This window comes from Salarias fasciatus, chromosome 7 (genome assembly GCF_902148845.1).
Source record: "Salarias fasciatus chromosome 7, fSalaFa1.1, whole genome shotgun sequence".
Taxonomy (NCBI): Eukaryota; Metazoa; Chordata; class Actinopteri; order Blenniiformes; family Blenniidae; genus Salarias; species Salarias fasciatus.
In genome coordinates, this window is record NC_043751.1 from 17,929,585 (window position 1) to 18,073,763 (window position 144,179).

General features: G+C 42.1%; 2 protein-coding genes across 10 annotated transcripts; both read left to right on the plus strand.

The window, feature by feature from the left end:
• Window positions 1–7,141: 7,141 nt before the first annotated feature.
• On the plus strand, window positions 7,142–67,196 carry mef2aa (myocyte enhancer factor 2aa). 9 transcript variants are annotated; one of them, XM_030096523.1, is made up of 11 exons: window positions 7,142–7,341; window positions 27,627–27,845; window positions 36,832–37,035; window positions 53,509–53,643; window positions 54,994–55,216; window positions 56,353–56,412; window positions 61,722–61,906; window positions 63,586–63,609; window positions 65,562–65,691; window positions 65,848–65,971; window positions 66,166–67,196. In XM_030096523.1, exons 2-11 carry the CDS (start codon window positions 27,792–27,794, stop codon window positions 66,500–66,502), a joined length of 1,476 nt encoding a protein of 491 aa, XP_029952383.1. In that variant the 5' UTR covers window positions 7,142–7,341; window positions 27,627–27,791; the 3' UTR covers window positions 66,503–67,196. The 9 variants fall into 9 exon arrangements, with proteins under 9 accessions (XP_029952383.1, XP_029952384.1, XP_029952382.1 ...); XM_030096524.1 differs by lacking the exons at window positions 7,142–7,341; window positions 53,509–53,643 and adding exons at window positions 10,748–10,900; window positions 53,310–53,441; XM_030096522.1 differs by lacking the exon at window positions 7,142–7,341 and adding an exon at window positions 10,748–10,900.
• Window positions 67,197–77,230: 10,034 nt separating this feature from the next.
• mctp2a (multiple C2 domains, transmembrane 2a) lies at window positions 77,231–108,578 on the plus strand. The gene is made up of 23 exons (XM_030096521.1): window positions 77,231–77,342; window positions 78,349–79,302; window positions 79,832–79,891; window positions 79,967–80,078; window positions 82,202–82,344; window positions 82,455–82,531; window positions 82,636–82,750; window positions 82,863–82,886; window positions 85,234–85,413; window positions 86,201–86,331; window positions 86,438–86,624; window positions 87,301–87,394; window positions 87,491–87,593; window positions 87,691–87,793; window positions 87,869–87,970; window positions 88,070–88,144; window positions 88,448–88,567; window positions 98,113–98,232; window positions 99,413–99,454; window positions 104,017–104,126; window positions 104,249–104,358; window positions 105,518–105,615; window positions 107,777–108,578. The coding sequence occupies exons 2-23, from the start codon at window positions 78,361–78,363 to the stop codon at window positions 107,834–107,836; spliced, it is 3,108 nt and encodes a 1,035-aa protein (XP_029952381.1). The 5' UTR covers window positions 77,231–77,342; window positions 78,349–78,360; the 3' UTR covers window positions 107,837–108,578.
• The last annotated feature ends 35,601 nt before the right edge of the window (window positions 108,579–144,179 follow it).

The following is a 144,179-nucleotide window of genomic DNA, read 5'->3' on the forward strand; positions in this document are numbered from 1 at the left end:
TTTATTTACTTATGTTAAAGTAAGAATGAAGAAGTTGTGTCTTACAGAACTGATTTTTAAAAACATATTTAATATCGTATAATATTAAATCATTTCTTTTAAGGCATCACAAACCAGGCTTTGATTAAATTCCAGCTCTGATGAGAAAGTTTACCCATCCAGCTTAGTTAGGATATTAGCCTAATGGTGTGATGGTTCAAATACTTGCCTCAAAGTCCCTGATTTGCAGACATTGTGCCAAGAAATATGTGGGGTTTATATGTTCTGAGTCTGGATTTTATCAAATTGCTGTTTTATTTTTCTCCCACTGTGCAAAAAGTTATTATTTGTGTCTTTATGATTGACTACAGCTGATTTGGAAAAGCAGGTCACCTTCCCATGCCAAGGTCAGAGGTTCAGTCTTCCATCTTTGACCAATTCATGGGTCAAACTGTCATTGGGGAAGATACTGATCTCCAAGTTTCTCTCATGAGCAGTCGTGACAATTGGTGTGTGTGTTAGAGAGAGGTCACATGAAAAGGTCACATGAGACTGCTGGAGCAACAGAAATGCACAATATAAGTAAAGTCATATTAACATATGTAGAAAAAAAAAGACGATCTACTGAACTGCAGCGACTCAGTATTTGCTCTTCATTACTCTCCACCTTCAGTAAGAGCTTCTCAAGTCTTAAAGTTTAGCATTCTCTGTGTAAATGTCAGGAATTAATGCACGCACTCAGACACGCCCACATGCACATATAGAGTACATGCAGCATCGGCGCTCCATAGGGAGGCAGGCAGGCGCCTACTGCCATGGTATCAGGTTGCAGGTCTGTCAGACACAATGGTGAGGAGTTGCCCTGGGGCTCGACCTGAGAGGGCAGAACAATGGAGCCGCAGTGCAGAAGGAGCAGCAGAGGGCACAACGAGCCGATCTGTCAGCCTGGCAGAGCTGCGTGGCTGCCTCTGGTCTCAGACCTTCTCCTCGCACATACAATGGAGGGTGGGAGGTCAAGAGTGTGAGGAAATGGTGGGGAATTCCCAGCATGCTATAAAAAAAAAAAAAAGGAGTCCTCTATTTTGGTGACTATAGGAGTAGGGCACAGCGAAGCTACACCCAGACGCACATCATGACTTTTGAGGATTACAGTGAAGTCATTTCATTGGGTCAGTGTGCAGCTGGAGATAATTAATTTATGGGTCAGTGGTCACTGCTCATTACTTTTGCATAAAAGTAAATGGCTTGTCTGTCTGTCAGCTGAACTTGTACCATGGGACTAATACCGCACGGTCTTCATGGTTATCAGAACTTGTTACCGTACAATTTGTTTAGAAATGGTGTTTTGAAAGGGTAGAAATGTTTTGAATATGGGTCACATCCAGAAGCTCAGTGGAAAAAAATGTGAAGGATGTTGTGGCTCACATCTTAACAGGCAGTTCAATATGGTGAAAAATAAAACTGAATCACATCAAGCCATGACATCCAATAATGCTGAAACGTGTCTGATCTCCTACACCACTTAGAGGGAAAAGGATCTCACTTTAAACCAATTCTGCTCAGACGCTGTGCGCCACAGCTAGAATATCTCCGTCCTTATGCTTTATCTATCATGCACATGTACACTGCCCCAATCTGTTTAAGGGGACTAAGCATTTCGCCAGTGCTGTGTACAAACCGAGGTCCGGAAGACTACTGCTCTCAGAGCAGTGACGAAGAGGGGGGGGGGGGGGGGGGGGGGGGGGGGGGGGCGGTGAAAGCCAGATTTTGTAAAAGCTCTTAATAAGGCACAGTGTGATATATAAGCCCGCAGGCGGCAAAGCTCTGTGTGCAAACACTTCAGCCACTCGTGTGATAGGGCAATCTGTGTGTGGAACAGTGGATGGCCTAACAACTCTGTTATTTCACACGCGACCCTATTTGGCCCCTCTGATATTCTTAATTTGGTAGCTGAATTTGATATAGTGCTGCAAATATTTGCTTAGGCACATTAACTCTGTTTGCCTGGTATGTTTTGATAAACAAACCGCAATGGTGTACTGAATGTAATAAATGTTAAACAGTGCATGCAATTATACACTTCACATATCTGGCTCTCCACAGTGAAAGCATGCTTTGTGGACCTGCGCTCTATTTTGACAGATCGTTATTCCCCTTCCTGACCACCTAGGGTCACATTCAGAAATTAACTGTTTATGAGATGCCTAGGGTGGATGGCAAATTTTAGCCCATATTTCACTGCAAGGAAAACAGATTTTGATATTAAATTTTCACAGTTTCAAGGAGCATAAAAACACATTAAAATTCACAGATATTAACCTAATGCAAATCTTTGATGCCTTATATTGAGTATGTTCTGCATATTGAGTGAGTTTCTGTGAGCTTTTCCTCACCGTGTCTTTCCTCAGTACTCCTTTATGGAGGATAAAATGTTCGGGAATAAAGACACATCAGTGCACATCTCCTCATGCCTTTTAGAGCTATGCCTTTATTTGTCCTCTTTTATTGCACTCACCTTCACTGAGTTAACTGGGCTGTAACGTTCAGGTTGGGGCTTTACTTTCATACTGTATGCACAGGTTTTGACAAGTTTTATCTTAATTCATTTTTAGTTTTCTTTCTATTGGAGCTTATATCAACACATTCACACCCTCTCTGCATCATTATATTATATTGTAATAAAGTAGAAAAAGTATTTTTGGAGACAGAAAGTTGATTGGTTGTAGCTTGCCATAGGACATCAGACATCAGGTAGGAAGAGCATGTGAAGGGATACACCTCAGTCACATGATGTGATGTTTATTTGTGACCCTAAATTGCCCCAGGGTGTGAGTGTGAGTGTGTGGTTGTTGTGATGAACTGGTGATTCGTCCGGAGGCGTTACCCTGCCCTCGCCCATAATCAGCGGGGATCATTTCAAGTGTCCTGCAACACAAAATTGGATGAAGCTGTATGGAAAATGGACTCTAGTCTACTTTATACAGATGATTTCCATGCTCTGTTTTATTACGGCTCTTACAACAAGCCATTGAAACGAATAATGAACCAAGACTGAAACAGCAAAAGTATTCATAACGACCGAGCACACTGAAGTAAAAATATCTGCATAATCAGCCGCTTTGTTCCTTGCCACCAACAGTAAATCCTGGGGTTAAATACAATACATGCGGGGGAAATGGCAGCGCAATATTATTTAAAGCTTCAAGTGAGAAATCAGCTAATCATCCTCAAAGTAGATCCTGGTGTTAATACCATTCCCGCTGTGATTATTTACATGAATTTGGCATCTGAATGGTGAGCGGCGGCGTGATTAGTAGAAAGTGGGGCATCAGCAGTCAGCTGTATTTGGAGTATAAGTCAACATGCTTTTAGCTGTGCAGCTCGCTGAATCAGCTGTTTCTCCATAAGGACAGTGAGTGATCTTAATCCTGTATATTCAGGTAACCTTCTCTGTAGGAGGACGAGTACAAGAATAGCCCGGTTTCGGATCTTCGGTTTGATATACTCTCATGAGCAGCAGAGATGCCGGCATGCAACAGCTGCTGTGCTGCGAGGATAATGAGCGAGGGGGATCCTGTTTTAGCGCTGCAACTTCACGTCGTTCTCCGTGAGAGCGCATGCAATATCCTGCAGCTTCAGAAGGTTCAGGCAGGGTCTTGTACTTCCTGATAGTTGTTCTGAAGTAAGCTTTTCTCGGGATGGTGACAGCTTGCTGCACTGGTGTGAGAGGAGGAGAAGACAAAGCACTCTGTACTCCGAGGCTGTGTGTGATTAATGGCAGAGGTGTGTGTTGCAGTGGGCACCCTCGGAGCAGCTACAGATCAGTCTTCCTGTAAGACAAATCTGACACTCACCAACCCCACCGCCCCACCTGCTACCCCTCACCACCGTCAAACCCACGGCTCCTCACAGCCAAGTGCGCCCAGCACGACATTGCACTCATAAATCATCCTAAACAAAGCATGTTTAATCTGTGACGCACAGGCCTGACACGCAAATTTATTACCTGTTGTAGGAAAACTGCATGTGTCCCACTGAGTCAAGCCTCTATTTACCTTTGAGAGACCAGAAAAAATACTGGAAAGACAAAGTCTGCAACAAAGAGAGCTGATGATGGCAATGTCTCGGGGGCTGAATTCAGGAGACAAAGCCTCGCTTTGCTCAACGGTCCCGCTGCCTTTTCATGGCGGATGACATGCTTGCACGACTTTCTCGACTGCACTTGCCAAAAAGATTTAGGGATTTCTCTCAAGCACATTTGTAAAACATGAATACCAAATTATCTCTTGTGGATTAGAGCTGGATAGCTGCTCTATGCCTGGTGTGAGTCATAATGCTTCGAGAGAATCGGGCACCTACTACCTACAAAAGCGTGATAGGGTAGGTTCTCAGAAATCAACTCGACAGCAGAGAAGCACTGTGAGATGATAAGTAACCGTGCTCCTTGCTTTTCAGCATTGCAGTAACGCAGCAACAAATCAGAGAATATAATAATAACACATGTGTTAAAGAAAGTTAACAAATGCAATATAATATACGCCAATCTACCATTAGTTCAGCGGTAAAACTAAATTTTAGAGCACCATTTTTTTTAAATGCTGCCTTTAGGTAAAGTACAGTGATGGTACATTCAGATATCCTCAGTTTTTTTTTGTGATATAGTCTGACAAATCGAATTACAGTAGCCTTAGCTTGATGTGTAATCACAACCAAAATGCCAAGGAGAACTGGCGGAGAGGCAGAAATATAAAGTGGTTTCTCCCACACATTCCCTTTTGCAGACTCCCTTGATCCAGCTCGTCCTCAACATGTCTTTTCACTGTAAATGGTGGGAATGAGAAGTGATGGCACCTGCTCACTGGCATTGGAGATGTCAGAAACTAACACGTACACAGGCACGCTTAAACACGTTTTTACTTATGATGCAATCGTCAAGTCAGAAAATCTGTGAAATTAGCCAACAGTGAAATGCCTAAGTACAAAATGATCATTTAGGTCCGCATAACATCGCAGATTTATCAGTGAAAAACCATTTCCATTTTTAATAGATGCAGCCAAACACATTTTCAGATGACTTTAATTCAGAGGGAAAAGGGGGTAAAAATAAAATGGTGTCCTGTAACTCACATGGAAAGACGCAAATATGCAAGTTTGTAAATTAAAATTAGTTAAAATCAGCGAGTAACTGATGACAGTGAGTTATTTCAGTCATACCAGGTGATTAATTAAATAATACGTGGAATTAGCGACAAAATGAATAATGGTAAGAGCAATTTAATTCCTGACCTTGATCAATTTTTAATGAGCTCGGTACAATGGAGACTACATTTTATAAATGGAGCTATAGACTCGTGTGAATATTGCAGATAATTAAAGAACTTATGTTATCATCTGTACATCTGTTGAAGAAAAAAGGGACCCGTCAAGCTAAACAAGCAGGGATGGGTGTTTGGGCTACGCCCCCCTTGCAGTTGATAAGCATTCAGCAGGGTGATAAACAGAGATGAATATATTAAGAAACCCAGGAGACTGGCGTTCTCAAGAGGGATCACCAGCTCATCACGGGGACCTTTGTGTGCTGTCATTCTGTGCCTCAGGAAGAGCGCAGGCGCTCAACAAAACCTTCTGCAGAGTGTCAAAGTTGTGCTGAAGTGAGACATAACAAGAAGGAAAACATCACAAACCTCTTGCGATGTCGCTCCCGTCATTAAATCTTGTTAACAAATAGAGTCGACCTGCAATGTCGTGATTTACAGGCGCAAAATGTGATATTTGACTCTATTTGGCCATCGAATCCAACAGAACAGCTTTCTCCTGACCCACATTTATAGAAGTGCTCATAGCTCTACGTTATCTGCTCCAGTTTTCTCAGCAAACTTATACCTTGAGGTGTTTTATTTCAAGTGTCACTCCTTCACTTTAACAGTTGCGTGTGCTATTTGAAGCAGGAAGGCCTTGGTTACTTTTAATTACATCGGGTAATGAGAGAAGACTGTCAGACTGTGAGACACAGAGTATTTTTAGACCTTGATCTTTATTATCTAACATGTTGCGGTGGTCTACTCGGATACGACTTTGTTAGAAGACTTTTCCACCACAAATACAACGAGTCATTCTTAAAGGAGAGTCGTCGCACTTTCAAACTGTCAGTTAAATCAAGTCAAAGCTTTTCTACTAGTTGTCTAAAAGAAGTAACTGTGTACAGTATACTGGTGTCGTTTTCTCACACATTTGTTGATGAAGTGACTGAAGACAACGTGTAGCACATCAACTCTATATTTTACATTAGTTATGGGCAGATTTTCCGCGGCATTTGTGGGCAGTGTGTAGCGACTTCGGGATCAGGGAGTGGTGAGGGATTTTCAAAAAATAAGAAAAAAAAAAAAAGTTGCTTTAATGAGCCTCAGATAATGAAATGTTATTTCACAGATTGGCGTTCAGAGTCCTGTCATGGAAAAGCCGTGTGACTCACTGATCTGTTTGTGCCTTTGTCATCCATGAAATAAATACCTCTTTCTTTCCTCGCTATCCGACTGTGGATCAAACTTGACTTGTACAGCCTAATAAAGCTTGCAGCATGCATTTTTTAATTGGAGAGAAAGAGTGTCTGGGTCTATTTGTGGTCTGGTGTAATGTTGGAAATGCCAGCTGTCGGCATCAAAAGCCCTGCTGGAACAAACCGTTATTTGGCGCGTCCCTGCAGCTGGTTGTAATGCTTCGCTTACAGTATCATACATGTAAGATTTTCCCCTTAATTTGAGAAGACAAAGTTTTAAGTAAACACTAATGAAATTAGTATAAAAAACAAAAAATCCTCAAGACATGAGTCATGTGTTTTACAGTGGCGATTATGAACCAGACGGCTTTTAAAACTCACTCGTGGACTTGAACGCGTTCCCCGAAAACACGCCCGCGTGCAAACAGATTTTGAACTATTCCTACTGGCCTTCTAAGAGAGCAAGGAAAAATCCTCAACACCTTCTGGAGATATGACTGACAGCTGTGTCTGGCTCCCAGAGCCCTGAGCCAGGCCCCATCACATAACGCATGCCCGACGTGTCTATGTCCATCTGGGGTCCTTCTCGTCAAACCACTGCCCCCCGTGCTCTCTGCCGGCAGAGAGACAAAGGGACGAGAGGAAGAACGGGGAGTGAGGACGGGCCTCACAGGGCTCGGAGGGAAGCATCCAAAGCCAGCTGGTCTGGCTTTGAGGTACATCAATGGGCAGAGTGACACTGTAGCGGCCAGGAAAGAAGAGGAAGAGTTGCAGACAGAGCGGAAGGAAGAGATAAAGAAAGTCAGTCCGTGCAGGAAGAAAGGTGAAGATTGGAACAGCAGGTTCTGTTTGCACAGCATCAACAGGTGAGATACAGGTGTTACAGGAGGTTTAGACGACTGGCGCATGTTACAAAATGAAATGTGATGCCGGCCGACTTTTAAACTCTTGCACTGTGATTATGTGGACTTGAAAAATAATCTTGACAGCCGTACCATATCGTATTCTTTCCAGCTGTGGCATGTGCAAGGGAAACTTAGAAATAAGCTGATGCAGAATGTTACCTTGATGTTTGCTGTGTTTGGCTAGCATGCCTTTTTTTTTTTTTTTTTTTTTTTTTTTTTTTTGCTGGCGTTCGCTTGGGAGGATGAGAGGAGTGCATGTTGACACAAAACTGCTGCTATGGAGACTGAAAGCAACTTGGATCTACAGTGTCATCTGCAGGAATCAGCCCAAACTCATAAAGAAGCACAACAGAGTGAAACTGATTAAAAAAAAAACTTAGAGGAAACAGCAGGGGACTCTTTAAGCCTGTGATTTTATTTGCTCTGACTATCATTACACAGCAGAATGGCACATCACGGTGAAACAACAATAACAACTACAATCAATTCTTTTTTGAACATAGTTTTTTTTGTTAATTTGATGCACTCCGGACCAAATGATCAACAAATTCAACCTGCTTATAAACATTAACATACCATCAGTGTCTGTGAGTCATCTCCTCATCTAAAGACACTAACCAAGCATATGGGTGAATTTCAAAAAGATTATAATACATTCGTAGAAATTCAAATTTATACAGCAATCTTGGAAAAGTGAGACAGGAAATTTATGTTGTCAAAAAAGTCCATCTGTCACGATGTTACCATTTGAGCCCATATACAGCTGAATAAACTAACCTGATGGGACATAACTTATTTAGTACATATAGATCAAATGTATAGCTAATTGCACTGAGAACTTCCTGAAAACATACAAATTGTGCTCAACATGAAATGCAATAGAAAATATTGACTTCACAAACGACCAACAAGAAAAGTAAATTTTTCCACAAAGTAATTGCGAAATATGTGGAGTACTGATGTTTGTGTTAGAAGCAGATGGGAGGGCAACATAAATCAAGCACAGCTGTGGCTAATGTGAGAACGGTAACACTGTCATTTTGGTTTAGTAGAGGTTCTTTACAAAAGGACATGTTGCACACAATGTCCAAGAGTATTATGTTGTTACTCTTGATTTGCAGAGATTACAATAGGAACAATGGTTATCTAATGTCTGGAGATGTTTTCCAAACTTAAAGAAGCAACTCCTGTCTGTTTGATCTTATTGAGTACAGTTTTATCCTTCAAATACCGCAGTGAGTTTTGTTTAATAAAATACAGCACATAACATTTCCAAAACACAGATCCTACTGCAAAGACACATATTGTTATGATTATTGAGTGTATTCCTGCATAAAACCCAACCCGATCAATTGCACATTTAATTGTGCTGAACTGGTTAATCTGGTTAATTTTTTCCAGTCAAATGATTTCCTAATCCCACATGTGACACTGAAATCCTCCGTTCATAATGATGAAGTTAAAGAAACAGAGATTTATTATCCATTAACTGAATAGCGAATGTCAGTTGTAGAGTATGTGAAACTCCTGTCACGCTTGATCTTGTGCCACAGTGTCCTTGGGCAAGATGGTGAACTCCACTTTTCTACCAATGGTGTGCAATCCCCTGGCATGTCTGCTCTCACCATCGGTGTGTGAGTGTGAGAGCAAAAGATCCATGTTGCAATGCATATTCGGACTGCTGATGTGGTGAAATTCGTGCTTTAAATAAAGTCACTTTACTATTTATTGTGTAACTTAAACAACTTCTTTAAGTCCTTTCAGCTTCAATCAAGTAAAAATGCATGGTGAAATGTGTGTAAGAAAAAAGAGAATTATTTATGAAAGACGTGTTCATGTAAATAGTATGTTTTCACAGCTTTAGCAGTGTCACAGCAAATTACGACATATTACCGTAGTTTTCAGAAAATGATTTTTCCAAGTGAGGCTGCTATTAGAGGTTACACTCTTTACAGACTGCCTTATTCAGAACACTACAGAACACTGTGTTGTCACTGTAATGTAGTTAAATAAGGAGTTTGTGTCTCTTTTTCTGTACCTTGACAGCAGACTATACTGTATATTGGTGAGGCTGGAGGTAATCATGTGGCTTTTTGTCATGCAGTGGGAAGTGGTTGGTATCTCAATTCCAAGTTGCTTGAAAACATAAAAGACAAAGCAGAAAATTCTTTGGATGTTCAATTGAATCACCTGCTTACTTTTGATTTTTTTTTTCTAAAGTAACCACTTGACCTGTATAGGTTTTATTAAATTAAGAGAAACTAGTTCTTTGAATCTGTATACATTTTTGACCACTGGTGGGTTTTTTTATCAATATTATGTAGTGATTGATTTTTGTAATCTTCCATATGCATTGTGATTAATCGTGGGACAATGGCACAGCTCTGCTTTACACAGGCTTCAGGTATAAAATGTAAAATGCTTCTCATGAAACAGCTGTGCCAGTGTTAACTAGTCATACAATTATTGTAAATTTACAAAACGAGCATGCTGATGATGGTGCGTGTCAATGAAACTGCAAAAAAACCCCCACAAAAAACTGCATTGTATTTAATAAATGGAGCACAAAAGAAAACAATCTGAATGATTGCTTCTACATTCCTTCCCATGCCTCTGTATGAAGCCTATACCCGGTCACCTGTTTATCAAGTCATTATTAACCGTATAATTACAGGAAAACATGATAATTGCGCCGGTTTTCTATCACACCTGCCTCCAAACGCCAGTACAAACAGCCGGGCGGGCCAATCACCATGCTTCCTCTGATCCTGCTCATACACGTGACAGGCACCGAAGGGAGGCACACAAGCTCCCGCCCCCCTCCTCTGGTTGGCTGCTTCAGAGTCGCTGCGGGATTTCATTGGCTGACGAAAGGGTCGTTCAAACCGAATTCCTGCGCTGTTGTCTTAGCGATGTGACGTCAAACGTAGTATCTGCTGTGATGAGGCTGCGCCCACCAGTTTAGGAAAGTCACTGTTCAAATACTTAAAAGAAAACACTTTAACAGTCCTTATTTCTCCTGTTTTCGACTCCTTTTTCAACTTAATCTGTTTACACACTTCATTTCCAGGCTGGAAATGTGTGACTATGGTATTATAATGGTATGAAACTGAACATAATGAATAAGAAAACCTTCAGTTGTCTATTACTTTTTCTCTATGCTCACTTGGACCCTTTAGAGTGCAAGTTTTTGGATTTTTTTTAGTCCACTTCTGGGAATGTTTTTACTGATAAATGCTGTAACTTTGGTGTGTGTCAAATAGAGAGAGAGAGAGAGAGAGAGAGAGAGCGAGAGAGAGAGAGAGAGAGAGAGAGAGAGAGAGAGAGAGAGAGAGAGAGAGAGACCGTTCGTCAGATAAGGGGAGGAGTCTCTCACTGACAAGAGGGAGACTGGGTTTTCTGAGTTTGTCAGCTCCCCCTAAAATAGCAGTCAGCGCGTAAATGTGAACCGAAATTACGTTTATCCACTGGAGTCACCGATATAGAGTGTCTATATACAGCGACTGACTTGGGAGTAAAGGTGAGTAACGGAAATAGAAACAATGTTGCGGAGAGTGGCAGCGACACTGTAGCTACAGTCAGGGAGTGAGAGTGGAGGAAAGGCGCAAGAGGGAGACGTAGAGTGGATTTGGGAGACGCGAAGATCAACTATTTATCTTTTTTTCTCTCCCTGGCAAAACGGCTGCTTTTCAAAAAAAACTATATACAATGTCAGAGTGCTGCCGTGTCATTTAACGTGAGTGGTGGTGGATTATCCGTGCGCTTTGGTCCAAGTGTCAGGGAAGAGGCTGCCGTCTGGCGCGCGCTGTTGATATCTGTCAATTGTGGGAAACTTTTACAGGATTCATCTTCCGTCGCGATTAAGTTGTACTTTTACGTCTCGCGATGTGCCCGGATTACCGTTTTTTGATTATTCTAGCCCCCGTCGGAGTTTTGCCGTGTTATCCCAAGAGTGTAATGTTAAGCTGCACTTTGTAAAACAGGCGCATCGCTCGGCCAAAATAGTAATCAGTGTGTGTATAATAACACTGATGATCCATCATAGCAACAACTGCAGGCCAGCTCACACACAGTGACAGGATCGCGGTAATACAAGTCTGCCATCCGCAAATTGTACGTTCCCAAATTGTTCTGCCTCTGAAAAACATGTAACAGTTTGTAAATAATTCTTATGTGTGTACTTTCACTTGTGTGTGGGCAAAATAGCCTTTTATATTGTGAAAAGATAGACAGCTGTATTTATATGGTAAGTTTGTCTTGTCATGTTTGTAAGAGGCTTATATAGTGTGGTTGTAGAAATAAGTGAAGTGAAGGTATGTTACCAAATGTTATTTTTATTTTTTTAAAGAGTCAGTCAATAAAACTAATGAGTTTAGGTTGTGTGAGCTCAGCTGAAGTGGGATCTTTGTTTTTGGTATTTCAGATTAAATGAGCGTCTCACTTTTTATTAATTAAAATAAAACAAGAGCGGAACAGATCAGAGTGCACGTCCCTTTGCTGTGCAGGTTGTTTGAGGGCAGAGCTTTGCTGTCTGATGTTTCTTTGAATCTCTGGCACTCCGGTGACCTTAACCTCTGGCCAGAGTGGGAAATGGCCAAGAGTAACCTGACCTTCTCAAATGTTTCTAGTGTATGCCCACAGCCTACATAGCTCATTAATATTGTACAGAAAGTAGTATTTTATTTAGCTGAAACAGAAATGAACAAACTGAAATTGCACTCAATTCACGTTTCGTTTTACCAGTCTGTGTCGGTATGGAATCATTTTAACAATTTCTATTTATAAAGTGTTTTTCTGGTTATTATGTTGGTGCAGTTATGCAAAGCAACCTTATATATAAGCATCCTCAATATCTGAGTCAATCTGCTTATTGACTTGAACATATAAATTATTACTTTGCCTTGACCTTTACAACTTACAGTACATTTTTTCACTTATCCGGTTGGCAACCATACTGATTTCAGCATAACGAAAGTCCCGTAGGGACACTAGCTGTTGCCAGAGTATTAAAGCATACTTGCATTTGTCACTGTTCTTCCTATGTTGCCGTTATTATGGCAGCGTGCATGTTACATTACCAGCGGGTTGCCAGAGATTTCTAAAGCAAAGCATTAAAGCACCCTCCAATCTGCAGTCATTAGCTTCTGTGCTGCCCTGGGCCTCGCCAGTAATGGGCCTTGTTGCTCATGATCTACATCACGTGAGCTCTTATGTCTAATGTGTGGATGAGAGATTCTTTCATCGCGCTGATACGAATGCCGTTTTAACAATTTATGTTCCATATTAGTCAAAAGGAATGAATGTGGAGCACAGATAGAGCCATCAAAAAAAGGTCTCTCTCGTGCACGTCGTGAACTGTTGCTCTAACCTCAGAGACCCCAAATGTTCTGCCTCTGCCATTACACAAACAGGCAGAGATGTTTGATAATATGACTATTAGATTCCACCCTGTGTCATTTAATCAGGACTGGGATGATGTAGTGCTGCATGATAGATGGCTGATGTTCCACAGTGACTACTACTGTTTATTAAATGTTTTAGCCTTGTTGTATGTTATGTTTGTGTGCCCCTGCATGTCTCTGTAAATGTGCGTAAGAGCTTGTTAGCGTCTTAGCACAAGTTCTCAGTGAAAAGGCAGAAATGAGAGGTGGTGATGGTGCGAGGAATGGGCAGCTGCAGCATCTTTTGCTGCACTCCTCATCCCACTTCAATCTCAGTGTCTCAGCTTCTCCTTCCAGGAGAAATGTGGAGTGTGTGGGCGAGTCGGATCTGCAATTAACGCTGGTTGTCAGAAAGAGAATGCTGGCGTTTACACGATGCCTCTGAATCACTGAGTGAAAGTCTTTCTCCTCCACTCTCCTCCTCCCAGGACATTTTTCCAAGGAGGACAAAACACCAGAGAGCTGAAAGCCAAGGATGCATTGAATGAAAAATAAGAGCTAGAAGCAGAACATTCTTGGTCCAATAAAGAGGATAGTGTTTCTCTGATTGTTTGTAAGCCAAGATGTTCTTTTATACTGCAGATTTAGAAGAAATTCAAGACACTTATGGATATTACAATACTATGCAATATAATAGGATTGGTTTATATATATTTACAAAATGTTTTTCATGATTTTTTTAAGTGCCTTAGTTTCATTTGGTTGTATTTTGCAAAAAAAGAAAAAAGAAAAAACCTTTGACATCGATCCAGGGCTTGTTTGGAAAGTGAGATTTAGCTGCCAATGTTTTGGTTGGTTTATCTCACTATGAATCACAACAAGGCACAAAAAGAAGAAATCCATGCATGTATCTATTCACAGTTTGTGTATGGGACTCGTCTTTGAAATAACTGTCTTTTTTCCTTCGAAGGTAATTCAATCAAATTGATTTCTTAACACCTTACCCCATTAACATGTAAATTATTTATTACAAAAAAACTAAACATGCTGTAAGTAACGTTCATGTGCTTTCAAGCAGTCGTCCATGAGAAGAAAACAGGGGTATACTTAGAGTCGGCAGGATACTGAAAACTATTCAAGTTTTTCTTTGTCTAACTAGAGCATCTTAGTAACATGATTCATTGTTTATTGGAGCTCCATCATCAATATGGAGATTCCAGCATCCCCCTGTGAGACCTGGAGGTTGGATGCAGAATCTTGAGCCTGGCAGATAATGTTTTAGACTGCAGTTAGCTGTCCGCTGTTCACCGGAGGCTGAAGGGAGAAAGCTTGCTTTTTGCTAAAGAATAACTGATCGGTTCGTCACATTCATTGGTCAAATATATAGATATATTTTTATGTTTCTGAAGTGCATGCTTAGCTGAAAATGTATTTTTGGTGATTTGGTTTTAAGGTTAAAGACACATCATTTTTTCAAGATTTACAAGATTTAACACATACAGTTCTTATGTCAATGAAATCTAGAAAATAGCGATAAAGAAAACAGAGAACCAGTGCATTGGAACTATAAACTAGTCATTATGTTGGCCCGCAGATCTTACGCAATGCAGCCGTCCAAAGACAAAATTCACCAGTGTGTCATGCATGAGATTCTCAGTACTATCAAACACACACATCGATATAAAACGACATTAAAAGTTGATGCTATCATGTAAAAGGCAGCGGAAGCACTCGCTCATTGTTCAATTCCACAGCCATAAAATTGCAACACAACCTTTCCTCATCATAAGAAAGTAAAATCTTTTTATGGAGGATATCGGAATCTAACTGTTGTTGCCATAAAGTCAACAGATAAGGGTATTTACCCAACATGATCTTTTTTTTATTTTTTTCCAGTATACTTCAACTAAGATCCTCCGTAGTGGCTGCTGTAAAAGCACATGGCTGTCTAATTAGATCACCACGTTGCACTGGCACTCAGAAACTGTCCTCATAATCTCCAGTAATTGTTTAGGCCCTATAACAGCCTGATGTAAGCTCAGAGGGCGCAGGCATTACTCGCCGAGGTACTGTTTGTATAGCAAGACAGCCAGCAGTGACCTTTCAACTGTCCTGCCCTTGACTGAGACCTGTGGTGGTAAGCCACCCTGTTTGGCTCACTCAGCACATGTGTTGCTGAGCGGGGCAGAGCAGCTTAAGGCCGCGCCGTCTTTTCCCGGCTCCCCTGCTCTTTCAAACAAGGCGAGACTAGAGGTCTCTTCACCTCTTCAACCTGGACCACACAGGACGCTCAGCAGGAGGATCCTCAAACACCACTCGCACTCTAAATCTGCTGTCAGCCGGCTTTCACTGCTGTGATCCTACTTCTGTGTCTCTCCACATTCATGCTGGACACCGACTGTGATCGGGAGCGTAACCAGTCCTTCGGAATTATGCTTTCACAGTTATTCTGCTCGCTATGGTATCCTCACCGTCTTTTTAAGGCTTCATTTGTAAATTCCAAACGTAGATTAATGCTTCCGGCTGATATTAAGTGAGTGATGTCGCCACACAATATTGTGGCAATATCATTAAGTTAAATCATGTATCAAGCAAAAAATGAAGTTAAGAAAGACATCTCTTTGCTGAGTTGCATTTTCACTGCATTTTAATGAGACTGTGGGAAAAAAAAAACATAAATCAAAGGAATATATTATAATATAATTTACTAGATCAAAAGATCTCCTATGATTGCTAATATACCCCACTGTATCAAATTCCTGATGCTCTTCCGTGGATGTTAAGAAGCATCTCTCACTGGAGATTTAACTTCTCTGGCTTTGTGGGGAGTCGATTAAATAGAAGCATCATCAACAGACAAACAATTGAACTGCATGCAAAGTAAACTTTCTTCAGAGTCTCAGCGTGATGAAGTGGTTCACTCTGTCGCTACAGAGCGCTAAAATAGGCTATTTGAGGCTTCAGTTACAGCCTTTATCGCCATTTAATCTAGTCTCCCATTATGTTACCCAAGATAGCAAGAAGCAGAATGCATGGAAAAGTGTTTATCAATGGCTTGTGCAGTAATTACAGCTGTGAGAGTGGGGTGTCACAGTTCACACATCAGGCCCATTGACTACAAGTCCAGTAGCTGCTGGTAGGAATTGTTGGATCTCCTGCAGCTGGTCTGGTACTGAGCTGCAGGAAGGAGGCCCGTTCTGCAATATCCTTGTTTTTCTGTCTGTCTGAGAAGCCCTGTGAACCCGGACAGCTGGGAGGAGGAGGAGGGGGTGATTCCTCCCATTATTCTGCAGCACACATTGGTCATATGAACAGGGAAGGGAAGTGACCCGGCGGCTCCGGTCCACAGCAGGGCTCTGACTTGCAGTTCAAAGTTGGCTTCCTCCCTCTGCACTGCAAGGCCTTGTGCGTGTTCGTTTCAGTTTGGAGCACAAGTTCACAAACAGCCGCGCGACTGGCTGAATGTGTTTATTTGTGTGCTTGTGTTGTGTGTGCAATATTGAGTGGGATAAAAATTTGGTTTTGATTTTTTAAAAAAATAACTTCAATCATCTTTGTGATTCGACATTTCAGAAGATGTTTCAAAGGGTAAACACTGCTCTTTTTGTTTTTTTTTTCACTTGGGGGAAAATAGATTTGTTCTATTTCCCCCACTGCATTTCAGTTAAAGCCAATCTCTTTGAATCCAGGGCATTCAGAAATGATTGTCTTTGCATCTCCAGTCCCCAGATCCCAGCTCTCTATAGTGTGACTGTGATTGTGAGTGAGGTGTTGAGTCTGCCCGCTGTTTGTGCGTCTGCCCGTCTGTCCTCTCCCTTCCTCCCAGTCCACTTTCCATCTGTGTGCTGCGGGCTGCAGATCTAGGTGAAAATGGTGTAGTGTTTCCACCAGTGAGCTGTTGCCATCCTGTATTCATGTCAGACTGTGTTGTTCTTCACTTTGTTTCCCTCCTCCCCTGGACCTCTTTCACCGGACCGACTGCCAGGAGTGTTCGTAGCGTGTGTGGGGATTGTGGAGGTGGGGTGTCATTCATCATGGGCTGCTGGCTCAGGGACTCAGGACCAGAGGCGATCAGCTATCAGAGTCTGGGACTCAGGACCGGAGCCTCTCCAGGAATCTTTTGCGGATCCTGGAGAGACGAACAGCAGCAGGACCAGTGGGGGTCTCTCCCTCTCTCTCTCTCTCTCTCTCTCTCTCTCTCTCTCTCTCTCTCTCTCTCTCTCTCTCTCTCTCTCTCTCTCTCTCTCTCTCTCTCTCTCTCTCTCTCTCTCTCTCTCTCTCTCTCTCTCTCTTTCACTCTCTCTCTCCCTCTTTCTCTCTCTCTCGCGCAGTGTTTGCACACACTGTTCATGTGACAGCTAACTCACATCATCTGATTTGGGAGAAACAGCGAACTGTAGCTGCAGAAATCCCCACTTGGTTATTTGCACAGTGAATTTCGTTAATTGATGTCATTGCATATCAAATTGAGTCAAACAAAAAGATTCACCCCTGACCTCTCAGACTGATGTTGTTTGAAGAGAGAATCCGCGATAAAGAAATCATGGACTACCTGGTACACTTACATGGATAATTTACCCTTAGAAAATATCGTTCACGAAGGACACGGCGAACGCTCTGGATTATTCAAAATGAAAAACATCTCCTTGTGTGACCTTATCTTTCTTAAAACATCAAAGCACATGACAATATTTTTACAAAGCTGTTTCCAGGCACTTCCAGCCTCTCTCAGTCATGTAGTTTTTTGTTTTTTTTTTACAAATGAGTTGCTTGATTTTAAATGTTTCTTATGAACTGAAGCGTGTGAACCTAAGATCGTGGTTAGCTCATCATGAGACTGTTTCTATAACATAAAATAATGAAAAAAAAGAAATCATTGCTACTTTAGCTAGCCCCCCCTCACTGTTATTATGAGTCATGGCCATCCTCACTCCTCGGATTGCATAAACCTTTTATGTAATGGAACACTGTGGGAAAGAGGCATCGAGTGGAAGATAAAAATGGGAAGAGAAAATCAAATATTTATTCTGAGCTTTTTTTTTTAAAAAAGAAAAAAAAAATCCATTAAGAGCCAGTATTCTCTGAAGGCAGATAGTGACTATATTCATAAACAATATGTGCAACACGTATGCGCACCAAAATCTGTTGTTTTTCCAAAGCGCTCGCTATTTATTTAGTTAAACCAGCCTGCTGATTTCTAACATTGGGGGAGAATTGAATATCTAGAAGTTCTGTGTCTAATCTGGGCTTTCAGTGTGTAGAAAAGACGTGTTGAGGTTGGGTGAATTCACTGCTGCTGAGACACATTATGCATAACGTTCCTAATATCCTTACACTGTGAATTCCCCCTGGAGGAAGATCTTGGTTCATCTCTGCTGTTTACCATTTCTGAGTTGGGGCCTGTGCAACATCAAAAGGCTGCCATGACACTTAACACAGCTTGCAGGGTTCCTGGCAGAGTGGGGGACTGGTACTCCCTACGGGGTTGGCATTATTATTGTTCCCTGGTGAGAAGTCCATCTTATGATCGACAACCATGCAAATGGACACATGCCATCATCCCAGATCAGAACACAGTGCCACACTGTAATTCAATGCAAATTTATAAACCTCTAGGACCATGCATGCATTAGGTTTTATTAGTGTGTGTGTGTGTGTGTGTGTGTGTGTGTGTGTGTGTGTGTGTGTGTGTGTGTGTGTGTGTGTGTTTGTGTGTGAGTTTAACTGCTATGAAAACAGAGGGAAGAATGAGCAATTGAAAATAATAAACACGGGGAACGGAGAAATACTGACGCAGACGTGTGACATGTAACTTTATCAGCTCGTCTCTGGTGTGACACAGTGTTCATCCATAGCGAGCGCTGAATACTGATGTTGTGCCATGTCAAGACACTGACTTGTTAAAGTGACACACTGTCATAAGGAATGCTGTTGATGGAGGGCTTTTGCTCAGAGACATAATTTGTTAAAGCAACAGGGTTAATCTGAAGTGAGTAGTTTGCCATTACTCTGTCAGTTACATTTTATGGATATACCATGACTTTTTGTTGATTGGCTCATTAGAAATAATTTGGAAGGGTTAAGAGGTTAACGTAATATTGGCGTTTTCCAAGTCACAATGTAACTTCTCTATGAGGTACAGTCACGAACTTTGTAGTCGAATTAGCTAGAAAAAAAATGTAGTGAAGCGACACGCAGTAAGAGTGACAATGAAAAAGTAATTCATTTATTTAATTTGCAAATTTGATTTGAAATACTGGCAGCTTTGGCTTCCTTAATTTCACTTTTGAAATATAGATGGAATGTGTGGCAACTGTAAATTTCAGTTTGAAGAGCTGTCACAAAGTCGTCTGGCCTTCTAATAAAAATCAATAAGTGAAGTCAACATCATTTATGGTTGTATGCTTTCAATTTTTTGGTTTATTTTACGTAACCAACTCGTCCCAGGTCTGATCGGTGTTATTCAACCCAGTGTTCTCTTTGTTTGCTCCGTTACACCAACAGGGAGTCATCCTCAAGTGCTGCGAAAGACTGATAACAGCCTAACTGGAGAAGACATACTTTGAGTCGTGCATTACTTCAGAAGTTTTCTTCTGAAGCTTGAGATCAAAATGATATAAATAATGCATTTTGAGGAAGTGAAATTAGGTTTTTGTGAAATATGTAAATAGATAGATATGTATCTCATAAAATAGACAGCAGAATAATAGCAGATGTGCTGAATCGGCTGTGTAGATGATGCTCAAATAGTAAAATTGAGTGAATTCTATATATTGTAGGTTCAATATAGGAAAGCAATGACACAACAGTTTGATGGACAGAGCATTAGTACATACTTGCGCTTATGATAAAAACTACTCATGTACTCAGTAATGAAATTGCAATTCTTGAAGTTACTGTAAACTGTTATATGGTGTTTAGTTGCATAAATGTTTCACCTCTAAGTATCCATATTTTCAAGAGATAAATGCCCAGAGGTTTACCTTAGCTTTTATCTTTGTTTGATAACTTAAAAGCAATTTTGATCTTTTCTCTGAATCTAGTGAAATAGAAAATATCAAAAATAAACTGATTATAAGACTTAACTGAACAGAGTCTGACTGACAAACAGTCTTTGTGAGATGTTTGCACTAATTATCTAAGATTAGGAGACTGTTTGAGGACACAAATGTTGTCACAACATGACGATTGTTGTTAAAGAGAAATTTTCAAAGGATTCTCTTAATTTTCCGAAAAATTATTATATGGGACCAAGTACTAAGATGTGCGACTTTACTGTACCGTTAATTCCTTGGAGGCAAAAACTGTGGTTAGTGGGGCACTATAGCAACTGTTCTATATGTCTATAATTTCTCAGTTGTCAAGCACGTTTATTTTTAATGAGACATAATTTTTTTTCACCCTACCCCGTGCATCGAGGAAGTTATCATCATTTTGTTTGTTCATAAAAGTTTCACTCAAATATGCATCAGGGGATTTACCTTGAGGAGGAGAGTAGCTTTTCTACATGAAATGGATATAACTGTTAGGCGAGGGTCATCTCTTTATCCTTGAGAAACTGAGAATCCATTCATTGGCTGGGCTTGAAAACCTGACTGACGCAAATGGATCATTGGGAATAGATGTGTCCCAGCAGTAATTATGTTACAACGCCGCTGCCGCACACTACCACAGAGGTGGGATGGGATGGGCGTTGGGGTGCTTCTTTTAGTCTTGTTTCCCTTACATCTCTTCACATAGTTAACACAGTCATACTGGCTCCTTTCTCATTGTCGGACTGTCCCTCTCTTCTTCTCTGTCTCTTTTTCAGTAGTGGTAGTCCCGTCTCTCTTCCATACACACACTTACTCTGAGATCCAGACGCTTAAATTGCAGTGGAAAGTTTTTGACTGGTGTTCCTCCTCAGTTCAGGCAATGTCTTATGCCTCCATTGAATGAGTTTCACAATCAGGAAACTGTTCACAGCACATCGTGTCACCTATTTGTCAGTATCGTCTTCCTGGCCTCCAGATTCCTGCTGCCTTTGCCTTGAAGCCCAAGCAAAATGTCTCTTTCTTTCTTTCTTTTTTTTTTTTTCCTGCGATGCAAGGGCTCTGTGGCACTAAGTCAGTTAAAAAAGAGACATGAAATTAATGTAATGTCAATGGCGTTTTCTCATGAAACCCCAAGGCACTTAGTCAAAGTCACCTTGTATAGTCCTCTCATCCCCTGACAGTACAGTGAGAGCGAGGTGGAGGATGTCTGTCTGGTAAGGCTGTCAGCAAATGATGTCCTTCTGCCATTGGTTGTTATATCCACTCATTGGCATTTTCTCGACTGGATACCCGTCTGGTATTTATCTGAAGAGTGACATCATTTCCTTTCAGTTGTCTGCGTAACGTGGCCCACGGTGAAACATTTTCTCAGTGAGAACAGGTTCATCCTGTGGGGTTTTATTTCCTTTTGATGTCATTTTGGAGGTGATAAGTAGCTTTCTGTCTCCTGGTCCCTGTCTCACAGCACCATCCCCCAGCTCGAGCAAGGTGCTAGCAGCATGGAGGATTGTTTGAACTTGCATTGATCCAATGTGGGATTACAGCTGGGTCATTGGAGAGTTGGACTGAGCTTCCAGTCATCAGGGCAGATTAACCACTCGCTGTCTGCTTGGCTGCCATTTCAGTGCAGACTCTCACTGTCGGCTTTGTGACTGTCCCTACCGTGCAGGTCACTGTTTTTGTACGTATAGTGTATTTTTTATAGGTAAATTAGTCAGATTCAGAAAGTTTTGATATTGAGGGGATACTGTGATGGAGCAGTAACTTGTTCAGAATGTCCCCTGCTTTCATCCATTAGTTGGATAAAGTCATGTGTAAAATGGACGGTGAAAAACTTGCCAAAGTAGTTTAGCTTTGGAAGTTTTACCTGTATTAATTTACTAGCTCCAGTTTTTGCCCTGCAGGTTTTATGTTGCCCTAATTATATCATTTTGATTCCTCGGTATATACAGGATAAAGTATTGGTATTTTACTTGGTACTTTACCTTTTCATAAAATGCTATTCAAATATTTCAAAATGCCACCCCAAGCAATTTACAGAGAACGAGGTAAGTTTTTTTTTTGGTGAAAGCCCCTTTTTTGAAGACTGCCCCACCTCTTTACGTTTCTCAAAGCCTCTTTTTCCACTTTTTTGTTCGCATGCCCTTGTGAAAGCTCTTATTAATTATATCTCATTAGTTGCCTTGGAAACTGAGGTGAGGGAATGTATAACATGAGTTCAAAGAAAGTGAGAAACCAAAAAAAAAAGAAATGAAGAAAGAAAGAAATCATGAAAAAACACAAGCAAGAAAGACAGGAAGCAGAGGGGGAGGGCGAGAAAGAAGGGATAGAGAAAGTGGTTGTTGAGGGAGCAGCCGTGTGTCAGATTAGCATCAGGAGACATTAACACTAGTGATGCTGCTGGGGCCACAATCCTGCCTTTCACTGCTGGAGAGGGAGATAAGCACACTCTCACAAAAGGGAAGAGGGAGAGAGCGTGAGAGGGCTGGCTTGCCTCCACTCCCCTCAGGCCAACAGCCCCATTTACAGGTACAGCACCTCCTGATGAAAGCAAGAACAAAGAGGTGGATGTTCATTTCCTACTGCGCTGATGTCAAGGCGCTATTGAAACAAATCGGTAAAACTGTGGATTTAGGCGGCTTCTTTTTATGTTCCCAGTCTGCCAGGAGCTAATCATAACCGAGCCACAATGTTGACACTGTGAGCGTGATACACTTAAGAATGCTTTCATGGATGAAGAAAAAAAAAAAAAATCCCTATATCAATTCACATCAGATTATGGCATGAGGCTGTTGCGCGCTTTAGAAATGTTCTCCTGTCATAATCATGTTGTTTCAATGTATATTAACGGGTGTTGTGGGAGCTGTGATTCATTCTTATGTAACCAGCAGAGTGTTTGAATAACAAGAAAAGGTCCCTGCCTACTAATTGTAAAGCGAGTGGCTGAAAGCGTCCCGCGCACGTCTCTCAGTCTGAGAGACGTACTGTAATGATCCTTACAGTAAACACAGTGAGCGCGCCCGGCGAAGCCACAAGAGATGAGCCTCTGTTGTTGTTTAGTCTCAGACGTACATTCGGGACGGTAATAAGGGGAAGGATCAGAGAGGAAGGGTGTCCCCAAGGTGGTCCCTCCCTTTCTTCCTCCCCACCGCCTCGCCCCGTCTCCATCCGACTCCCCCGCAGAGGGCAGGCAGCGAAGGGTCCTGAATAACAGGAAGTGGAGGGGCAGGAAGTTGAGTCTTGTCTGCCCACGGCCTGTGGTAGGATACTGAGGCTAACTATGCTTTGCACAGGAAGCGCAACTGTCACGGCTCTGCTCAAGACTCTGGCTGCTGTCCATCACATTCAGAGATGGATACTCATGCTGTGGGTACATCTTTAATACTCATCATACAGGGCGATTTTTCAAATTTAGTGTTGATGTGTGAGATTGATGTCATAGTTTTTAATGTCTGACAAAGTTTCAGCGAAACTCTGGCCTCATTATTTGGCTGTTCCTTAGGTAAACCTTGAAACGCACAACGTAAATTCCTGTTGCTTTTTATATAGGCCAGCAGAGGAGGGAGTAATACCTCAACTTTGCGCAGAGTGAATGCACAGGGTGAGAGGGAAGACTATGTGCTGGATCTGGTAATTACTCTGGGAATTGTGCATGTTTTATTGATTGTGAAAGGGCCAGGCCTGTCACCAAGGCTTCCAGTGTCTCAGTGGTCCGTCTTAAGGGAGGCGGAGGCAGACTGGCACTCCTGTCACTTGACCAGACTCACACCTCGTCATGGAGGATCAGCGCGACTTCGGTCAGGAACAGCCGCACTGCTTAGTTACTTGTGTGGTTGATTCCAAAACAAGATTTTTGTTTAACCGTGGGCGTAGAAAGGCGTGTACTTGTTGTATTAGGCATTGACTTTCTATCAGGCTGACGTCGCTGCTCCTATGGTGACATATTCTCTGTGCATTGATTTATGTGTTACAAATGTTTGGTAAGCATATTTCAGAAGTGCTGGTTTGGTTAATATCAAAGTGGGCCAGGTGTATCTTACCAAGGTCTTTTTAACGTGATGAAATGCTGTTATACAAAGCACTGCTGACTTTTAACTTCTCCTCCATTCAACATTCCTCAACCATTTTACCTGAGTCTCACTTCTTTCTCATGCGCTGACAGTAGTTTAAGACTGAAACAAGTTTAGAATGATAGAAATGGCTGGTCATTTTCTCGTCTTCATTTAATGAAGACACTTCCAGTTTTAAAGACCATCGTCTTACATGTAAAACACATGAACCATAAAGAGAGCCGTGAGGTATGAGTTATAATAATAAGACAACAAGACCACAACAGTTTAGCTCTTTGTGCTATACTTTTTTAGTTGGAGAGTTCTTGTTCAAATTGACTTGAAGCTCAAACCCCGTCTGAAAATGTGAAAAAGCATGTTCTTCAGGTGAAACGTGTGGAAGCGCTATAACTGAAAGAAAATAATGTTGTATCAATGGGCATTTATTTTGATTAAACCATATACATACAGTTTTTGTTGGCTAAATAGTAGAGATGGGGAAAAACATTGATTCACATGTATTAGTTTTTTTTTTTTTTTGTTATGATTTTTTCTTTTGCGAGATAAAACCCCCACCATCACTTTTTAAATAAGTGTCGAAACTGAAAACATTTAAGTAGAGCTGGATTTGTGGAAAGTTATTTGTAAACTCTTTGAAAGGCTTATGATAGAATGAATTAAAAAAAAAAACTGACTCAGATGTGATGTGCGTTTCTTTTTTGATAAATATGGGTTCTGACATGGCGCACAAAAAAGAAGAATTACGTAAGAATCGTAATTGAAGAATCGAAGAATCGCAATATAAAACGAATCAGCACCAAAAACAAAAAACAAAGGAAAGCATTGAATTGGGAAAGAAGCTTATTGTCCCAGCTCTCGTCAGTGGCTTGTCACTATAGACCACACTACTATGTAGTTGGTGAGAGCTTAAACTAATTTTATGTTTACTGTTCTGCCAAATGATTCTTTATTTGACTCAATACATAAACTGGCTGGGGTTAATTTGTTTACTTGCTGAGTTATATGTAGTCTTTGAGAAGACAGCAACAGTGTTATCTAACTTCATTGAGCTTTTTAGGTCATATATTAAACAAAAATCTTACACACCGCGCAGCTGCTTTTCTCAAATACCTGATTTAGTAAAAATGCTTTTTTTCGGGGTGCCAAGACACTAAAGAGAAATGTAGAGCAATAAATCTTCTGAAGGTCACCAAAAAGATAACTAAATAGTCACCAAAGTTCTACTTTTATTCCTACAGCGTAACCCATAAGTTGCTGAAGTGTAGTTTTTTTCAGTTATATTGTGTAAACCATGTGGTTTTTCATTTGACTGAATTCTGTCCTCCTTGGTTGATTTTCTCCCGTTCCCTCTCTTCTTTAATGTTTATCGTCTCTGTCTCCGTTTCTTGCACACGTGCACTCTCACATGCACAAAGAGCACATGATTTAGGCCATAAACAGATATTCTGTCCCTTTCCTCAGAACTCAAGAGTGCTGGAGTGTCACGCATACACATGTACTCTGCTACAGGGCCGTCATTGTTCTCCTTTGTAATCGGAACATCTTCTGACATGTTTATCAGAGTGGCTGTACTGGCTGAAAATTTCCCACTTAGTTCTGGAGATTAGAATTGCGTTATTTGATGTACGTTGGAGCATGCAGTGATACAGCGAACCGCAGTGTAAAATTGGAGCGATCGCTCAAATCCCATAAAGGTTTTTGTCAGCAAGCTGCTTTAGATTTTGACTAACTTTTGATGAATGTGGACACTAAGTTCGGAGCTTGGCACACCTGCAGTCTTCAGGCCCTCTCAGCTTGTCATTTCGTATCTGTGCAAGAGAAATGTCATGACACAGTCTATTATGCCTCTGGACTTGAAGTGTCCTGCTGTGACAGCTCCTCGCCGTAAAGAAAGGAAAGAATGTGTGCGGATGTGGGAGGCCGTTTCGATCGTATCAGATGCTTCGCCGGGTGTTGACAAAAAAGAGCAAGGCCCATAATGATCTGTTTTTAGTGGAACGGGTCATTATATCAGATGCGGTATACAATGCCTTCACTCGCTGAATGCATTCGCGCTCAATCTCTCAACCAGCGAAACGTTGTGTTTAGTTCAGACCGACCCCAACAGGTGATTACAGATTAGCGCACCTCAGATAACCTCACTTCCACTCACCCACAACATATGTTCACACGCAGAGTCTCGATAATATACAAAACACATTACTGAAACCCAATTATTGCCTTTCTGTTTCACAGTAAGCTGTGAATGCAACGGTAAAATCGAGGCTCTGACACTGACACTGTATCATGAAATTTGGCATGAGGAATCTTTCTGCCTTCGTGTGGCAATGAGAGAAGCCAGGCTGCTTGTAAAATTAACATTTCTGTCAATTGAAATGCTTAAAATGTACCGAATGAGTCAGTACAATGTGGTTGTTTCTTATAATTATGACTGGTTGCTGGATGCGCTGAAATTTCAAGGTGGTCCAAGTATAACTTTTGGGGGACCAGACACTTTCCACTCCTCTCTAACTGCAACCATGCTCACTCAGTGTGTGTGTGTGTGTGTGTGTGTGTGTGTGTGTGTGTGTGTGTGTGTGTGTGTGTGTGTGTGTGTGTGTGTGTAAAGTGGTGAATGAACAAAAGCATCGTCACTCTCCCTGGTCTGTTGTGATGTGGTTTGGGGAAATTCTGTGTGGGGGTTCAGGCTGTTACTTTCCTGGCTCAGACAGCAATGCGTGGGTAGGTAGCTAGGTGATCTCAGTCAAGTTTGCCTACAGTGGAGCCCCAATTCAGACAGCCAGACACCATAATGCCAGTCCATCTGTAACCCATAATGACTGTATGCCACTGGAACTGGTCATTTTCGTTTTCGTTGCCAGTTCGGCCCCGAGCTTCCTCGGCCCACAACTGCTGACTGCATCTAATGGCCGGAGTTGTTAACCTTTCTAGATTCGTACTCATAGGGGAAATGCAGTTGTTTAGACATTTTCTATTTGCTGGTGTATGTGATGGATGTGCCTCCGGGGAGGGAGCTATATCTCTTCTTCCAGAGGAGCAGAGACAGGACAGAGTTAGACACTCCCAGGGGAACACTGTGGTCTAAACCACTGGCCAGGTTACAAGCTCATTTGGGAATACGCCCCCTCCCCAATTCTCTTTATCCCCTTTCGGCTTCTCCTCCGGCCTTGGGGATTTCAGCTAGCTTGGTGTCAACCCCGAACTCTCTTAATCATCTTCAAAGCAAAGTCATCATCACCGTTGTTTAGATCAGACAGTGTGTGCAGGTAAAAGAGTGTTGATTTTATAAAAAATAATAATAATCACACAACATTATCACATAACCCCCCCACACACCACTGTATAGCATTGTTCTTATTAGACTTTTCACCATTTTATCCAACTTTCTGTTTTAAACTTGCGCTATCATATGCTTCCAACATTGGATCAGTTTCTTCCTCGTTGATGTTTCAGTCAATTTATGAAGCTTCAAGTCACTAAGATAGTTCCTGTCCTCCAAAAGAGAAGCTGTCTTTCACTGACTTCAGCTGTGGTTCAAGCGCAACAATAGAAGAGATAACATATGGGTCTCATACTTTCTGAATGTGCTTCAGAACAGAACACAGAGCCCTCCGGTGCTTTGAAGTGCCTGAGGAGACATTGTTGAGTGTCAAGTTAACTTTCTGTTATTCTCTCTCCCCTTCTTACTCGCTCTCTCTCTCTCTCTCCCTCTCTCTCGCTCTTCTTTCTCTTGCTCTCTCTCTCTTCTGGCCCTCTTGCAGATTGTGGTGTGGTCTGCTGTAGAGCAAAGAGCACACCAAGAAGAGTGAGTGAGCGCACACAAGAAGAGGGAGACCGCTGCACAATGTACTAGAAGAGTGGGGGAAGAAAGTGTGAAGTTTTTCTGATATTGTTGAGGTGCCGGAAAGGCCGGAAAGGACACAGCTATGGGGCGGAAGAAGATACAGATCACCAGAATCATGGATGAGCGGAACAGACAGGTGAGTGACTATCTATCTATCTATCTATCTATCTATCTATCTATCTATTGATCTATCTATCTATCTATCTATCTATTTAGTTACTAAAAGATATATCGAGAATGGCTAAACTAATTAATGACTTCAAAACTTAAATTCCCTCTACCGCTCAGACCTAGTATGTTGTTTGTAATTGTCTCTTCTAACTAGGATGTGTGGACAGAGTTGTGCCACTTTAGCTGGTCGCCCAGCATTGTTGGGTACATTCACGCACATTTTTAGTCATCCATTCATTATTCAAATCTCATGTTTTCAATTGTATATGCTTCCACAAGCTAGATACAACAGACCTTGAAAGAAAGTCATTATTGAATGTATTTATTTTATTGCTGGGGTTCAAATGCATCTGAATTATGGCAAACTAGCCTCAGATAATGTTGTAGAAGAAGAAGTAAAAAGTAACATCACAGAAATGTCAGTTAAAAAAAAAATCTCACATTAGAAATTAGTTATTTTTTTATCGATCTGTTTATCTATCTATCTATCCAATCCATCCGACCAACCAACCAACCGACCCTGTAAACCTGTTTTCTCTGTATCTTCTCAGTTTTTCAGCTCGGTACCTGTCTGAAGGTTACACTTTTCTGCAGTTTTCCTTTCTGCGGTGCGCCAGAGTTCACCAGCTGTCATATCGTGCATGGATCTAAACAGACATACCTCCCTCCCCAAAGTCCCAGCCAGCTGAACAGGGACCATGACATTTCTTTGTCAGTGCGGTCGTATTTACAGACATGATTCCCTTGCCACCCTGCAATTTCAGCTGGAGAACTTGATGAGGCAGCAGGAGCACTGGGCTGCAGCGGGGGCCTCATGGCGTGGGAGTGAACCGAGGGTAGCGAGGTGCACAGCGGGCCGCCTGTGGCCTCCCCACACTGTAGGGCTTGTCCCCTGGTCTGGCAGTATTGCTGGGCCCCTTCGCTGTATCCCGATGTGTTTGCAGCTGTTTGGTAGTAATTAGGAGCAGCCACTGCACCACAGCACCCTCTCATTTGCAGGGTGGGTCAGAAGGACACACAGCACCCTTCTTTGACTTGGCTACACTGGTCACGGCTAGCCACAAAGAGGGAGAGAGCTGGAATTCACTCTGTCTGCTCGTGTTAAATATAAACTCCTAAACAGCAAAACACTGTACAAAACAGCAAGGGTCTGTTTTAAACAAGAATAACAGGGACAGATATCTATAGCAGAAGACGAGGTCTGGGCAGTTTTTTTTTAAATCCCTTTGATTTAGAAGCTACGTTAGCAACCGTGAGCTTTTGACAAATTACACCAATTAATAATGCGCAGGTTTCCTGTATTCAAATAGAACACATCTGGTTAGCAGTGCTGCGGAATATAATTAATTAAACAGAAATAGCCAATCTTTACTTTGACCATGTTTCTTTCTGCTAATGTGAGGGTAGCAGTTCAGTAAAGTGTGAAACAAAAATCCACAGTGTGGGCCAATTATCAGTATAACACCTGGCTCATGGTGGGATCCAAATAGAGAAGGCAGGAGAGGAACCGCTCCTGGCTCATAACTGGTTCCTTCACTCTTTGCAGTGACCTGTGACTTGAGGAAAAAAGGAAAGGGAAAAATTAATGTGAAAACAGGTTGTCATTTGATTGTGAGGTGAGCAAGTTAACTCCTCAGACGATCCGTTCTCGACGATGCACACGGTAAAGGAGTGAAGGAAGATGTTTTGCCTCTTGGTTTCAAAGAAAAGTGGAGCTCCAGAGCTTATTATTAATGTGTCTCCCAAAGCACGGTGTTTGCATCAGATTTTAAATGTCTCCCTGTATAATTTGTGAGAAAGTTTATCAGCAAAATACAGGCATTTCAGCTCGCATTTAGTTAGTTTTAGCTGGCTCAGCAGAGAATCTGCTGTGACAATAGGCTGCTGTGCTAAAATAAAGCTTTGGTACAAAGTGATGTATGCGTGTGTATCTTTCCCTCTTTTTTTCCCTTGGGCTGTGAGGCGCACAGTGCCATCTCCCTAGGGCGTGCTCCTAACCAAGGGGGAATAGCCATTAGCATATGGTCCCCATTGTCGGGAGACAATTTGAAGCTTTGTCTGTGTCAGTCTGCTGTTAACTTCCCATACCGAAGCATTTAAATGAAAGGAGTTCTTAAGTGGGCTAATTAGACAGTATTGCCATACAGAATATTGTGTAGGGACAACAGGGGCTCCCGTGCATTGTCACTGGAAGTGTTTTAGGAGGGCTGTTAACCTTTCAGTATTTATAACACCGAGTGGGACACAGGCTGAGACGGTTTGTAATTGTGCAGCGTGTCAGGAAGTGAGGGTGCAGCTTAGGTGCAGGGAGTGAGCTCAGACAAAACATTTATATTTATGTTGTAATGGAGCGTATTGTGCAAATATGACAAGCAAGATAAGATAGGAGTGAAAAATACTGTGCATTATGCACATTATGCTGCATGCATTATGTGAAAGTTGAAATGTTTTTTGTGCAGCTTTTTACTCACACAAAAGAGTCTTTGTTGCCGTGTGGCCTTGCAGAGATGTACAGAATGAGATATGAGGGCCCTGTCATGCATATCATGAGAATGCAAAGAGCCTGTTTCCAAACCATGCCCTGCATAAGTGATGGTCCTACATCACAGCAGCAGCCATCAGACCCACTGACTTTGGTGATTGCGATTGAATGCTTGAGAACAACCAGACAGCAGCAGTGCTCTGCGTGACCCTTCTGATTTCCTGCATTCACTGCAATTTTTACCTTTTGTGACTGAGAGACACAGATATATTATACGCTCTCTAATTTTCCTCTCCTCAGTCTTTTTCTCACATCCACACATGATGTTTTTAAGGTGGTTTTCTAATATAGAAGACTATTGTGCTTTCTTACTTTGGAGGTTTGGAGCTCATGATCTTGTACAAATAACAACAGCAGAGCCGGTGGCAGTCACACAGCAGATTCAGGATCTTTCACCTATTTCCCAGAGCAACTGTCACTGTGTGGATCTGCACGGGGATTGATAGTGTGGAAGTGAGGACACGCATACCCTTATAAGTTAATGTAAATGTTGGTGGATACCCAGCAAGCGGTGTCTGGTGACGTCCTCTGGATGCCATTAACAGGCTCACCGGGGGTAATTGTCCAAGTCATTAAAAGTTTGATGATTTTGCTGCTGGGTGGAGGGTTGCCTGCCCTTGCTGTGGCTCATTTTGGATTATGCTCTGGCACGTCAAATGCCTGTAGGCACAGAGTAGCTCTGTCACACTTAGTCTCCAGGGAGCATCAGTGCGCATACCTCCCATTTTTCAGCTTTCACTCATTCCTGAAGTTCTGAGTGGTCATCATTATTTTTCTGACAGCTAAAGATCTTGTTGACAGACAATGGGAAGAACAGAGGAAAACTGTTAAGTGTGACAGCCGGTGCATACATTATCACTGGCTAAGATGATATATGAGTGCTAAAAAAACTTTGCTGAAGCAGCAAAACCTGAAGTTGAGTGTTAAGGACAGATTGGACCTTCAAATATATCTGAGAAATGTTGAGCTGTGACAAAGGAACCATTTTAATCTTGTTCAACTGTTCATGATTTGATTGAATGCTTGGACTGGAAATAGTGAAATGCTGTATTTACTATTTATGTATTTATGTTAATGTTTATAAGCCAATTTAATTGTTTCTGTACAAGCATTTTTGCATTATGAATAATTAAAAAAAGAAAAAAAAAGGCTGGCATTGATCAGCTCTGTCTCAGTTATATTTCTCATTAAATTAAATGAATGAAAATATTCATTATCATCAGTTTTGTTATTGATTGGTGATGTTTTCAGGAAGCTTAGACACACGTTTGTAAACTAGCATGTCGTCCACGCCACTAAACAGGATCAGCCACGGCTCCTGTGGGTTTCAAGGTCAAGCCCACCCACTGGACGAGGCTTTTGCACCATCAGTTGTCCACACGGGGATCCTGGGGCTGTCCTCTCTCCCACAGAGAGTTGATCCAGGCAGACAGTCGCAGTGGCCCTGGCTTGTCTCCCAAGCCTGCACTCCCTGGCACTGTGGAGCCAGGGCAGCAGCCACAGGGCCTGGGTCACTCTGCCAGCTGGTGCCAGACCTCACTGTCTCTCAAGCCTGCTCTCATGTCTGCCACGGGGGCTGTCAGAGGTGACATGAGGTTCTAATAAGGCCGGTAGCTCCTCACCCCTCTGAAGGTGTTAGTGACTCAGGCATCTCCTGCCATGCCCCAGTCACAGCTGCACTCTCAATCCCAGATGTCTTGTTTGTCATCCTGGCACCTCTGCCTGAGGACAGACATTGATAGACCCTTTGATTGACACATCCGCTCTCAGTGAATGCGCGCGTCGCTGTTTGTTGGAGCATATGCTGTTATATATTAAGCAGTTTTCTGTGGCAGGGTCTGCCTTCTCGAGAATGAAAACAACAAAACAAAACAGGAATCTAGCAGTAAAATCACTAGTGACAGGAGCAAATGTCTATATTTGTGTTTTAGATTTTAGACATAGAAAGATCGAAAACTGCATTTGACAGTCCCACTTCTCAAAGTTTAAGTTGACTTTGCACTGCATTTTAGTAACGCAGCTGCTCTTTTTCATATGAAAGAGACAATTAGAACTGGTAATATCACATTTTTCTAGAGGCTGAACTCGCTTATTGCCATTTATGTAATTTCTTTTTTATTTTCCCTTGAGTATAATTTTGCCAGTTTCAGAAAATGAAGACGCTCATCAATTGAGGACTTTTATTCAGGCAAATAGGGTGAATCTACACTGTTAGATAGCACACTTTTCTCTGTAGTAGCACCTCTCTCTTCCTTTTGATATAAGGCACTGGATGAAAGTTTGAAGCTTGCCTTAAATAATTTCCATCATGCGTTAACATCAAAAAAACGATCTGGTTGGTTTTAGATCTACTCTGCAGTTGAGAACAACAATCTTAATGGTATAGCCAAGAGTTCTCGTCTTTAACAATTTTTTTCCACTGCAGATTTGTATTGTAAACATCATGCTTTCTGCTTCACGGTGCTACTAAAGTCACAGCAAGAATGTCCCCAGTTCAAGTTGATGTTTGGTTTCGGGGACTATCTGTGTAGACTTTGAATAGTCTTCCTGTGTGTGGGTTTTTCCTGGTAACTCTTGTTTCCCCTCAAAGTCCAAACGCATGAATTTGAGGTTGACTGTGTGACACTCAGTTCAGGGTTTACCCTTCTTCTGCAGCTGGGATCGACTCCAGTGGGTTGAGTAGGTCAACAAACAGAAAAGTTTCACTAAAGTAAAATTGTATGAATCCAGTAAAAAACCCACACAAAGGCTCAAACGACAGATGAGAAAATGGGTAGTTTGAAAAAAATAAAAGTGTTCAGGTGTTTAATTTGTTAGCTTGCTGCCACATAAGACACACTAATTTACCAAGTTCAATTTAGGCTTTGTAAGTTCTGGCGGTGGGGCAGTTGGGAAGAACGTGGAAAAGCAGGAAGTGTGAATTGAGAGCAGAATTACCACCTCATCTTGACATTGTGAGAGCTTCTTAAAAGGTCAGGGAGTTTTTCAGGCGGGCACAGTCTAAATGAAACCCCGGCATAGTCGCTGATCGGTCGCGTATTGTGTGAGCTGTTATAATGACCTTATCAAGCGCGTAGAAACTTGGAATCACTCCAGTTTATTGAAAGTAAGAGCGTGGCCTCCTTTCTTCTCTGTCCTGACATTTGACGTTTCAGAGCAGCCGTAAGATGCTCTGGTACAGCGTGTGACAGAGCTCTATAGTGTTGAGGGTAATCCTGTCATCGTGAATTACATGAATTAGATAGGGAGCTAGACGACGCTGTGTACCACTATAGGCTCAACTTAAATTTTTAAAACCACATTGAGTGTCTGTGGGTGTCTTTGACTGGGTGAAACGTAGAAAAAGCTCTGCCAGAGAACCTCCCACTTGACCTCAAGGATGTTTGTGGTTTCTACTGTCGCACCCCAAGCAAGACGGAGGCGGCAAGAGGTTATATTTTTGAACGTAGGTTTGTTTTTTTCTGCTTTGTTGATCTGGACTTCCAAAGGGAACATAATTGGGTAAGATGCCCCCACTGCTTTACAACAGGAGAGTAACATTGCTGCCCCCCCTTTTAATGATAGTGTGGTAGTGAGCTGGCTGCTTTAATGGCTCTGTGAGTGTAGCTGGGGCAGGGAGCAGGTCTCAGTGCTGCTGCTGAGGTTGAAATGAAGCGGTACCTGGGTCAGCAGCCCTGCACTCAGCACTCCGCCATGCATCCAGGTGGAACAAAGTCCTCGCTCAGCGTCTCATCCCGGGCTTCCTGCTGAAAGGTGACATCTCTCTGGCTTAACAGCCACATTCATCTGCTAAAGAGCATACAATTTGTTAATCGTTTCCCCACATGACAGCTTCTGCTTTCCAGATGGTTAAGCAAACAAACAAATATGCAAGCAGGTGAATGAGTGAGTGGGCAGCTCTGGTGTTCAGACAGGAGACGCCAGTATCAGGTGGTTGAAAGTGCAGGTGCTTTAACAAGATAGAACTAGATATAAAAAGTACACATTTATTCATTTGCTGGGTCCATCCTGATATCATTTTTCTACTAAAAAGTGCAAAATATTGCTTTTTTTAAAAAGCCAGACTTACTATGTAGTTCATTCATTGTGGACTTAAGATTTTGTTAATTCATTCCTCAGAAAAACTGGGCTGTCATATTCAGTTTATCCAAACATGACAAATCAGAGAGAAAAGGGAAGACATGCACAGGAAAGAAGTTCTCGTATAAGCGCTTTCTGAATTAAAAAATAAAATGAAATTGCCCCATTTCATCCAAAACAACGATGTAAATCCCTACGCACATTCAACAGTGTAGCAGAGCTGTAGTAACGAATCATTCAAACAGGCCCTAAAAATATAACAAAATTCTGGATCCTCTAAGGTGCCTGAAGTTTAGTGAAAGTGTACCAACCCGGAGTGGGGTAGTTTCTTTCATAGCTTTTGCTCTGCAACACCGAAAAGGACAAAAGGAAAGCACCATCGCTCAATTTCTGTTTGTGACTTCACTCTGTGGAGGGACATTTCATTTGATTCAGTCTCTCGTGTGTTCAAACCATGTCATTTTCAGAAATGTCACGTTAGAGTTTGGTCTGCCACATGAGCTGGGATGACATTGGTGCATTGAATGCAATATGACATGAGGACAGGCTCCTCTCAGTCTCGAGCACGCGTAATGGTCCTGTGTAATTACCTGTAGTGTGGACGATTCGAAATTCGTTTATCACAGTCGGAGTGACCCCCACTGCCTGAGTGGTTACACACACACTATGCAACACATAGGATTATACTGCATTGTACCAGTCAAAATGAGGGTATAGCCGCAAGCTGTGACCAATTAAAGTTGAACAAAGCCAGCTCATCTGCTCAACTCTTCTCTTAGTAGGTCAGTGAAACTGATGGAGAATACAGGCCCGTGCACTGCTCTGTCGCTCCAAGCACACTTTTTTTTTTTACTAGCACATTTACAAGGCACATTGTATAATAGGATTTTGACAAGACACAATGGTAACAAAAAAATATATGTCAGCATCCAAAAATACAGTTTTAAAAGATAATGTCTGCCATTGCAAAACTAAAGGAGTACCAAGCTGTTTTCTTACACTCCCTCGTCATGAATCATAGTTTGAGAAATGAGTGTAGCTTACTGTAAAGAGGTGGTGTAACATAATGACATATGTGAATGAGTCTGGGGCAACCACAGAGACAGAGCTCTGGAGGTACGGGACAGAAAGTCACTTTGCACAGAGGGTTTGCGTTACCGGTGGAGTGATGTATGACCTGAAGTCCCATCTGAGGGCTCATGTTACAAGGCTTATGCTGCACTACAGAGATAACTTTCCGTATATGGAGTCAGGGGCTACAGTAATGTATGGACCCCTGTCGTTGCCAAAGCTCTGACTCAGCGCGCTGACTCGTGCTTCTAACCCTGACCTCTGGCCTGATAACTAGACTTTTCAGACATGCACTATGTTATTGCAATCATTCCTAAAGGAGGAATGATCTTGTTACCTATCACCTTGTGCGCAGCAGCATTGTTGCTGTTGTAACATTTGTTCACGTTTATTGCATCAGTGTTATTCTGGTGTGATTAACTTTTGTACTCTGCATTTATTTGTCCAGTTCCCTCAAGAATTATGTTTTTTTTATTCATTGTATTTTACATATGAATAGTATTAGACTATACTGCTTCATTATTATAACTAACAATGTGAGACTTGAAGGCCAATGTTGCAAGATTGAAAATGGATTGTAAATGTAATGTAAACAATTAAGAAGTGGTTTCCAAGGTAACTGTTGTTTGCTTTGTTCCCTTGTCACTGATTGTTAATGTCAAAAAACACGACAAAATGAGTCGTAATTGCAAATGCCAACTTCTTTGACGTTCCTGAGTTCAAAAAGTTCATAAAATTTTAAAGTTGATTTTTTGTAGCATTAGTTTGAGTCAGTGTATCACACAGTGTGTAAAAGCAAAATGCTAGCTAATAGCTAAACTCTCTGATTTATGTTTTTGTCTTTACATAAGCAAATGCAAGTCCCAGATTGTCCAACCACATTTGATTTCCAGATGCACAACATGCTTAAAATAAGTGCCAAGACAGCATTGGCAATGCTGCTTCCACATTATTATGGTACAGATAAAATAACTGTAGCTTTGACAGCACCCATCCAGTAGCATAGATATTTTCATTTTGCATTTTACCGCAGTAGACGATATAATGTAAGGATTACAACTTCAATACTATTGCTAATTTTAGAAAGCATCAAAGCTTTGCTTCTGTCACTGATATTTGCACAGAAATCATGAATTGCCAGTATCTGTTAAAATAAATCTTATTTTTCATCATTGTTTGAATTGTATTCAGATGTGCAAATCCGAATTTGCGGTGTCTCCTCTGAAATGAATGGGTTTCTTTCTTTGTCTTTCCTCAGGTTACCTTCACCAAGAGGAAGTTCGGCTTGATGAAAAAGGCCTATGAGCTCAGCGTACTATGTGACTGTGAGATAGCCCTCATCATTTTCAACAGCTCTAACAAACTGTTCCAGTATGCTAGCACAGACATGGACAAAGTGTTGCTGAAATACACAGAGTACAACGAGCCCCATGAGAGCAGAACCAACTCTGACATTGTAGAGGTGAGTGAGCATTGCGTTTTTACCTTGTGAAAAGAAAACTTCTCTCCCATCATGCCTTTTTAACTTACTCTGACCAGATAGTTTGTCCTATTTATGCCATGTTGCACCAAACTTATACTCAGATTCATGAGATTTAAGATGACCTCTTTTTCTTTTTTTTTTTTAACATTAGTACTGGATTCTGACTATAATATAAATTTCCTCTGTGACAGCAGTTGGCCTGCTTTGTAAATCCTGCTAGAGTAATGGTTTAAACATGCTGGAGTCAGGAACAAGTAACAGTTTCCTCCTAGTCACCATGCAGATAGGGAGCAGGAGGTCTGCACTCAGTGATAACTTCAGCTCCTCTTGTACCCATCAACTGACGTGGAAAACCTATCTCTGTGCATGCACGCACGCAGAAGCTGCTGACCATCGCTGCTGACCTTGTTTCCCCATAGATATTGTACCTGTAGGGCACGGTTCTCCGGCTACTCCTCAGTGCACACAGTCAGCTGGGCTATTTCTGCAACATTTTTCTGTGAAAATACAGCATTTAGTGCATTCCATACAGCTCTATAAAACTCAACAAGCACTTGGGTTTCCTGGCAGCTCCTGCGTGCCCAGCGTCTAGCGGAAGAGTGAGCCACTTGTTATGCCAGCATACAAAATTGTCAGCCAAAAGTGTAAAAGCCAAAGTAAATGAGAATGATTAGGGATACATCCTGTTCCAAACATCTTGCACTGGCACATGTGTGGTTTCTCAGCTTATTCATAATCTGCTTTAAGAGGCCGGTATCTTCATTTCCACTGAATAAAAGTGCACACAATGTATGTTAATGCCTATTGATGAAATCTTTGCACTTAGCATGATGCTACCCATTAATTTATACTGCTGTTTTTTTGAATTACTCTTTGTAAGACTCTTTTATTACACTGTGCAAACTGCAGCATCCCGAGGCTTTGGTTTTTATTGCCACCTGCCCACCAAAACATATAGCATTCTTTCTGCTGCTGTACCGTTAAGATATCTAAAGCGTTTAAGATAAAAAGGAAAAAAAAAAAAAGAAATCCTGAATTCATGCTTTGAAAACACTCTCACTTGGAGGAATTAGTGAAATTACTTGCAGCATAAAGGAGTCAGCTGTGGCCCATTATCTTTTATTTATGCTGCTACTGCTTGTGAATTACCTGCTTGGCAGAGCTGCAGAAAAGCGTTCTGGCATCCAGTAGACTCGTGCAGTCACTCCTCCATCAGGGCCGCTCCGAGCAGAGCAGGGGCTCACCTGCATAAAAAATACATGGATACATTCCTTACATAACGGTGACCACAATTTGTTTCTGCCGTGACTCTGGAAGCTTTTTTTTTTTTCTTTCTTTTTTTTTTTTAAATATTTCTGCCAACACAACACAGAGTCACGGTGTGTTATTGGCTCCATATCAGTTGGGTCTTCCTCAGGCTGCTGTAACACACACACCTATCTTTTGTCTTCAGGTGTGTTTTTATGTAAACAGCTTGTTGTAATTGGAATGTACTTCGTGCATACTGTTGCACGGGAGATCCCGTGTCGATTTTTCTACTTAGTACCGCTGGCTGCTCTCGACGAAGCCGCCCCGGCACACAAAAGGCGAGAACAAACCACTGTTGTCCCAGCTCACTGGGCCAGCATCTTTGCAGATATGAACAAATCCCCCTCTGCCTGCTAGCTATGGTCAAGGTTCAGAAGTGAAGCAGAGCTGAAGTAACCACCCTAGTTCACTCTGCCACCACTCAGCTGGTTGAAGAGCTGTTTTTGGAGGTAGCTGTGGATCTATGATCTGAATTTATTTGCAGAGGAATCATAATTCCAACAGCCTTTTGCCTCAGTTAGTAGCGTGTTTTTTTCCCCCCAGTACTTGAGCTTCAGCACATCCCTTTACACTCCACGTAGGAGCCGATGCATTTGTAATGATGGGAAGAATCCACAATCCTCCCCCTCTGTCATTTCTCCAGTGAAATGGGCCTCACATGAGGGCACTTACGCTGGACACTTATCCAAATTTTTAAATTGTGTTAAACAAGCATTTTTCCATGCAAACAACCATGTGCTCATTTGTCCAGTTTGGGGAAGCAAGTAGAATTATCTCCGGCGCTTCATTGGTGCGCTCTTTCCGTGTGAGAAACTAAATCAAAGGTCACATTCCTGCTCAGTAGTACCATCTGTAGATAAAGGCTGAGCTGTGCAGTGTGGGAGAACAGTCTCCACGTTTTCCACAGATGGATGCATGCCTTGGCCACAGTTTGATAACCCAGTGGAGGGCTATGGACTTTGTCTCAAACTTGGCTGGCAGTCCAAAGCAGAGCACATTTTTCTTGTGTGCGTGTGTGTGTGTGTGTATCTGTGTTGTTTGTGCGAGCTTGTCCACGTCTGCATGAGTTAACCTTACCAAATCTCCAAGCGACAGGTGAGCTTCAGAGTAATATCTGAATTTATGCATTCACTTCTGTGTGTCTGTCTTTGAGATAGCCTGATTTATATATGAAAAGGTTCCAGTTGTGTGCAGTGAACTGTCACGTTCCACCCAACCTGCAATATTCACCCATTTGATCTGATAAAATTAAAACATTGTGTTATTGTTTAATTAAAAAAAATGTGTATTTTAAGCAAGGACCCATTTGATGAAGAAAAGTCACTCAGCCTGATTCTCGATTAAGGTTCACAGTTGATTGATTTTTTTTGAAGAATACAAATATTTCAAATTTCTGCAGATTCTTTTTTTGGAAATGCAGACAGTATTTAATACAGCTGTGACCCGAACAGTGTTCAGCTCCATTTATTTTTTCTTATCTCTCCTTCCTTTTGTGATACTTATTGAATTTTGTTTATTCCACAAATGAAAATGCTGCCGTTGGTCATTAGATTAATCTAATAATATTTAGTGCTACTCTCCTCTTCGCTTGTGGAGCTAATGAGATTTTGCTCGTGCTCCGCTATAAGCTCGCTCGCTGCCGCGCGGCACACAGAGAGACGCCTGTGTCTCCCGGAGAAACCCTGACATAAGGCAGCAACATCACAGGCGCCTTCTGGCATCCGTGCAATTCAAATCAATCAGGTAGTAATAGCATAAATTAGTATTTATCAAGTTTGCAGGCACACGGAATCATCATTAAGTCAACACATAATTGTAATTTTATAAAATCAAGGTTGTAAATAAGATTTAGCCCAATTTGGGAATGTGGTTTTAGTGACTAAATATCAGTGAATTGTGAATAACTTCATTCAAGGGGACTTTTTACTGCTCCTTTTTGTGTCTTTACCCCAATGATTTGTGAGAGTAAACACTCTGAGATCATTCATAGGCAAATTCTGCTTATCTGACCCATAATGAAGACGGGCAGCCATTGTTGTTGCGGCTCAGGCAAAACTGCCCCTTCTCTATTTATGAAGGCGCAGACCCCGTCTCAGCAGACCACTACAGCGAGAGGAAATGGGCATAAAATTATCCATTAGGATTTATTTGGTGATCACTATCAAATTTTAAATGGAGCCGTATTAATAAGATATGTAAATGTTGACCATTATTGAATGTCAGGCCCCGTGTTTTCCTCCGAGTCTAACCTTTTTTCCCAGTTCATTTATGTATTTTTCACTATCGTTTCAAGACTTCTCTGAGAAAGAAGTAGAAAAATAAATGTGTACGCTAATCACAATTAAAGGTTAAATTCATCATCCTCGTACCTGTATGCTTCATTAAATGATGGAGACAGTAAAGACTGGGGCTTCAGCGTTTCTTTTTCAATAACTTGCTGCTCAAAGACAAATGTTTTCATGAGTGAAGGAATGAATCCTTCAAAAAATAAAGTCTCTGGGCTGAATGGGAACAAGCAGTTTCAGACAGGGGATATTTATGTTCGTCAATCAAAGGCTGAGCAGTGATTAAGGCTCATTTCTATCTTAATGAATGCAAATTGGCACATCTGCTGTGGTGGTCTAGCTGTCCAGACTCTTCAATTAGCATGATTGATCAATTATCCTCCTGCTGGTGGAGCTTTGGAAACGAGGCGGGGAAACAGGCTTCGGGGTCAGGACGAAAGATGAAAGAGCAATGAAAAAAAAAAAAAAATACCTGCACTTATTGAATCACATATTAGTTTTTATTTCATGTAACTGTAAGCATTGGAAAAATTCATGTGATAATTTATTTAGGTTTATTTTCCCATGTAAACGTACTTTTAAGTGATGTTTTTGAAAGACAGCAGGGCAGGTCGGTGCCTGAACAGGCGGATCAGAGACCAGCGTCATCAGATCACATTATGCGTGTGAATTCATGATATCAGTAAAACAAATGTTTACAAAGCCGCCAGTTATTTTTGACGGACTGTGATTTACTCGGTTTGTTTTGATCGCTGGCATTCTTGTCACCCTCATCTGAACAAAATCGCACTTCGCATTTTTCATTTTTTCTCACCCTTAATCAGCAGAATTTCTGATCAAATATTTATGAGAGAAAAGAGCTTCAGCCTTGCAAATATTTAATAGATCAGTACTCAGTCAACGCTGAAGTCTGTCGAGGATATTGTGGTGTGCAGATTGTTTGTGTTGGTTTTAACAGTGAGCGCAAATCCTTGAATATCAAAGCAACGCTGATGAAACTGCTCCCAGTACTCGCAGAAGATTGTAATGAGTGTGTATTTATAAACGTGCCATACATTGTGAGTAGTTTACTGTGCATCATGCCAAGTACATTTCATGAGCAGTTATGCTGGAAAGGCGTGCAGTGTTGCATCATTGTTCTTTACTCATATAACACAGTTTGGGCCGTCACTTTATTTATAAACTCTCTTTTTAAAACCTCTGTTTATTCATGTAGAAATTGTGTTAATTCTTAAAAAAAAAAAAAAATCTGAATCCTAAATTCTACTTTGGAATAGAATTGTCATCGATGCACACTGCAGCTAAATAAAACTATTAATTGTTAATTGCTTTGTCATCTATTTTTACACTCATCTCATTTGATCAGAAATGCAATTATTTAAGGACTAGGTTTTTGATTTTCAGTACTCAAGCCGAAATTGGTTTTGCACAGGTCCACTTCAACTGTTGCTCCTATAACAGCAAATACAGTGAGTCCCGAGTAAACTGCAGCATTTGAAAAGGATTGTGCATAACTCCTCAAGTAATCAATGGTGTACATGGAAACAAAAAAAAAAACCCAAAACAAGAACATTTTTAAATTCCATCTAAATGTAACCTTGGAGTAGCAGTTAATGCATTTCAGCATTGATCAGAGACTTGGTTGAGGTTGTACACCTGGTGTCTCATACATCGCTGTCTCTTGCCGTAGCGTTTGCATTGCACCAGGCACCACTCTGCCTCTTCTGATGTTATTTTTGAAGTGAACTGACAATGTTGTCACCCACAACATTAATGATCTCACTTCCCGTCCAACAGAGTGTTTTTCTCTCGAAATCCAATTATTGACTTGTGGGGCCACCTGAGTCCATGAGCACAATTTAAGCTGCTCATTGTGTTTGTTTTGGTATTAGGAGAATAACTGTGTAAAAATATTGAGTTTAGCTTTCCCATTTATTAGTTTTTCAAAGCTGTGAGAATAAATCAAATACATTTCGCGGGTCTCCCCTGAGCTTCTCTGCCACACTCAGTGATCACTGACCATCCATCTAACAGGTTTATTGAAATGAAAGTGTATGTATTTAATAGATTATTTAATGAACCACATAAAAATTTGCTAAAATTAGGACAATTCTTGTCATTTTTTCCCCTTATTTTGACCATCTTGACATCTTAGCTCTGAGAGTCTTTTGTTGTCCTTTTTTGTTTGATATTATTTATCTTTTCATTTAAAAATTAGCTTGATGTGCATTAAATAAATTACTGAATCCCAAAGCACAGTTAGTGTAGTGGATTATCCACTAGTCCAAATGGTTCTGTTCTGACGTTCATGTGAGAATCTCAGCTTACTGTGTGTGTGTGTGTGTGTGTGTGTGTGTGTGTGTGTGTGTGTGTGTGTGTGTGCATGTAGGAATGGATGGGTGTGATTGATCATGTCAACTACATGAATAAATTGCATTTAAATCATTGAGTTCTATGTACTACATTTTTGTCTAAATGGCCAGAATTTGTCGTCTTTCATGGTTTCTGGACAGTTTAAATCAAAAGTCTTGCAAAAATAATTTCTCTGATAAAACGAATATGGTCGTATTCTTTGAAAATTGAAAAGGAGCAAAATAAACAAAAGGTGGCTTATCCTTCAGTGTCGACCGGATTGAAATGGGTCCATTTAATAGAAAGCTTACATGACTTCATAGTAAGGTTTACATAAAGCTTAATATCCACCTCCAGCTTTTTTTTTTTTAACCAATATCTTTTCCTCTTCATTCTTTCTCCATTTCGGCTCCTTCATCACATCACGCTGTTCTGCGTTCCACCACAGAGCTCACTGCAGCAGTGATGAGAGCTCCCTTTTAAGCTAAATCAAATGTCATTGCTGTTGACATAGATTTATTGGGTTTATGTTGATTTTTCCCTGGCTTTTCAATATATGTGAAATTTTCAGCTGGCCTATTTTTAATATTACTGGGAAAAAAAGAAGTATGTACACTTTTGGGCTCCTATGATTTATTGGAGTGATATTAAAATAATAATTTTTTTTTTTTTTTACTTTTATTAAATGTAGGTCTCAAACAATGCTGTAGCATGGCTTAAGACAGGGATATATTTGGAAGCTTTTGAGTTTAATGAATATGAAAAGCCCTTTTGATTATTGTCATAAAGAGGATTTCTTTAGTTTTTTTATGTATTTTGCCACAAAAAAAAACGTAAACTCTGTCAGTGTTGTCTCTTAGGATGAAAATCTAACAGTGCAAATAGGTAACTATTAATGAGTGTTTCTGAAATCCAGTCACTGTCTCTTCATTAGCGCTCCCTGTGGTGAAGAGGAGCTGCTTCCTGTGTGTTGTGTACACAGATTGTTTTGTGTACCCGAAAGCAGGCGTTTGACCTTTGGGCCGGCGTTTCTGGCCAGGTTGTGCAGTCAAGTTGCGTTGCTTATCGGAAGAAACTCGGTGACTCTTCGTACAGCCCTGACATCTATTTTCAGACTAGTGCAGTGGGACAAGATAAAAATAAAATGAGAACTCACAAATGTTACAGTGAAAAGAGAGAGCTGTTATTTTTGACCCCTGGAAATCCTCCGATTATGTTACAGTTACAGCATGTGACTCTGTTTTAATAACAGACGTACTGTTTAGAGGAGACAATCACTCAATGTGGTTCTTTAAACACTTTAATTCATTTCTCACATCTGTGTACTGATGTGATAGAGAGTTTTCTGAAAAGTCATCTTCTGCCGTGGCGAGTGAAACAGTATTAATGGTGGCGTTACGAGCAACATGCTGGGTTTCAAAGTGCCCCTTTTTAATAGGACAAGGACTCCTTTTCCTCTGGGCTTTTTATGAAAAAAGGTCACCAGTCTTCTTTTGTAGTTTTTCTGAGTGAAATGAAACAGTTGTGCTAATGTTCATGTAAGGATAACGATGTCACCCTTATGCACTGTTGCTGCTGGACTGAAGCATTATCATTACTATACGGTGGCACAGAAACAGCTTTTGAGTCTTAAAAGAATTAAATGTGGTTTAATTATTTGAACTTAAATGCTCTCCGTCTCTCTCTTGAGTCCCCCACTTTACACTCACAATCTGAGACAAGTGTTTGAGGTTAATAGATGACTCTAATTTAACGATAAGTATAAATGTGTGTGTGATGGTCTTGTATACCCTGCCTGTCAGCTGAAATCAGCTCGAGTTGGACAAAGCAGTGGAAAAAATGGAGGATGGATACATTTTCTCTGCGCTGTACTTGTGCATGGGTTTCTGAGAACCTTCCTTTTGCAGGGAGTAAAGTCAGTTTTAAAACTCGCAGTATGAGGTCTTCATGAGGAGAGTCAATTAGAATCGTAAAGACATGCTTTAGATGAGGTTAAAACCAAAGTAAAGTGTTGGGTTAAGATGCTGGGGGTTCGTGTTTGGGAAGTAGTAATTATGGTAGTAATTAGGTCTCGCATGTGTTCCTGAAATACCTTTTGATTTACTGATCTGACCCACCTGTTGTGGACCAAAATTACTCTCTAGGATCGGTATGACATGCGTCATTGTATTAAATGTGTGTATTTTTAAAATTCTCTTTATCTTTATCTCTTAAGGCTTATTTCTTTTCATGGTTAAGTCCTGGTTGGTGGGCTTAGTTCACATTTGGTTAACGTTAGTTATCACTCAGAGGTGATGGTACAGGTGAAAGAACAATGCTAGAAAATACATATAATTGAATAGGCTCAACATGTAATGCTGTACAAATGTGTTTTTGTGGTGTGTGTGCGCGTGTGTGTGCGTGCGTGCATTACTTGTTACCAGGTTACTGCTAAGAGATTTTTGCTTTTGGCACATGTCGTGCTTCATTGACGTCAGAGCTTTTTTTTTTCCACCCTCTCAACTACGTTGCATATGTCTCATTTCAAACTGAGGGTCTTTTAGAGAGCTTATAATGAAAAAGGACAGTAACAAAGACCAGAAGCCACGGTGCCTTCTTCTCAACATCATTGTCTCCTGACACTAATGATCTAATGCTGTGAGGCTCGATCTCAAAGTCTCTCTCTAAAGACGCATGCATGTCTTTTGTTGTGATGTGAAAATAAATGTTGATGAGTTTTTGTGACATAAACTATAAAAAAAAAACGGAAAAACATATATATGTATATATGTATGTATGTATATATATGTATATATATATATATATATATATATATATATATATATATATATATATATATATATATATATATATATATATATATATATATATATATATGTATGTATGTATATATATATATATATATATATATGTATACACACACACACACACACACAGATGAGCCTTAACATTATGACCAATGGACCAATGAACACCTGAACACCTGCTGGTGCGCTAATTACAATTGAAATAAAGTAAACAGTTTGTCCTGAAAGTTTAGGTGCTAGAATCAGAAAAATTAGACAAGTTGTAAGAATCTGAGACAGGAAAAAAAAAGTGATGGCCTGATGACTGTGGCTCAACATTTTTAACACTTCAGTTTTTATGGGGTGTTTCCAGTCTCTACTGGTCTGTCTTCACCAAGGAAGGAAAATTATAGTATTATTGATACCTGTGGACAGTGATGGCTGACCTATCTGATCCAACAACTGCTGCAATCCTTTACATTGGAGAAGTAATCAGGTACATTCATTTTGTTGCATGGAGGGGATATATGCACATAACCAGACTGCTGTTATATATTTCTGTCCCTCTTATAATGTTTCAAAAATCTCAAAATTCTCAAAATCTTTACTTGATTTTCAATTATTATGGTACATCATGGTTAGCATGTTCAGTCTGTTTTGTGACTGCATATTACTGTGTTATTTCATTCTAAACAGGTACAATTGAATTGGATTTATGTCACAAAGATAATGTTAAAAATGATCAACCTTTCATTCGTGTGTTGCGTGTCAAACAATGAATCGCGTGTCGTCTCTCATCAGGCTCGAAGTAAAATTCTCTCTGAAAATTTGGCATAAACCACTTGAACTAGGTCATGCATTGAGCTGACCTAATTTGGTTTTATCTATTTGTAAAATAAGGAGATGGCACAAGTTATGATAGAACCATGAGCCACAGGTCCACCCTCTGTGTTTTCCAATGACCTTCCTGTGCGGCTGAAACGAGACCTTGCTTTTCGTGCAAAGCGGCTTCTGTGAGTTAGATCGTGCAACAATCAGCTTGCCCTTGTGCCCCCCTCCTCCCGCTGTGCGTGCTGTGCGGCCAACCCCTCCTGCCCAGGGGCGAGGACAGAGCAAAGCCTGCTGGGATAGGGAGGTGCTGGGGGTTAGCTGGCACTGTGCCACCTTCCCCAGGCTGCCTGGCCTGACTGGGGGCAAAGAGGGAGGCTGCTGTGTCTCAGATTGATGAGGACAGGTCTGTGGTCTGGGTATAGAGTGTTGCAGAACAGACGTCCTGCTGGCACATCCTGCCCTCTCTGCCGCGCGCCCCCCAGTCCTCCGTACTCGCCTTATCGGAACTCCTAATTGTCCTTATGAATATTTTAGAGGCAAGCAGGAATGGGAGTTCAGGGTTGGGGGTATGGTTTCAATGGCCCTGACAGCTAATGATCCACTCAATGACCAGAGAGAGGGGAAGACGGAGAGATAGCGAGGGAAACGGTTAGAGGGATTTTCAATAATCCGTATGCTAATGTTTTGCAAGTTTGTATTGTGTGCCACCTTTTCTGGAGACAGTGTGTTCCCATTCTTTTTAATCTGTAGATAATGATGACATTGGTTTGCCTTCATCCTCAATTTGTACTTTAATTCCCTCGTGACTATACTGAAAATATGCAGTCCTCTGATTGAGAATGTTCTCCCTGACTGTGGCAGCTAATAGCTTTGTCACATCGCTCATTCACCACAGTCTCAGAGCAGAAGGCTCTAAAGATACTCCTCACTGCACAGCAATTACTTCATATTCACTACAATCAATAGGCTATAATAAATTGGGGATCGGCGCTTTCAAAGACAGGTAATCATGTGCTGTTTACAGAATGAAATATAACAAGCTGAATTCATCTTCATACAGTAGTGTGTAGTGGAATTAGTCTTCTCAGATGCCTACAGGAGTGTGCTTAAAAGAACATGTATTTATAGTTTATGTTTTCTTGCAAATTGGAAAGTGGATTACCAATAGGGTAATCTGTATTTGATGTGGTTTACCTGAAAGCAGCATCAGTTCTTATCAACACACTTGCACTGTTTTTGAAGGAATCAGCACTTCGTTAGTTTTAAAACACCTTGGAGACCTAAACCCAGATCTTCTGTCTGTGTAGACTGGTTCAGATCCTTTTGTCTCCTCATGTAAACCCGGACTGATTATGGAAAGAGCAGGACTCTGTGGGAGCCAGATCATTACTACTGGGACACTTGCTGTATGTTTGGGATTTTTTTTTTTTTGCCCAGTTCCTGAATAAATTTAGAGAAAATCAGACAGTTCCCTGCTGATAGTACACGACGGATAAACAGTAGTAGAATGGGGTAGCATCTTACAGTTTCGCTCAGCATTTTTTGTAGCTTTGGATTTAGCAAGCAAAACTCACTCAAGATGCATGGCCTCTTGACTTTGATGGTATTTTTCATCGAGGCCTTCCATTGTCAGAGTCGTGTCAGGTGGGATCAAACCTCACCATGTGTGTGGATTGTCTAACAGCTGCAAGAACACAATACGAAAATGCAATACAGGCAGTGAAGTCAGAAGCTTGCCCCCTCCTGCTGCTTTTCCTGCCTACTTAACAACTCAGACAATGGGGTCTGCTGAAGGAAGGACATGAATTCAGTCTCATATCCTGATATCTGTTCCCCTCTGTAATGTGTAATGGTCATGAGATTAAACAAGATATGTCTGGGAATTACAGAGGTCTCCTTATCTAATTGCCCCTCACAGTACTCGCAGTATGTGGTGGGAAAAAAGAGAAAGAAGAGGCATTCCTGCATTACAGTGACATCCTGCCAGACTTACAGTGCATACAGTGCCTGAAGACCGACCTAAAGAGGCTTTTATTCCCCTCAAGTGAAGACTACAGCACCACGGGGGAAAGGGAGCATGATGGTAGCGAAAGTCTCTTAAGATGTTATATAAGAGCAGAAATATTCCTCAGCAGATAAAAGCCTTCCTATCAGCCACCTCCCCATGCTGATTTCCTTCTGCATTCACACTCAAAGAAGCCCTTTGATAAGCACATTAGATGGAACGGCCTGGACACAATGGTGATGTCATGAGGATTAGCACGCTACCTTGCTTAGTGCAGCGGCGGGCACAGGGTCTAATTCACAGCACTGCAGGGCGAGAGGGGCTGGAGACCCGGCTGGAAGGAGGTGAGAGGAGGCCGTCGCACAAAAAGCGGTTAAAATATAGCCTCTGTGTGCTTTGAGGGAAGGCTGGAACAAACGCCACGCAGATTAAACATTCATGATGTACTCCAGTTTATTACATCGCGAGCAAGCTGTCTTTCTTAGCATGGAGGGGGCCTGCATCAGAGCTGCGGTGCACCAGTCATAGGTCAGGTGCTGCTCAGCCAATAGCAAAAGCTGCTTTAAGTATAGCCTTTTGCTGTGATTCACACACAATGGGTGAGACTACAGAAACAACCTCTTCATGCGCGCCTTTCAGCCTTCTCCCCCACAATTTTGGAGTTCAGCTTTTATACCTAACCACTATTTTTCTCCTTTCACCCTGCCTTTCTATTCATGTACAGTACTGTACAGTACATGAATAAGTTAAATACAGAAAGCTCTCTTGACACGAGAGAGGGGGAACATCAGAATGGAATGGTTTTCCAAGACTCACAGCTGCAGAGTGAATTGCTTGGGCCCGTTTCACTCAAAGTACTTCTCAAGAAACAGGTGATGTAGGAGGCTTATGCAAGAGTTTAGGTTTTATTTTTAATCCATTGAACGTAGACGAATGTAAGTATATTTAAGGCCCAGAACTGACGTGAAATCATGAACTGTTACAAATGATGACCTTATGGATCATTGAAAAAAAAAAAAAATGTCTTTTTTTTGTAGAATATTGTCAAATCAGTGGGCTGCATGCTTGGCTTTCTCCGTTTCTTAGCGTTCTGTTCAGCACATACATTGCAAACCTGAGGAGGCAATTACTGTGCTGTGTGTTTGCCATGGTAACTGCCAGGTTAATAGTCAGGGCTCATATGAATGTTTTCTTCAGGACAAGGAAGCTTCAAGGCCTTCTGCAATGGAAAATATTTTTCAAGGGAAGCTGAAGTATCACGTAAGCCAAATGAGGGACACACAGTGCACTCACTCCCAGACAATAGTGCCCAGTAGGTTTTGTCATCAGCCACTCAGAGTCTCATTTTTATTTGAAGAGCCAAATTTTTATCAATACAGGTTTGGACTGCTGTGAGAAAATAGCAGCTGGCCTTGTTCCCACTCATCTTTGTGGGTCTCTCAGGGCCTTGTGAATAGATTATACAAGTTCCCTTGCCTATACTCTTTGTAAGCCTTTCTCTCAACAAACAGACCATATCTTTCGTCAGACATGCTACTGAAAATCCCAGTCTAAGCTGTATTCACGCCCAGCCAACTATACTTTCCAATATGCAAGCCTCCCAGCTTGATTTGGAATTTGAGCGGCATTTTAAAAGTGCTTCCTGCAAAAAGAAAAGTTTCTTTCTATCCTGATTGTGTAGTTCGTTTTCCTTTTCAAAGTCAGTGCCCAATAATGTCTGAAGGAGTGTTCTGCATTGACATGTGGGAACAAAGTTCTGGTGTTAGCGGGCCCTCGGGGCTTCATGTAGTCACTTCTGTGGCCCCGTCTGATTGGCCAGCATGGGCAGCCAGTTCTTGACAGGTGTTTGGAAGAGGGACACCTGTTTGGCCATGTGCTGATTTAGTGATCCATTTACTAGGAGCTGTGGGGCACCCAAAACATGCCAAGTCTTTTAAAAAAGAACTATAGCCATGCTTTCCTTGGGCCTGAGTGTTGCGCCCATTAAGCTGCCACAGAGATGATTACCTCTTACATAGTGCATTAACATACACAGCACCTTCTTTGGATATAATACACTTTGTAGTGACTTGTGTCATGTGCTATCGAGCAGATCTGAGTGCTGTGCTTTTCCTCGACTGCTGCTGTTTGGTTCCTGCTTACCCCTCCGCGCCGCTACAACCCCTCCTTAAATGGCTTGAGCCAGTGGGTGCGGTGTGCTGAAGGCTAGCCAGGCTTGTTGTGAAAGTAGAGTGGCCCTGCCCATCTCGCGCAGCCGTGCCCAACCAGTCAGACCAAGATATTCACCATAATGAGCAGGTTGAAGCTTAAATTTGCAGGTTGAGATCAGATCTTTGGCTCCCCGGCGGTGAAAGTGCATAGTTTAACCCCAGTAAACACAGGCCTTTCAGGACCCTAACTAAAGAGGGTTTGTTCAGTAAACAGGAAATGAACCAGCAAGGCGTTTTCTTAGAATGAGAAGAATGCCTCGGCTCTGCACCACACCAAACAGTAATGCATCTGTGGTAGAGTGCTGGTCATTCATTATCCAGAGGACTTCTCTCTTTTGCTCTCCTCTGGGCATTGTGGACACTCGTGTTTGAAGAGATGTGGGTGTTTTTCTGAACTTCCTTATTTGTATCTCGGCTGCGCGGCGGCACGTTTCAGCCCGTGCAGCGCAGATTAACATTGTTTTGGCGCCTCAAAATATGCACCTCTCAAGTACTGTATTCTCGTGACGACACTGAATTTTAGTGTGCAGTTTGGGATTTTTTTTATCATCTGGTTTTAATGAGCAATATTTTGCAAGAGTCTTGTAAAGCCCATAGTACAGGTTTTAGGAAATGCAACTTGCACTGAGGTTGTGGTGAGCAGCGCTGGGTTAGCCGCATTGTCTGCACAGACCTACATATATTGTCACATCACTGTCAGAGGATGTAGCAGCTGTAGAAATACCCCCTCCCCACGCCATTCCCTCACCACACACACACACACTCACACGACGTACAGACATTGCACTTGTGCACCACACACTCCTACTCACATAGTTTCAATTTCTCTCTCTGTGTCTTTCCTTTACAAGCACAGACACATTTTCCACTTTGCCAGGTGATGAAGACCAGAAACAGAAAGAGTAGGGTCTCATTAGTGTGTGTAGGTTCGTCTCCTCTGGCTCGCACTCTGACCCCGACATCCACAGGAGTCGGTGACCTTCCTGTAGACGCGGGGCTTCCGAGGCGGCCCACAGACAGTGCCGGGCGCTGCTGTGGACCTGCAGAAGCCTGATAGAGGAACCTTGAGAGCCACACATAAATCATGTTTTGATGTACACTGCCTTGATATCACAAGCTGTCACATGCTGTCAGCAAGTCTTGTTAACGCGGCTATTCAGAGTCTGTAATGAGCAGCAGAGAACAGCCAGTATGAAAGTGAGCAAAAGAGCACTGTATGGTATTTATTTGTCTCATTGTACAATAAGGTTTTTACTCCGTGCAGTCGATCTTTATATCACCACAACACGCCACCCAGTGTAGTTATGAGCGCATTGCTTTTATAATAATTGCTCCATTTCATGCTCAAATAAGCATATTTACCCACATTTGGTAATCCATTTTACTCCCCACAAGCATTAACTTTGTTAAGATCCCACAAGTGATTACAGACTGGACAGGATGTGCTCTGCTGCAGGATTGTCTTATGCAGGAGGCTCTTACAGATGGGTGGCTTAATGTAACTGAAATGTAATGAAAAATGCAAACACACAGTGAAAAGGAAGAGCAGGCTGAGACGGCAGAAAGATGGAGGATGGAGAAGAGAGTGAAATGTGTTTTGAGGAGGGAAATACATGACATTCAGTCAACCCAGCATGATAATCACACACTATCAATCTGGTTATATTCCATTGCAATAAATGAAAAACATGAGCATATCACAAAAATTGTTACTTTGAATATGTACTACACGGATCCCTCTGAAAAAAATTTGTGTTGCCAAAAGATTGTTTGTCATTTATTTTTAGCCATAACGCCATGTAGCATTTTAAATTATAATAATTCTAGTTTCTTGATAAAAAATAGGAAAACTGTCTGATCTTATGAAATTTAGTAGTTAGAGAATATGTATTTTTTTATTTTAAAGATATAGAGAATAAAACAAAAAAGCTTACAGTTTAAGGTTCATCGTTTGACTGAAATTATAGGGAAAATGGTCACTGGTACTTTTTTTGAAATGTCCTGTAGGTTAGATGGAGAGAAATGCAAAACGTACATTATTTAAAACATACTGATAAACATCATGCAAGCAGGAGAAAACAAGTGGGCTGGCATCAAATTAGTATTTCAAATTTATAGTTTCTTCTGGCAAATGTGGTTGTTCCGGAGATCCTGGATAGTCAGAATGTCTTCACATAACGCCACAATGACTCCGTTTGATGAGAAACAACAGCTCCATTAAGATCAGGCTGCGGTGAAGACGGCTCTATGAGGTTTCATACTCATGACTCTGTGTTTTTATCATGCAACAGAATTCAGTTTGAGACAGACAAGATGCTTCATTTGATAAAATGCTAGTGTTAGAGGTTTAGTAATCTTAAGCGTATGGTGTGACTAGAACTTGCAAGTCATTGTGTTTGTATTAGGTGACAAGAAGCATAAACACGGAGCCACATCTTGTATACTGTTTCTGTTCAACTGTGCAATTTCATTTCAGAAATTGAGAAACAAAGGCCATAATGACTGTGCTAGTCCTGATCCTGATGACTGTTTTGGGCACAGCCCCCTCATGGACGACCATTTCGGCAAACTAAGCGAAGACAGTGATTTAATATACAAGCGCTGTGGTGTAAGTACTTCCTTTGTCCCCTGCTATTTTGTGTTGATTCCTGTCTTTATGTTGATGTTCACTACAGGCGCTAAACAAGAAAGAACACAGAGGTTGTGATAGCCCGGACCCAGATGCCTCATATGTCCTCACTCCTCACACAGAAGAAAAGTATAAAAAAATTAATGAGGAGTTTGATAATATGATGAGAAATCATAAAATCGTAAGTACTGTCAATGCAATGCTCTTGCTTGGCTTTGTGGCACAGCGGATTTTGGCTCCTTTTTCATTTAACATTTTTCCTCTTTTTTTTTTTTCGTTACCCCTCCAGACCTTCTGATAACTTCTCTCTGAACTACTGTACCTTCAGATTAATGCCCGCTTTTACTGGGCGTGCATTTGTTTTGTATGTGGATTTGTTTTGCAGCTGATATTTTGGCACACCCTGATAAGATCACATTTCATTAACAGGTGAAATGTTGCATGCCTCTGCTAGAAAGATTACACCCTCGTATCATGTCATGCTATCATAAATCAAACAGCAATCGCTCTTTAAAAACATCAGGAACTTGCACTGAATACTCAGTGGATGTTATGTTGATCATAACAAACTTTGGGATCTTTGGTTTCAGGGTGTTTTTCTCATCTCCAAATAAATTTTCAGCATATTGCTAAAAGTTTTCTTCTTCTCATGTTTGCAAATTCTCATTTATATTATTTTTTTTTAGTTATTCTTGCAGTGCTTTACAGCGAAAATATCCTTTTCAGTTGCAATGGCCCCAAAAGCACACCCAGACAACTATATTATTTGGCATCTTCTTTCGTCTTTATCAAGTGCCAGACTGGTTATCACAGATCTTTTGTGATCTTATCATGCGTGACAATATTAGAATTGTGCACAGTGCTTACCGAGTCGTCATTCACTCTATATTCCTGACATGACGAGCACCACTTTGCTATTAACAAACTAATGATAACACCCCATCGAGCTCACTGGATAATGCTATGAATAAATGGACTCACTGCCACCTGTCATTCTCACTTACGCTTTGCACAGTCAGCACTTCTTATTGAAAATGTATTGTGATATTTGTATCTGTAAGTCAACACCTCCTCATGCCCATTGTGGCGTTTTAAAAGACAAAGTTACGTCTGAAGCGCTGACTGCTGCAATGTGGAGGTGATCACTTGAACGCATGTTTCTGAATTCTGTTTATGTTTTGTGTTTTGTGGATGCTCTTGTATTACTGATTCCTTCTGTGTACTTCAAATGTATATTGTCACTGAAAATAAACTTTTTGGATGGTTGTGTGGTGTCACTTTTAACATATTATACTGTATTTGCACAATTACTGTTATTGCATTGTATAAATGAATCAATTGTATGAATTGTAGGAGCTTTGTTTTTACCATGTTCTGACTGCTTTATGGACTGATTCATGTTTTCAAAGCTTTGCTCTCAAGGAAAGCTCTCTGTTGAGGATGCCATGACAACCAGTGACCCATCAGACTCACTAGACCTTGGATTTTGAGTGCATTGTGTGTAAACGTTTGTTTGTTTGTCTCCCTCTAGCCCGCAGCATTGCCTCAGCAGAACTTCTCCATGCATGTGGCAGTGCCCGTATCCAATCCCAATGCCATGTACCAGGGAGGGGGGACCCTGGCCAGCCAGACCCTGGCGGCCGCCACAGCCTCTATGAGCGAGAGCGGGATGCTGTCCCCTCCACAGGCCTCTCTGCACAGGAATGTTGGCTCCAGTGGAGGCTCTCAGAGGCCCAACAGTGCAGGCAGCGCAGGTTAGTGGACAATAATCTCAGACGACGAGATGTGCGAACACTTAACGCCAGAGTAGAAAAAAAAAATTCCCAAAATCTATATCGCTGTTTGAGAGGATTGACACCTGTGCATTCTAAGCTTCTGAACCTAGTTTAGCCATTATCCCAAAAATGACATATTTTTCTGTTCAGTAAGGCGTATGTGCACGCAAATATATTAAAATTCAGTTTTTAAACTTTAAATTTACTGCAAGCAAATAAAAATGAGTTCAGTATCAGTACTACAGACAACCTTTTGGCTGTCTATAAAAAAAAGATAGCAAAAATATGTAGATGTTATCTTATTTTTTGACATGCGTCTATAATCACTTGATGTCAAGTCGTGTCATACTAACACCCTTCAACTCAGCTCATGTTTGTGTAATCTCTTCTTCACACCCTGTAAAATGCTCATCATCGCACCTTTTACTGTATCAGCATTGTGGAGAAATGATGTCAGTTGTTCGTATTTGTGTGACTGGTCTGACTCAGTCAGTCCAGATGGCTTTTTGCAAGATTCAGCTGCACTGAATATGATTGAAGTTCAAGCAGAAAGGTGTGAAAAAGCTCATTCAGACTTCACCATATATCAGAACTGACTGACACCTACCTCTTCAACTGGGATTTACCAATTATTTTTTTCCTACTAAGTCATCTCTCTTGATTATTCGAGGGGACTTTTCCTTTTGCATCACTGTCTGTGTTTAGCGGAAAGCTGTTCGCTTCAGGTGGGAAACCAGCTTTGAGTTCGCCTCCTGAAGATGTGTGCTCGGTGGATTGTTAAGAGCACCTTCAAACCGATTCCCCATTTCCAAGATAATGAGCGAGCGCTTAGTGTACATACATCCTCTCAGTGGAGCAATGAATTCACCATCTGCAAGTCTTTGAAAAAGCCGAAACACGGCTTGATGTTGCTCCCTTTAATCAGGTAGTGAAGTTTTTTTTTTTTTTTTTTTCACACCATGAGGGGACCGACAGAGCTCGTACTTCCATCCGTGTTTCTGTGGAGACAGATCTACATGACATTTTCATGTCCGGTCTGGCGTCTCTATCACATGCTCCACTAGCTTGCAGAAAGATGCAGATGGTTAATCATATCACTCTGTGCATCTCATTAGGTGACATGCTGGATACCACAGACCTTTCAGTGCCAAGTGGTGCGGGCTCCAGCCCAGCGGGTAAGTCCTCCTGGAGAGATTCATTAGCTCTGTGTAGCTCTGCCCAATAGGCCTCCTGCTAAGCACATGGGCTGGATGCTGGTGTAGGTCTTGGTTCATGAGAGTCAAGAGAGCCTCTCTTGCTGGGCTGGATCTGCTCACATTGAAGGCAGAGGGGACACAGGTGTTTCTCGACTGAGGCCGTGTCTCGCAAGCTTGTTAAGTGTGTGTTTAAGAGCTGGAGGACAGCTCAGCCGCGTTCACACAGCATGGCGTCTGCATCCGGCAGGTCAGTTGGCTGTCCAAGTGGTATTGGCAGGTAAATAAAAGCAGGCTTTGCTTTAAAGTTGTCTCCCCCGTGTGGTTTTCCCTTCCCCCTGTTTGTATCCCATCTATTGACAGGTGCATCTGTTTTCCCCCGCAACCCTGGCAGCCCTTATAAGGCTGGAGAGGGTCGGTAAGATGCTAGACCAGCATAACCCTGGAGGTATTCAGGCCATGTCATCCCACTAAGTCCTCGGTACACAATGACCGGAGAGCCTGTCATGGCTGAAATGCGCCGTGTGAGACACGGAGGCAGGTGGAGTTTAACTCTTCCCGTGTCGCTCAGCTCGCAGCGCGGTGCATAGTATTTCTGTCAAACTGCCCCATGCTGCGACAACTCTGTGACATGTGATATTGATGATCGCCACAAAAATACGGAGTTTTTTGGAAGGGAATTTTATTTATTTATTTATTTATTTTCCCCCAAGGCCTCTCAAATTGATTTTCAGTCATCATTTTTTTAAAGCGTGTCAGAGTCGGTTTCAGTTTGGGCGTGGCGCGGGGTCGGGATAGTGTAAAGAGCCCCGGCCAGCGAGTGTTTGGCAGAGCGCGAGCATGCTGCAGCTGTTGTTTGCGCCAAGTGTGTTGAAGAGCGGCGACTGCAGGGAAGATGAACTCCTCCAGCCCCGATGTCACATGATCATTCCTGACATAGTTATGATTTTTCACAAGTAGCAACTATGAATGCGGGAGAGGCCGTTCAAAAGTGGCGAGATGGAAGATGTGTCGTGCGATATCTCCTCTCCCGTTTGAGCGTGTCACCACGGGGAGGAGATTACGCGCATGTACGGCGGCGGGGAGATACCGAACATTCGCTTGTTTTGAGCACGACTCTGAGATTCAGACTCTATTTTCCCGAATTACCCACGGGTTTGCGACAGGCAGTTGTTTTTAACTGCAGGATCTGGTTTATTTATTAGCTGTTTGTGTAAATGTCCTGTTTTACAAGCGCTCACACGCACATGTAATGCCACAGTGAACATTACTGGCAACATTTTCTGGCAAACATTTTCTGGTTGTTCTTTTTGAAATCAGCCATCTGTCTAGTCTCCGGTTCTAACGATGGGTTAAAACCACTAGCACACCTCCGAAAACACAAACTCCTTCCCTCAAAGTCTCACTTATGAATCTTATTTACTGTACATATTCCAGTATAATTGTACAATACATCACATGCAACACATACAATTACGTCTAATTACAAGTTTTGGACCCGGACCGGTGAGAAACTTGGTGGTGAAAAGGGGGGAGTTCGGAGAGTGCTCTCGGTTATGCAATATGTCTGCAAGCTGCACACATCACGTCATTAATATTGGAGGGCTACAAGCTTTTGAAACAAGTTTACAAAACATGTTTGTATCGTCAGCAGGTCACATCAGGTAACAGAGTGCAGAACAAGTGCATTTGTGTTTCTTCTTTCATGTGGTCTTTAATCAATTGTGGCCCTGCAGTTGTTATCAAGACATTTATGAATTTGTGTTATTTTGTTTTTATTTTTTTCGGGAAAAGGTTGGAAGTAAGAACATATTTTTACCTAGTTTCCATGTGTCCTTGCTTTTAACAAATCACCTCTGGGACATCCTGTCTGGTTTTTAGTTTTCTAAGACTCAACAATAGCAGTGCGCATGGCACCTATTGTTTCACAGCGTCTATTTCCAAACCCGCGGCTCACATTTATTATTTCTTCTCATTCATCAAGACATTTTCTGCTCTCCTTGAGCCGTGTGGGATGCTGGCCACAATAAGCCGTCGTGTTGTCTCTCCCCGAACTTAAAATGAGAAGTGAATGTTTCAGTTGTAAACACAGAGTCTTATGTAATGCCCCTTCCCATGCCGTGTTAATAATTCAGGACAATGAACAGAAACCAAACAGCTTTCAACGTGCGCCGGTCGCAGTCAGAGAGGATTTACGGGCACAACCAATCTGCCGGAGAAGACTGAATATAGAATGAGAGAAGACATTTGAGAAAAGCCCAGCGAAATGTCCCCGCTGAAGGCTGAGTCTTAACTTGTGGCTGCTATCTTGGCACTGAATTAACTCCGCGGTCGAAGTATTTGCTCAGACATGTGTTCTCGTCTTGGCATTTATTTGAGGGAAACGTTTGATTCTCACAGACGTCTGAAGTCATAATCAGAGTTACATTCCTCAGATAAAACAGTTTGGAGGGTTGATCCAAGTTGAGATGAGCCAGTGAACACACCGCTGAGTCTGTCTGTCTGTCTCTGCCCTCTGGTGAAACGGCAGATGACGATGTGACACACCGTCTTTAGCCCCAGTCTGATTCTGTGTATATGGAGCAGACAAAGAAAATGACTCAGGTGACTAATTGTCATCAATGTTTTTTTCTTTTTTTTTTTTGTTAGGTTTAGTTCTGAATCTAATATTTTGGCCCTTTGATATGCTAATATACAGACTGTAGGCTTGTGGATTCAGAAAGATTTTTTCCTCACTTTTAAAACTTCTTTTTCTATTGAAACATTAATGATATTTTAGCAGTTATATAGCGTCATCGTTTTATGCTCATAAAATAGTATAATTCCGTATGTATGTATTCCTCACGGTGTTTCTCACAATGTTGATAGAAAACTGGTATTTGGTAATTGATTATTTTTATTATTTATTATTTTGATTATTTTGAAAATAACGTGATTTTCCAGTTTTGTTTTGTTTTTTTTGTTTTTTTGTCTGACATGTATTTTTTGTTGTTGTTATTTTGTTTGTTTGTCATGGTGAACCACTAAACCCACATGTCAGTATAGAATACCGTTGTGTGTCAATAATAACAGCTCAGGATTCAATGCAGGTCATCCTCTAATGACAGGGGTGATGGTAACCTGCGGGTTGTGAGTTTCCATCTCCATTGTCATGTTTTTCTTTCCCCCTTCAACAAGAGGTTTATATTTCAGGAGAACATTTCTCCATATTATATCACAGAAAACTGTTGAAGCCAAAATGCCGAACCGCACTCCATTCCTCTACTTGAAGTCCTGTTTGTAGTAACTTCTCATTCTCACTGAATGGTATCTTCAGTGTTTTTAATCAGAGCTGCTATTTTTAGTTTCCTTGGACGTTTACCCTGCTAATTCAGTGAACGCTGTTTTTTTTTTTCTGTCTCTCTCTCTCGCAGCAGTCAAGTCTTGTGTGATCAAAGCCAGAGCTGATGGCGATAGCTGCTTGTATATACTGTTGATTCAGCTGTGAGATACTATTGTGGACTCCGTAACTGTTTATTTGACCGTGAATTGTTGCGCTCCTTATCTGTAGTTAGAGGCGCTATTGTTCCATTATGTTTCTGCACAAGAGCGTTCTCGTTGTGCGCACACTTTGTGTTTCACTGGGGTTCGCTGAACACAATGGAGAAGTCAGCAACTTCTTGAAGTGTTACTGATCTGTTGATACGGCTCTCGATGCCATTTATCCCCCCGTCTTTCAGGATATCTGAATTTAAAATATAGGTTTTTGCCTGCATATAGTGAATAAGGGCACTTGAAATATTCTTTTTGTTCAGTTGTTGTTGTCTTCGTGACAATTCATTGCTTCTCTTCCACTGAAATACATTTGTGTGGATTCTGCAGATTGCCGCTGCAGACCTTGTGCAGATGAGTCATACCGTGCCTTTCTGCTGAAAAGATACAGCAGGTTTACAAAGCACAGTGTTTTTTTTTTTGTCATCTTAAGTTTGAAAAAATATTGCGGTTATCAATATGGGCTACTAAACAATAAAAAAAAGAATATGGTACTCTAGAAATATTTTTCTACTGCAGTTTTCCAAAACAATCAATTGATTTGACAAAACTGCAAAACATGAATATCATAGAAGTTGTTTTCTAAAGGCATACCAAATGAACAAATACATTTCAAGCACTAAAAATATAATCAAGCAAAAACCTCTGATCGTATGAAATATTCTCATTTTGACAAACACTGTATTTTTACGACTTCTAAAGCAAGATCATTAAAACCAAAACAAGAACTGGTGAAAATGAAACGAAAGTATCTTATTGTTTCACAGCTTTAATTGGATTGTGGTAGAAACGTTTTCACGGTGCATCTGTAGGTCAGGTACTGTACTATTAAAAATGCAGGTAGTTCATTTAATTTTCTGCAAAGAGCAGCAAAGATACAATTTATTGTTAAATCAGTTTGCATTAAAATGGAGAATTCATGAAGGATGGCCTGTTTGTTATAATAATCCTGGAGATTGTTTCTCCACATAATAAAAACAGCGACTCAAAGTTTAACATTAGGAAACATTTTTCTTTTGAATCACTCTTTTAATGGTGCTGTTCTGTTTTGATTATATACTTTTTGTAATGTTTGTTGATTTGTTCCCTGTACTTAATACAAAGTAGTGAAATTCTATTTTCACAAACAGAATCCTGAACTATTCAAAGTAGAATTTCTCACTGAAAGTCAGTAATGCGTCGACACCCAGGGGTGTTATTTATTCTTTGCAGTAGATGTTTGTCCAGTGATAAGAAAAGGGAGTGGGAGCTCCAAAAAAAAAAAAGTTGTGGGGACTCATAGTCACTTTTTGAGAAAAGGAAATGAGTAATGGACGTGAACACCAAGGTGTGAATGTTGCAGGGAGAGTCTCACACTCTGCTGCTGTTTGTGTGCGCGGCACTAACAGCAACACACAACAACATTTTATGGTTTTTGATTCAACTGTAATGGCCTGAGCTGCTTCTTTTAAGCAGTCACAGTACATTTGTCAGTGAACTGCTCCTCATCCCCAAGATGCAAAGAATTGGGTTTGATGTAATCATTCACAATAAAAATAAAAGGCTCATCAATTTTGAAATGGACATTTTATTTTTGTAAATGCGGAGGATAATTATCCCAGTCTATTAAAACTTCCCAGAGGGCTGGAAACACTTAACGCTGCGTGCCGCGGCAAGCTGGAAAACAACACGGCGCGAGAGGTTTGTCTTGATGACTGGGAGTGTTGTCAGTCACAGTGCATGGTTTGATGATGCGTTTCTGTTGCCGTCTGCCTCCACAGGGAACGGTTTCGTGAACCCCAGGGGCTCGCCCGGCCTCCTCAGCACAGCCAGCGGCAACGGCCTGGGTAAAGTCATGCCCACCAAGTCTCCGCCGCCCCCGGGAGGGAACATGGGAATGGGAAGCCGCAAGCCAGACCTGAGGGTCGTTATCCCTCCATCGAGCAAAGGGATGATGCCCCCACTGGTGAGTACGAAGCATACCGCTGCACACAAGCGTCGCCGGCCTCCAGCGCCTTTAAATAGCTCCGCTTCGGGGCAGAGCAGAGCTCTTGTTGGAGACACTCGTAGCGGAATTGTTTGTAAGATTGTGTCTACACATGTTTTTTTTTTTTATGCTTTGGCGTATTCGTGAGGCTGTCACCTCATTGAGGACTTTGCATATTTTTCCAAGCGGGACTCAGTGAAGGAGTGTGAAGGAGTCACCACAGCAAGGTTCCTCTAGTGCTGTCTTCATCCTGGATCACCTCCGTTAAAATGTGCACTGAGTCCAGATTTGGGGCCCAGGTGTTGTTGCTCTTCCTCAATTATTCACATTTAAACGAGAGGCTTTCTCTAATTATAATAATGAAGCTGTGCAGCGCCTGACCGCAGCACAATGGCTGAGGCTAAACTAGACCCTGCAAGTCCAGCTTTCCAAAATAAACTCCAAAACAAACAAAAAACTGAACAGTAACCTGGTGATTTTCAGACAGCATGCAGCAAATATACTGTTTCTAATTTGGTGTGTTTCTAGCGGTGCCACCAACTGCAGCCGCACCACGAAAAGTGATTGTGTTTTGTAAATAAACCTCTGGTTACTGCTGGTGCTCCTCCTTTGTCTTGGCACAGTGTTTAAACAACTGTTTGTTGCAGTGTTTGCGCGTGCAGTACGTGGAACGGGAGGCCTGAAACAGGTTATGCGGTGGGTTTGGAGGTTGGTCCGGCTCTGTCTGAGCCAAAACAAGCCCTTCAGACTGGTAGAGGCTGCGGAGGGCGCTGGCTGTGGCAGGTCTGCAGACAGCCTGTCATTAGGCCATAATGGTATTAAATTAATCACATCTCAGTGTGACAGAGTGTAGATGAAGACTTAATCAGGGGCCTAGGGTGTGAGCCAGATAATATCTTGTCGCCCTTGTCGTGTCTTCCTCCCGCTATTGATTGAGTGTGGGTATTAAGAGCCCTGGCCTGGTCACAGTATGTCCCACAGCACCAGAAAAGATTGAAGATGGGCTCCTCGCGCCTCCTTTCAGCACAGGGAGGATTTAAGGTGGACGGTGGCGTGCGGTCGACATTTGCATCCATGAAAAAACAGATGTCGTTTGTGATAATTATAGCCTGATCTCAGATTGTATGAAGAATCCAGTCACTGTCGGTACTTTACTCTCATGGTACCTTTTGCTTGAGCGATCATCACTTTCACGAGCGGCGCTCGTGCACAGTACGGAAAAAAGCTTGCGGCTCTGTGTCGTGCCCTTCCAAACACACAGTCGGAGCGAGACGGCGGATCAAAGTGCCAACCGTGGAATTGAAAGACAACCTGCTCTGCTGCGAGCTGCAGCTGTCCGTCCAGACTTCTTAATTATTTAAAGGACAATAACTTTGTAGCCCGAACCAACAACAGCCTCAGAACTTTAAATCTACACATGATGGAAAATCTGAGCGAGACGCCGCAGTGTTAAAGAGAGGCGCTCTGATTGGCCGCCTGTGCTTTATATGTGGTGAAGGGGCTTTTTACAACAACTGCAGAAGTCATCTGCACTTTTTATTTCCACTATTGTCCCTTTCATTGTAAAAACTTCGTAGCTGTTACAGTTTTCCAGAGAGCAGTTCCCAGCCGCTCGGCTTCTTCTCTGTAACTCTCTTTTCTTCTTCTGTTGAGGGCAGTCGGAGGAGGAGGAAATGGATTTGGTGAGTTTTGACAAACGCCTGGGCAAATGGTTGAAATGTGAACATGCTTCCGGTACTCACAGATGCTAGACTCGAAGGCAGTGCTCAAACTGGAGGGGAGATAGGCTTTCAGAACAGCCAGCAATAAGATATTACCACAAAGAACGAAAAAAAAAAAAAAAAAGCGTTTTGTCACTGCATGCTTTGGGTTTGGCTTGTGAAAATTGCCTCAGCCTGTTAAATTGGCTCCTCTATTCCCAACACGTCAATGTTAGTCATATACCACCAGGAGTGCTAAGTGTGTGTGTGTGTCTGTGTATGTGTGTGTTGAGTGTGTGCGTGTGTGCAACAGAGCAAGAGCCAGTACCGAAGGTGTTAAACCATGATACTTTGTTCACAGTTGAAGTTCTCCATCTTAAGGAGTGACGAACACAATATAAATCATTCAAATAATTTTTCGAGGAAGAAAAAAAAAAAAAGAAGATTACGTCATTTTTAATGATATCACTCTGCGAGATGCCTGAGTTTGGTGAAGTCATCTGGCTCAAGAAGTGCTGGAACAATACAAGGAAGCCATCAACTCCATCCTGATGCAATGCTGCTCCAAGCGTAACCACTGGCAGCTGCACATATGTTTGTTTCATTTGAGGATTTGTTAGAGTATTGTTCTGAACGACGTCTGCGTTTGATTAGTGCGGTTGGATGCGTGTGCGTTCTGTTACTCACGGCAGAGGTTGCTGCATGACTCCACGGAGCTGTGTAGGTGTGTTTGTTGGGGCCGCATGCCAGTCACTGCACTAAAAAAAAAAAAAAAAAAACGAACGGAGCTCACCTGGGAAATGAAATGTGTCATTTATATCATCCCTCCTGCACCTTCTCGGTTAGGAGTCGACTGAGTGTAAAACTGATCTCCTGACTCACTTTGATTCTTCGCACTCTGAATGTTGATGTGATGGATCTCGGTGAAGGGCGCTTGCCATTTACTGCGTGTCCTTACCTGTCCCGAATGTTTTCAACTCAACAGGATTCTTCCTCTCATTAAACGCACTGTGATAAAGCAGACTAATGGTTTGTGTTGCGGTTTGCTGCATGTCATTTTTTTGTGAGTCCCACACTGGCTGCATCGGTCAATCGTTCACCTGTAACAAATAAATGATTCATGTAAATCACTGTGATCTCTGTCCTGCTTTTAGGCAAAGGTAAGTATTTTCATCTGCGCTGAATTCACAACTTTGTTTTCTTTATTTAGATCCATATGTACTGGTATGTACTGTGTACAAACATTTATGGGAAAAAAAAAATCCTGTATGCAAATATTTTATCACCTATTTAATATTTTGTTCTTTTTTTTTTTCTTTGTTTGTTTCCTGTTTTCACATAAACAATTAAACACATAAGCTAAATCTATGTGAAGGAGCTGAGTGTTTTTGCTGTGAAGCTATATCACCACCTTGTGGCTGCTGCTCGAGTTAAAGTCATGACCAAATCCTTCCTGCTTCCTGCAGTCTTGGGAACACAGGCTGCAGCCTGTCTGCCCTGCAGCTCCCTGGATTTATAGGCAGCAACAAGTTAAATTAAATTTAAAAAAAAAAGAAAGCTTTTTTTTTATTAAAAATTATGGTTCATTTCTCAATATTCTCATAAATAATAGCAGGTAAATATTCATTAAAAAAGCAATTTACCAAAAGTAAAGGGTTTAGCTCATTGTTTTTGAAGGTATTTTCTGGCTCCAATGTGTTATGTGATGAGAGCTGAGACAAATGGCTCTTTAGCTGAAATGCTTCCAGATTCCTCCATCAAACCTTGTTTACATTGGTTGTAGACACTTTAAATATCTGAACTGCTGCAAATATTTAAACTAGTAACAAAATATTCAGTGTTTCTGAACTGTTCTTTTTTTTAAGTTTGATATGTATCATCTCTGATTTATCTATTTATTTATTTTTTGCTCTTTTTGTGTGTGTGTTTTGCAGAACACTCAGAGGATAAGCAGCTCTCAGTCCGCCCAGCCACTGGCCACTCCAGTAGTGTCTGTTACCACCCCCAGCTTACCCCCACAGGGTCTGGTCTACTCAGGCATGCCCACGTCCTACAACCCCGCTGGTGAGTGGACCCCCTCCGCTCCTCGCGCCCGATTCTCCTGTTTACACTGCATGCTGTTAGTTCCTGCTCCTTTTGTCAGCAGCGCGGGGTGTTGCTACAGAAATGTGCACGGTTTCTCAGTGTGTGCATGCTTGCTTTTGTTTTTTTTTTTTGCAGAGTACTCCCTGAGCAGTGCAGAGATCTCGTCCCTACAGGGCTTCAGCTCTCCCGGGCTCTCGCTGGGCTCCATGTCGGCATGGCAACAGCATCAACTGGGCCAGGCAGCTCTTAATTCTTTGGTGTGAGTAACACACTTCCAAACAAAGGCACACTCTCCAGACGCCCTCACATGAAAGCAACACCCACTGTACTCTGTGATATCATGCTGAATCACACATCTACATATTCCTGGCTTTTTCACATTACCGCGCTTCACTTTCCTCGTCTTGTGTTTTTGGACGGAGCAGTGATTTTCCTGCTTTCTCCCGGCCGCAGGGGCGGAGGTCACCTGCCTCAGGGTTCCAACCTGTCCATCAGCACCAGCCAGAGCGTGAACATCAAGTCCGAGCCCATTTCGCCACCGCGGGATCGCGTCACCCCGTCCGGCTTCCCCCCGCAACAGCCGCAGCAAGGCTCCAGCCGGCAGGAAGTTCTGGGACGCTCGCCCGCCGACAGCCTCAGCTCCTCTTGTAGCTCGTACGACGGCAGCGACCGTGAGGACCACCGGCCGGATTTCCACTCCCCGCTGGGCCTCGGCAGACCCCCCGCCGGCTCCGAGGAGCGGGAGAGCCCGTCAGTCAAGCGCTTGCGCATGGACACGTGGGTGACATAAAGAGCCCAGATCAGGCCTCCAGTCACCAGCTGGTCAGAGAGGGAGGGAGGGGTTCGACATGGAGACGACAGTAAGAGCAAGGGTCCTTAGAGCTATCATTATGATACTATTATTCAACTCCACTTCAATTTGTAAGACTGAAATGTAATGTAATAAGACGTGTCAGGACATATCTAGCGCAAAATCTCAAACTGATACAATCAGATGGAAAAAAAAAATTAAAAATCTGTTAGCTGGACGGAATTATATGCACAAGCAGGTGGTTTTAGGTACTTGGTGCAATTCAGATGACGTCTGCAAAAAGGAAGATGTTCAGAGACAATTGTTAGGCGGTAGATTATTGTAGTCACTGGTCTAGTCAGACACATGTAGTTGCTGTTTTGCTGTTGTGCTCGCAAGTTGCAAACAATCAGAGAAAGTTGTCTTGCTTTCCGCCTGAGGACCCTTACATATGACGTTCACTGCAAGAACTATCTTTAAAATCATGCTGTAACCATACAAAACCTTTTACTGAAGTGGCCTCATTTAATTTGTTGATTCAGTGGGTCAGAAGATACAGAGCACAGCGACCGAAGTTCAATCAGATATACAGGAATTTTGGTCCATAATTGCAGAAGTTGAGACTACTTAATTGAATAGAAACAAGAAAAAAAAAAATGTTGGAGATAAAAACAAAATAGCCACAGAATTTATTGCAATAATGACAAACTATCTTTTTGTTTTTAATTTAAAAAAAAAAAAGTAGGATATTTAAATGTGCAATTAAGGTAATGCGAGCTGTCCAGTTGAACTGGTGAGAAAGTCAGTGTGTTCACATTTGTGTAACAGTTCATCAGTAATATAAGCCAAAGCTGTTCTTTTGTGTTGTTTTGTACAGTTGCTATGATTTCCTAACAAGTCACTCAAAAACGCACCATTTCTTTCATCATTGGTTTCTTTGTGCTTTCTTACAGTGTAAAGTCATGTAAACCAGATCTTGAATCGATATCTAAAGCCATGAACATTTACTGTTCTGTTTCTATAATTGAGAATTTGAGCCAAACACCGTCTTTTGTTGTGTAAATAGTGACTTTAATATATATTAACAGGGGTGTGAGTACATGCTGACTGTACTGTATGAGCACCATTTTCAAGAAAAGTATATTTTTGTGGTTTACAGCCAAGTTGACAAGGGTAGGCCCTTAAAGAAGTTCATAACTCACCGGTTCACATTTACAATTTTATTTAGTCTTATTCCAAATTGAAGTATGAACATAAACTCCCATGAATTTTAGTTGCAGATGGTTGGTTTGTTTTTTGTTTTTTTTTCCCTCTTCATTAGTGGTGATTGTTTGTCCCAGAGGCATTGCGACGACAATGCTGTGAGGTTGAAGTTCCATTATCGTCATATTTCTGAAGGATGACCACAAGGCCGCGGGGAAACACATTTTCTTCCCGCCTATTGTGCTAGCCTGTGTGAGTTAAATACCAGCGGCTGCTGAGTACACTGCCGCCATTCAAACCCAAGGTCCCACTGAAAAAAAAAAGAAAGAAATCTAAAGTTATGCCTACATGGAGCATAACTAAAAGAAAAAGCTGATTTAAGATAAGGACTTAAACGTGGCAGAAGTGGCTGCTGACCTTCACACAGAGCTCGTCCGACCTGTGCCCACACGTATTTGTAAATTCGCAGTGTAATCGAAGTGTCAGTCAGAATCATGTAGAAACAAGCTCGTGTTGCTCCAGAAGTTGTGTCGTATATCCAGGCCCCATTGGCAACAGCAGCACCGGGAGCTTCAGCCGCCAGACGAGTGAAAATCTAAACGTATATGTCCATGCAGGGTGTTAGGGTGGGGGGGGGGGGGGGGGGGGTGGGGGGGCTTGTTTTCTTCTCCATCATCACAGAAACTAATAATTCAACAGCTCACATCGTCATCCAATATGTTGGCTGACTTCAATCTCACTTGCTGGAAGGCACACATTTGTATGAGACGTTTGCTGTATGAGAGAGAGTTATTGCTCTGCATTCGCCACGGCATCTCTTGTGTGTGTTTCTCAGGTTCCTGAACCCTCCTCCGCCCCCCCCTACCGTCATCTCCGCGGTAGTTTTCAGTTCAAGCCCACGACGAACTATGCAGTTTTACCCCCAATTTCACATGAAATCCACAGAATATGATGTCAGTTGCGGGTCGCGTTCAGGCTGAATTCAGTCCCAGTGTCAGACTGTTAAGAGCTCCTATTCTGAAGTGCCACATCTGGGAGTCGCTGGACTACAAAGTTGCATATGATGCATGCCATCGAGTGATTAATTTAGACAACCCAGGGCAATCTCTGCGTGTTTGACAGACATACTTTACATATTTTTGACCCACATTGTAATCCAGTGTAACACAGCAGGTAAAAATAGCAATAATGAACGAATACAACAACAACAACAACAACAAAAAACAAAAAAAAAAACGGCTGTCAACCTGTCTTGGCAGCATCACCTCATCATTGAGCACATATTTTAGCACTCAATAACATATCAGGGAGTTTTGTAGTTGCTCTATCTATATGCACAGTTAGGAAATGCCTTATCCCAAAGAAAAAAATATATACTCACTTTAGTTTCCTCTCAGTTAAAAAAAAGACGATGCAGATACCAATAAACTCGACCAGACCTGCCTCCTCCGCTCCGACTGAACTCACACAAGAAGATGCATGGCGAATGCACGGTGATACACTCGGCTCCTTTGGTCCATGTCCAAATTGTGCACAACTGATGAATGTGAAAGGAAAGAGTAATGGATGAACCTCGCCGAGGACTTTCTTCACTTTGCTGTGCAAGAGTACACTGCTTTGCTTCATGGCTTTTATAAACAGAACTATGTGTTTGGTAAGTGTTTGTAGTTGATAGTTCACTTAACTAAAGAAGCTGTTTTCGGTTTGAACGCTCAGACCGTTTGGCGGCACAAGCTGGACTTTGTTGCCAATAATGAAATTTATTTGTTTCAAAATCGAAAATAGATTTTAAGTTAATCTACATTTTATTTCCCTTGAATGTGTTATTTTATTTTCATCTTACGATAAATATTCAAGTGAACTTTTTATTAAACAATTAAGATACTATGCTAGATGTTGTTGTAAAAAATTTGTATTCTTCACAAAAGTACAAATATTGGCTTTTAATGTGTAATTTAGGTTATCTCTCTTATTCTGTATAAAATGAAGTAAACAACTCTTTCATAGAATTTGTTCTCCTGTGAAGTCCCAAACAGTAGAAACTGTCAACTTTATTAAACACCTCAGTGTATGCTCAATCCAAACACACTGTCTACTCATCTTTCAGCGTTGTGTTTGAGGTACTTTTTTTATTTATTTATTTATTTTTACATCACTTACATCATATTTTGATTAGGATTTCATACAAATGGCTCCAGAATGCTTTTAAACAATGCAAGTGTGAACATAAAATGGATTGAATAGATGCAACATATGTAAATAAGTGAGGTGCACGGTGGTGCAGTGTCCAGCACTCTGAATCTGGAAACTCCTTTCTGTGTTCAGTTTGCATGTTCTTCACAGTCACATACACAGATTTTCTTTTGGAAATCCACTTTCTTCCCACAGTTCAAAAACATACATTTCATGATAATTGGTGACCTTGAAATGACTCTTAGGTGTTTGAATATGTGTTAAATTTTTGTCTTTGATGGATAGTTGACTTTTCTAGGGTGTATCCTGTCTTACCTGCACTCAACTGGGATAGATGGATGTTTTTAGCTGCAAGTATTAGAAGCGTCACTTATGATGGATTCAGCACAAAAAAGACTTTTAAAAACTTGCATATTTTCTTGATGTAGCATTATGATTAATAATTTTGGGCTTCAACTCATTTGAGCTGTTTCGTAAGATTTTCAATTTGTGAACATTCTACAACCTTTATCGGCTTTCATATAAATGCAATACAACGTCAAACATTTACATCAGTCAATCACTGCTTCATGCTGCAAGCACAGCACATAGCTTCGATTAATTGAAGAAAGCTGAATAAAATGACAGCAAAATGGTAAAATGTGACTTCCAAATAAATAAGAGACAGATGGATGTCTTCTATTTACTAGTTTTTTAGTAAATTTGTATAATAAATGCCCCACCAACTTTATTCCCAGTCAGATAAATAACAGTTTAATTCTGAAGTATGAATATTTTAGGCAACACACCTAAATATTTCAACCCAAACCAATGGCAGCAGCACTTTTCAAACATTCTAAATTCATTTTTGTTACAGCATGTTATAAAGACACATCTGAAAAACAGAATAAGTTGGAAACATTCATTTTACAGCAGTTGATTCACGTTATACTCCTCTAATTTTTTTAAGAATCATGAATGCAACATATCCTTATAGGATCAAAATGACTTTTATTTTTGCGTTTTTTACACATTATGATGAAACTTTTCAACATTTCAATTAATCTGTTATAGATATATGTGAAAAGTCAACTTTTGAACGATATAAAACAAGGTGTGCATGAATGATGTGTTTAGTCTGTATTAAAAGCAAACATCTGGAGCTGAGGTGTTTCCTCACAATGAGTCTCATTTCAGTCAGGTGAGTTAAAAAAAACAAACACATGAAGGTCAGGACTGATGTTCAAGCGCGGGTGACATCTAGTGGAGCTCGTCTGCTTGTATCAGTTTACAGAAAGGAGTGAAGTTCCGCAGTGTTGCCAGCAGGAGGCGCTGCAGTACAATAAATTACATCTCCAGCCTAATTGGAGCAGCTGAGCTGAGCTGAGAGGCCTGCTGCAGTGAGAAGGTAAGTCACTGCTTATGTCTGGGCCTTTAAAAGCACCGTTCAAGTTTAAGAATGACCCCAGGAAGCTTTTTTTAATTTAATTAACTGGGTCTTACCTGACTGAGGAGTTTCGTGTTAGGAACATTTAGAAGCAGAGATTTAAACCACGGCGGTGTCATTTCGGCTTATGTCCGTCAGAGAAACGTTTCAATTCAGGTCACATCCACTTTCTAATTTAGAAAAAAAATAATAGTTTTTGTCTGAGTGTTTCAAGCTTTCAATACCTTCCGTGTTTGTTTGTGTTTTTGTCGACTGGTGTTAAACAGATACACAATCATAATGTTTGATTTAAATGTGTTCAGTCCATAAATAACCTCTCGTTAAAAATACTTTGTTATGATAACTTGCGCGTGATATAAGAGAATTTAATTTAATCCATGAACAGCTTGGAGTATTTAAAATCTTAGATAATTGGGCCGGCAGACATTTTTTCTTCCTCTTGTCATTGCATTTTGACTTCTCATCACAGCAGAAAAACCTGAGACAGAAACTGAGGACCACTCTCCTCCCGTCCAGCCCACACAATAGAAACGTAAAGGTGGGACTTCCCATCAGTGCCTCTCCTGCTGCAGCAAGTTCAGCCATGCTGGCATTTAAGTATTCAGAATGAAATATACCTTTAACTCAGCAGCAGCACTCCTCTGTAGTCCACTGAAGTCAGTGACTCAGCTGGAAAAATTCACCTGAACCAGCTGCAGCTTTAAAGTTTATATTCCGTATCATAAAACCGTCTAGTGAATCCAGTTCAGTGTCATGGGTCAAAGCACACAGGGTGACCCTGCAAGGTGCCCAGTAACAGCAGTTTTTACCTCTGAGCGACTTTCAGGGGGAGCGAGTGAAGTATTGATAACTGATGAAAGTCATACCAACAATGCGAAACACCTGTAATGCTGTAAAAAGAAGGCAGTCGGAGTTAGTCTGAAGAAAAACGATAGTGGATGACACTTTTTAGGGGTGTCTTTCCACGTTGAATGCATAAATGTGAATGTTTACAGATTGTAACCATGCCGTGCATCATGTGTTGTAGTTTATTAGGCATCTTTGCCTGCTGGAAGACTAATAAGAGTATTTCTACTTTGACATGATCTTTTTGTTTCTTTGTTGTAGATATTTTCTTCCTGTTGCCATTCATACATGGTATTAAATTGTAATGTCCGTCTTTATGTCGTTGACACGTACATGAACGTTGTTGCTCCATTAGGAACCATCTCAGACAGCCTTTTGAATTGCACGAGAGCCAAACAAAAACTTCCCATGAAGCTGGAGAAAGACAAAGAGGAGGATGAGGTGGAGGAGGTGGTTTGGTATTTCTATCTGCAGTTCAGTGCTGTCCACAGCCGGCTTTGTTTCACGGTTCCTCAGAAACGCGTCAGGGAGGTGAGTCTTTCACTGCTTCCTCTCACATCCACATGTCCACAGCTCCAAAAACAGAAGAAAGAAAATTTGACCAAAAAAGAAGTGACAGGTCCGATGACAGGTGGGGGTTTGAGTCTGTGGACCAGGATTTTTTCACATCACATCTGGTGACAGATCACAAACAGTAAAAAAAAAAAAATTGAGACAGTTTGCAGAGACAATAAAATGAGAAAGTTGAAGTGAAATTTAAGTGCAGTGACCATAAGTGAGAAAACAAAAGCTGGAAAATAACGAATATATTTGAATGTAAATGTAAACATTTTTGAACACATCAGAACCTTCAGCGGTTATGTAACATTACATGGTACACTGACGGTAGATGGAGATCAGATACGTAAAGTGTGTCGTTGTTATTTCATCCTCTTTGTACTTAAGGTCATCCTGAGTTGCAAACCTTGTTGCATTGAACTGATACAGAGACGGCGTGGCTTCAAATATTCCATCTTTTCACATTTTAAACATTGTCTTCATTTGTAATGTGGTTCCCTGCTCTTGTACAAGGTTAGGAGCAAAGGAAAAAAAAAAAAAGACTGTTCTTTGTTTCCCGCTCATAAATAGGCACTTTGGACCAACAGATGGGAATTAAACACATCCTGGGCTGCTGTTGCCATGTTTCATCTGCAGCAACGTGTCCGTCTGGGGCTAAATGTAACATAATACATTTTGGATTGTTGTCGCTGGAATTTTATCAGCTAGAAATTCAGGTGGTTCACGAATTGCATTAAAGGGTTTATTCATCAGCATTCTTCAATTAGACTTTAATCAAACTTCACCAGAGGACTTTCCAAGAAGACTCACTGTGCAGCTGCATGGAAATAGTAATAATCATACTTCAACATGTGGACTGGGTTTGATAAGGCCAAAAAGTGGATGCAGACGAGTTGGTTTCCTCATCCTCAGTGAATTCTTGTCAAATCAACAATGCTACTGAAGATCCAGCAAAGAGGTAAAAGTCAATAACAGCCTTGCATCTAGATGCCATGCAGCTTTTTGTCATATCTGTGTGGATCAGGGCCAGTACAGTATGTTCTTCTAATCAGGAAATGCATATTTTTGAGTTGTTCCCCTTCTCAGTAACCCTTTACTCTCCAAACTGCTGCACTTCACTCAGAGGAAATTATGGCGGGGGTCTGCCACTCTGGGCCTTGAGCACCGCCACCCTGGATGTCTTAGAAGACCCCCCTGCTTCAGCACACCTCGATTTAATGTTATTGTCTTCATCAAGCCCAATAATGAGCCCCTGATTGCAATCAAATGTGTTACAACTGGGAGAGACCTAAAGCATGCAGGACGTCGGCCGCTGAGGTCCGGAGCTGCAGACCCCGGCTCTGCAGTGATGGTGCACTTTTCTTCATGCAGCTCTGTCCTGCTGGAATTAGAGGCTCAGTCAGGCGTGTTCTGTAGTGTTACTGCTCATGGTAAACCTGTTTCAGTGCTGAAGCATTCTAAATATTTCTGGATTGTCTTTGCAGAAGCCAGCTCAACAATCGTTTATCATCTGTTAAGTGATAACTGGTATCTTGAAGGAAACTGAGTTTTTTTTGTTTTTTGCATCAGGGTCTGTGTATTTTCATGTGAAATACTGATAATTATATGCAGCATTGTCAAACCTATACATATTATGAAGAAAAGAGATTATCTCTGCTTTTTTACAGAGTGGGTCCAATCACCAGATTCTTAAATTAGCATTATGGTGATGTGATGCAGCTGGTTAAAACAATGCTTTTTTCTGGTATTTGTTGAGGCCGTTAGAACTGATTGTACTGTTTGGAGCATGGAATGACCTCCCTGCACATCTGAGAGCTCCTTAAACCCTTCACAGCTTCCAGAAAACGCTAAGAACTTTTCTACTTGCAAAGGCCTTAGACCCAACATACCTTTCTAACCCATCTAGTTTGCGTCATACAGTGCTCGTTTCATGTTGTCTGGAGAGAAACGGGGACCAGGGAACTCCAGGGTTCATCCAGCACAGCTGTGCATCTCTATCGTTGTCTTATTATGTGGGAAATCTCTATCAACATTTCCAAAATGTTCATCATGAACTCAAACCACGTGCCAACAACACACAAAACACCTGACCTGCATGGCAGCAGCAGGAACAAAGGAAGTTGTCGTTTGGGTTTACATGTTTGAGTTTCCTCCTTCCACCTGCAAGTGGAAATGGTCTACACTTATATAGCGCTTTTACACTGCATTGACAGAGCCCAAAGTGCTTTACACTGCATTAACACATTCACCCATTCACACTCACATTCACACACCAGTGGAGGCGGCTGCCATGCAAGGCGCTCAGTCCACCCACTGGGGGCAATTTAGGGTTCAGTGCCTTGCCCAAGGACACTTCAACATGCAGACAGGGGGAGACAGGAATCGAACTAACAACCTCCCGATTGCAAGACGACTGCTCTCCCCACTGAACCACAGCCGCCTAGGAGAAATGTGTTTTGTTGTGGTGTTTTTACCCTTACCCAAAACTAATGATCTCCCCTCATGCTTGAATTTAATCGATCCACCTAAAGAAGAAAACATGTGATCGCCAGTTCAATGACGTAGATTATTTTGACTTTCTTACCGCTCATACTGTCAAGTTATTGGAATTAAGTATTAAATCTTAAAAACATCAAACTATAGATTTAAAACCAAAATACAGATTTGTTATGAAGGCAATTTATTCAGTTGATTTTGGTCATATTTTTGGGAGGATTTTACCCTTAAACGCTCATTTCCTGCTGTTTTGTTGAGTTATTTTGGAAATGTTAGGAGAACATGGAAAAGAAACATACACGACCATGCTCAGCTGACTCTCTTCAGCTGTTGTGAGATACATCCTGGATGAGAGAGAACATGGTTTCATAAAGGACATGTAGACTTTATTCACTTTCTCTTATGCAACAGAAAGCAGCAGAGGTCAGAACCTCACACTGTGCATACTGAACATGACTGATAACAACAGCTGGAACGATCGCAGGATAACGTCGAGCGACAGGTCAACCGAGACACAAACAGTGGTCGAGCGCTGCTTATTCAGATGCCAGTGTTAGATGACTTTTCCTGTTTGGGGAAACAAGGCCTCATTCTTTAATGGTGCACTTAAAAGGAAGATAATTATGCTTCACGCAAATGTTGAAGGCTGTAATTATCATTCTGTGTCTCAGAGTGCAGCTGAAGCACCATATACATTTGGCGAATATTTCTCTTTATGTTTTACTGTCTCCTGCTGAATGTCGAGTTGACGTTTTGAGCTCTTAACACAGTTTCCATTCTCAACAACAAGATGTAAAATACTGCGAGACAAGCAGAGGTTTTAGGTCAGCTGTGTAGTCCGTAACCTCAATCTTTTGTGGCTGTTTTCACTTTGTAGGCTCGCATGTGCATCGCCGAGTGCGTTTGTCCCCAAGTACATGTTCTTGGCTTTTTGTCCGCGGGACCAGCTGTGCCGCCGGTTGGAAGGAGTCCAGTGTGCATGTGTAGAGTAACCAAGCGGGGTTTTGGGTTGTTTGAGTTGTGTGAGAAAAAGGGCGACAGGCCACCTGCCATCGGGGCTTGCCCCTGCGCGGATCCCCAGCCCTGCCTTTCAACCGGGAGCCAATTTGGGGTTCTTTCATGTGGGCCTGATCTCTTTAAGACGTCAGCAAATATTGAACAAGACTCAGTCCAGACTCAAACACATCTGTTGTCATATAGCCTCCACTGTTGGGCACAGACAACGGGAGACGGCGAACACCAGTGGGTCTGTTGCATTAGCTTCTATGTGTGGACAGAAAGCTATAGTTTATACTTTGCAAACACAAATGCTCACTTTTGACGAGCTTAGGCTAAACCATGTTCTACTGTAAACAAATATGGGACTGTGTGGAGGAAATCGCGTTTGGTACAGCGAGGCAGCGACCGAGTGCCAGATCCGTTCTGACATTTCATATGGCTCAGTCATGTTGCAGAATCCATCAGCAGTATTTTGGGACTGTTTTGGACACATAAGAAAGACAGTTGTATTGTAGAATTAGGCTAGATTATGGCATTAAGTATATTTTCAAATACTTGGACCTGTAAGAGAAGCCATATTAGAGTAGTGTAATGCATTCAAGTCTTAAAACAGACAAATTGCAGCACAAAGGCAAATAAACTGTTAAATATACAAATCAACAATAAACAGACTGACAAAACAGGCTGCTGTTCACTGGGCAACTGTTTCAGACTTACAGTGCTTCAGTGTCTTTTTAATCTCTTGCTACATTGTCTTAATTTACTCAATATTTGTCGTAAGATTTATGTCTGATCCCGCACAATCATACTGTTTGTAACTCAATCCATCAAGGACAACTTGGGTAGGACTCAAAACGGTTGACGGCCGCATTCCCGTAGTGACTGAAACTCACCTTGCGTGACTGGTACGTCCAGTTTCACCCCGTCTGGTTTCTGCACCAATCGCTTCTCGAGAAAGTTATCTGCCGGTTTAAAAGTGCAGCCTGCGTGTTATGTAGCTGTAAAAGCTTCCGTTTGTCACCATAGCTAGAATGGTGGAGCTGCCTGTTGGATGAATTTCTGCGTCTCTCAGTGGGAAATAAATCACTGCGCTGGATTTTGAGACTATTGAGCCAACAGGTAAAGTAGTATGTTTACTTTCTTTAAACTCTATTAGAATAGAATTTTTTTTTTTTTTTTTTTAAATTCACTCATATGTACGTCTTCCTTGAAAATTATTTTACATTGTTAGTCTTAATTTTGCTTCTGTTTTTACAGTATTTTTTGTTTTATCATGTTACACAGTAACAGAGAAAACTGGCAGAAGTAGGTTAAGTGAGTGTGAATGTGATTCACAACCCAATCAGCTGCTGTGCAAAACTATTTGGCTCGTTCCCTGTTTTGTTAGTGTCGGACTTGACCGACTTGTGTGACACGAGTACTGCTCAAAAAATAAAGTTTCATCAGTTATTATTGAACACTTCTGTTAAATTTAAAGAAAAAAAAAGTTGAATAATTGGCTTGATTGCGTTTCTGAATTTTAAAATAAGAAAGAAACATAATTATTTTAAGGTTTGGTAAACTCCAGTACAAATAATCACTTTGAGGCTATGTATCTTCTAAAATATGAAGTTCTATATTTAGTTGCTGTTTGCGATATTGTTTGTCGCAAGACTGGACTCATTTTAGTACCTTATTGGAATGAGACATTGGTTTGAGAGGACAGCTTTATTTTATTCTTCTATTATTTTGCGCACTATATTGTCTTCAAGAAAGGCTTTTTTAGGCCTCATTGCAGAAGTTGGTATCATCAAATAACTACTTTTGCAATTGCTGGGGCGGTTCGCAGGCGTCCAATAAATCTGCTAAGTTTAGCACAATGACCTTGTTTGTTATTCTGAATCATGCTGAATCTTTTTAGGCATTTGTTAATGTAATTCCTGCTCCAAGCTCAGTGTGATTAGTGTTTTATATCATGGTCAGTCTTATGGTCACCTCCAGTATATCTTGCATGTATTTGTTTTTTTTATTGATTTTCATGGACTATAGCCAATGTTTATGTTGTTGCAATTTAAGTCTACCACATTAATTTATCACTGTTTTTTTTTTTTTTTTTTTTTTTTTTTTTTTTTTATATATCTTTAAGATATAATTCAGGATGGATTCGAAGAAGAAGAACTTCTTGGACAACTTGCGTCTGAAAACCAAGTTTCCTAACCTCAAGAAGCCTCGCAAGAAGGACCTGGCCAAGCAGGGCAGGGGACTGGCCCACCGACGCAGCATTTCTGTACCAGATCTACTGTTTGTCCCTGGTGAAGCATTTTCTGGAGACAGACCCACCTTCTTCAGTAATTCTCCTGGTCTGAGCGACACAGATTCCATTGCAAGTGGCTCACTGATCACCGAGGGCCCGCTTTTTGCAGAAGAACTGACTGAATCATATCCAGAATCCAAACTGAGAAGTGCACAGGTGGATCACTCCACTCCGGCCTTGTACAGAGCCAGCGCGCCTGTGGAAATGATGGATTTTTATGATGAAATTCAGATTAATTTAGGTTTAGGAAAGTCTGAGGAAGACTTCTACTCACAAGTGGACAAAAGAGCCAAAGGGAAGGATGTATCAAAGTTCACCTTCGAACCGGTTCCTGCACCACGGCACATTTTTAACAGTGAGCCAGCCTCATCACCAAAACCAAATTCTACAGATCGAGTGAGTGAACGGACCTCGGCGGACAAACCACCTTCAGGCTCTGTTGCTGCCATACTAGCCAGGGCTCACTCAATGGGCGACAGTCAAGCGAGTCCTTATGAGAGGAAGACCGAGCAAAGAAAGGTACCTTCAGAAAAAGGAACTCCACCAGCGGTGAGAGCCGTTGCTTCTGCAGACAGACTTTCTCTGAAACTAGATACTGTGGAGACCACGGATGGTCCCTCTCTGGACTCTCCGGGGGGAACCCCAAGTGAGGAGCAGGTCAGTGCTCCTTGGGCGGACTCAGAAGAACTGGACCGAGAAACCTTCGCTCCATTAATGATGAAGGATTTCTCCATTGACGAGTGCCTGCTGGAGGAGAACGAGGATGTTCTGGAGGAAGTGTGTGAGGTCAGTATTTATATTTAACCCCTGACATACACAGTCTTAAATGTTTCTTTTTAGAGGAACAAGCCAAATAGAAAGTCTGCAATCTAAATATGCTGATGAAACTCTAGTATCAAAACGTGAATTGTATCTGTTCATCCGTGGTTTCTTTACATGTTACAAGCAAAGTATTATTGTCAGTACCAAGTAGTTACTTTTTGGTTTTATTAAAAGCAAGTAAAGGTGAAAGTGACCCCCTAATTTGGCCCTCGGCTATTGTTGAAACCCAAACTGTTACATCCTCGTACCTCGACATGGCACAGATAAGACGACCAGTTGAAACCAGTTTTACAAGCTCAAATAGAATTTTTTCAAGAACACACAAAGGTGATAAAATCTCACTTTGTTTCCCACTTTTTAAAAATGCATTCAGCAGAATTTACATAACATAGACACACCGCAATCCTTTGTTCAGTCTCGACCAGCTGTTTTCTGATGATTTTCAGTGTTTTTCCCATAAGATTTTCTCTAAAATGATTGTTTTCTTGTATAGATGTCCAGTGAACCTTGTGACTTCTTTGATGAAACTGTCCAAGATCCCTTGGAGAGCTCTGTGAGTTCTCCTTCAATGAAAGTGAGCCGAGCATCCAATGTGGGACGGATTGTAAACGTGATTTCTTGTCCGCAGGAGGTTCAGACAGCAGGGCCTGAGGTCCAAACCCCGGCCCCATTTCAGAGGTATCTCTTGAACATCAACCTGAAGCACGGAAAGAACCTGGTCATCAGAGATAAGCGCTCTGGTAGGTTGTCACCCTGCAGGTGATCCATAAAACATCTTCATCTTTCAGAGACTGAAAGACTGAACAGCGCTCTCATTTAGATGTTGAAAAGAAAAAAAGTTAAGTCTTTATCACAGCAAATCCTTATTTTACAGCATTACATTTTTAAACACATATACCATACCGTATCAGATTTGTTAGCCCGGCCAAAAGAATTAACTTCTTTCTTTGATAGCTTTTGTCTTCAGCTAAAAAGTGTATTTTTAGAGATTTGTGGAAGTTCAAACATGGCAGTTGGGTGCATGTTGGTAATCTTGCAGCCATTGAGAGTTAAAGCAGACGGCGAGACATGAATGGAAAATAGGTTAGTTCATAAGAGAAAGATGGGCTGTGCGCAGTGTGATGTGCCCGTTTACCTGTCAGCATGACGTGTGCTGTTGAGTGATGCACAGTACAAAGAAAAAGAATGGTAAAGCATGCAGTCAGACCAGTATGACAAAGCAGGAACTAGGACAAAGTTATAAGTTTCAATTAAAGAACATCCACATGAAACTATTGCACTCAAACAGCTGTTGCCTAAAGATAAATTAAAAAAAAAAAGAAAAAAATCTATATGGAAGATTTTTATGTTTAAGCAGCTGCAAGTTCTTTTGATTACTTTGTTTAGAATTGTCATATTGATGCATAGAATTATTACTAATATTTAAAGGACATTTATTTATGCTTTTTTTTTAAGCTATTATTACATTAGTTTTAAACGTGGGTAAATGTTGTTGTGTGATGGCCCATTAACACAGAAGAAAGAGAAACCAAAGTGATGCCGGCCTTCGAGGCTCTGGTCTTGATTTGCTTTTGGAAAGCAGCAACCTCAAGTGGTCATAACTGGAAATTACAACACATGAAAGAAATCGTGTGTGGTCCTGCTAAATATGGCAGCTCACAGTCACCATTTTTTGAGTCATTTTTTCCAGAGGATTTTTGAAAGGTTGATCTTTCACAGTGCTGATCTTAGTAGGAAGAGATTGGCCATTGTAGTTCATTACTATGGCTCATGTAGCTTTTGGATTCTGCTTCTTTTGTTAGGAAGAGAAAGACCATATCACACCTGAGTGTTTTTTTTTAATTCCCAGCAAAATAGTGATTGTGCGAGGTGTTTTTTTTTTTTCTTCACCCTGCCTGGTGGCAGAGGACCCACCAAGCCCAGCGCCCTCCTTGCGTTCTAGTTGAGATCTTACTTTCCCTGACAAGATGGCACCACGATGATGCAATCCCCGCACGCATCCTGTCTATCTGCTGTTTGCCCAACAATCAACACCGTGCCAAAGGATCACCAATGGCATACATTGTCATTACATATTCTGAAAGGACCCACGCCACCAGCCCCCCCACCCCTTGTTTTTTTTGTCCTCTCCTTTTTTCCCATTAATTTCCATCGTCACCATTCTCAGCCATGCCAGAGCTTTTCTCCTTGCTAGCTGCCACATTCTCCTCCTGTCAAGTTGCCTGGAGGTTTCCCTGTCACAGGCTGGCAGGGTGGAGCTGCTGTGGGTCCTGCCTGCCTTTGCGAGATGTTCATTTGGAGTGGGGAGCTGACAGGCCTGACAGCCCATCCCCACAGGGCCTTTGTCATGTGATTCAAGCCTCCCTGCAGGCTCTCTCAAGCACCCCTTTATTCCTCTATACAAATGAAGGCATGGGGCTGGCTTTCATTTTTTTGGCCAATCTGCATGCAATTGCAGAAACAAAGAAGTCCCATACCCCCACCCCACTCGCAGACAGACTTTCTTAACAGGCTTGGGAGATTAACACTGGTTGCTTCTCGATCTTGGTTTCTGGTTGCCTCACGCTGGCGATTGTTTCTACTCTGACAATTAAACAGCTACATTCCTCTGTTTTCGCCATGTGTGGGGCGCATCTCCTGCCTACATATTTCAGCGTCTCACACGAACAGCATGGGGGGAGGGTGTGTATGTTTGTGTGTTTTCTTGCGGTGCACATTTTTACGGTCGTTATATCTTCCATGAGGTTTGAACAGAATAACTCATTCCTGTCGCTGATTCTCTTAAAATCTGTAATCATCTGATAACAGTAGAACACAAGTGATTGATAATGCGCTCAGTTTCAGTTTGTGTGATACATTTCAGGTACCAGTGATCCCTACGTGAAGTTCAAACTCGAGGGAAAACAGTTCTATAAAAGCAAAGTGGTCTACAAAAACCTGAACCCCCGGTGGAACGAGTCCTTCTCTCATCCTCTTCGAGACAGAGAACACAAGGTGGAGGTTCGGGTAAGGACTGTTTGATTGAATATAATTGGAATATTTTACAACAGTTGAGCCAGATCCCACAAATTAAAGTTCATATGAGAACTCAGGAGATCTTTGTAATAACGTTGCAGGTCTACGATAAAAATCGGACCACTGATGAGTTCATGGGCTCTAGCAGTATTTGTCTGACAAATCTCGAACTGTACAAGTGAGTAATATGATTTCAAAATAGATATTATAAAGTCTGTTATTCAAGCTGTACAAAAGTAATCATCATTTTTTAATATTTCTGACCATTCTCTGTCTCTGCAGGACTTATGAAATTGAGCTGAGACTTAATGATCCCAAAAGTAAAGAAGACGACATGGGCGCTATTATTGTTGAGGTCTGCCTAATGTTCAGAGATGCCACCATCAAGAGAAGTCCTGTAAGAATACTCCTGATATGAGAAGTTTGTGTGTGTTTGCGTATGAAACTTTTTGTTTTGCTTTTGATGTTTGTTTTCTAAATTAATTCTTGGGTTTCTTCTCTCCTTTCAGAGATGGCCACAAAGAAAGAACAAGGTACGAGTTTTCAAATAATCCCATTTAATTTAAAACCTGAATTTGCACATTTGATTGAGAACGCAATTAGTATATGCTGCTCAGGTATTTCCTTGTCTCATGTTATATCTTGACTAAAGGCACTAGGGGGCAGTAGCTCACTGTACTATGGTGCAACAAAGAATGAGGCGTATGCTCAGGACTCAGGCTTTTGTGTGTAACCTTGTATTGAGCTCTGCCTATTTCTTTTGTGGTTTTATAGTTAACCTTTTTAGCAATGCATACCATTTTCAATGGCATCATTTTGTTTGAAAGAGTATGGTAAGGTATCACATTCTGAACAAACCGAAAATAATAATATTGACTGAATATGTTGTCATGAAAGAGCCCTCAGAGGAGCATTATTAAGCCCTATTTGGTTGTGTTGTAAACAAAGTTCCATCTCTCCTCAAGTGGATTTCAATATATTGCAGCTGTAATTAGATTCAGAGTGAAATAGGAGGGTTGCTGTTTGGGACTCACACTGCAGCGAGTGGGTTTATAATTCACACCTATGCTGTCACTACATCTGCCACTGTTCAGTCTCTTGATGGTCCAGTAGACAATCTCAATTTGAAATTAGATGACAAAGGAATGAATGCCATTTTCATACACATTGTAGGTTATCCACTGCAGATGGTTAAAGATACTCAAAGGGAGGCAGAAGCGTGTAGTGGGACTCTGCACAGTGTTCTGCTGCCTAAATCACAGTGCTAATTTAACAATGTAACAATGCCATTTTTTCCCATTTTCGTTTTTTGACAAACGGACAATATCTTATTGCATTTAACACCTATCCTGGAAGTGCTGAATACCCAGCTCTTACGGCTCCGCTCCCCCTCTGTCAGAACATCGTTCTCTCCCTCTGTGTTGCCACCACAGAGACAGGGGATGGCAAGTGCCTGAGTAAAACTCTGCTGTGTGATAGTGTTTCAAACAGGAGGGGGCGTATGGGAGAAGCGGAAGGGGGGCTCGGCTGTTCGAGGCACGCTGCCAGTGCGGGATGCCTAAGATCGGCAAGGCTGATAATTCCCAGGCATAGCGGGCAATAACCCAGATGTTAGGATGTAATATCACAGCTGTGGATGGACAGTGCTGAGGTACCAGCCAAATGGACCTGGGTCTGAGCTCATCATGCTTGTCCCCATGCTGTCCCACCATATGGAAGCAATCGCACAGCCCTTTTAGGACCAGGAATAGATTCTCTTTAGGGGCCACTTACAGTTAAGTGGAATTGTTTTATTGGCCGCTGAGATAGAAATGTGTCCAAGATAAACACTTGGGATGACTTGGCTGAGGCCTGTTTTATATCGCTCCTCCACTCCCTCTGTTCCTCTTCTTTTGAAGGGGCTGATATTTATAGGGCTGTGCCTGTGGTATTCCATGTTAATTCAGGTCCCAGAGATGTGCTTTGATCCCCTCCGGATTGGGTGGCAATGTGGGTTGCGACCCCGTAGTGATGAGGAGGGGCCGGAGTGGCAGGGGAGTTGCAGTGGGGCTGTTTGAAGCGTCGTCGCCGGGGCAGCCGAAGGAGCCGGGCAATCAAAGAGGCTAGAGCAGATTACGCTCCTGCTCTTTAATTACAGTCAGCCCTACACAACCTCTGTGCTGTTTGTTTTTACAGCCCTGGCCTATCACCGCATGGCCTCACGGGAACTCTAACATGGAAACATATCAAGGCCCCTCTCTCTTTCAGCTCCCCCCCTTCCTTGACACGCGGCGGAAGAGGTGGATTATTTGCTTTGCTCGTCCTTTATTTCAGACTTCTCATAATCACGAGATCTTCTTTACCTTTATTGCTTTACATTAGCTCGAAAGATATGTATTTTGTGCGAGTTAAATTAGACCTGGAAGAATTTGCCAACATGCATTAAACTCTGATGCCGGCCATACATACTGCATGTATGCATAATTTGCTGATGAGAGAGCTGTGTAGTTTGCATCATTACTCACTGCTGCCTGCTGTCTCTGGTGCAGTATGCCAAGTGTCCTGCCTCCCCACACTCAGTCTGGGAGCCAGTGATGAGTGGGACTGTCACAGCCAGGGACATCTGGCTGCTCGCTGACGTCCCTCTCTTCCTCTCCTTCCAGGAGCCTCCACCGTGTGGCTTCGCCTGTCAGTTGAGATGTGCTAATGTGCTCCAACAGAGATGTGCTATACACACTAAACTTTTTTCATACTCTAATGCACTGCGTGAACATGATGAGGTGCAAGGGTGAGAAAAGTGTGGGGCACAGGAAGCATAAAAAAAACTTGTCATGCACAATTTCTTGAAAAGAAAAAAAAAAAAAAAAATGCAGTATCTGTGTGAATTTTTTTGCTCTGCAGCAGAACCAGGCCGCTCAGCCTCAGCAGCGAACGGCTGAAACGCAGAAGAATCAGCTGAAGAACCAGATGTGGACCGGGGTGTTCGGCATCACCCTTGTGGAGGGACAGGAGCTGCCGCCGTGTGGCCAGGGCGACATTTACGTCCGCTTTCGCCTCGGCGATCAGAAGTACAAGAGCAAGGTTGGACTTGCTTTTCTCAAGTCTTTCTCTTTTCACATTTCTCCAACCCTCCCTGTTTAAAAAAAAATATATATATATATATATATATATATATATATATATATATATATTTTTTTTTTTTTTTTTTTTTTTTTTTTTTTTTTTTTGCTGTCGATTTAATCCCTTCTCGTTCTACTTTAACTTTCTTCCTTGCCCCTATCTCTTACTTCCCTGCTTCTCTCTCCCAGCAGGTGCCTGTCAGTGACTCACCTCCACCTTGGCTCACTGGGCCATGGCAGAGGCAGCTCATTAGACTGGGCAAAGCTGCCACTCACTTCTCACTGTGCTTCGGGTGCCGGGCTTCATTGCCTTCATTTGCATACCCAGCATGCCCTGTTCATCTACCTGTACTTGTTGGCCTCCCCCCTGATGATTCTATGGTGCACTTGTCTTGTGTTGTCGTGTCATTTCTTTGTAAACCTCTCTGCTTTCCTCTCTGCTTGTTTGTTTGTTGAACAAAGCTGATTCTAATTGGAAGCTGTCAGTGTTTACAATCCCAGAGTGGCTACTGAGGTGTACACATACAAGCACACGCAGATAGATACACATACACACAACACGCCGCTCTTTCTCCTCTCCTGCCTCGTTCTGGTTGGACTGAATGAAGACTTAATCCACCTGTCATGCAGGAGCTACTCACTCTGTTAATGCATTAAACCTGACATTACGTCAAAGGGTTTGTGTTTGTGCGCGCGAGTGTGTTTCCACACTACTGTATGTGCTGAATCTGTGTCTTCACTGCCCTCAGAACCTCTGCATTCAGACGAATCCCCAGTGGAGAGAGCAGTTTGACTTCAATCAGTTTGAAGATAACCAGGAACCACTGCAGGTGGAGTTGTTCTCAAAGAGAGGCAGGAAGAGCGAGGAATCATGGGGAATGTGAGTATTTTCTGGTTGTTAGTGTTAATTTTGTTCATACAGACACCTTCACAGATCTGGTTAGCTTCACGTGCTTCAATGGAGCAATTTTCTTTTTGTACCTCAGGTTTGAGGTCGACCTGTCGAGACTTCCACTTAATGAGAGACAGCTGTACACTCATGTGCTGGACCCAGAAAAAGGCAGGCTGGTGTTTCTGGTCACCCTCAGACCTTGCTGGGGAGTCTCCATCACTGACATTGAGTCTGCAACCTTGGCCAAGCCTGATGAGAGAGACTCAGTGGTGGATAAATTTGTAAGTGTTTTTTTTTTTTTTTTTTTTAATTTTATTTTGACTTCATTTTAAGACAGTACTTGAGGTGTGTAGTTGACACAGTCAAATTTGAATTGGAGTGCAAATGTCAGCATGTGGGATCTGAAATGTCAACAAGTCCGAGCTGGAAATGGGATATGAAAGAGTTAGGAACTGTGTTTACAAGCAGTGACTGCTCAGCATGCACCAGATTCACCACAAGGTATAAAGGGATCACTACAGAAGCAGATGCACCGGTTTATCAGCAGTGTGGCAAAAGTTACTCTACTTTTTCACCTCATCGACTTAAATGAATTTAAATAAGCCTGTTGACTGTGATGTGGAAACCTCATGGCATTCCTGAGTTAACTTCAAAAGATCTAAACTAAATTGTCAGACAGCTGATTCAAGAACTTTGGTGTTCATATCATTATTGTTTTCACATTAATTATTTTACAACGTATGTAATGTATTTGTGAACAAACTCACTGAATTCTCTTTGAACAGACAAACATATAAACATTGAGAATCATTGTTGATATACTTGGTGAAAATACATTAAATCTTCAGGTCTTATGGTTCAGACATAGCCAGTGACTTGTGGAAGGACCTGTGTTTCATATGAATAATATCCACAGACACATAACAAAATTTTAACTCAATCTGTTTCTCATTTCAGAGTTTGAAAAACTCTTATAAGTGTATGAGAGACGTGGGTTTCCTCCAGGTCAACGTCATTAAGGCAAACGATCTTCCCGCTACAGACCTTAACGGTAAAATGTGACAGCTACACACTCTTGTTTTGCAGTTGCTTGGACAAGTTTTTTTTTTCTTCACCGTAAACAATCACATTTCTCTATTGTTTGCAGGAAAAAGCAACCCTGTATGTGTTGTTGAACTTGGAAACTGTAAACTCCAAACTCACACAATGTCCAAGACCCTGAATCCAGAGTGGAACAAAGCATTTACATTGTAATTAAGACATTTGTAGAAAAAAACATGAGGTCTGTTTGTATATTTTCTGTTTCTGCACATTTTTAATGTGAACATTTGTGTAATTGTTATGCAGTCCAATTAAGGACATCCATGATGTGGTGGAGTTGACTGTCCTTAATGAAAATGGAGACAAGGCTCCTGACTTTATGGGGAAAGTGGCCATTCCATTACTGACTGTAAGTATTTTTAACTATTAAACGCCATGGAAAAGTACGTTCTGGAATCCTTCATGGATTTTAATGTGTCTAAAGGTTCAGAATGGCCAGGTGATATGTCTGTACTTGAAGAAAGAAGACCTGGGAAGAGCTTCGAAAGGGACCATCACACTGGTGCTGGAGATCATCTATAACAAAGTAAAGATTTGAAGCATTTGTTAAAATTGTAATTCTGTCTTATGCAGAGGGGAAGTAAAAGTCTAGTGAAATTGTTGTCTTTTTTACTGTGTCCTCCAGGTCAGAGCTGGCATCAAAACCTTCCAACCAAAGGAGAACAAATTTTCAGAGGAAAACATGAAGTTCTCCAAAAAGGTTATTTCTATTTTTTTTTTTTGTTTTTTTTTGTATGTGTGTGTGTGCAGAATTTGGCAAACAGAATAATAACACTTCCCGAAACATTTGACCCACGCTGAACTCATAAAGCAGGCACACAAAGCTGCACTCGGTCACAGTTTGGATCGGTCATTGTCAACAGAATTACTTTAATTGGCTCTCACTTCATAAATGGCGAATGCGAGATTGTAAAGCTGATTCAACCACATTGCAAAGTCATAAACATTATGTCCAGTATCAAATGTTACTAACTGGTGTTTTATTCCAATTATTTCCCATTAGGTCCTTGCCCAGAATATCTATCGGGTTCGAAAAATCAGCACGGCAGTTCTGTACACGTTACAGTACATTAAAAGCTGTTTTCAATGGGAGAGCACGCAACGGAGTCTAATAGCCTTTCTGGTAAGTCATTGCCTCACGTTAATGAATTCTCTTTAAGCCTTGGGGCGAACAAGTTTTGTCCCATTTCACTGCAGCCCAGTTTTAACTCTTTATGTGAATTAGGTTTGGAAGAGAATCTTTGGTTTAAGCCATTTTCTTCTTCTGCTTGTCTTTTTTTTTTTTTCCCTCCCCCATGAAAAAACAATGGCTGCCTTCTGTTTCTATCCCATCTGTGTGTGATAGATGTGGTTTATCCCTTAAATCAAACCCCACTTGGCTTTCCCTGAGTTCTGATGACATTAGAGTGCATCTGAAGGGGTGGGGTTTGAGCGTTTGTACATCTGACTTCTTAGCAAAGCCTCCTAACCCTGGGGAAGGTGTAAGGAGGATCACAGTCTCAGCTTCCTTGGGTGGAGTAGTGACAGTGTGCCTCTGAGACTTGAACCATGTTTAAATGTCTCTGTTTAGCTGTTTTTAATGAGGGTATGTGATCTCGGGTCCTAAGCTTAAATAATCTGAAAGCACCCAGTGAATCCCCCGCAGTACAGCACATGTAATGTCGTGATTAAGAGTGTACACTTGCCATGAAAAGCCCTGCCAGCGCTGTGTCAGGGTGAGGAAACGGTCACAGACAGGGTGTGTGAAGAACTCTCCTTTCACCGCCTTTCTTCTGTCTGCTCCGTCTCAGGATGACATGCAATTCATACCTGGTGTATTCTGTAAGCCCTTCTCACTGATCCTGAGGTGCAAATCCCCCCAGGCAGTGGCCCGGCTCAGTGTATCACAGCCTTTTAGAGCAGCGCGGCGCACAGACAGGCGGACACACAGACAGGAAGGCGGAGAACAATGCGGGCAATTGTGTAAGGATAAGAGTGGGAGGAAGACTACTATCTGGGAAAGAAAGTTGGAGCGCAGAAAAGAGGAAGACGGTTGAGTAAGAGCGCGGACCGATAGCGAGAGACGGGCAGGAGAGCAGGAGGATAGGCAGGCTGACAGGTGACAGGTCAGCAGGACGAGGCCATCTTCCTCCACCTATAATTAGATCCTCCGCGGGCGACGAGTGTGTGTGGTGGTACACTCTAATCTTTCATTTCCACGTCTGCTCCACCTGCTGCTTAGGAGTACGGCGGGCAAAATACAGATTTTTAGAAAAACTCACTTTTTTGTCATGATTGTCTTTGTCACCACAGAGAAATGTTTTTTTTTCAGTGTCCTCTCAGCGTAGATGATTTTATTTATTTTTTTTAAGCAATTAATATGTTATTCTTTGATTGCAAACAAGTAGCTTGTTTTCAGGCACCGGCGCACAGGAATGTTTAAAAGCAGACAGAGGAGTCAGAGTCTGTCTGTGACGAGGTGTGCTTCAAATAGTCCGGAAGTCAGGGGTGGCTGGTGAGAATTGCCCAAACAGAGAAAACCTGGCACTGTTATTCATCACCCACTCATCAAGCAGACTGAGAGCTCGGCGAGCGAAAAGTTCTTTTTGTCAATGATTTATTATGTTCTCAACAAGTAACAAGTACAATGAAACATGCTAATCACATGTAAATATCAGAGGAGGATGGCTTGAATCCTCGCTGCCCGTGCGACTGTCAGATAAGGGCAGCAGCAAGGTCTTGACTGACTGTCATTTACAAGCCAAGTGCCGTGCCACAATCCTCACTCCTGCCCCTGCCCACTCCAAGGGCATCCACCGTACGGTCACTTTTCCTCCTCCGAGTCATCATTTCCAATTAAGTTCGTGTTTGGAGCTGTCTGAAGCAGCATGCCACCATGTGCTTTAATGAAAGCGGCTCCCACTCCTATCTTTATATCTTTAGGCAGTGGTAATAAGGTAACTGATTCAGACATTGACAGATGGCCTCTGCTTGCCTCTCAGATGTGCATAATTATACCACTAGTGTCTGCTCTTTTCCACCGTGGCAGGCAAGCGCAGGGCTTCTCGGGGTATGCCAGTAGGAAACACTGCATTGGTGGGTCTAGCTTTAATATACATTACAATACATTATTTATCATGCATACAGACCGGCGGTACCCTTTTACTCTCTGTACATCCTGTAATGCATTACCACTGCTGTGGTTTTTACTGGGACTGCGGGATGCTCATGTAGTGCTTTACCAGGAATACTTTGCCATTATATCACTCAGTCCCACAGGCCAATTCTCTGACCTCCGCACGGCATGCAGCCTGCATTGCTGTCTTGTTTATGTAGATTCATGTATGCATTATGAAGTGGTTGTTGGTACGTGGTGTGCAGGGTATTCAAATTTTTGCATAAGGGATCATCTCTCTGGTTCACAGTAAGCAAGTATATACAAAAAAGTGTTAGTTTCATATCTATCAAGATGATCCCCTCATGAGTAGTAATCAGAAAACTACACAATGGCTTATTTAGTTTGTAAGCTCCTGCAGGAGGAGGACGTCTTGCAGCGCTGTTACTGTTTGCGAGTGCAGGAGGTTACTGGTTTTGATTTTGAAAACTCATCAGCAGAGTCCACACTGTTTGAAGTTGTCTTCAATTTTTCCACCAATAGGCTGCACGTTTAAAAAAAAAAAAAAAAAGCCCCTCTAATTAGGTAATGTGATTAAAAAAGAATTGGAATTAAAAAAAAAACCTTTCTCACGCATTTAAACAAAGTTTTGGCAAATCCTCATAAACATTTTCATCAGTGAATGAAATACAAACAAGAAATTTGGATTTTCTCTTTTTTTTTTTCCACTCCTCTTGTTTATGCTACTGTAATGAGCCGAGGCTCTGCACTTTTCAAGAGTTTGACAACAGCATGTTCCTTTCTCAGAGAGAGAGAAGAATGTGACAGCTAAAATCTTCATAAAATAACTGCCTTTAGATGTGCTTTTCACTAAGACTGAGAGAGATGAATGTGCTATACATCAGCAGTGACTGCGGAGGGGTCACCCAGAGTTCTTTGCTGCTCTCACAGTTTGCGCCTGTAGATGGAGCTACAGCACTGCTAGAAACACAGACGGAGGCTTCTGCAGACATCAGATCAGTTACTTTTCCCAACAGGAGCCATTCGTGGGAACAACTTGGAGTGAAATCCTCCATTCTGTATGTTAGGACTAAGACATAACTTTCTTTCACAAGAATAAAAAGAGGAGGGAAGGGGGGGGGGGAAAAAGCTAAATGAGCATGTATTAGGCAGCCAAATTAATCTGTTTCAGAAGTTTCAAGTTAAGAACAATTTTGATTTAGATGAAATGGATGAAAGGTAGGGAAAAAAAAGGATCATTTACACTTGAAAGCTGATTTTGAGCTTTGCTGTCATTAGACCGCTTTAAGTATTTAAGTAGAATTAATATTTTAACATATGAGCTACCTCATCTGTCAGGAGTTTGACTAAAAAGAAACCTGTATACCTTATGCGAGTATTTGAACCGTTTTCTTTTTGACACTGCCAGGTAGCAACTGCTTTAGACATCATTTGACAGCCTGTGAAATGCTGATTGCCTCACATCACACACTGTAAAGATGGCATTTGATGAATGTTTGATGCGGTGCAGCTGTAAACACACTTGGCAGCTGCAACGGGTCCGTTTTTGGGGGCTGATAGAATCATCGTCTCCCCCAGATGAGGGCAGGACGGGGTCAGATCTGGCTCCAGAGGCCTCGGGAGACCACCTGTGTGGAGCCCGCTGCAGTCGGGGCCATTAACCAGAGCACCAGCCCGGCCGAGATCAAGGCCGTAATCAGAGTTGTCATAATTGTTCTTGTTAACACTGTCCCTGAAAATGAGACGCGTTGTGAGTCTTGGATCTGCTCTTTTGTGGTTTACTGCATTGCAGTGCGGCCGGGCTTTTGTGAGAACAGCGAGAGGACTGTGCACGCCTGTGAATTGTCTCCTTGTTTCTGCTTTGCATCTGTTTTCTCTCTGTTTGAAAAAGTTGGAGGCCTTAAGGAGTGGGCTTCTTCGGTCTCCCGGGGGTTAGACTCTCCATCTCCTTGGCTGTGGGAGTTCTCACAGGCTGTGCAGTGGGAATGTGTCTAGTAAGAACAAAAAGTGATGGCGGTGTGTATATTCAATGTTTTTTTTTTTAGTCTGGGAATTATTAATTATTAAATGATAGACTGTGAAACCTTGCAAAGTTCTTATTTGTCTTCTGATTTACCACAGGATTAATATTTAGCAGCTGTAGTTGACAGCTCTTCAGGATATCCGAACACAACATGTAACCTTTCACCACTAATATTCATTTAATTAGCAAAATTATTCTTGTTTTTATGTTTTTAAACTTTCAAATCAGAAAAACACACATTAAAAAAAAATCAACATCATTATTGAGAAGTATTGTAAAACAACATATATTAGTAGTATCGAGAAGGTAAGATTATATGTGGGCATCTGTTGCTCTTTGTTGTTTTAGATTATGCATGTTTTCAGCCTGGTTGAAGTGTGCTCTGCGTTTGACCCCATTGTGTGCGCCGTATCATAATGACTGCCTCGAACGCACTCGCCACCTTCCTACTCACAGAGGACACCTCTCTCTTTGTGCAGCTGAGGCAGCGACCTGTCCACCCCTGTGTGTGACTGTTTCGGGGGGCCGGTCTTGGCCCCGGCGCGCTAACTTGTGTGAGTCGAGCTGACAGGGAGAGAGAGTCCATGCCACTCCCCTTCCCTCCACCTCCTCAGGGGAAAAAGGCTCGCATGGCAGATCTGTCACCCAGGAGGTCGCTCAGTGTTAACGCTCCCGACACGGATTAAACACTAGTGGCCAGTGCCGGAGTGCGGGGTCAGTGTAGCCGCCACTGACAGACACCACGGGGCCCCCGCTGACTGCCCCGCTCCAGCCTCGCACTGGCGCTCCGCTCGCCCTGGCATGTGTCAGACAGGCAGGGAGACAACGGCCAGAGCTGGCCCTGTGAGCAAATGCTAATGCCTCGCCTCGCACAGCTGCTCTTCCTGAGTGCTTTGATAAAGCGCTATCGCTATTGCATTTTACCGTGCAGGTGTTCTTACAAGCTGTGGCATTTGCTTATCGTCGTGCTCCCGCTAACCTTTTGTTTACAACTTTGAAAATGCAATAAGAAAATCCTGTAAATTAAACTGTATCACACTGGTGATAATACTATAAGACTCAAAGTTATTCAAGGATTGATATATTGTAAATTAACGTTTGTGCATTTGTAATTTATTTCTCTAAAAATAATAAATGTGACCATAGCAAAAATATAGATTGTCATTTTATTAGATTTTGTACAGAAAATAATGTTAAACTATTTGCTTTCAAGATTATGTTAATTTAATTTACTGTATAATTTGCGAGAACTGACGTCGCCCCGCTGAAGAGCCGCATGAGGAATTCCGTCTTATTGGTATCTCTTTTGATAGTAGCCTCTCCCTTTTACCCCCTCGTCCACTCTCACTCTATCCTCCCTCACTCTCTCCCTCCCTCTCTCTCTCTCTCTCTCGCTCTCTTTCTTTCTCCGTCTTCCTCTCTTTCTCCCTCTAAGTCGATAAGGCTTGAGCTGAACGTATGTGAAATATTTATTCAGCGTTAGCTCAGAGCACCATGGCTGCCCACACACTCTACCTGCCCTGAAGAGAAATCTTATCTGCGCTTCCTCTGCCGCTGACACCCCCTGAAAGCCTGTCCCCACACTGGCCCGAGCTCAACACAAATTACATGTCTCATTGCTCTGCATTTACAGCTACTTTAAAGCCTGCCGCTTCTGTCCCCGGCATGAGCCCCTCTCAACCAGAATCTGCTTCAGCCCGGCTAAAAAAACAAAACAGGACTTGCATGAGTTGCGCTGCTACTTCTGATTTTTTATTCTTTTTTTTTTTTTTTTATAATAAATTTGATTGATTTTCCTTTAAAAAAATCATTTATTGTGACAATTATACTCGGTTTTGCAGCGGTCCCTGTTTTTGATTAATTATATCACATACATTCATGTATTTTGTAAATATTTTTCTGTTTATTCACACAAGAGTGCATCCTCCTGTCTGCCTCTCACACACACAGACATCCACGCACATGCAGACATAAACCCTGCAGCCTATAGTCAGCCTTAAACTCTTTCAGTATATGTTCACGTAATCTGGCATCCGTCCACAGCCCCCATGACTGACCCTCATAATGCTGGCTGGCGCTCTTCTTGCTTTGTTTAGCTTTCCAAGTGGAGTGCAACTGAAGAGAAGTAGTGAAGACAGAGCCAAGATTAAATCTTCTGTGTGTTTGGTTGGTACATAGTTTAAAAATAAGGGTATTTATGAAATCCACCACAGGAACGAAAACTGAAAGTTTTTTTTCTCCCACCAAAACAGTAATGATATTATATGACTCCTGGTGCTGTGACATTATATTAATTTAGCATATCAACAGTATTATTGGTGTTACGTTGATGTCATCTCTGTATTTATAGCTCGTCGGCGGCTGTAATGTATAAGGAGCGCATTTGGCAGCCTTGTAGTCTGGCAGCACGTCTGACAGTCAGTGCTTTAGGTTGCTAGATTGGGCCACCCCCTGTTAATCAATTTACAGAACGGTAAAAACTTTTATAGAAGGTGTCTTTGTCCCTTTGTTCCTGCTACGATCCTTTCTCCCTCTCCTGGGAGAGTGTGGGTGGTGGGAGCTGCCATGCTTGCTCAGCTTTAAGTTATTTTATTCACACTTTTAATCGCTGAGTGCTTTATTATTAGGTGCTGGATTCTGCTGGCCAGGGGATCTGCATGAGAAGGCGCAGAATGCATTTAGTGGAATCATATTAATGGCACTATAAAACAAATCTGTCAGGCTGTTCTTAACCCTCCTGGCAGAATTGCTCTGCCCAGGGTTGCCCCCTTCTCCAAGCGCTTACAGGTGGCTAAGGAGAGTGCATCTCCATCATCTACTCCACCATGTGCTAATAGTTTTATTAATTCATTCTTTTTTTTCCCCTCCCCAGGCACCCTGCGCATAATCACACACACATTTTTCAGCTAAATGGTGTTTGTCAAGGGAGGGTTCCTACATTAGAGACACTCCTCCCAGACATACATACCAACACTTGTTCAATTACAAGTTGCTCGTTATCCAATTCTGCTGTGCGCAAACCAAAATGCTCAAGTATATCATTAATTAATACCTCTCCGGCTTTTGTTTTTCTGCTTTATTTTTTTTTTCCCGGTCACATAAATGACTGTCTTACCTCTTGAGTAACATATTAGCATTGTTGTGTTGCAAAAGTTCAAGGTTTTTCTTGTGTGTAATTTGTTGACGGTAATAAAATTGTGCAGCTGGACCCTGAAGTGGAGTCAAATAAAAAGTAGATGATCTTTTCTTTTTTTTAAATTTAATACGAACTTGCGCTTACTTGTGAGAGACTGCACTTTGTCTAACACGTCTTTTAATCACTCAGCGGATTGCTTATAAAACATAAACCACTTAGTGGCGAATTAGATCTGTCTCCATTTCACAGAAACCCGCTAGAATGTGAGGAGACAAGGGGAAGATATAGTCCTGCCTCTGCTCATTACTGCGGGATATCTGACGGCAGAGTCTCAGTCGGTGCACCTGAGTGAAGGAATCCGGGAGCTTTTTCCAGATGTTTCTCTCCATCGTTTTTATTAGTGTTAAAAAAAACCATGTAAATCCCGAACACATGGGTTGACATACCATGAGGGAGGAATTGAGAAGATTTTTCTGACAGTTTTGGTTTATACCCTCATTTAAGCTCTCAGTTTAGACACAAGGCATTGTATTTCTGTAGGCTTTTATCTTGTCCACTGAGCCAGAACGCGGTGAGCAGAAATTTGCATTAGTGGGCGATTATGAATACCTGTGACAGATTCTCTCTGCTGGCTCCCTGGGCGGAAATGAATTGGCTCCCTCTGTTGACTCGCACAGGAAGACAGAGACCAAGCAATTAGACTTTAGTGGTTAATGTAGCAGCTTTTGCAGGGAGGGCAAGGAGGTTCAACATTCCTGCTGGGCTCATGTCAGTTTCCAGGCACATTTCCCCCCCTTTTTTTTCCCCTTTTTTTATGAGAATACTGGGAATATGACAAGCTACCTGTCCACCAGCCAGCAGAATTCCTCTGGGGTGAGGGGAGCGTCGCTTTAGAATCGCCTCATGGGAACGGAGGTGACAACACATGACGTAAGTTATTCATAACAGAGAGGAGATGCACTGCAGCTATCTCTGCACATCATGCATATTCATTGTTTACCTTTTTTTATCCCTCACCGGTTCTAGTTTGTTGCCGTATACGTAATTTAAATGAGCTCTTAGAAAAAGATAACAATAACATATTGTTCGGTTCCTTGCGTCTCGGACATCCCACTGTGTTCCTGCATGGCGCTTTGGCTCACCCGCCCCTTCCCAGGTTGTTTTTGAGGGGTAATAAGCAATGCGGTGGCGAAGCCTGGGGCGCTTAGGCCACAGTGTTGTCTGCGTTACTCATGCTACACGTTTCCCCGGTGGCCGTTTGAACCTCGGCCTGGTGTGGCGGTAGGTAGACCGCCCCCCAGAGCAACATGCACGGACGCCACGTTGTTGCTGTGACAGGTGCAGTCTGCTGTTTACAGGCCTGCGATTGAGGCCCGAAGGCCTCAGTACTTCACATCCTATCTCGGGCTTTAACTCGAACATATTGTTGGTACTCTGAGCAGCCTGCAGCTCTTTGAGCCCGGACCGCAGAGTGCTACCATTGCGTAGGTTCAGCAGAGCTGTCACAGCATATTCAGCGTTTGAAATAAACACCTTGCTATAAAAGTTAAATGAGTATAACTGCCGTAAAGGGTGCATTAATTATCGGAAAATGTATATTAAAGTTGAACAGCCTGTGGTAAGTAGCGGTGGACCATATGCCGGGCGTATTGGCACTTATTCGTACAATAATAGATTTCAAGATTCGACTTGCTGTGGGGGACACTTTCATTTCATCCCTGTCAACCTGCTGGTGTTATCCTCCTCACACATTCCTGATAATTTCAGTTGGAGACAGACTCATTAGGCTGTCACTAAATGGGTTTAAATGCAGCCGTCCAATTAGTGCTCTGCTGTGAAATGCGGTGGGTGTTGTGCAACGTGCTTAGCACCACTCTTTTACAGAATTATGAGGGATTACTCATTCAGTGTGATCCATCTTATTTCTACCAGGGGTCCTGGCTTTTCTCAGTATCACCACCACAGAGGGGGTAAATGTTGCAAATGCTTCTCCAGTTGCCATATGTGCTTCGTCAGAGAGCGTCGCTGCCTCCGAATCTAAGAGGATTTGATGTGCGAGTTAAAAGACATTATAGCACGCCTATCCATGTCATACTTTCTGTTCAGCAACGAGGCGCTATGCCAGCACCGCGCCGTCGGTGTCTATGCTGCAAATAGGATTTCAAGATATTAAAAGTTGAATGTCTATTACTTTCAAACCACCAGGAGCAAAATCTGTTGCCACTGGCGGTAAATCTCAGAGGCTTTACAGTGCTGTAGTGCTCTTCATGAGATTTGGGATGTGGTTAAATCCATTACATATTTTGTTTTGGGGAACAGGTTTGTGGAGATTTGGAAGCTGCGGGCTGTAACGTGATGTGCTTTGCGCTCTGCTGTCATGTCCTGTCTCCTCAGATCTTTCTGGTGACGGTGTGGCACTGGGAGCTCTTCATGCTGCCGCTCTTCCTGCTCCTGCTCATCGGCTGGAACTACTTCCAGCTCTCCACAGGAAAGGCCAGCTCCAACCAGGACCTGGTGAGTGATGAGTGCGCCTCAGTATTTATTCATACAGATCTGCTGATGCACTCTTTTACATTGAAAATTTATTCAGTACATTAACCCAGCTCTGGCCAAACTGATTGAATGAAATCCTCTTCGTGCACACTGTGGAAATTGCAATTTTACAGTAATGTGAAATAACTGCTCTTTCACTTTCATGTATATTGTATACTATAGGAGTCATTTTCTGAAACACACCTCACACTGTAGACAGTTCTGGCAGCTTTCCATGAAGCTTATAACTGGTTAGACTAGTTTTTTCACATTGTCTCCGAGAACCTCATAAAACATCATTCAGTAAGAAGACACACAAATTAAATCACTCTAAATGCATGGGAAGCTTTATCATCACTTCCACCACATCTGTAAAGACTACAGTTCTATCTACAACACAGCCCTATCCCTACCCTGGCTACTGTTATGGAAATTATGCTTGCCCTACACATGCCTGTGAAGGTTAATACTCTTCACACTTCTGACTGCCCCCCAATTTCGTTGTGTTGTAAGCCTTCTCACTGGCCGGCCAGAGGCCAGGCCTGCTCACAAACACTCACACACACACACACAGACACACACACACACACACACACACACACACACACACACACACACACAGACACCCTCCCCAAAGTGAAATCCCCGGTCCAGTCATTGTGTTTACGGCTACTGGCTAAGATGCCGTCCCTGGGCAATGTTAAAGCTTCGGCTCACCCTCATATCCAGTGTGGAGACTCTGTCACCCCCTCTCTGACCCTCTGGCCGGCAATGACACAGCTCTGTGCCCAGGCAATGTCACAGCGTGCACCACGGTGGGGTCAGGGATGACTTGATATAAAGTGATCTAGGCAACAACATCCAAATTAAATGTGTTTTTTTTTTTTTTTTTTTCCTATCCTCTTTCTGTTTTTCTGTGTGCTTATGTTGTGGAGAAAAGAGATTGCTTTGGTGTGACAGTGCTCTTGTGAGGAAGGCCCTTTTTCACCTCTCCTTTTGTGTGAGGTCACGCCTGTGATGCAGTCTCTATGGAAACAAGCCTCTCCCAATAGGGGTGAATGTACTCAAAGAAAATTTCATTACTAGGTGTTTGTTAAAAATGCTCCAGTGCCCACATGTCCTATTCGTTGAAAATCACCCTCTACCCTTTATTTTCTCTTAGGTGAACATGACCATGGGTGACGATGAAGAGGAAGACGAGAAGGTATTTTATCTTGTCTCTTTCTAACATTTTAAAGGATAATATGTTTTGGTACAATATTAGCTTTTTCGTTTTTCATTATACAAAAAAAAAGGTATATTATTAACTTTTTTTTTTTTTTCCTTACCATTTCATTCCTATATTCCTCAATAGCTTGTATAGAAATCCCCCTCGGACCTTTATAATATCTCCTGCTGAATAACCAAGGCTTTATTACTAGTGTGATATATCTCTGTACTTCCAGAGGGTAAAAACCGTGTTCAGCAAATGGCCAGTCCTCGGAAATTTTCTACTCATTCAAGTTTATATGTTTGCAATTTCATAATGTTGGTAGATTCTCAGAAGCTATTTTCTAACTGTGAATAGGAATATTTTCATACATTCTAAATGAGGGCAACATAGATTAAACAAATGTAGCGTTTGGCTCTTTGTTGGTGTTCTGTGTGTTTGGCGTCACTGCGCAGCGCACCGGTCTCAGATTTGACAGGCCTTTGAAAATCTGTAAATGAGATATTAACTGTATTGTGGATTTAAATAGCTGTTTGGAATAAAAACAGATTGTTCATGTGCATTTGTGGAAAATTAGAGCCTTACATTGAGAGGGATTCTTTTACTACCAAAAGAAATGAACAAAGTGCAGGAAGCCAGCAGCAAACTCTGAAACTGCCCTGAAGGTTATCAGCTATTTTCACTAGTTTGCAAGAGATCATTAAAAATTATGTTTATGATTATATATCTCTGGTGTCTCTTAAAAAAAAAAAAAAAGGCAGGAAATCTTTAAGAAGCCTGAAAATTATACTTCCCACAGCACAGAGTATTCAATTACACACATCCCACTATTTTCTGTAAAGAAGGAAAAGTTAACAGGGATGTGTATTATTGCTTTATGGCAATGAAGTGTGGAACTAACACAAAGCCTCGAAGCAGTGACCCTTGCGCTGCGTGTCTAGGCCCAGGATTCATATCCATAATGCGCTCAATATATTCTGTTGTGATGACCAGGGGCTAGAAAAAAGCCAGCTTCTTTTAAAAACACAGGCACATCCACCAAATCCTGTCTGAAAGGATGGGCTAATTCACAGATGAAACTCACATGATATGTCTGCTCGCACAAATGGAGAGCCACACTTCGTGTCTCTGCTGCGAACTAACTGGTGCTTTAACATGGAATATTCTGGATTTTTTGGATATTAAATTTGAAAGTTTTACCCTCACGGACCAAGTTGTTTTAAGCAGATTGCTAAGTTATTCTTTACCTGAAATTTGAAAGAGAAATATTTCCTTTTTCTGGTTTGAGAAGTGGCAGTCCGCGGTTTACATTTCTCTCTATATGTCATGTGTTTGCAAACTCAGCCTCTTAAAGCTCTTTGAAAGGTTTTCCATGAGCCTTCTAAGCTCTTTCACACTCGGAGGAAATGAAATATATCCTTTCATTTACTAATTAAGCAGTCACCCATGTTTGTTTTAAGCTGTCAGCTTTAATTTAAAGTGGCTTATTTGAAAGTCTTGTTATGGTCTTGCTGTCACTTGAATGTGATATCATGCAGTTAGATCAAGCAGTGTAGCTTTACACACCCTATCAAAGTCTTCTTTAAAAATATTTGGGGTTAAAGAGTGATCAGTGTTAAATTTGACGACTTCAAAGCCTTGCTTTCTTTCCCCTAGTCTCTCCTCTAACATGTGAATAAAGGCTTTTCCCTCTGAGAAGGTTATGATTACCACTCAAATATGTTTTTATCCCCCCTTTTCCCCCCTTGAGGAAGGAAATATGTAAACCTCAGACAGAGCAGCGAGAATGTGAAGGCATGACGTTAAAAAGAGACGAAAGGCAAGGCAGTGTTACAGCAGGATAATACAGAACAGATTCTCTGCCTGTGAACAAATCTGTCCTCGGGGAAGGAGACAGCTTACAAATTATGTGTGGGCAAAGTGACTTCCCTTTGGCCTTAGGTATCAATTGAGCAGATAGACAATATTTAATCATAACATAAAGAAACAGAGAGGCAAAACAACTCCATAGATCTCACACAGGAATGAACAGGGAAGATGAAACGGCCCTTTCATTGCCCCCCGGCTGGTGTTGCTAGTCTGGGGTTGACTGGCTCTGCCCAGGGGACGTGGGAGGAGGGCGAGGGGGCAGTTGTGGGGGTGCGAGACTGGGCTGCGGGGTTACTCCATCTCTCACCCGACAGTCCACAGTCACCGCTGGGTCTCCTTGAGCACAGCGAGTCAGAGGGGCTTCCCGTGTCGCGATCCGAGGCGTTACGAGACGTGCTGCACGCGGGCCCGACAACACATTACAGCTTTATCCCCGCAAATTGTTTGTTAGCCGATTTCGGTCCCGTTTGAGATAGCCAGGAACACAGGTGTTTTTCATTTAGACAGACTTCACATCTTTGTCAAAAAAAAAAAAAAAAAATCAGTCTGAGATTTCAAATTTGGCACCGTTTATTCTAATTAAAATTATGCTAAATGAGCTTTTTTTTCCCCAGCCTTTGATAACACCACACGTCTGTGAGAGCATGTTTACCTTTGTGCAGGAGATCAAATTGGTTCTCCATTACCGCACCTTAAAAGGAAGCTTTTACAATTTTTTTTTTCTGAAATGAGAATATGATTTCACACAGGTTTTCTAATCAGTAGACATTTAGGATTCATTTAGCCCATCCCCAATTTACCCACCCTTTTCCATTTAAGAAGGAGATCTTTTATTTATTTTTTGTTTTCTGTGCACTCATGTACGCACCGCGAAAGAGAAATGAACAAAGAATATCATCACACGATTAATGTAGGAAGGACTTCAGTGTTGGTCGCTAAGGAGATGGAGGATTTGAGGAATCTTAAAGCAGATGAATAATGATAATCAGAGTGCTGCTTCTTGATGCATACTTCAGAGTACATGTATTTGTCTGTTTTTTTTCTTTTTTTTTTTCTTAATGAAAGAAAATAACCCCCCCCCTCCCCGGTCCAGAGCGATATTTCAGCTTCATGTCAAATCATACATTTTGAATCCTAGATCGCGTAATTGGGTTGCTTAAATACGTTGAAATGGAAATATAAACGGGAGAGCCTAACTGATGAGGCGCCACATCAAATGAGCGATCATTTTGCAACGCGTGGCTCGCCGGGTCCGTCCGGATCCTCCAGATACGGATTGCGCAGGCTTTTAGCAGACTCTAACGCCGCTCCTCACTTTCACAATAAACTTGGGATAAACAGCTCAATTAACATCTGACATGCAGAAAAGGGACACACGTGAAGGTTTACACAGCTGCCCGTCGCAGAGGAGCAAAGCAAGCCGACGCGCAGGATGATGCACAAACACACTGATAGTCTTATTTCCTCGTGATGAGGCCATGAGATGGTAATCTCAAAGAAGGCATATTTGTGATAGTTTTTCCTTTTTTGGACAGTGCTGAGCCTTCGGTGTCTGTCCAGATCCAAGCCCAGTGGGGGAGGCTCTGCTAGTGTGGGAATTGCTCTCTTCCTGCGCCTTTCGTGGAGGAGAGTGGGCCCAGCAGTGGGGAGTCTCTCTGTGCTGGCAGACAGCGCGTTCCCAGGGGCTGCTTCATGAAGCTCTGATAAAGGCATTCTGTCTGGGCCCTGTCAATGTACACAGGCTGTGGCTTCAGCTGACTTGTAACACAAATATATAGACATCCCCAAGCCTCCTGTTAGGGTCCATTAGAGCGCCCTCCCCCCAACACTCTCATTCCCCCTTCTCCCTCTCACTCTCTTCCTCTCCCACCCTTCTCTCTGTCATCATTGCTGTCATTATTTCCTCCTTTTGATGTGAGGCTTCTCAGCCCTCTTTAGCTTGTGTTACTCATGTTATCTGGAGTCACTCCTCCGCCCTGGAAGGCTTCACAGTTGTCATTACTTCCAGAGCTTGATATGATCACATTTATTTCACTTTGAGACAAACAGGCTGACCCTCTCATCTGTTGACTTTTTCAGATTCTTTATAATCTCGGTGCATTAGAAGCAAAAAACATACCATATATGCTGTGGCATACTGCAACAAGAAAAGGCAGATTGTATATCCCAACTGGTATCTGAAGCCAGCTGAAGTGATTTTCTCATGCAGAGAGGATGCTAGGACAGGTTAGGAAGCCAGGCCTGACAGATTTGTGAAAACATGTTCAAACTTGTCCTGTGCAGGCTGCTGGAATGAAATCCCTCCTAAGTTGTGAGGCTCCTGCACTTGTTGTCTGGGTCGTCTCGTCCGCCTGATTGCAGATGGCCATTTTGTGTACTTTTCATCTACCAGAGAGTCTTGATTGTGCTGCACTTGTGCAACAGCTCCATTGTGTGTGGCGGACAAAAGCCGAAATCTCAGCCATCCACATAACAGCTTCTGAGCACTGAGTCCGTCTCATCTTCAAAAGCATAGTCTGAAGATGTACAGTGTTTGCTCATTACAGGCCATTCAATAGATAAATCACACATAATGGCATCGCTGAGATAAACTGCTCTTTGTCTACTCTGCCCAACGGTTGACTTGCACTGTAGCTCATCAGTGTCCATGAATTTTTTTTTTTCTTTTTTGGTTTGTTTCTTTGTAGGAGTCTGGCAAGAAGGGTTTGATGGATAAGATACATATGGTCCAGGAAGTTGTGCTGGCTGTCCAGAACGTTTTGGAGGAACTTGCGAACATGGGAGAACGAATCAAGAAGTAAATTCACTGCTTTATTTTCAAAATATTTTTTTTAATTTAGCATACATTACATTTGAGTTAAGTTGTTTGTTTTAAAACTTTTCCATCCATTTTAATCTATCTGTGCTTTTCTTTTGCAGCATATTCAACTGGTCTGTGCCATTCATGTCATGCCTGGCCTGCTTGGTGCTGTTTGTAGGAGCTGTACTATTATATTTTATCCCACTGCGATACATTGTGCTGATATGGGGTGAGTTTTTAGAGATGAATATGGTCTTTCAATGTATAAAATTATTTCGATATATTTTGCATATGATTAGAAAATGCTATAAAAAACAGTCACTTGTCCACTTCCTTGAATTAAATTGAAGACAGAAATATCCCAACAAAATGTGAAAAAAAAAAAAAAAAAAGGCAGGACTGCGAAACACAAGTTATTTACTGTGAATTCGTGATTTAATGAAGTGTAGTAATTTAAGAACTCTGCCATTTCCACACCTCTGCAAAAGCACAGAGATCAGACAGCTGCAGAGGTTTGCTCTGCCCAGTGTGGGCTGATGTAGCAGAGCCCAGCAGAGGCACGACCGAGGGTTTGTGTGAAAACAAAGCAGAGGTAGAGCAGCAAGCTGTATATAATACATGATGTCCTTGGGCAGTCTGTAGGCTCCTGGTCTAGCCTCTCATTATCTGCTGTAGTCATACAGAATAGACAGTCATCTCAGTGGTCAGGGAGATATGCTGCCCTTAACAGGCTCTCCTCCTCCAGCTGTAAGCCCACAACCACTGTACTTCCACACTGCCTTCAACACAATCAATACCAAAAAACCACCATATCAAACAAAAAACACACAGACTGAGACACTCCTCTGCCTCCCCAGTTAACCCCCATCTCTGTGGTTGCAAGGCAAGCCTTTCAAGTTGCTTGCACATATTTAAGTCCTTAGGTTCTTTGTCTGCATGCTGAGGTACAGGCAGTACCGAGCTGTGAATATAATGGTCCCATTACAAGACCCCAGAGATTTTTTTTTTTTTTTTCTGTGGTATGCAGCCATGTGCAAAGTAAATATAGACGTGTTAGGAAAGATCACACTGAAGCAAACAAAAGTGAGAGAAAGTTGTCAACAATTCGCGCTAGTTGTTCAAAATGGAGCAACAAATTGATTATTATTGCTTAACTCTTATTTATCTCCATCGATTGGCCTCGCTGAAATTCATTTAGGCTAAAAGCAATCAATTGAAACTGGATCATACAACATACCGTTACGGAAGCACTGGTGGGAGGTCTGTACAGTTCCTGAACAGGGTTACACAGCTCTTTTTAGTATTGTTGCATTTTGTGCAGTAAAACACTGTAAACTCTGCTGGTCTGTATGACACCTTTATTTATTAATGCGCTTCTGTTTTCACAGGTGTTGACAAATTTACCAAGAAACTGCGCAACCCATATACTATTGACAATAATGAAATACTGGATTTCCTCAAGAGGGTGCCTTCTGATGTTCAAAAGGTAAGGGTCCAATTTTACATACAGATAGGGAGGGAATTCCCTGAAGATGTCTGCATTATTTGCTGTACCAGAATTCCCAAGTGTTGTAGAAATATATCCCCTGGCTTTGTTTGATTATTAATGGACTCTCGCCTTTAAAGCAGCACTGGCCCAATTATTCCTTGGTGCAACTCCATGTAGTCGCCGTGGCGCCTGAACGAGGGGAAGCTCAGATCTGTCCTCAGCCATATTGCTGCAGCCTCGTCAGTTATTAGCGACTTCTTGTGTCTGATTGAAGCTCTGCGACATTAAAGCCGGTGATTGGCCGACTGCCGGCGGAGGGCTCCTGACGTCTCTGCCTGTTGTGTCAGCACAGAAACTCTGATGTGGCCTCAGTCACTTCAGGGGTGGTGGAGTCAATTAATGTAGCTGGGAGCCCCAGTCGTCTTGCTGGGTGCCATATGTGATTACATATTAGCCATGGCTGATATGCCATTTGCATTTACCTCACAGAGCAGAGGAGAGCTGTCAGGCTGTTATAAAGTGGCGCCGGGTGCTTTCCGTTCTCCTGACTGAGAGTTTTGCTTAGCCAGGAAATGAAGTGCCACACAATGCCTTCATCTCGCAGGTAACTCACCAGACAGAATTCAACAAGAAATCCTGACAGTCTGGATCTGGCAACACACTCTCACCCCAGTCTGTTTCTCAGCTGCACCCTTGATGTCCTCCTGCAGCAAGCCATTGCTGACTCCTCTGTGATGTTGGAGGGAGCCTGTGTTGTTTGAGATTTGGCTGACTGAGTTGGCAAAACAAGGTGGCGAATACATTTTGATTCGGAGTCCTTTGTATGTCTTCTTTCCCCATTGGGATACGATGTTTGAGCTTTGAAAATGACTCACTTTCAAATCCCATGGAAACAATACTTTTTAGCCTGGCTTAAAAGCGAAACTACATCTCGAAAATAGCTCCAATCATGAAAAACAAAACACTCTTAAGATTCATCATAAGTACGTTTCATTATGTACTGTGAAAAATAACCTTAACATCATATACACAGGAGACCCAAAACAGTAGACCACATATTTTGTTTTTGTTGACTTAGAACTTCAATCCTCAGATAGGTGCGGACACAAAACACCACAAAGGCTGAAAATTGACTCCTGTCTTTCTTGCAAATGTGACTTGGCAATTAGTGCCTCTGCACATCTACAAAGTCCGCCTCAAACGGGGACTTCTGACAACACTGTCTGTCTTGAAATAAGAAGCATCTGTCAGTTCTGAGGACAGTTTCATGTTCTGATGCAGGAGGCAGTCACTTTGTTCCCACATTCCATCTCCCATTCTAATAATGGAGACCAGCTAATTAGCATAGAGTTCTTACCTTTATTCAACAGATTCGCCGTATTGTTTGAGCTCGGCAAGCGAGCTTCAAAAGCAAGTTTTCAAATTCCAACTCCCTTTTTTTTTTTTGCAGTTTACCCTATGATCAGTCTCTTCTTGTTGTGATTTTTTTTTTAAACCATTTTGGTAATTTTTGAAATGGAATACTTGAATGTATTTGGAGTGAAATTGAAGATGAGCCCAAAACATACATCGTTTTAACATCAAAAGTCTCCATCTGAGGGGGGAAAAAAAGTCCTGAAATATGACTGTACGTATCTTCAGCTTAATTCTACACAATAACTTAGTGGGAAAAAAAGCAAAGCTATAAGTTGAGATACCATATTTCAGGCCTTGCTCTAGCCTGAAGGTATCAAAGTCACACAAAGGGTTCATGAAGTGCTGAAGAAAGTTTTCACGTCGGCCGATGTTAGTAACTTCTCAACTTAAACAACATGAAAGACTCAGAATTTTCTTTAGGGAACACAACTTATAATGTTTGGTTATGCAGTGTGCAACTCCCTCACTGGTCTGGCAGGTCATCTGAACAGTTGATGTCTGTTTCTAATATTGTGATTCTGGTGCAGGATGAGGGGGGCGTACAACGGTACAGAACCCTTGACTTCTCAAATCCTTCCTCTCTGTGATTAATCCCCTCTGCTCCTGTGTTTAAAAAATGATTCATTACAGGCGAGCCCGCCTCGCTTTCCCCTGCACCGGCTCTCCTCAGGGGAGCCATTACCGTGCGCTCCACTGAGCTCGGATTACCTGCCTCTGACCAAACTCCTGTTTGTTTTTACAGGTGCAGTACAGTGCGCTGAGAGCGCCCACCAGCCAGAACCCGCCGCGGAAGAAACGGTAGGCTCGGCGGACACGTCAGATGAAAGGCTGCCGGGCTCTTTTCAAAAAGGCGGCGCGATGCGGTCCACCTGACAACAATGCTCCGGTGCCAGCAGAGCCCGTGACCCCGCGCTCCCCACCGTACCACCCTAACTCTGCCCCCTGCTGCTGAGGGGCAGCCAGCCGCTCTCTGGCTTGTGTGTTTGCCACCCCCCTGACAGGGGCTGTGAACTGCAGCGGCGAGGGGGGCAGCACATGGCGCTGTCAATCACAAGCTTGGAGGTAAAGAAAAGAGAGCGTTGCAGGGCTCAGCCTTCATCTTTAGATATAATTTAGAAAAGGAATGAAAGGTGTCTGGTGCGGCTTACCTAGGACCTCCACTTGCTTTTTTTTTTTTTTTTTTTACTTCAGTGAAATTGAGAAATTTGCCTTAAGGTAAAGATAATATGAGCTTAACAAACCAGTCCAGTGTAGTTGTTTTTTCCTTTATCCGTGTGTTAATATAATCAGAGGTCAAAAAGGTCATGTATATATAAATAATCAAATACAAGTAATGCATTTTAAAATGCAAGGATAAAAAAAACAGAATTTTGCTTATCATTTTTACATTTATATCTGAGCACAAAAAGTATATGTATGTTACAAGCTGACTTTTTTCTGATGTAAAATTTATATATCCTTGATCCCTGTGTAAGTTTTTTTTTGACTGTCATCATGTAGAATTATTTACAAGAATCTCAAATAAAGGATCTTAATCATTATTAGTTCTTCTTCTTTGCCCGTGTGTGTGTGTGTGTGTTTTTTTTTTTTTTTTCAATAACTGCACTCCAGTGAGGATGGATTACACCACTTCTTTACTTGAATACACAGTAAACACATCTGATTACACAACACAGCCATTGAAACAGAGCTCACACACCGGCCACCGCTGCGCCTTGGTTACCGAGCTCACATCAAAGCCGTGTGGCTCCAGTGTGCTTCCTAATGCATTGCTTTGTTGCCTTCCCACAATAACAGGGTCCAGATGAGAGAGAAAGAGCTCATCTCACAGAGAGTACTCTCTCCATTCTCAGCACTTAGTGCTTTATATTTCCACTAAAATCACCTGGTCTGTGTAATGGTTGCGCGGGCGCACACACACACACACACACACACACACACACACACACACGCTCTGTTTTTCCATGTCTCTCCCAAACTGTTTTTGCAAGTAATGTGTTGAGTTCTCATACATATTTAGTTTATCTAGGTAAAACAATCGCTTAATGTCGCTTCTCCCTATTTTGTTGTTTTTCCCCCAAAAAAAATTTGCGTTAATATCACAATTGTTGGACTAAATTTTACAACAGAATAAAAAAAAAAAAAAAAAGCACGTAGCGTACAAACAAGACAGTCTGCAATAAAATTAGATAAAAACCTGCGTGTCTTTGTCAAAGCAGAAAAAATGCCAAGTACTCTTTTAAAATATACATAGTTCTAATTCAAGTGGAGCTGAACTGAGGAGGGGACCCCAGCAATGGGAGTTTGTTCTAACTGATTGGGGGACTGAGCATCGCGGCTGGGTGCCCCCCTCCTCAGGAGTTGCACGCTGGTGAAAGAGCATCCATCTGTGCTTTGTGAAGAGTTTGATTGGCTCAGGGGGACCCGGTGGAGCCCCGGGCTATCTCTTTTGACAGGCTGATAGAGACATCACTGGGCTCTCCCAGGAGCTGCCACCAGGGGTCCATTTCAAAGTGAGGAGGGTGTGGAGGTGACCCTGAGCTTCTGACGAGCTAAATCCCACACACTGGCTGAAACACTCCTACATCCTTGGCTCCGTCGGGGCTGGTGGGGGAGCGCTATGCCGAGGGGAGGGCAGTGCCTGGGAGGGGGGGGTGGGTGGGGGGGTTACAAGCAGATCACTGGCAAGACCCAATGAAATGTCCCCAAGAGGTGAAACCAATTAAGCAATACTCCCAGGGTACAGTTAATCAACATTGCAGCAAACAACCAAAGTGCATCTAGATTTCTGACGGAACACATGACAATGAGAACTTGCCAATTAGTGGCACATACAAACCCAGTACAACTTAGATAACACTGATAAATAGCAGATTTTTGGAAAATTACTGTGTCATGGGCATATACAGTCTATTATGGAGGCAAATGCTGCCAGTGACATTACGTGTGGTCCTCTGGGACGACGGCTGCCTGCCTCCAAGCTGTCAAATCTTTGAGTCTGTGACACTGAGGTTGTGGACTTGGATGTTCCCTGTATCATTCATATTCAGCGGATCATACAGAAGAGTCTGACAGGGTTCCAGCAATTGTTGATTCAACTTTCCATGCACCAGTGCACCCTCATGTTACCTGCCCACACACATACACACACACACACACACCGCACACACACACACACACACACACAGTCATAAGCCCTTGTTCAAAGTGGCGTAATCATATTTAAGGAATTATTTATCAATGTATTTTCTCCTGGGACGATTGCAAGTCTCAGCAGAGGAAGTCACTGCGCAATATGGTCCCCAAATGTGGTGGGGAAAATCCCTGGATGTTTTACAAGCTTGCTAATGAACATTTCAGCCACACAGCAGTTAACATTGTCTGATCATATTTTTTTTTTTTCTCTCCAGTAGTTGTTGTTGTTGTGCATGGTGTGGCAGTGATGTCTTCATCAGGCTGTCAAAAAGGAAGTGCCTGCAGCTGTGGCGGATCCCCCTAGAGCCTGTCACACTCCTTGTTTCCATGGCAGTCCTTCAGGCAGCACCACAGGCAGGCTGTGTGCAAGGACCCATACAACCTGTTTTTTCAGCAACCGCTCCTCTGATGTTCAGCCCCGGAGCGGGCGTCAAACTACCAAGTGCAGAGAGGGAGAGAGAGAGAGAGAGAACGCTGCACCCTTTCTCTGTGTCGCAGTTCTACGTTGCTTTACGAGATGCATTGCAGAAAAAAAAAAAGGAGGAAAAAAAAAAGCCCTCCTCATTTAAATAAGCCACTGTTCTCAACACCTCCTTAGTAATTGCTACATGTGCAATGCTGTTAAGGTTCTCTGACCTCCTCTCCGAGAGACATAATGCACACAGTAGGACAAAGTAACAAAAGCAGCTCTCATAGTTGGCTTACATGTGTTAAAGCTCTTATGCATGTGTTATTTGGTCTCCTTGTACCACCTGAGAAGCAGATCATGAAGATCAGTGGCTGCGCCGCGACTCCCAAATGGCCTAAATTAATGGTGCAGAGGTTATGGTCGGCCTCCAGACAGAACTCTGACACCAATAAAGAGATGGTTTTGCTTTCAGCGCTGCACAAATGACAGGACACTAGGGCTAGTTACTGATTTTACTCCTATATGTAAACACATGTGCACGGCAAAATGACACTGTTTGTCCCTGAATGGAGGTTACTCAGCCGACGTGTTTCTTTACACAGTTCCGTTGGTCGTAGATATAAATCATGGTTACCAGGACTGATGTTGTCTTTGGGAATAGGGGCAAGAATATGACTGAGATAACAACAGAGAGAAAAATGGCCACTAATAGCAGCTGTTTTTAGTAGCTCCAGTTTACTAATAATTCATTTTGTGGCCCGCAGTACACACTGGTGTTAAGAGATGGCAAAAGCCATAATTCTTTATAGCATCAAGAAGAGAAGATGGCCTTTAAAAGCTGAAATTAAATCACTGGCCTTTAAAAGCTTCTCTCTAAGGGGCAAGCTGCATTAATAAATTCAACTGATTCTGCTTTAATATTATTCAGAGTGCATTAAAATGAAGACAACAGCTGGGATCACGCTCAGTCTCGGGAGTATTGCTTGGGCCAATGAGTGGTGATGAGATGCAAAGCATGTCTAAGCACAACCTTGCTGTGTGGATGGGAGCAAGGTTGCGGTGGGGCGGGTGGGCGCGGCGAGCCGGACGTGGAGGGGGCCACGGGGGTCTCGGTGTTACAGGTGCACGCCTGACAGTTGCTGTTGCCGGATCAGAGGTTGTTGGGTTCTGACACCGTCCGCAGGACAGCGACTGTCTGCCTCAAAAACAATGTCACGCTCGACGTGTGACAAAAACACGGTGACGCTCGACCGCCGAGCCAATCAGAGCGGCCCGCTGCCACTCTCACAATCGCTGCTGAAAAATTAAAAAAAAAAAAAAACAACCTTCACACTATTAAATGGTTTGTTTTTATTGTTTCTGTACAGAATAGTTATAGAGTTACTTTGTTATGCTGAAAAATGGAGTGAAACAGGGAGGGGAAAAAATACTGTCACTTTGAAAAAAAAAAGAGAGGAAATAAAGTGTTAAGCTTTCTAACATTTGGTGTTAAATCAGTGCTCTATAGTTAGCGCAAACGCATGCGTCAGGAAACAATATAAAGAATAACTGAACTGCATATTTCATTCTAATTAACAGTGATATAACGCAATGTGACTCTCAGCCTCCTGAGGAAAGAGCACCATATTTTGTTTGATGAATCTGCTAAAGCCACTGCTAGTCTCGCCACTATCCCCTGGGGAATCAGGTATCATTAGAGATATGAACAGATCTGCTTTTTGTCTCCGTGAAAGAAAGGGGAAAACACATTTCCTCACTGCTGCCACATGGGTGAATGTGAAAGTGTTCAATATTAATAGCCTTTCATCAAGGACACAATTAGGACACCTCTATTTGACACATTCTATAGGTTCAGAATGAATATGGATATATAGTCCCATGGAAGGAGCCACCAGCTGAATTATAAAGTAAAATCATCAGGAGGGCCGGCAGAATGAAGAATGCACAACATGACAACTGGACAGATGATGTGTTTTGATTTGGTGTGAATTTAAAAGTAGCAAGAGACTCTAAGTGTATCACTATTAGCCTGATTTATAATTCACGGCCCAGGGCAAGTTGTATATTTATACACATTAGCATACATACACAAACATATAAATGCAATAGACCGCATTACATTTATTTTTTTGTCAGTCCATGAGAACACGTAGCCAGAACTTGTGTATTGCAGTCAGTTTCCACAGAAAAAGAGAGAGAAAAAAAGGAAGAAGAAGGAAAAAAACGATTAAAGCGTAGCACTGGTCAAGGATCGGTCAGGGGTTCACGCGGAGCGGATTTGATTAGTGAGTGCAGTTAAAGATATGTAATTTTCTACACTAGAGGTTTGTGATGCTGACTGTAAAGCTAAGGTGTGAAGAGGGCCGCGCTGAAGTGAGGAGACTAATCACATGTGTATCACCCCGGAGCACTGTCTCCTCCAAGCTACGCCACGTTATGACACCATGGAGTCGTGTAGCACACAGGCGCAAGCTAGGCCCATTAACCACAGCGGCTAATTATCGGCTCCTACAAGGTCTTCAAGCTCTCAGGCAATGCATGCTCTCATTTCTGATTAAAAACATAAATGCGCTCAGAAAAAAAGAGGATCAATTACAGTGAGGCAGGGAAGATAACAGCTCCCGTACCAGAGTAATTAGACTGGCTGTTTCATCGGAACCGCTTATTCTGTGATGAAGGTTTAAAGAGTCCAGTGGCAGAAAACGCCTCGACTGTGTTTGTTTTATTTATGATGCTGCAGTGTCACCCACCGGGGCCCAATTAGCCCGCGACTGATGCCTTGGAAAGCGTCTCTCTGCTCCTCTTTGACAGGAAATGAAAGCTCCACTTGCGCATGTCCTTCCACTGACCTGTGGGGCTTCAACCTGTTCGGGGCAGGCCGGCCAGCGGCGCCGACTCCAAACATGCCACCGCAACCTCCGTCCGCCAGTCTTATCCGCAGTGTATGTCACCAGGAGAGGCTGCGGGGAAGCGGTGCCAATAGCGTTTGGGCTACAATTTCACTTTCATGCCACTCTCTCCTGGCCGATGTTCGACAATGTATGTAATAGCCTTCTCGGCGTTCCCTACCCACATGAGGGAGCAACACCATAAGGAATGAGCATGATTGCAATACTGGCGTGAGCTCCTACACCGGCTTTAAACCGTTTGTCAAAGTAATTTTCTTAATTAACTGTGATGTGCTTTGATTAAGATAGTATTTAGCAATTTACTTCATATCAGGCGGCACAGGGTTTAAATTGGCTTTCATGGAAGTAACGCATATGTTTTCCGACAAGAGAGAGGGAAATAAAGCCGTGAATGATCTGGCCGAGCTTTGATATGGTATTAAAAATAGGCCAGCCCTGGATATTTTAAAGAACATGCTCACTTTAGCAAGCTCAGCCTCTCCTTTCAATCTTAATAACAATAACAACCATTCTTAAATCTACTGTAATAGCAGTCCTTCACACCTTCCTCCTTTCTCCTTTAGAACAACACAGCGCTTCGTGTAATCCTTGAATTACGACACACACGCAGTCTCACTGGCGCACACAGACAGACATAGTTTATTAGTTTCAATAGGCAAATGAAAAAGAATGTCCATGGTCCTTTAAGCAAGCAGCGAGAGACCAATTAGCAAGTATCTCTATTCAATTTCTCCATATCTCTACTTAGGAAGAGTGAGGGAGAGCGAGGTCTGGGAGGAGGAGTTTTGAGCAGCACAGACAGGAAGAGAGAAAACAAAGCCATCATCTCCCAGTGCTTGCCCCCCTCTCCCCTCTCCTCTGCAGCTCCAATTACTGGCTCCTCTCCCTGCCATCAGTATGCAGCAGGGCTGCTCCTCTCCTCCACTCGCCCCAGGCCATTGAATACGTTACCTCCGCTATGGGGCTTGGGGCTCAGGGGCACTGCGCCCCCTAACCCCCTGGATAATTTGGGATTCCTGCTCCTGCCTTGGAGAGCTGAAAACAAATAAAACATCTAGATAAATAAAAAAAAAAAAAAGGTTGCCTCACAAATATCCAGAGATCTACTGATTTATTGATTTGTTCATTCCTCCACTTATTATTTGTAAATCATTACTGATCTGCAGCCACCCACACCTCCACGCCAAACCTACGCGAGGAGATGAGAATGCACTTCACTGAGGAAAAAAGTTTCCTTTGCTCAACTTGATGAGTTCTAAATTTTATTAACTATATTTGTTCTTAGCAATATAGATTGTTTTTCAACTTTTTTTTAAAACAATGCAGCAATACAAAGAATTATTTAGAATATACCAATGTAAAAGCAGTAATAGTTATCGTTCTTATTAATGATTGGCATCATGTGTACATGAATCCTCTGTTCTCCTCATGTCTAAATAAAGTAAAACATTTTTCTGTTATCAAAAGCATTAAATTGTCTCTGTAGATGTTACTTTGTGTCCAACAGAATAATAACCAGTGTCTCAAACCACTTATCTTTGAAATGTTCGGCAGGAACACAAACCTTTTGTTTCCCGACAAAGACCATTGCCAGGTGAGAATTACCACTTTCATGCTTTTACACCCCAAAATCTGCACAATGCACTAGAGGCAAGTCTGTAAAGCTGTTCAAACTAGACTGCCTTTGGCTCAGATTTCCTTTCCATCTCCCCGTCTTTGTCCAGAGTTTAAGGTTTAAGATAGCTCACAGCTACGGACTATAGAATTCTTATTAAGGCACTTCAGCTTTCATATACACACGTACGCTGCAATAAAATCCTTTTCAGCAAAAACAAACACAAATGTTTAAATGCAAACTTGTCAGACTATGAAAGCCAAAGTAGTCTAGCCTCCTTACGTCGCCACTTTCATGTGATGACAATGCTGAAGTGGAGCCGAATGTACTGAAAATGCCTGCAATTGTGAAGAGAAATGACTAAAAAAGTAAAGTTGAGTGCAGATGTAAAACTGTGAAAAGGTATCATTGTCTGTCTGTCAGAGCCTCCCCAGGCTGACGAACACCTACACTGCAGTTCTTACGCTGCGGTCTGTACCCACAGCTACTCTTTTCCACTTGCTGTGAGCAGATGCAGGCTTCGCTCTTTTGGGTCGAGCCTCATGACTGACTGAATTGTTTTAGAGATCTAGATAACAATGCAATGCAAAGCAAATAAATGGGGTGGAAATGGTGCTGTGAAAAGAAAAAAAAAGGGAGATCTTCCACTTCACTGTATTGCTCCAGGAAGAAACCAAAAGCAGAACCCCAACGAGAGCCGTCCGAATCGGACAGACCTCGCATTGCACCCGAGCGCTCTGTTCTTCCCGGAGCGACATCGATGCCTGTTTAATATGCTTCCGTTTCTCCAGAAAACAGTTGGTGTAAATGATTACAACATTACTTAATGTAGCGCTGAATCAATGCTCAAACGTGTCTGTCCCCGCTGTACGGAGCAGGCGTGGCGCGGGAGCGAACGGAGACAGTGAGGATGATAGAGCCATGGGGGGAATTATGAGACTATTAAGGAGACACTGTTGTTACTCTTGGCTTCGGAGAGCATTCTGCAAGTGGATTCAGCTCCCTCTCTCAAAGAGTTGTCAGGAACTCGGTATACAATGTTGAGTCTGTTCGTCACATGATTTTAAATTGTGATATTATCAAATAACGTGTTCACAAAATTAGCCATGATGTAATGTTAGGTGAGGTAATGCCAGTGATTAAGAGGCCCCGTTTTTTGTTTTTTTTTTCGTCTTTCTTATACCACAATGCACCAGCAGATTCTAGTTTCAACTTCAAGGCTTGTTGAATGTAATGAAGCACTTTCCTCATAATGGCCCGTGCATAGAAAATTCAGCATTTGAAACAAACCACATACAAGGAGGAATTTGACAAGCTCATAAAGTATCATCTGCTTAAATGCCTTATGACAATGTAAGATTAATGACCGTCTATTCAGTGCTAAGCAGCAGAGGTAGAGGAGGCACCTGCTCCTCAAAGGCCAGCTCTAATCGTTCTCATCTGGACTCCCTGCTGACATACTAACCTGCTGTTCCTAAGGAAAGGAGATCTGCCTCCCAGATCCTCAAACACTTTTCTGGGCCCGCTGTATTACTTTCCTAATTCAGCCCAGATGTGACGTCCCCACTCGGCGATCCTGTTTTTTTTTTTTTTTTCTTCCTCCTCCTGCTCTGCTTCATCTCATTCCCACCTGCTAGCTGACCTGGGGACCCAAGGCCCAGACTCTCATTTGGTTCGCCTCTCTGAGTAAAGTCCTGTTCTTTGAATTGCAGCAATCTCTTTCTCTCCCTCTCTCTCTCTCTCTCCCCCTCTCTTTTTTCATCTGCCTCAGCCTGGAGGGTCTGTAGTGAAGTCTGCGTACTGTGGTGAGAGCACAGGAATCTTCCTGCTGTCACATCCTTGCATTCCTTTTGTTGTCTTTATAAGAATGCCCTTGTTCGGTGCAGAGTGGTCAGTCTTCCACGGCGATGGCTAATGACTGCTGATACCTTCCCACCGGCTGAGCCTGCTGGACGTCATGAAACATCAGCTGGTCTGAACGACCGTATTCCATGAATAAGCTTGTATCGTTCCTGTCCGGGCGTCACTCATGCAAACATCCGATGATCTTGCATATTCTGTATCGCCCCCCCCCCCCCCCCCCCCTCCTTCTTTTAAGTACTGAGATATTATCAGAGCAATAGTTGTTGGTGGCTGATGAACACCACTGGTTAGCAGTGATCGCCTGAAAGACTTCTACTTTAATTGGATTGCTAGCACTCCCCAAGCTGATGGACATGCTTGTCTCTCAGGACCACTGAGCGTCTGTCTCCACTGGATGGGCCCCAGTAAATAATCTCTCTCCCCTAAACGCTTACCGTTAATTGTGTTTTTTTTTCCTCTCTCTCTCTCTCTCTCTCTCCTGCTTGTTGAGATGTGGTGGTGGTGGTGGTGGTGGTGGTTGTGTGGGGGCTGGGACGGGGATAATTAAGACAATGCCTTTGCGCTTCACTTTGGAGCGTGGATCCCACAAGGGTTGAGGCAGGTGCCTCTTAGTGGAAGAGACTCGCTGACAAGGCCTGCCAATCACGCCGGTAGAGCTCTCAATTTCTCCAGCTCTTAGGTGCTCTATTCCCTTTAGTCCGTTTATTCCAAACACGGTTTTTAAAATGCTGCGGATTAAGCAGGTAGCAAACAGGCCCAGTCTGTCGGAGAGAATCAGCGTTCCCCAGCCTACGTGTACGTCGTCTGTCTCGCTCCGTCTGCAGCTGCACTCCCGGTGAAAGGTTTTATCTGGGAATTGACTAGACAGCTCATATTTTCTGAGTGGAATTGTTAAAGTGGGATTAAAACCGTTGCAGTGAAATCTTTGAGCGTCTGTGAAAAGCCGCGAGGAGCGCCAATGTCATATAACGCGATGGGCTTTTTATTTCTCTAACTTTCAATGTCTTTGCCCAATAAAGTGCAAAATAAAATCACTCCCTGTTTAACGGTCAGTTCTGTAGCTATATTTTCCTCCGCATTTCTTAATTCCTGCTGAGCATTTGCATAGTGAGTAGCACAACTATACAAAGAGTCTTTTGAGTTACACAGAAGGAGGCTTCTTTTTGTTTGTTCTTATATCTGACCTGCAGGGCACTGTCAAACTGTGCAGCGCCGTGTGGACGTAGCATATAGCATAATAACATAATCAAGGAAAAATGTAATGGTGCTGAAAAAAAAAAAAAAGCGTATCTCTTTAAACTGGCTCCTCATCTAGTAGACAGGCTGGGGAGAGGTGCCAGCAGCTATTCATGATGGAGCGGGAAAACAGGTCATGGAGTCACGGCCACTAAGAGCTGCTGTGCTATACAGTGCCACTGACAGGCTCAAAGGCCTCATCTGGCTGCAAAACCAAACTTTACGCATTGACTGTGGTTTACAGTGGAGGGAGGAAGAAAAAAAAAAAAAAAGTCCAAATAAAAAATATATCCTGTACACAAACACATAAAGAAAGTAGTTGGAAAAAAATCTTATTAAAGTTTAAAATCAGCATTTCTGAATCACTGTCACACAATACCAGATTTTTATTCTTGAAAAATGGCTGGCCGTGCGTCCCGTGCTAAATGTGATATGGGAGTTTAAGTAAATGGGAGAGTGGGTCTGAATTCCCCAGCAGCCGTGGCCACTCGTCACACACAGACAGGAAATGGACAGCCACTTTGGGGAAATTCAATTCAGTTGTCGTCCACTGTGAAAAAAAAATTGAATCATGTAGACATTTGAGGTGATTTAATGGTGTTAACATACGCACAGTGAAACTCCAGGACTTGCACTGCACATCTCTGGTATTATTGAGTTCAGTGTAAAATCAGTCACTTCTCCAGAGTCCATTTGACTAGGAGAAATGGATGGGCATTAGGAGAAATTCTGAAAGCGGCCCATTTTTTTGGAAAAACTGGTGATGGATTTCTCCTCAGGCATTATTTTAATAAAATTCACTTCATCTCTGTTGTTTTTCATAAGCAGTTTAAGAACATAGGTCCGAAGCTGCTGTTATCTGTCCTCATTATAGTACCCAGTTAGACATACGTACTGTATTTATTTTCATTATTATTATTATTATTCAGTATTATTTACTTTGCAGCAATATGGACCAAAACCAGCTCATGAAGTCATGCAGGACTGTGGCATTGTTTATGGATCTAATGCATTTTCTGCTGCCATCCCTCTGCATTAACAGTTGTTATGTATCTTTGCTGGAAAAATTACGACCTCGGGTTCCTTGGCTTGAAGTGCAGATGATAAATTTTCCTCTGATCAGCGTAGCACTCCTTCTGCCACTCTGCTTACCTCAGGTTGAAGCCGAAGCTCTGCTTCCCAATGAATGGAAATGTTTGTCGGTAGGTTTTTAAAACACTTTGATCTCGTGCACTGGTATGTAAGAAAGGCAGCCTCTAGGGGCTGCCAGCACGTTTATTTTTCTTGTGCTGCATCCAAATTGCCCACTCATTCAGTGTCCTCCAAACTATATAGAATATAAATTGCCAAAATTAGAAAACAGCCAAGAAATGTTCAGTGTTTTATCAGTGTATTATATAGACATGTAACCTACTGAATCATATAAATCAAGTTTACAGGACATAGAAATCTCTATCCTTTCGCCATGTTTGGATTAAGATCTTTCCCGTATAGAATAAAAGATCAAAATCTAGGAATGTGTAAAAATAGATTTGAGTCTCATATCGTGAAGGTAACGTCGTTCTGACTTGCTGGCTGCTAAAAAAAGAAACTGGAGATTCATTTTTCTGTATAATTCAGCCCAGTGTTAATGCATTTCTTTAAAGGACAAAAAAGAAAACAAACATTAAAGCAAAAAAATCATCTTTTGCAAATTTAAATCAAAATTTAAAAAAAGTCAAAATGTTTGCAAAGCAAACTTCTATATTATAAAATCATTTGCACTAAATATATACATAACACACACATACACACATACAGTGTCTAAAATATCCATGCAACAGACAGGGTTTTATTTTTTTCACACAAAACTCTCAGACACTGAGTTACCAGCAGGCTTGACCTCGAATATTACTTTGCACACTCGCAATAATAAAGTTTAAATAAATTTAAAATGAATAAATTCTGCACCAGTTGGTTTAAGTTTGTCAAGTGTTTGACATTCGCAGTTTTATCCTCCTCACCAGCAGAGATAGGAACAATGTCCATTCCTGAAGACTTCCTCGTTAGTCGCAGAGAGCGTGGGAGTGCTGGTATCTGGAAACAAGCTTTAGTTGACTTTTTTTTTTTTTTTTTTTTCAGACTACAACAACATCCTCCTCCCTGTGCTCCATGCACATGTCCTCTCACTCCATGCATTATAACCCTGATGAGCTGACCACATCCTTGGAACACTTCACAAGATAAATAATTGAACTCTCAATAGCCCTTGATGGACAAAAATTGCTCCTCCAGCTGCCACTTCTTCTTTTGCTTTGTTCTCAAGAGCAACAACAACAAATGGGCCTTTGCAGGATCCCACACTAAGAAAACACATTTCACAATGATAACACATAAGAGCTGGGGTTGCATTACTCTGCTGCTCAGATGATTTGTGCCATTAGAGGTAGCCTATGTGTTGTACAAATAGTAATAAAGAAGCCTTCAAAAGAGATATGTGATCTTAAAAGAGTGTTTTATGCCTGCAGATGACTGATGTCACTATCATCAGTTATCTGTTACCAGCTAACTTGTCTTTCCAGCAATCAAGAAAGGAGGCAGACAAAGGTTTTCAGAGGCAGGGACGAGCGCCTCGAACAATAGGTGGCAGTGTGCTACCACACAAGGCAGCTACAGTATCCTCAAGTTGTCTGAATCCAGCCTTGGCAGAGGAAGGCTTGAGGCTGTTCTGTGGATTTAATTAGACAGAAACAGATACTCACATGTTCATTTCTCAGCTGCCTCCCATCCATTTCTTTACAGTCTGTTGGGGAAAAACGCTTTATGGTCCAATTGCAACTTTAACTGTGAGCACAGAAAGAAGCACACATTCATAGTGAAAAGCCAAGTGTTAAGACCTTGTTTCACACTTCCTAGAGGCAACCATTACAGCAGGTAGAGCTGTCAGAATCACAGGCCAACTGTTAAAATACACAAAAGAGAGGGCAAAGACTTTTTTCCGTGGACAAAGAAAGTATTTTTCAAAAAGTCTTGAGCTACCTCCTGGCTGACGACCACACCCATGCAAACAAAGACGTATTAAAACCTTTGTATTGAGCAAAGGAAGAAGTACACAATGATTTGTAAGCTCATAATACTCCCAGAAGAATGAATTTGTTTTGCTCATTGCATCTTATAATCTAACTACTACAATATCTTCAGAATTATCATTTTGACCTCTCAACTTCTGTGTAATTCGCACAAATTTCACCAATCCGAGAGGGATGTTGTATTTCAGACCGCGGCGGTGTGCCGCTAATATACATGACAAATGCCAGCAGAGGACTAAAGCATGACAAAAAAAAAAAAAAAAGGATGAGGCATAATTGAATCAGAGGGAAAATGTGGAGAGGTGTTAGTGACAGCGAGGGTAGAAGGAGCTCCAGGAACAACATTTAGACTATTGGTAGTTGAGAAAGTGGCGTGGCCCTACCACTAACCTTCACATCCATATTAAAAGCAAGGTGCCACCGCATGCAAATTAGAAGTAGCCGGGTAAAGCACTGTTAATGAACCCAGCCATTGAACTCCATACAGCGGGCTCGTCGTCAGATAGGTGCGCCATAAATAGTCCATTTGGCCGAGAGCCAGAGGGAGAAGCTAAGGCAGAGTTACTAGCGGTGGGATAGGGCCTTTATTGTGTTATGACAGACAGAGGGGACGATCAGACAGGATAGAGATATGGGCTTTCCTTTCCAGATTAATTAAAGAAAGGATCAATTAACAGTGATGAAAACCATGGCAGCATACTGACTAGCTGATAGGCCAATCAAGCCTTGAAATGCAGAGTAGTTGGCATGTTTTATCTCTCCAAACTTAATTGCAATTTTCCAGAGGGAATGACGTGATCAAAATGGAGGGGTGAAATTAGCTCCACATGAATAAAGTATTTATTTGATGCATTTGTTCTGTGACTTCGGGACCAAGTAGGTATTGTATTCATATAGATGGCTTTTTTTTTCCTCTCCCCCGTAGAAGTTTTCCTGTCCACAATTTATTTAATGCTCACCTTTGTCTGGGAAATTGTGAACGCAGTTCAACTCCTGAACATTAGTTTTTGCTGAGTAGCAAAAATGCTTTGGCTGAGGACTATTTGTCCCACATTGCCCAATCATGCCAGATGCATGTGGTTATACAATATGGAGCGTTCATGAATTAATTTGCATATTAGGACATAGCTTGCATATCCCGTCACTTCTGCTGAGTCGAGGCAATAATGACCTTACACCAAATAAAAAGAACAAAGATTTGACTCTTCACTTGTGACAGTAAAGTTAATGCTGTGAGAGTGAAGTTAGAAATAGAAAAAAGCAGAAAGCAAACGTGTGACAATGAGGAGAAGTTTGCTGAAGTGATCATCTACAAACTACTTCTGCCTTTACTTGGGGTCTTATCGTCAAGCGTTCTGAGGCTCATACTGAGCATCAAAAGAGAAGTTTCTTCACAATGAGGATCCGCTGCCTTGTTAGAAGTTGTAAAACAAGACAACAAAGTCAGGTTGTAGTGGTGGTCTTCAGAATGTTACCATTTGCTTGTTTTTAATAATTTATCCAGTTATTATAACAATATTAGCTAAGATTAAACACACACACATTGCTCATTACCTTGGGAACACAGCCCACCAAAAGCTCATTTCCTGTTGAGGAAGACTGCCTAACCCCGATTGACCCGCAGATATTCCCATTACCATGGGCCAATGTTTAAGGGAAAGCTTATTGAGCTACCTCAGCTGGAACACCCACCACTGATTTATGAGCAGGAGACTACACTGCTTTTAATGATTATCTGTTTATTTTTTTTTCCCCCCACAAATCAAATCTGAAACAAGGAAGCGTTATTCAAATGTGCCAAAGAAAACAGGAATCAAAGGAATCGTATCATTTGAGTCTTCTGCTTGTTGTGGAAAATGAGTGCAAAAATAAATGTGAGCAAAGAGAATATTTTTAAAATTCTCCTGGGGAGGGTAATTTTTTTTTTTCTGAAAAGATATTTTTGAAGTTAATTTCATAGTTGGCTACAATTTGATTTTGTATTTTTGCTTTTTATAAAAAAAATCAGTTTATATGCAAGGAGTCGGTATAAACAAAAGGAGATCTGACAATGTGCTTGACTCCCCACACAGTCTATGACTAATTAATTTAAACCCCATCAGTCTTTAAGCAGCATCCCAGAGGAACGACTTCAGTGCACCTATGTTCCTGTGACACTTTTTATTACACGAACAAGGTCTAAACTGCAGATGCCATAACCTCCATACTCTTTTTTTTTTTTTTTTTTTTCTTTTCTGGCAGTGTATGACCATTATGCACAATCCTGAGATCTATCCATGTCGGTAACGCTGCGAGATGGAGGAGAAGCTTAAGTGAGTCTGTCATGGTAATTATGGTGGATAGTTGAGGACTATCAGGTCCTTAGCTCGCTCACTGCCAGTCTGATCTATCCTGAACATAAAGAGTCTCCTGTGTGCTTGGGGGAAATTGAAAAGATGCACTTATCTGCCTAATGGCAATAGCTCAGGCAAATCACATGCATTGTATGGCGAGGAATCACTGTATTTGAGGCAGTGGTATATTAGCGTGCGCTCTGTGGCCGTGTTCTGCTGCTGTGTCTGATTATCCATCAAGCTGTGTCAGAACGTGAATACTCCTGCTACCAGCCGACTGGTTAAGGTACAGGTAATGTCACTGAATTGTCATTCATTTTATAATTTGCTAACAGAAAGGGAAAACCTGTCAATCTTTGACAGGAATCGCGTCTGAAAGCGGCAGTGGCCGTCCCCGCCGCACCTGAACCGAGCAGCTCTGCCTGTTTTCTTCGCCGGTGACAGTTTTCAGAGCAGTGCAGCGCCCTCCCCGCTAAAAGCACTGGAAATTAACTTAGTTTAGCTTGTTGTAGGAAGAGGAGTTTTGCCATTCAGATTTTAAATGATCAAAATGTTTACTCCGATTCTTGTACTGTTCTTCTTTTGTTCGGAGATGTTCCTTTTTTTTTTTTCCCCCTCCCAGTGATGGTTTTTTTAGCGCATTATCTCAAGTATATAAGTTACTGAAATGAGACAGTGGGACTGTGTGAAACCAGAGTAAGCCAGTAAATGTAATGTGTTTGTGTAAGGACATCAATGGTGGTGCAGAGCTGTTTTACAGTCAGTTATCTGAAAATGGCAACATAATATAATAACATTTGGGAAGCAACTGTTTTGATTGGGATGGGACAGTCTGCCGAGCTGCAGTTACATGCTGAAAACACAATATTAGTGCCCATCATTTGAGGTAACTAACAGGGTTTCGGTTTCAGGGTTTTTGGGAAATCAAATTAGTCTGCCAGACATCCAATTTGCGTTTTGGTTTAGTCAAATGTAGCCGGTGCATAATCTGCTGGAGGCCACAAGACGACAGGAAAGTGGCTCATTTGTGTTACATAACAGGAAAAAAAATGTGCGGCTCTTGATGTGAAATAGAAACTTTTATTTTGCTAAGCAAAGAAATGACCTATGCTATGATGTTGCAGAGACCCCGTAATCAAAAGGTTCACACACAGCAAGCTGCTCAGCTTCCTTGCAGTGAATAATACATTCCCATTAAAAGGCTCATTAAAATAATTGTTGGTCAATAAGCTAGACGGGGAGAGCTGAAGTTGGTCTCCAAACATTCAGCTGGATTGTCAGGCGTCTGTGGTGAGCACATAGTTCTTCTGCAGCTAAATCATATCAGATGGACTATTGACAGTATCCTGTCAATAGCCGAGCCCTTGGAGGGTTGGCTATTTGCACATTGACTGATTGACTGTTTCTTAATAGACACATAATTGGTGACAAAGACCTTCCAATGAAGTGTCATTTGCCAGAGCATTTGTGATAATTCACAGCCTGTCCCATTTTCTGTTGGACACAGTCCCAAAGTAGGGGCTGTGATGAGTAACATGAACCACTAGACAGTGTCACAGTGACAAGGGAAATTATAATAAAATATTTGAAGCCTGGAGGAATATCCCAGCAGTAATCACAATGGGTACAAGACAAACAAAGCAGTTAGCTTGTATAGGATCCATAGATAGAAGCACGGAAGATGCAATACGGGGAATCTGAAACTTTGACCTGATGTAACGTAATTTATGGGCAGTAGTATTACATGCTATTTCAGGAATGTGGACAATGTTGATGGATAGTAATTTTCACATGGCACTTTTGTTTACCTTATTTATGTGGTCTCCTGTCTGACATAAACATCATTGCTTTCATCAGGGAGGCAGAGCACTTACAGACTGCTGTTGTGATTCCACCGCAGAGCAGAAATTTTGAAGATAAGAAAGATTGGGAAAAAAAAAGAAGAAGAAGAAAAAGAAGAGGAAGAACGCCCCCATGATCCTGCAGCATTTTACGAAGGCATTGCTTTTCAAACCAGCTGCTTGGAGGATTTTTAACATCTATTAATGCAGAATTACTCCAATTACAAGCCTTCTTTGCGCCAAGGCCCCCTTCCGCTGCCTGTGTTAGATAGTGCACACCTCTGGGAGCCAATCACAGCCTTCACAGCCACTGGCAGCAGATGTAAGCAATTTACTTCTGATTTCTTCATATTCAGTGTGAGACGAGCTCCTGGTGACCCGCGACCCTGGAGCCTGCAGGATTCTAACCCTATCAAATTAAAGCTCTCTGCTCACTTATTCCCCAGCGCTCCTCTGGTGCTAAGCAGCCATCTCGCTGCATAGCAACGCCGGCCGGGCGTGCTCGCTCATACGCCCTGCCTCATCAGCCGCTATTAGGGAAAATATACAGTGCTCTAATTGGATGAGATTCAGCTAAGGAAGTGCAGTTAAAGGTCATTTTCCACCGTGTGCCTCCTGCTCTTCAGAATAATTTCTGTGTCCTCCGTCTTTGTGAGCTGTTAAACAATAGGGCCAAAGTTACAATCCTTTCTCTCTTTTCCTGACAGAGTGCCACAGGCCGTGATGAGCAGCAAGTCCTATGAATCATGTAAACAACATGGCCAGGCACTGACTGATGTGCTCTGTGTCAACCGCGCATATCCTGCACTGCCTTCCCTTCAGAGTGTCCTGGCGCCCGTCGTAACCTTGTCGTTAGTCAATTTCAGAAATTTACAGACGGTTGGGAGAGACTGCGTGCAATTTTAATTAGTCGTCATTCAGCTAGATATTGTTTTTTTCTTCGAGGTGTCAGTTTTAGAACCTGCTTTCGCTGTGCGTTTTGTTTAAAAACTGATGTGGGAGTGGTAGGGAAGGTGAACAAACGTTTGCAGTGTGTTTTCATTCAGCTAATGTGATGCTTTGATATGATGAGGCAATAAGTCAGCATTGTTATGGAGGGTGTGAAGCCGATAGAACGGACCTGAGCACTGCACAGCCTCCAGGCCACATGTGGCTCTTTGGCCGTTCCAGACCGTTCAATGGAAAACAAAATGACTGTATAATGTATACAGTATAACAGCTTTGCTTTTCTTTTGAAGGCGGCAGCCTTGTTTTGTCAGTATGTGGAGCTCATGTTTGCTGTCGTCAGCATTGGCAGATCTGTGATAATTTTATTTTTTAAATATATTTCATTCATTTGAGCATTTTGCGAATTTGTGCTTGTAGTTTGTATTTTGAGCACCCTGAAGGCATCTGTTCCCATGTTGCACTTCCAGCTGATGTTGCGTGTGAAATACAAGGGACTTTTGTCTCAGAACAACAAACCTGATTGGCCAAATGGCCAGTCGTGCCCCCCACATGAGATCCTCAGTCAGAACAGATTGGGGAAACATTAGTGTAACCCAGGTTTGAGTTGTGGGGGCTGATGGTTAATTGCACAAAGTTGAGTAAAGTTGTGTAGAAATCCTGGCTCCACCTTTCATATTAATGCTAATTTCCCATAAGGCTTTCCTGTGGAACATTAACTGACCACTCCATGCCACAGAGAAAAAACCAGATACTCCTTTTAAAATGTACAAATAATACTATTTTTCAGACATCTTTGTAAAGAATACAAACTAAATATGCTTAATTTCTCTTACTGAGCAAAAATAATTTGTGACAGGAACAAGAAATATTATATAGAAATAGGACATGGGCATTGCTATTCACAACTAATCTAATAAATCATAGGCACAAAGCTGCCGAAGCTTGGTGCGTCCTGCTTTTACACAAGATCGCCATGTGATGACCTACAGATTTCTGAAGCTGCCATAACCAGTTTGATAATGATGACCTGTTACTTAGTTTAAAAGCACATCACTTGTTTTAAGCCACGGTTGTACGGTACTATAAATCCTCAGAAGGTCTCTGATCCTCTTAAGTCACGGGCCACTTCATAAATAAATGATATTCTTCCACCGAGGGGCTTGTGGGTCCTGCCTTGCTCAGTTCAACGGTTTGCGATGCAGTAATGATGAGTGCAGACCTCCAACACTTTCAATTAGTGCTCTGATTTATAGACGATGGACACGACGATCCCCATACTGAAGTAATGTTACACTAAAACTTGGTCTGTAGTTACACTCCAATGGAAAACTGGCTGTTTCAGCTGCCAGCAAATTACAGTATTTTAATCATGCAATCGTGTCACAGATGTTGTCGTTTTAAGTTGGTATGTAAATGACAAAACAGCACACATGAGTTTTTCCCTTGTTCAACTCGCCTGAATAAATGTGTGCAAAAACAAGTTGTTTTCAGTCAGCCCTGCGGTCCGATGTGCGCCGTGCTGAAGCCCGGTTAGCCTGTTCATAGTAAATGCTGTAGTTTTGTGTGGACTCACAGTAGTAGGGGATTTTAGAGGCTCCCCGTCTGCCAATTTTACAGCTGGAAGGGCAAAGGCCTTTTGAGCTCCACTGGAAAACTGAGAGACATTCACCGAATGAGAGGGCCGGGCCCAGAGTCCCACAGCTTCTTCCACCTTTTGTCCTGCCTGAAAGGCCTCGCTGCCTGAAACGCATCACTTGACGCCCAGTGTTTGCTGTTGGGAAACCTGATTAAAGGGGGCGAGACGTACACATACACAGCCTAAGCCTATCAATGACTCTCACAACCCCCCAAGATACTGTATTTGTCCTTGCAGCTTGGGTGCCCAGAGTGAATGCTGCCGTCCATTGATCTTTGTCTGATAAAGCCGCTGGCGTGGTGTGCATGGTGCCTTATGGGTTTCATTCCACTCAGGCGAGTCCATTTCAGTGAGCTGTGGTTGAGCTAATGTGGGACACGCTGCGCCAGTCACGGCCTTTGGGATTTGGCCTAAGTGCTGTGCGTTGTGATGCTTTGCTCTGAAATTCTCAAGCTCAGGCAGCCTTGAAAGTATTTTACACTTCTTTAACAACTCCGCTGGGTTCCTCTCAAACAGCCACGTGAGTGAAAACAAGAATGAGATCAATATAAGATTGATTTGAGGATGTATGTTTTTTTTAGCAGCGTTTTCATCACTTCTTAAATATTGCTCTCTGTAATGCAGTGCTGGAGATCATTTTCCATCTGCGGGTGTAATACTTGTGTCTCTTTAAAACAAATCTCTCTGATTGCTGAGCAAACACTCCTGTCGAAGACATCTGACAGATGCTCTTTGAGTTCTATTGGCTTAGATCCTGGTGCCTGTCACCTTTCACATCTCAACGGGCCCAGAGGTGACCTCCCTGTTGCCTCGGAGCTCCATACGTTATTGGCCCTAACACAATCAAATGCACGTTCAGCATTTGGGGGTCAAAGCGGTGGCAGCCACTAAGGTGCCCTCCCGCACGGAGAGGGCCAACTCATATGACCTTTAGCACCTGAACCATGACCCTCATTTACAAGCGGGTCACCTCTGCAACAACTGCATTTACACAGGGTCAGCTAAGATCTCTGCGCACCAAACAGCTCTAAAAAGCAGACAGATCTTAATCGTGTATTGTTTGTGAGGAGTAGAGACGTGAGTGTGTGTGTGTGTGTGTGTGTGTGTGTCTGCAGCATCAGAGAGGAGGGTCACAGCTGGGCGTGCACGGAGAGGCCGGGACATGTTTACGTGCCCCACGTGCACACGCAGGTCTAACGTCAATTATCGTCACCAGCACCGAAGTGAATATTGTTTCAAACTTCAACTTTTAGGGCAAAGATGTTTCTGAAAATAAATGCTGAGTGATTATTACATTTTTTTTACTGGCTTGAAAGTTTGTAACAACGAGTGAAGCGTGTTTTAGAAAATCTTAATCACACCATTGTTTTTTGGCATGTATAGGTCTTATTACTCTTAGCTCTCCTGCACCATTTATGATATATAGTCAATAATAATTAAAAAAAGACAGAATGCTGAGAAATGAGGTCTGTCAATATGTGTTTCACACTGCTGGGAACATGAGCTTCTCTGCACCATGAAAAACACAAAGTAATACTGTAGAACTGCCAGATAGGGATAGTTAAAGTTATTTTGGAAAAAAGGGACAGAAACATTCAGTCATTGCCCATTTCATGACAACTCCACAGCACATAAAATCAGAATAACCGAGAATTAAGCAAGGGCTTTGGAAAGTGGCGCCACTGTCACTCAGATTATAGCACTGACCAGCACGGCATGAACAGATGTTTCAAAACAATATGTAAATGTGCTCTGTAAGAAACATGAGCTCGCCATATTTCAGCCATGAAGCAAAACCTCTTTTCTTCTACATACAGCAAAGTCTGAAATGTGATGGCACAGAGACATTCATTGTCTCTCCCAGGCTGGTCTTGGCATACAGCTGTGCTGAAACAGTACTCTTATTGCTGAGACCTCAATAAAAGTAAAAAAAAAAGAGGTCCTTTTGCTCTGACCTTCTGGCAGCTCTAAATGGAATAACTAGGAATGGCATAATGCACCGTTTTATGGTTAATCAAATTCCCACAGAACAGAGAATCGGGAGATCGGCTTTAGAATTGACAGATGTAGCGCGATATTGTTCACGCACCTCATCCTGAGTCATTAGCGGAGCATTTTCCTATTTTGATTACATTTATAAAACAATTATAACAGTCTTAGTCCATCCCTCATGACTTCTAAAATGGTAATTTTTTGCCTGCTTTGGCGAATCGGTTTGAATAGAGAAGGAATTTCATTTGATTCCCATTCTGCTTAATAGTCCACACACAGAAAGATTCACCTGTCATCTGCTACTCTCTCATAACACATTTATAGAGAAACAGACAAAAGGATAGGGAAGAAAAGAGGAGGATATGGAGGGAGAGAGAAAGGAAATAAATTGAGGGAGAGAGGGAGGGAAAGGGAGAGGGAGGTCATTGCGACCGTGTGATGGTCGCTGACACAGGAGTTCAGGCTGCGGTCAAGGGAAGCAGTTGAAGATGAAGCAGACACACAGGCAAGGCTCTGTGTGCAGGTGCCCCTTCGCTGCCCCGCTCGCTTTCATCCCCCATCCACTCCCACATTGCCCCGCCAGCCCCGCCTGCTATCCACCAATCAGGGCACAGGGGGGCGGCGGCACAGTGGGGACACATCAAAGCGTTCTCTCGGTGAGAGGCTCAGGGCTGATGCTGGCACAACACAGAGGAGCACAGAAGAAAGCAGGGACGGCCAGTTAGAAAAAAGGAGTCCAAATGGAATGGAAAAAAGGAGTCCAACCAGAACAAAACATTTCATTCTCTTCACAAACCAGCATTATGCCAGCCGTGCATCCAAAAACCCAGACACATTTTTCTCACTGCCTTGAGCCAATGGCCCCCTTGAGTATGTGAACAAGGGGGATAATTTAATTAAGAAAATCCAATCTTCCAGTTTGAGGGAACAAAGTTAGATTTGAATGAGAGCAATATGTTCCCTCCTTTCTTTTTTCAAATTAAAATTTCATAGCTGAAATCAAAGCATTGCTGAGGTGCCCCCATCTCTATTGAGTGTATGCTTTCAGAACAGACGTGATGATGAGAAAAAAAAAACTGCTAGTTTTCCTCAGTCCTCAAATTTAATTAAAAATATTTACAGCATTTCGCTACCACAAAAATGGTGCGTTTGTGGTGAAAAAAAAAAAAAAAACAACAACTGTGATCTTACAAGAAAAAAAGAGGGAATGCAAGGTTGCACTTTATATGTTTGGATAAACTGATTACGGATGAAATTTATCCACATGTCTCATTTTGGATCTTTTCATTAAACACTCGATTTCGCTGCTTGCTCAAAACTCACACCAAGACGTGACGGTGTCTCCTTTCACGATGCGTGACCCTCCGTGTTCACTCAAAACTTATAATGACTTTCTTTGTGAAAGCCCTCAGAGTGAGGAGAGCTTTCCAAATGAGAAGCACCTCTCCGATAATGCCGAGCAGCCCGCACAGAACTACCAGCCTCATAACACGAGAGTGTCAAGTCCCCGAGTGAGTATGATGCACAATCCAGCAGGCTTTTGCATATGTTAAGAAGGATAATAGGCTCCTTTGGGAGAAGAGGCTAAGGCCCAAAAGTGAGCATGACTGCAAAAGTGCTGTGAAGGGGAGGAAGACAACATGGCAGCGTGCAGAAGGAGCCGCAACCGAACAAACACCACTTTGAATTAGGAACTACATGGAGGACACAAAGCGGCACTTGTACATACAATAATTTAAAACAGTTTAGAGGTTTGGAATCACCTTCCCCGAGGCACTGTCAATAATTTGAACAAAATATCACTCAAAATACAAAGAAAGGCAAAAGGGGAGGAAAGCACCGCGGCGCCCTCGCTCAAAAGAGGATCTTTTGATAAACTAAATGCTCTCTTTACTCATCTTTTCCCCAATGGAAGGCGAACATGAAGCGCAACATTAAGATCAATACTTAACAAAAACAACAACAACAAAACAACACCCCAGTGACTTTGCTGGATCAAGCTGCAAGGAAGAGCTGCTGCTGTTACTATCCCTGCATCGCTTATGTTCTTAGGCCTGTCAATAAGACGAGCAAAATGTCTCCAAATTCCAGATGTTTGATTTCAACCTTTTTCTGGCGAACTAGGACGAGAAAAAAAAGATTTAAAAAAAAAAAAAACATTAAAAAACATGAGGTCATTGGACGTGCTAGAGCACCTTGATGACTGCAGGCGCAGGATGAAGACAAGGCTTTCATCATCTCTTGCCCTGGGAAGAAACCATAATACTCTATTGACTGATGGCAACCCCTTGTTGATCATTACAGTGGAGAGGACATACAGGTGTGGAAACATGAAGTCTTATTGATGGAAATATCAAAGCCGCAGACAGGCACTGCTGACCCTTTCATGGTGTCAGCACTCCAGCTCTTGCTGCTGGGCACTGTTTAAGTCATAATATAGACATGGCATCTCAACATAATGAAAACTTATTGATGCCCTGCGCTGCGGTAATGATGGAACCGACTGAGTGCATGGAGCTATTATTTGTATTATTCAGGTCGTTTGACACGTGTCAATGTCCCGGAATTAAAAAAAGACAAAAAAAAAAAAAAATAAAGGGAGGTTTTATCTGACTGGTGTCAATCACTTTAAAGCACATTGTAGGCGGTTAGAAGACAGCAGTGGCATACAAGTCTGAACAATGAAAAATGTGGCAGTTGTGACAAATCTCAGGATTTATCACTGAACAATAAAACAGAGCTGCTCAGCAGGAAACGGGACACACTGAACACATGTTCCGTGGTGTGTGCAATCTCATGTAAAGACCCAGCTGACATTCTGGCAGCATCCTCCTTTCTGTTTTCACTCGCCGTTCTCTGCTCCTGTGCCAGCTTATCCTGTGTGTGGTCTTTGCCGTGACTTGGCACTGTACCTCTGCAGCTCGGATTACTACATTCACATTCATTTCATTGAACGCACTGGGGTTTTTGTTTTTTTTTTTCTGGGTGGAGAGAGGCCAAACAAACGACATGGATGACATGGATGACACGGATGACACGGGCAAGGTCAGATCTGAAAGTGCGGACTTTAGTAAAGAGAGAGGTATCACTGCAGCGCTGTAGCTCACATAGTTTCCCAGCATGTGTTTGGGATGACCTTCCTATTGTTCAGGAGCTGAGCCGGCCTGCCCCTGGTCTGAGCCGGGTCTGCGCCTGCAGCCAACCTCATCACACACTCAGCTTCCACCTATCCATCTTTCCTTATTGTGCACAGAGGTGACAGCTGGCATTCAGCTGTTTGTAAAAGGCCTTTAAAAAACATGCAGGGCCTCCATACTCGGCTACATTAAAGTAATTAGCTGCCAAGCTAGTAGAAAGCACCCCCCACCAAGTGCCAGCAAGACTGCGGATTGAAGTCGGCATCCTGTTTGACACATCTGGGCAAGGGAGAGTAATGAAAACAGCTGCTTCTGCCCATATGGCATCCAAAGGCTGGCAGCGTGGCGGTGCGCTATGCCAACCTTAGGCAAATTATCCATCATTAATCCCGAGATCTGACCAGCATACGAGTTGCTGCTAATCAAAACATCTGGGGATGGTGGCAGAAGAAGGGGGGAGGTCTCACTTGAAAGGGACGCGGTTTGTGAGTGGAGTCAGTGGAGAGAGTCTGTGCATAGATCGATCGATCTATCCATTTATCTATCTATCCATCCATCCATCTATCTATGAGATTTTACAGAAGCACTCCATGACTTTTAAATCGTGTTGTTTTATGAAATCCTTGCTCTCACAAACATTCACCCGGCTGAAGGAAAAAAAAAGAAAAATCAATTCCCAGCCATTCTTTGATTAGCTGCAAATTGCCCTCACATTTGTTTCTGCATTTGTCTATTGTGTGTCCTTTCCGTTCATAGGCTGGCCTGTTCAAAACCAGGCTTCAAATTCCCTCAGAAAGTCAGTGACATTAAAATGTCCTTTGATGTGCCTTCCCCAAGCAGGGAGCACTAACAGTAATAGTGATTCTGTCACTTAATGCTTTTCCGGGGATCAATAGCTCTTAAATGCTAAAGTGGGACAATTAAAAATAAATAGGAGGTTGCTCTAGTCTAAATCAGATTATACATTGCTGCCCCTAGCAGGTCCTCAAAGCACAGTATGCCTCCTCAGCGAGTCATCTGCACAGCACCCTGGTTCGTGACTGATGCATATGTAAGTGAGCATGAATTGGAACGACACAGATTCATTTCTTTTTTCTTTTTCTGCTAGACGCTTTCACATTTAGTACAATAATTTGATATGAAAATTCATATCAAGAAATATTGGGAGGAATTAAATAATTGACTTTAGACTGCTAAATATAACCAAAGCAAAAAAAAAAAAAGTAAACAGAAAGAAATTCTATTTCAGGGGAAAAAAAAAATAGAAAATGGCAAAATAATGATTTATGTTGGCTTTGGAAGCTCCATAAGCCTGAGCCATGGCGGCGGGGTCGCAGGTTGGCTTGGGTTCCCCTGTGACTGCTGCTGTAATGTCAACTCTGGCAGTAATACAGCTGTAACTGGAGGCAGAGTGTGATGGGAACCTGCTCTTGACAGACATGACCAAACCCAACACAATTAGCTAGCGACAGCAGGTGCTGCCTAACTCCGTTGCGTTAACATGTCTCAGGTTTCCTTGTAATGGCCACAAAGTGATCCTAACTTTCAATTAACACATCCCCTGCCTCCGCCGCCACGGCCAGCCAGTCATTTCCACATCCCCGCCATTAGCTGCGTGGGAAGCACCGCTTTGGCACAGGCGGGCACTGTGCATGCTGACTGTGAACAGTTTTCACAAACAAAGACACTCGTGCACACACCCCCCTCACACGCTGACACACGTGCACGCACGCACACAAGCGCCGCTTCATTTTTTTTTCAAAGTTTAAAACAAACACTATTCTTCAGAGTTTTACACCACAGATTTGTAGCAAGAGCAACCGAGGGGCTGAATATCAGTCTCTGTCCAACACGGAGGGGAAGTACTGATGTTAGCACTCCAGACTAAATCAGGATAAATGGTTGGACCCTCCAGGAGAAGACAGGGAGGAGGCAGCGCTGCTGAGCGCACCCACGCACATAGTTCAGACACCTTCTCACACTCAGGAAGAGGTTGATCTTCATTCAATAGCTCACCATCCATCACTTCGTGTGACTCCACAACAAAGGCCTTAAAAAAAGAAACCACACGGCTGCTCTTGGACGCGTCTCGGCGAGGCGCCGCCTTGGGAATTAAATGGCACAAATGATTGCTCAGGTGAGGAACGGATCGCTGCCGAATAAGCGTCTTGTCTTCAGATGCTCTTCCCTCTCCATCAGCGCCGAATGAAGAAGTGCTCAGCTCTGTCATTTGAGTCTATTGACCTTTAGTGATTCACTGGCAGGCTGTACCTGAACAACAGACAGGAGGTGAAGGGTTTAAGCATGACCTACACACTAGCACAGACACACACGGCCTGATGAGCGACGCCTCTCTATAAAGTGTCATTTACCTTGTCAGCCAAAAGATACAGCATCCATATGGATGGACAAGCTTTGTGTCTGGGTCACACATGCTCCGTCCGCAGACTGAATAGCAAATCATAGTTTGGGATGCAAGTTCATTTTGAGTGATGGGTATCTTTTGTCTGTCATCTTCCTCAGTGAGATCCTTACACCAAAATTGCCACCTGTATTAGAAATGAAGCAGATTAGATGAAGGAATGATGTACATGAAACATCAAGATGACATTCCCTCTTGATCGGTCAGTCAGCGTTAAGATGGCGTTAAATCATGCACAGAGGGAATACGTATAAAATAATAATTACAAAACGCATTTCATCTTGCTCTCCAAGTGCCACACATTTGCCACACAACAGTGGATTTAGTGGTGCATTATGCAGACGGCCCATTCTGGTCTCAGAGGTACAGTACCTAGTAGCACTTCAGTCATACTGGCTCGATCGCAGTTTTGACCTTGGTTGAGGGGCAATGAGAGTCGTCGGGAGCTCCCTTCACTTCCCAGGGACTCGGTAAAAATGACGGGTCCCTGCAGAGCACGAATAAACATGCGCCGTGGTGAAAGTTGTGCGTAATTTGCACTTTGCCATCTTAACTGTAGTTATTACTATTTTAAATGGATACATCTGTCTATGTGAAGTCTTTCATTACCTCCACTCATTACTGGCACATCACACAGCTCCCCAAGGACACGCCTTTTACGTGCTCATTCGCTGAAATCCACTTTAATGTTCTGAATTTGACGCTTGACTCAAAACAAATTTGTCTGAAGCAATTAAAAAGTATCACCTCGCAAACAGCCCCTCCTAAATGGTATGTTTTACATTAGCTTTTCTCCAACTGCCTGGAAAACATGTACAGCACTACATGTTTGACCTCACTTTAAACTGTCAATTTGACATGAATAGATTAAAAAGCTAACTTTTGATTTCCTATACAGTATCTGATGCTCAAAACCATGTTTTGATTAGTATACATCCATTGATAATGGATCACTTTATCATTTTTTCACTTGTTATGTTGGCTCTATGACTTTCCAGTATGAGAAAAACAGTAAACAGAAGAACAAACACGAGGAAAACACAATATTTACTGCTTGCAAAGTTGCAACTAATATGCTTTTGACAATAATAACAAAGCATAGAGAAAAATCACTTACAAAGCTTTGTTGTGAGATTATAAATTAGGCCCTGTATTCTTAACTGAATTTTGGGATACATAGAAATCTTTAAGTGCTGTAGCCTAAAGCTTTCAACATGAAATTAATAGTGAATCTACAGCATACCCCCTGAATTATATTTACATTCGCTTAACATTTCCAAAGAAAAATATCAAGACCTAACATAATGTTTGTCTTTTCTCCATATCTGTTTTCTAATCCAAGTCCAGGCGCCACGCATATTGCCTCAAAGCTCTAACATTTCTGCAAACTAACTAGAGAATTTGGAAACGCAGACTTGTGAGAATCCAGTCTGTAAATGCAGATGGGTCACATTTACTGGCTTACATTCACAGACACTGAGTAGGTGCAGATAATAAAGTTGCCTTTTGTGGAGGCCGTCCATACGTTTTTTTTTTGTTTTTTTTTGCAGCCACAGCTGAAAGGCCTCTAGCCTCCATCCTACACGGCACCGTGACATCAGGCGTCTAAGTGTGTGCGAGCGGCGTGCCTCGGACACACTGCCACGCTCAATAAAACCCGGGTCAACGTAACGCCAGTCGAAACCAAAAGTAGTGAGAAAGGTCTGAACTTGCGCGAGTGGACGGAAACTCGAGCCTCTCAGGAATGCAAGTGTTTCAGAAGTCGTGAAAAAATGCAGCTGTTGCTGATGAAATCAGTTGGTTCCAGACCCTATTTAAAGGTCGGGGTTGACTTGAAATGACAATTCACACAGCATAGGTTTGCGATTCAACATATGCATGCACTTAGCATAATTACATTTCCAAGGTGGCTTTTAGTTCATATTTACTTTTGAGAGAGTCATTTGAGTACAGTCCAGAGCACCAAATGGCTGTGTTTAAAACTCCGAGAGCACGCCGGGTCGCAGGTTTCGGATTGTGTTTCAAGCAATTTAGTCTCTTCCCCACCTTACCCTTGATTTTCAGGTGAATTACTGGCTTCCTTTCGAAAATACTTTGCCTGTTTGCTTAATATTGTTTGCACAGCTGTAATACTCAGCTGCACAGACCTGCTGGCAAACTGGTTTCCCGTCTCCTCTAATCTGGTGCCTCATGGAAGTCATTGGCTGTGACACAACTTTGATCCAAAAAGTCGGGCTGACTCATGCATCATTCAGAGGGGCGCTCAGAGGGGTCGCCTGGGATTTGTAGGTGCTCGTGTACTGAGTATACAGTAGCATAAGAAATGTCTTTGTTCCATGTTTAGGGTTTTTGGGTAAGGTAGTTACAAACGGTTTGTTTTCATGGTAAAAACGATGTTTCTATCGTTTCTATGTTTCTTTTTGCTGTCTTGACTTTATATTTCAAAAATAAAAAATGTGTACAGACAAATTCATCAGATATTTGGATGTTTTGATGCTGTCAGAATATTTAGTCCATTCCATAGAGATGCTTTCATGTGTATTGAATGGAAGGAGATGTGGTAACAATTTCCAAATTGGGAAAAATAGAGTCAACAAATTAACCACAAATGCAAATTTTTAACTTGTGGAGGTGGGAGACTACAGTGTAAACTCCAGACAGAGAGGCCCAGTCAGGATTGATCCTTCAGTAGGTGAATTAACAAACAATTTCAAACAAAAATCCTCAGAATAATAAAGGATTGAACCAATTAGTGAAAAACTTCAGACTGCTCCTCCATCAAGTGACTTTTTATTACAATGCAGATGAATTACGAAAGAAATGATTACAGTAAAAGAAACCAAAACAAAACCAACAAACTGTAAAAGTTCCCTATTTGTTTTTCGTTTTCCGTCCATTATTTTGTCTTTTCGGTTTAGATTTTGGAGAGGAAAACATGTCGAATGAGCCTGTGGGTGTTGTGACATATCCACTGATAACCTTGCTCTGTCAGGCAATTGCACCTCATTGAAAAAAAGCCTGATGAAATAAATGCTGGCTGCTGACTCCTCCAATTTCACGGCACTCCTCATTGTCACCCCGAGTGCCTTTCCCCAGATTGAGATATTTGCAAACTGTCATCTCCCATAAATAGCTGTCTGGTCTGACGCTGCCCGTGTTCCTCTTACACTGTGATTCAGAGGAGGCTTTGGTGCAACATTTCCTCGTTCTCGTCGGTTTGTCTATTAAAAGTTGCAAAATAAATTACGAAATGACAGTGGCTGATGAGCGACGGTGTTAAACAACACGGGTACTCACATAGCCACGCTCAAACCCTTCTTCACTCCGTACCCAGAGCTTTCACTCACTTCCCATGACTCCTTATCTGACACGCTGCAATCTTTGAACTCCATTAGTGGAAGCAAATCCCTCTCCCTGTCTTTGGGATAAAATGGGCTTTGGCATAGTTCCATGCTGAGATTAAAAGTTGTCATGTCTTGTGTGGCTGCAGAGGTAGAGGAAGGCTTTATAGCTTATAGGAGGATATCTGGCAGCTTATTATTTTGCCGATATCAGATGGAAAATGGAACAGAATTAACTAATTATTAGTATTTCCGCGCAATCTGATTATATAATAGCCTAGACATAGTGTAAATGACTGAATGAAATGAATGTTGGATGTTCTTTTCTTATCACATGGATAATATTTGTATTTCATACTGTAATTTCAGCAGTAATATGCTTATAACAATTAATATTATCAGTTATTTCTCATATTATTTTGATGCCTAACACGGTTTTATTTACGATTGCTTTTTGTGATTATCATCAATTCAACTTCAGGTTGGTAAAACTAGAAAAAAAATGTGTGTTCCCAAACATGGCAACTAACTAGATAAAAGGTTAACGGGGTGATTTGTAATGATATGCCTAAATGAATGCCGTGATATTACATTCTCTTTACCCTCTGACAGGAACACTGCACTTTACAGGCAACTATTTTGGGAAAATAAGAGCCCATGTGGAACTAATGAGAAGGTAAACATGTGGCCAATGAACTCAATTTGTCAAATTAAAAAAAAAAAAAAATCCATAGGTACTTTTGATTTGAGGCTAATTGAAGTTCCCAAAAAATGCTGGAAAAGTGTGACTCTTAAAATATACTTATTTGGACATTTTGGGCACTCTTTCAGGGTCTCATTAGCTATGGCACTATTGAAGCTGAACAGAAATGTAATAGTGCATCAAATATGTAGTCAGCTAAAAACAGGGTTAATGAGAGGTTTAACAAAGCACCATGGAGCCCTGAAAAATAAACTGTAATAAAGAAAAAAAAAAGCTGCTTTTGCAACCATTAAAATAGCGAGTGTTTCCTGCTATTTCCAGCCAATATCACAGTGCTGTAACAGGAAATGCAGACAGGCTGTTAGGCAGCAACACCGGCCTTTATGAGCTTAGTTATTACCACTGCTGGAACACTTTTAATAGCCATACGATCCACCCGGCTCACAATCGGTTGTGCCTGATAATATCATAACCAAGTATTTACCATGGATCCGTTTAAGATTTCCAAGATAAAGCTGAAACACTAGAGCCGCAAATTTGTTAATATCATTAAATGATGTTACCAGTAACTGTAGCTGAGAGAATATGATCCCCTCAAGGCCTCCGTCTGTGGAAATAATTTATAATGTAACAGCTATAAAACATGTACAAGTTATCAGGTTCAAGACCTGTCCCAGTATCTGAAAGCTCCTGTTACACATGGCACTGCCTTTAATACAAGTGGTAAAACAATTAAGGGAAATGGATTTTCCACTGACTGCATGTGAGAAATCAGCCTCCCAAGTCTGTCATAAAAGCTCCAATCAAAGTAAGTACATTTAGTGGTACTGATGGAACAACTCATAAAAACTTATTTGAGCTGAAGCATTTCCTATACCTTGCTGATCACAACAACAACAACAAGAAAAATCTATTTTTTTTCTTGTAGGTTTGCCAAATATCATAAAACAAAATGCATCCATGTAAACAATATATATTATATCAGCAGTTATGCATCTACTCTTAGCGGGAAGGCATTGCTATTTTTAATGCGTCGCTCCGTCTCTATTGAAATTAGTCAAGGGACAACAGAAAGTGCTCAACGTACCATAAATTAAACGCGTATTTACAGTATCGTTATATGCATAATATACAGTCACTCTGCTAAAGGCGTCAGTCATGTGTAAATAAAAACTGCAACCGCAAACGTGGCATCAAAGCCTGAAGACGGTCGCCGAAGCTGCCACAGTGTTTAGTATCTCCTTTATTGTATTCGCAGTGGTAATGCGATATGTCACAGTGTTGCTAATACACTTCTGTACGCTGTCATCTGGCTGTAATGCTTATCAGGCCTGTGTTGATGATTTGCCCTCTTGTCAGGGCCAATTATACTTAGATGTGTCATAGTGGCAGCCTGTGCGACCGCCATTACTGCTGCGCGAGGATGACGTGAGGCGGATGCGGGCCGCCTGGCCTCCTCACCCCCCACCCCCTCACCCCCATCCCAGGTTAGCAGGTGCTGCACTCAATTTTCACGACTGAAGGTCCACGGAGCCCGAGAACCCAGTTTTGAGGTTGAAGTTTCCATGTATTGTGGACAGAGTTACAAAAAAAAAAAAAAAAAAAAAAAAACTTATTCTTCACATGATTTGCTGAGTTATTGACATTTTTAATGTTGGTGTTTGATCTGTTCGTTGCCCTTGGCCTCATGGCAGTAAAAATTTAAATTAAAAGAAGCAGGGACATGAAAAGAGAAATTTAATCTTAATTGGTTATTTAAAACTTGTATAATGTGTTCAGTGTAAATAGCCAGTTGTAAATGCGGCACTGAAGCTGTATACGTGGATTTTCTTAATGGAAAAAAAAATCATAATATTTACGCCCTTGAAAGGCTTGATAATAACTCAGATGAAGCCATATGGCACAACTGAAATGTTCCTTTTTATTTCATGTTTGATAGAAGTTACTCCAGCACATAACATTTGCCTTTGGCTTTGATTGACGGTATTCAGATAAATTCAGTGTGATGCAGAAAAGCAATGCGCTGTATGAAAATGCTGTTGCACGGCGGTGTGCGGCCGGCCGTATTATTTCCCGCTGCCGGAGCAGGGATAGAGAACATAAGCTGTCAATTCTATGTTATAACTTCGAAGGTGTTGAATTGCCTTTAGACTAAGATAGTCAATTTCTGGACGAGGACTTTGTAGTGTTTCCCTTTAAGCTTTGTTTGGTTCAGAAACAAGACAGTTTCCCAAAATAAAACTCCTCTCAGTGACCTTCCCTTTCCACTGAGTAGTGCAAATCCCCATTCTCTCTGCCAACAAGGACTCATTACTCCCTGTTTTAAAGAGAGCTTTCTGGTCCAGGAGGCCTCATTACAGCTGAAAAAGACACCCATGGGACATGCAAGGAAAACAGTGAAGACCCCCCCTTGAGTAATAAGCCTGCAAACTTCTACACAAGACTCAGTGAAGAACTTACAAACTGTAAAGCGCGCAGCCCCCCACTGTTCCATAGGAAAGGTGTCTTTGAGGTTTGCAGATTGTATGGCTCAGTAGTCAGGAGAAATTCCAAATGCTCACAAACTGATTAGCGCTGCACAACGGTTCAAGACAGCAAAGCAGCTACTCTGACACAACTGATGCCTTCACTGTCAAACATCGCAGAGAAGCCCGTACTTTGAAGCTTTTTCTTTTGGCCAAATGTCGCTGCTAATACGCCGTATCCGTTCCCTTCAAATGGTCGGAATAAATTAAGAATTGACTCATTAATTCACCTTCGTTTGTAAAGCGGTGTCCCAGCTGTAAACAAAGACGGGTATCTTTTGATAATAAACGTCTCTCTGTGAAATCAGGACCATCTCAGTGTCTGAAACTACACCAATTGCAGCAACAAGACATTTTTTAAAAGGAGTTATTTTTAGTCAGTGTCTATTGAATGACCTTGTGGGCAGGACAGAAAACACAGCTGCTCCTTTCTTTGGACAAAAAAATGTTATCTGAACTAATAAACTTTGGGCAGCAGTTTACTTTAAGAGAAACATTAAGGGACCAAAAAACTCAAAATTGAATTTTCCCACAAAGTCTTGCAGACGTTTTTGTTTCAATATTGCTGCAAGCTGTGATTCCCACGTGAAAGGCATCAGCGAGCTGCCTCCTCCTGTCACTCACTGCTAAGGAGAGAGAGCCTGGTACGTCTGTGTCACGACCCCACGCTCCAGGCAAGTGTATCCACCCACCACCAACTCCACAGTGTCAGTTACACAGTCTGGACTTAATCACCATACTCAGTCCGATGCTCCTACTTTGGGCCACTGAAGAAAATAAACATACAACATGTTCATCCGATGTGGAAAAGGAAGTAGACGATACACATGAGAAATCCGTCGGGGTTTTTTTTCACCCTCGAGAGAGGAAAGTCCAGCGCCGTGTGACACACCTGGCTCATTATGCATTTGTATGTGTAAGGAAAGAAATGAAACAATAAGCCGTCAGATTGCTCAAAATCGTGTTTCGGTCCATCTGCATTTCCGGTTGTGATCAGTTTTGGATGACTTCGGTGTCTGCAGAGGTCAGCATTCCCAACAGCTAACGCAGTGGCAGATGGCATCTCCATAAGATTTAGTAACACATGTCAAATGAGGCTCCCTTCAGGGACGGAGCCGGCCCATTTATAGCATCAACTTCAATCTCATCTGGAACAACAGAGAGGTGACTACAGCTTGCGCTCCTCATGCAAATGCAACTTTTTTTTTTAAACTGTAATTTGCTGTTTCTGTATTTTTATACTTTGGACTTTACAGTATCAGACAGTGTTTGTTGTTGTTTCTTACCATATGTCGAGGAAGTAGAAGTACGCTGTGCCTGATATCATATTGTTCAGGCTGTATATGCTAAGAGTAGACAAACCCTTTACCGTGTGAATTTTGGCTTTTGTCCTCTCAAAAGAAGTCAAGTGAGAACAAAGCGAAGATCTCTAGTAATGACCTCGGGAATATATTGGGGTGCGTTGTGCACTCAGCCAGAAATAAGCCATAATGTTTGATATCATGCAAAGGGGCACAATTGTTGTCAGTGAATATAGAGAGTATATGTATGTCAATCTGGGCATTATCTATATCTTTTGAACATTTTTACAACCACAAATTCAAAGCATTTCAGTCTGAGGGGACACGAATAAACAATCTATATTTCTGCATTCTCTCTTTGATATTTCCTCAATCTGCTTATCACATAACATAAAACTGTTACATTCTGTATTTCTTGATATATTTGAATGACTGGGGGTGTTTTGGAGCCAAACATATTTGCTGGAGTGATTCTGTGCCGGAGCCAAATCCCCACACTTCATCAGGTTGTGTTGTGTCATACGGGACTGTTTATTGACGGGCCTTTAAATGCTTAAGTCGTTTTAATTGATCAGCCCTGCAGATCGCGGGCTGCGAGTCGGGGGGGGGGTGCCGAGGAGCTGTAGGGCAGGGGAACTTAAGAGCCATTAGGCACAAGTGAGTGCACAATC

Excerpts from the sequence above, each read along its gene's own strand:
- mef2aa (XM_030096523.1), top strand. The coding sequence starts at position 27,792 with ATGGGGCGGAAGAAGATACAGATCACCAGAATCATGGATGAGCGGAAC. Across the intron at positions 37,036-53,508 it reads CCAACTCTGACATTGTAGAG|GCGCTAAACAAGAAAGAACA; the intron begins GTGAGTGAGCAT and ends TGTTCACTACAG. Across the intron at positions 56,413-61,721 it reads TGCGGGCTCCAGCCCAGCGG|GGAACGGTTTCGTGAACCCC; the intron begins GTAAGTCCTCCT and ends CTGCCTCCACAG.
- mctp2a (XM_030096521.1), top strand. The coding sequence starts at position 78,361 with ATGGATTCGAAGAAGAAGAACTTCTTGGACAACTTGCGTCTGAAAACC. Across the intron at positions 87,794-87,868 it reads TGGCCATTCCATTACTGACT|GTTCAGAATGGCCAGGTGAT; the intron begins GTAAGTATTTTT and ends ATGTGTCTAAAG. Across the intron at positions 104,359-105,517 it reads ATACATTGTGCTGATATGGG|GTGTTGACAAATTTACCAAG; the intron begins GTGAGTTTTTAG and ends CTGTTTTCACAG.